Here is a 138,548-nt window from a genome sequence, read left to right as displayed (position 1 = left end):
GTGGACGTGAGGAAGTTGTTGAGCATAAGAGTGGTGAGAGGCTGGAACAGGTTGCCCAGGGAGGTGTTTCAGGCCAGGCTGGATGGGGCTGTGGGCAGCCTGCTCTAGGGTAGGGTGTCCCTGCCCATGGCAGGGGAGTTGTAACTGCCTGATCCTTGTGGCCCCTTCCAACCCTGACTGATTCTATGATTTTTCCCAGCTAGTTTTCAGTGGATTTCACACTCAGCTCTGAAAGTGCTGGTCAGAAACAGCCTTCAGGGGCTTTCCCCATTTTTTTCAGTCTTCAAGCCCAATGGTGTGATGAATTCATTAACGTTCTGTTGAAAAGAGAGGGTCAGCCTCAGCGTTGGTGAGTCAATTCCTCTTTATTACTATGGTATTTTTACACAAAGAAGGTAACAGGAAGTGCAAGAAGGGCAAGGCATGGCTTAGAAAGATATTGCATGAGTCTCAGACTGACAACTGATTGTGTTTCTCAGGAGAAGGAAACACTCTCAAGATGTGCATGAGATCCCTGCCCTTGTCATCAGTTGGAAGTTTCCTGGGATGAGGTTGGTGAATAGAAGCCACACTGCCTAGCAAGTGACCAGGAAACACAGGGAGATGTTCACAGTATCCTCCCTGACCATCGAAGTTACTTCGTGCTTCACACACAAAATAAAATCAGAATGCTGGCAGTGTTGAGGTAAAGAACCAAAGCCAGCAGCAGGTCCTTTGGTGCTGAATTCCACAGGGTGTCTGAGTCATCATGCTGGACCATGTCAATTGTCTCCATCCCTTCCCCGGATGACACAGCCACAAATGATTCCTCTTTTCGCTCCCAGCCTGTAACCAGAGGTGGGCAGCAACAATGTCAGCTTTTTGCTTGTCCTTTCATACTTTTATCCTTCTCACTTCTGCTTCTCTCCTTTTCTCTCCCTGCTTTCAAACCTTTCAGGTCTATTTCACCCTTATTGTGTTCATTTTCTCCTCCACAGCAAGCAGCTTTTCATAGAATCAACCAGGTTGGAAGAGACCTCCAAGATCATCCACTCCAACCTATCACCCAGCCCTGGCCAATCAACCAGACCATGGCACTAAGTGCCTCAGCCAGGCTTTGCTTGAACACCTCCAGGGATGGCAACTCCACCACCTCCCTGGGCAGCCCATTCCAACGCCAATCACTCTCTGCCAACAACTTCCTCCTAACATCCAGCCTAGACCTCCCCTGGCACAACTTGAGACTGTGTCCCCTTGTTCTCTTGCTGCTTGCCTGGGAGAAGAGACCAACCTCACTTGGCTCCCTTCAGGTAGTTGTAGGCAGCAATGAGCTCTGCCCTGAGCCTCCTCTTCTGCAGGCTGCACACCCCCAGCTCCCTCAGCCTCTCCTCATAGGGCTGTGCTCCAGGCCCCTCACCAGCTTTGTTGCCTTTCTCTGGACACCTTCCAGTATCTCAACATCTCTCTTGAATGGAGGAGCCCAGAACTGGACACAGCACTCAAGGTGAGGCCTGTACTCAAGTGCTGAGCACAGGGCAGAATAACCTCCCTTGTCCTACTGTCCACCCTGTTCCTGATCCAGGCCAGGACGCTATTGGCTCTCCTGGCCACCTGGGCACATTGTTGGCTCATGTTCAGTCTACTATTTACCATCATACCTACTACTATCTACCTCTTTCCACTCTTGCCTTCCCTTGTCCCTTTCTTGCTTCTACTCATCCCCATTCAGTATTCCTTTGTGCTCACCCTCCTCATATCATCCTCCCAAGTGTTGATATGTGTGAATGTGAGCCTGCAAACCTAGCCTAATCTTCTCTCCCTTTGCCCTGCTGAGTGAGTGCAATGGCAGAAGGGTGGTAAGTGGTGATCCAGGATGAGGAGACTATGATTATTGCTGTTTTACTTCTCTGAGGTACAGAGAAGCCCTGTACTGATTTTGTCTTTGTAAAGCCAAGCCTCTTCCGCCTCACCCCATCTCATTTCCTACCTTTATTTGTTCCCCAGGCTTCCTCTTTCTCATCCTTTTATTTCAACCCAGCCTCTCACCTGCTTCTGGGCTGTTTCTCTCTTGCTGTCCATTCTCGGCTGTGCGAGCCATGGGCTGGCTTTGCAGTAGCATGAAGGCGCTAGAGAAGACTGGGCAGTGAATGACCAGGAGCAGAGCCAGCAGAGAGATGGTAAATCCCAAGGAACCCATCAGGATTGGACTTCCCTCTCTTCAGTTCTCCTGTACAGCACAACACTTCTGCTCCTCGCCCCTCTTCAGCCAGTAGAGCTGAGGTTTCCCTAGCAGCAGTCTTACTCAGGGTGCACTGTGACATCAGTGGGCTCACCTGATATGTAAAGGTGTCAGATGCTGTGAGGCAGGAACACTGCAAACTAGATGTCACATGTGTCACACACCTTACAAGTAGTGCTCACTGAAACTGGTCAAAAAGTGTTTTATCAGATTGGTGTAAATGGAAGGGAAAGGGGAAGGTTAAGAACTTTCCCACTTCGTTGCTTACCCAGACATTAGTATTTCGTGCTGTTAGGCTTGCACAGCCACTGTGAATGAAAACAACACTGGCGTGGCCAGCATGCTCTGAAATGTCCTCCAGATGGTGATCTAACAACACCAGTGCAAAGCCAGCTCCTTCTGCAAAGCACTTAGCATAGAATCAGTCAAGGATGGAAGGGACCACAAGAATCATCTAGTTCCAACCCCCCTGCCATGGGCAGGGACACATCTTACATCAATTTAGCATCTCGCCCCAAAATTTAGCATCTCACCCCAAAATTTAGCATCTCACCTCAATTTACATCTTGCCTCCATTTTATATCTTAGCCCAAAATTTAACAGCCCACCCCAAAATTTAGCATCTTCTCTCCATTTGATAACTTACCCCAAAATTTAGCATCCTAGTTCAATTTACATCTTATCTCTATTTTATATCTCACCCCAAAATTTAGCATCTTATCTCCATTTTGCATCTTACCCCAAAAATTAGCATCCTACCCCAAAAATTAGCATCCTACCCCAAAACTTAGCATCTTATCTCCATTTTGCATCTTACCCCAAAAATTAGCATCCTACCCCAAAACTTAGCATCCCACCCCAACATTTAGCATCTTAGCTCCATTTTATATCTCACCCCAAAATTTAGAATCTTATCTCCATTTTATATCTTAGCCCAAAATTTAACATCCCACACCAACATTTGGCATCTTGTCTCCATTTTATATCTTGCCCCAAAATTTAGCATCTTAGCTCCATTTTATATCTCACCCCAATTTAGCATCTTACCCCAAAATTTAGCATCCCACCCCAAAATTTAGTATCTTAGCTCCATTTTATATCTTACCCCAAAAATTTAGCATCTTATCTCCATTTGATATCTTACCCCAAAATTTAGCATCTTATCTCCATTTGATATCTTACCCCAAAAATTTAGCATCTTATTTCCATTTGATATCTTACCCCAAAATTTAGCAGCTTATCTCCATTTGATATCTTACCCCAAAATTTAGCATCCCACCCCAAAAATTTAGCATCCTACTTCAATTTACATCTTATCTCCATTAAAGCCTCTCATGTCTTGCTACCCCTCACCACTCCTTTCCCCCACTCCAGTTGGCTTTCTGACCAGACTACCTGTTAGGACCATGGTGATGACTTTCCACCATGCAGCTTGGGGCACACATTTCTCATCTTCAATCCTATCATACCAAACATTTTCCTCACTTCCTGAATTTACAGAAAATGTTATATTCCATTGGCTTTTCCTTATTTCTTTTCATCCTTTTTTCCTCTTTCCCTCCCTCTCCTTTTCCATCTTAATAGTTGTCTTTTGCTTGAGATCTTCACTTTTTTTTCTGAGACGTCCAAAAACCTGTCTGGAGTTTAGGCAGGTCAGGATTTTAGCTTATCAAATCAAGATACTAATCCTAAGCCTATGAAAGACATCCCAGAAGTAACCAGTGGGAGGGTACACTCTGGTTTACAGAGAATGAGATTTCTTCACCAGGTGGTGGTCTTGAGCCATCTTCAGCTTGCTGTCCAAAGCAACCAAGGATGATCAGAGGGCTGCAGCACCTCTCCTGTGAGGACAGACTGAAAGATTGGGGCTCTTCAGCCTGGAGAGGAGGAGGCTCATTTGCTGAGACTGTTTAGCTTCTTTGTTTAGAAAAGGCAACAACCATTGAGAACCTGAATTTTGAGGAGGCTTTAACTTTTCTTCTGTCTGCCTTGTTAAGTGCATGGGGAGAAGACTGAGAAGACTTCCTGACTTTCTTGTTCTTACAACATCTGGAGAAGAGGAGGCTCCGAGGTGACCTTCCTGTGGCCTTCCAGGATCTGAAGGAGGCCTATCAAAAAGCTGGGGAGAGACTTTTTAGGCTCTCAGGGGGTGACAGCACTAGGGGGAATGGAGCAAAGCTGGAGGTGGAGAGATTCAAAGTGGAGGTGAAGAGGAAGTTGTTCATCACGAGAGTGGTGAGAAGCTGGAATGGGTTGCCCAGGGAGGTGGTTGAGGCCCCATCCCTGGAGGTGTTTAAGGCCAGGCTGGATGAGGCTGTGTGCAGCCTGCTCTAGGGTAGGGTGTCCCTGGCAATGGCAGGGGGGTTGGAACTGGCTGATCCTTGTGGTCCTTTCCAACCCTGACTAATTCTGTGATTCCATGATTTTTCCCAGCTAGCTTTCAATGGATTTCACACTCAGCTCTGAAAGTGCTGGTCAGAAACAGCCTTCAGGGGCTTTCCCCATTTTTTTCAGTCTTTAAGGAAGATCAAAGCTTCCTAAATGTTCATTAAGCCAAATGGTTGAATATTGCTTGGCTGCATAACTTGCTGACATACTGTCTCACCACTGACTGGTGTGTGATAAAAAGTGGGATCAATATACAAGGTGTAAGCAACTATAAATAACACAGAAGATAGAGAGGAGCTGAAAGACAGCGAGTCTGAAAACAAAATGCCTTGGGCAGAGTGAGGAAAAGTGGGACTGGAAGGTGGAATTTTCATTCCTGCAGTATGAATCATGGAATCATAGAATCATAGAATCAACCAGGTTGGAAGAGACCTCCAAGCTCATCCAGTCCAACCTATCCCCCAGCCCTATCCAAGCAACCAGACCATGGCACTAAGTGCCTCATCCAGGCTTTGCTTGAAGACCTCCAGGGACGGTGCCTCCACCACCTCCCTGGGCAGCCCATTCCAATGCCAATCACTCTCTCTGTGAAGAACTTCTTCCTAACATCCAGCCTATACCTACCCTGGCACAACTTGAGACTGTGTCCCCTTGTTCTATTGCTGGTTACCTGGGAGAAGAGGCCAACCCCCACCTGGCTACAGCCTCCCTTCAGGTAGTTGTAGACAGCAATGAGGTCTGCCCTGAGCCTCCTCTTCTGCAGGCTGCACACCCCCAGCTCCCTCAGCCTCTCCTCACAGGGCTGTGCTCCAGGCCCCTCACCAGCTTTGTTGCCCTTCTCTGGACATGTTCCAGCACCTCAACATCTCTCTTGAATTGAGGAGCCCAGAACTGGACACAGCACTCAAGGTGTGGCCTGACCAGTGTTGAATGCAGGGGCAGAATAACCTCCCTTGTTCTGCTGGCCACACTGTTCCTGATGCAGGCCAAGATGCCATTGGCTCTCTTGGCCACCTGGGCACACTGCTGGCTCATCCTCAGCTACTATCTACCCGTACCCCCAGGTCCCTTTCTTCCTGGCTGCTCTCCAGCCACTCTGTCCCCAGCCTGTAGCACTGCTTGGGGTTGTTGTGGCCAAAGAGCAGAACCCTGCACTTGGCCTTGTTAAATCTCATCCCATTGGCCTCTGCCCACCCATCCAGCCTGTCAAGATCCCTCTGCAGGGCTCTCCTACCCTCCAACAGATCAACACCTGCTCCTAGCTTGGTGTCATAGCAAAGCAGCTGCAAGAAGCATGTTCCCTGCAGAGATCTCTGTATTGAAAGGCATCTGTACCCAGTTCACTCTGTATCAGAGGCGTTCTACATTCCTCCCAGGGAGTGTGGAATACTTTCAAGTCCTCATCTGCACCCCTGAAATTCTTTATTTAACCAAAGTAGGTAAGCAAATAGATGTCAGGTGTGGAAACTCCTACTACTGCTGAAGTCATGCTGTCATTCATTCTGGCATGAGTCCAGGCTCTTGCCTCAGCAGTAAATCCTGATGCAGGATGCTTGCTCCTATGTCTTTCCCTGTGCTGACACTAGTGTTGGTGTGGCTCAATTAACGAGGCATATTAGGTGAACAAACCAATTAAAACACAGCTTTTATTCGGTCCTTCCAGGATCTGAAGGGAGCCTACAAAAAGGCTGTGGAGGGACTTTTCAGGCTCTCAGAGAGTGACAGGACTGGGGGGGATGGAGCAAAGCTGGAGGTGGGGAGATTCAGCCTGGATGTGAGGAGGAAGCTGTTGAGCATGAGAGTGGTGAGAGGCTGGAATGGGTTGCTCAGGGAGGTGGTTGAGGCCCCATCCCTGGAGGTGTTTCAGGCCAGGCTGGATGGGGCTGTGGGCAGCCTGCTCTAGGGTAGGGTGTCCCTGGGCATGTCAGGGGGGTTGGAACTGTCTGCTCCTTGTGGTCCCTTCCAACCCTGACTGATTCCATGATTCCTAAGTAATATTGACTTTCTCGTCCCACTTCATCCTTGTCCCTAGAATTAAATCACATTTCATCAGCAGTGCTACCCTACATGGAGGCAAAGATTGCTCTGCACTATACAGATTTATCTTGAACAAATTAAATGATTTGTTTAAAAAGCAATTGGATATTGTGCCTCAGCTAACATGTTTCAGAATAAGCCTTCTTGATTGTGGGCTACAACAGTAGGTTAACATCACCTCCTGCTTCAGAAGAGGGCTGACTTCAGCTCAAAAATCTCAGTCCACATGGCCTTGTCCTTTTCTGGAATCCTCAGAGTTGATTCTGCTTTATTGTCGCACTGCCTACACCAGGGCAACAGATTCCTGTCTCAGGCTGTGCTCTGCTAAACATGCAAAGGGACACTTGTTCATTTCCATAGCCAGTGGAGGCTCTCCTTGGGCTCCTCTGAAACAGAGCCTCCAAGGTAGAAAATAGTGGATATGGATTCCTCTGTCCATGTGGCAAACTGCAGTGGTGAGGAATGAGAAGTCCATGGGAGAGATGAATACATTGAATAAATCAGAGCCCAAGCAATCATTTACCTTTCTAGGGACTCTGACTCACTACTGCATGCTTTGGCCCCTTAGCTAATCCTACAACATGATCCAATGTGAGGTGCAGAGACAATAAAAATGCCCAGGCCAGTGGAGCACATTGGCCTCTGGTCTCTGATTGGCTGGGGGAGGGGGATGAATCAAACTGGTTAATGTATGCTTGCTCCCACATCAGCTTAAAAGAGCTGATGCATGAAATCCAGTAAAGCAGCTCTCCGGTCCAGTGAAGCACAGGACAATTGGTAGCACCAGAAAGGTTATCACTGTCTGCATCAGATGACTCTCCTATGTGAGGTCAAAACCCCACTGGATTTGTAATTCGAAGGTGGAGGAGGTTGTAAAGTCATTCCCAAGAAGGAGCAGTGAGGGCCTTGAGGCAAAAAGGAGCCAGTGGAGGGAGGAAAGGAAATGGACTGGAAGATCATAATCGGTGAATTTCTGCATCCTACCCCAGGGCTGCACTCCTCAGAGAACAGGACAGTGCCAGGCAGCTAGAGGCACACCTCTGCTGCTTTTTATGCCATGATCAGAGAACTGATAGAGATTGAGGATTTAGGTATACTCTGGTCTGCAAGAGAGGACCTGAGCGTGATTGAGAGCAGATCCCCTTGGGAATGCCCAAACCTACAAAATCCAGGGACTATGGTAGAGAGAATTGCACAAGCAGAACTATGTGAAGATCTCAGAGCAGAAATAAGTGGAGAGATGCAGGACACATCAGAGGGAATTACTGAGGATTTTATGGATCATAGGGTGGGAATGACTGGGCAGATACAAGACAGGAACAGTGGCTGTGGGAAGTTCTGGCCACAGACAGTTGTAAGTGGAGATGTGTGAAGGGACAGCAAACAGTCCTACATTATGGCTGCTGCTGTGGTGTTGCAGGGAGTCAAAAAGTGCTCTTCTGAGAAGCTGGCTCCCCTGGGGCAGGCAGCTCTTCCCTTTCTCTGTTGTGCTTGTTGTCCATACGGTAATTGCCCTGCCGGTGTCTGCCTTCCGTGACTCAAATGCAATATCCAGGAAGGTATGGACTGTCCTTTGATTTCTCATGCTGAATTCACAGCTTCAAACATCACCAATACAGAGAAAATTTAGAAAGAGGAGTGAAAAGGAACAGAAACCTGCCTGGGGCTTCAAAATGTGCCCATTTATCACCACTACATTGGCTCTTGAAAATCAAAACCTCTTGCTTCTTCTAACAGCAGATACCAGCAGTCAGGTTGCATCATGCCATGCAAGAGATGAAGAGAGTGTCCTCAGCCCAGAGGCTTCTTCTGTCCTGTCACACCCTGACACATTCAGAAGAGACAAGAAGCTCCTGAGCTGGGAGTGATGGTGACAATGGCTGATGATTGTTTAAAAAGCCAATGTGACTTTGAATTCCACAGAGACGAGAGCAGTACTGCCACTTGCTCCTCTCGCTCTCTTGGCACCAGGTCTGTTTTCATCTGCTCTTCTCTTGACTGCTATTAATTATTTAGAATAATGTCTCTGGAAGCATATACAGGATATCTGGAGTGAATCAAACCAGTCATAAACCTGGCTGTGTTCAGCAGCAGAGGAAAGGGTCACCTCCAGCAGTGCATCCTTCCCACTCTGCTCAAACAGCTGTACGAGGGGAGGATAAGTTACTTTTCTTCACTAACTCTGACTCAAAATTAAGCGAGGTAAGAGTCCCTGCTTATAGTTTTGAAGAATGTAAATTCAGGTAAGAGAGGATGTTCACAGTTGGGAGCTTCTAAGTCATGCCTGCCTGTCCCTTTCTTTTAAATGCATGAGGAGCTAAACTGCTTTCATTAGCAGCAGAGGAGTCAGACAGCCTAGGGGGAAGAAGCTTTATCTGCTGAAGGACCTTTCTGTCCAGCCTCTCCAGCTTCAGGTCATTTATGCAAATATCTTGGATGCATTTACCCAAATATTTTGGATATCTTTATTGAATGCACCTCACTGTGCATTGAATACATGCTGAAATCTCCTTCAGGAGTGTCTTATTATGTTTATTGTGAAGAGTTCTTATGCTTGTTTCACACACCCCCCCCACACCCCCCCCCCCCCCCCCCCCCCCCCAATTTGCATCACTCTACTTGGCCAAATTTAGGCATGAGATAAAACATAAACGACTCCAAAAGAGTTTCAGCATCTTGCTATTTCAGAAAGTCACATCCAGTCCTTCAGAATTAACAAACCGACTTTAAAGGTTACCCAAAAACAGAATCTGGGAAGTTCTGTTTGCCTTCTGCTCTCTGAATGTGCTAACTTAGTATTTTCAGGGCTTTTAGCAATGCAATCTGAGCAGGAGCAGGGAGGTCATTCTGCCCCTGTACTCTGCACTGCTTAGACCACACCTTGAGTCCTGTGTTCAGTTCTGGGCCCCCCAGTTTAGGAGGGACATTGAGATGCTTGAGCGTGTCCAGAGAAGGGCAACGAGGCTGGGGAGAGGCCTTGAGCACAGCCCTACGAGGAGAGGCTGAGGGAGCTGGGATTGGTTAGCCTGGAGAAGAGGAGGCTCAGGGGAGACCTTATTGCTGTCTACAACTACCTGAGGGGTGGTTGTGGCCAGGAGGAGGTTGCTCTCTTCTCTCAGGTGGCCAGCACCAGAACAAGAGGACACAGCCTCAGGCTGCGCCAGGGGAGATTTAGGCTGGAGGTGAGGAGAAAGTTCTTCACTGAGAGAGTCATTGGACACTGGAATGGGCTGCCCGGGGAGGTGGTGGAGTCGCCATCCCTGGGGCTGTTCAAGGCAGGATTGGACGTGGCACTTGGTGCCATGGTCTGGCCTTGAGCTCTGTGGTAAAGGGTTGGACTTGATGATCTGTGAGGTCTCTTCCAACCCTGATGATACTGTGAGACTGTGATACTATGAAGTCACTTTTTAAGAAGCTGGCCAAGTGCAGGCACTCAGCCCAATTTCAGCCCACGGCTGAGCGACTTGGGACTTTTTAGTCTGCAAAAGTGGCTTTCTTGTTGCCTTGTATTTGTAGGCAGTGTGTGAAAGTAAGAACTTGGTGGTTGCTGAACTATTTCCACGTCCTGGCTTATTGACATGGTTTCTATAGCCCTACAAAGGGCAGCACATCCTAACTGTGCTGATGTAGTGTTGATAGATTCCCTAGAACCATGGGGTGACTGAACTGCACAGAACCAACATTGTCCTCTCAGGGCTGGTCTGCTCATAGCCTTGTGTTGCTACACACTGTGAGGGACACTTGTGGCCAGGTTGTGCTTTGTGTTTCTTTAGGCTTCCACTGCTTCTTACAGCCTACAGCCGCAGAAAGGAAATGGTGTGGAAGGAGGTTCTGACATCAGCTGTTGTGTTTGTTAGGTAGGGCCAAGCTGGAAGCCACAGACTGCAGGAATCAGGTCAGAATCAGCCCAAGTCAGAAACATGAGAAGTCAAGAGATGGTCCAGGAAAGGGCATCATTGGCAGCCAAGACAAGCACCTCATTTACTGTGTGGGAAAGCACACACAGTAAGACTGTATAGACTCACACCCTCCCCCTCAGCTGCTGGCTCTGGTCAGATCCTGAGCTGTTGTAAAGCTGTTTGCAACCTGCTGCCAGGTTGAAAGGCCAGCAGTGCTTCAGAGGTGTGGCCACAACCTGCTAAAGAGGCTTTGATCCATGCAAAAGTTTTACACAGCTCAGCCATCTTCCATCTCTGTGGTCTGCTACCTTTAGAAACCACCTCCACCATGGATTATGAACCCCCAACTGGTTTGCAATGCTAGAAATGTGTCAGTGCAAGTGGGAATGGGAAATGATTGAGAGAGTCCAGCAGAGGGCTAGGAGGGTGACTAGGGAACAGGAGGGCATGGCTGATGAGGAGAGGCTGAGGGACCTGGGGCTGTTTAGTCTGGAGAGGAGAAGACTTAGAAGGGATTTGATAAATGTTTATCAATATCTGAGGGCTGGACAGGAGAGGGAGGACAGGCTCTGCTCACTGCTCCCTGGGATTGGGTAAGCAGCAATGGGTGTAAGTTGCAGCAAAAGAGGTTCCTCCTCAACACAAGGGGGAACTTCTTTACTGTGAGGGTCACAGAGCACTGGGACAGGTTCCTCAGAGAGGTTGTGGGGTCTCCTTCTATGGAGACTTTCAAGGCCTGTCTGGATGTGTTGCTGTGTGATCTGTGTTAGACAGCATTGTCCTGCTCTGGCAGGGGGGTTGGACTCGATGATCTCTTTGAGTCCCTTCCAACCCCTGACATCCTGTGAGACTGGGAGCTGCACTGCAGGCAGCACAGGGCTTTCTGCAGAAGGCATTGCAGTGCTCATGCAATGAAAGCTCCATTCACTTCCCATGGAATCCACATCTATCTGTCTCTTTGGGGTTTATTCAGCTTTCATGATGCAGGCGTGAATGTTTTTTTCTCATCTGAGAAGTAATCTAAGGTCGACACAGCAAAAAAAATATACATATATACAATTTCATTATTGAGTTAAATCAATCAGTGTAATTGGCCATTATTGTTTGCCAAATGAAAACATCTCTCAGCATGGCACCCAAATGGGTGGAGGCCACATGTACCCGGAGTTCTTGCAAATGAGAAGGTGAAGTAATTCTCCCTGCATTTATCATCTATCTGCAGTACAAAGAGGAACGGAATAGCTACCGTGGGAATGCAGAAGTCATCAGGTGCATCGTCAGGGCCTTGAATCCCTTTGGCCCCAGGCAAACCATCAGCGAGGCTGTTTTGACATGTTTTCTTTATGAATGGCCAATTATATAAGGTTCTGTCTTAATTTCTTTTGAACCTGCTCCAGAGTTGCCCGCATGATGTAACTATTCATTAGATAAGGTACACAAATCACTGCTGCAGTCTCTTTCCAGACTGTAATTTGGTTTGGGGTAAATGAGGGCAATACGGTGATAAGATGGAGATCTGAGAGCATTAGGTAGTTTGTAAGGAGGACTGTGATAGTTCAGCGCCCTCAGAGGTGTCGCTGTGAATGCCCTGAAGCTGCACCATCCGTGTCATGCAATCAATCTATTTCACTCGCCAGGGAGGAGGAATGTTTTGATATTAAAAGGTCTAAACAAATAATTACGTGTTCAAATGATTAAATATTATTATTAAGAAAATCAGGCTTATTCCATTCTTATTTTGTGATCTCTAAGTAGTTCATGGAGCGCTGTGTGGTAACCTCAGTGGCTTTAACTTCTGAATTCCCCAGTGGATAAACATCATTCCAGTCCTTGTTCAGAGAAATTTTGCTCTGCCACTCTCACTGTTTCTTCTTTCAGCCTCGATTTGCAATGCTGGCTTGCTGTAATGGAATAGGCAGTCACAGTATTACAGTATCATCAGGGTTGGAAGAGACCTCATAGATCATCAAGTCCAACCCTTTACCACAGAGCTCAAGGCCAGACCATGGCACCAAGTGCCACATCCAATCTTGCCTTGAACAGCTCCAGGGACGGCGACTCCACCACCTCCCCGGGCAGCCCATTCCAGTGTCCAATGACTCTCTCAGGGAAGAACTTTCTCCTCACCTCCAGCCTAAATCTCCCCTGGCACAGCCTGAGGCTGTGTCCTCTCGTTCTGGTGCTGGCCACCTGAGAGAAGAGAGCAACCTCCTCCTGGCCACAACCACCCCTCAGGTAGTTGTAGACAGCAATAAGATCTCCCCTGAGCCTCCTCTTCTCCAGGCTAACCAATCCCAGCTCCCTCAGCCTCTCCTCGTAGGGCTGTGCTCAAGGCCTCTCCCCAGCCTCGTTGCCCTTCTCTGGACACGCTCAAGCATCTCAATGTCTCTCCTAAACTGGGGGGCCCAGAACTGAACACAGTACTCAAGGTGTGGTCTAACCAGTGCAGAGTACAGGGGCAGAATGACCTCCCTGCTCCTGCTGGCCACACCATTCCTGATGCAGGCCAGGATGCCACTGGCTCTCTTGGCCACCTGGGCACACTGCTGGCTCATGTTCAGGTGGGTATCAATCAGCACCCCCAGATCCCTCTCTGTCTGGCTGCTCTCCAGCCACTCCGACCCCAGCCTGTATCTCTGCATGGGGTTGTTGTGGCCAAAGTGCAGCACCCTGCACTTGGAGCTATTGAACCCCATCCCCTTGGACTCTGCCCATCTGTCCAGGCAGTCAAGGTCCCACTGCAGAGCCTTTCTGCCCTCCAACCCAGCCACATCTGCCTCCAGCTTGGTGTCATCTGCAAACTTGCTGATGACTGACTCCATGCCCTCATCCAGATCATCTATGAAGATGTTAAAGAGGCTGGGGCCCAGCACTGATCCCTGAGGGACACCACTAGTGACTGGCCACCAGCTGGAAGCTGCACTGTCCCTTTAAATGCCAATGTGTTTGGATTTTGAGCAGAAGCCAGTTGCAAAATAGCAGTGCCTTTATTTGGAGTCAAGATTTTGCTTAAGTCATATCTGCATGTGTAGTAGCTAAGAGAGAGTGTTACAAGTAGTCTTCAAGGAGTCTGATGCAGAGAGTTACACAATGCAGGACTGCAGGAGTTTTAAAGTGCCTTTTGTTTTCTGCTTTCAGCTTGCTCAAAGGAAAACAGTCAACTCAAACCTGAATGTTTCAGTGTTATGTCTTGGTAGATAACTTGAATCGTGTAAACAGAGTTGTCTGGAGAAGGAGAGGAAACTATTTGTGTCCCACTGTGAAGCATGTGGACTGGACAGGCTGTGTTTGCAGACTGAACAAGTAATGGCTGCAGATGCAAAGAGTAGATCTTAGATGCTTCTGCATTATCTACATCGTCTATGATGTGCTTGACTTTATCTATTGGGTAAAGAGCTTTTAAACCTGAGCCACAGCCTTTTCAGGCAGTCCTTCAAATCAGGAATACATTGATACTGTCAACAAATTATGTTTCCTGTTATTTATGGAAGAGGTTTCCCCTCTGTACTCAGCACTGGTGAGGCCACACCCTGAGGACTGGGTTAATTTTTGGGACTCTCACTACCAGAAAGACATTGAAGTGCTGGGGTGGGTTCAGCAAAGAACCATATGGATATGTTCCAGTATGATCTGCTCTAAGTGATCCTGCTCTGGCAGGGGGGGTGGACCAGAAGATCTTACGAGGTCCCTTCCAGCCCCTGACATTCTATGATTTCTATGATTTCAAACAAAACTGGTGAAGGGTCTGGAGAATGGGTCTGGTGAGAAGCAGCTGAGGCAGCTAGGATTGTTGAGTATCAAGAAAAGGAGGCTGAGGGGAGACCTCGTTCCTCTCTACAACTACCTGAAAAGGAGGTTGCAGTGAGATGTCACTCTCTCCTCCCTAGTAACCACAAGAGGAAATAGCCTCAAGTTGAATCAGGGAAGGTTTAGGCTGGATATTAGAAGAAACTTCTCGACTGAAAGGGTTCACAAACACTAAAATAGGCTGCCCTGAAAGGTTTGGAATCCCCATTCCTGGAAGTGTTTCAAAGATACAGAGGCGTGGTGCTGAGTGACATGGGTTAGCACCACCTTGGTAGGGTTAGAGAATGGTTGGGCTTGGTGATCTTAAAGGTTTTTCCCCAACAAAAGGATTCTGTAATTCTGTACTGCTATGATTCTGTGATCCAGTGATCCCAGGGACACGTTCAGAAGGTGCAGTTATGGCATCAGTATTCACCAGTGCTCCCAGTAACACTGATGTGCTTTCTCAGAATGGCAGCCCAGGGCAGGAGCTGCCAACACATTCTTCCTGCAATGCTCTGTTGCGGTGCCCAATCTGTACTCTGATCTGTGCGTTCTGGAATGTGAACCATGTCCACCACTGCAGCATCTGAGCTCCCCTTCACATTGAGTTTCTTCATGTGTGACTTGTAGTCTAGCCCTGGGAAACAAATAGCAGAAATGGTTTCGAAGATTTTTTTGGTGCTGTTGTTGTTGTTCTTTCTTTCCAAAGGCATCAGGCTGTGTTTTTGTGAAGGTGAACCCCAAAGGTGGGCAAGTTCAAATGCCTTATGCTTAGTGACTTATGTGGCTGTGTTCTGACCTTCCTTTTATGTGAAATGAGATGGTTAAAATGTTGTCTCCTCTGCCTTCCTAGCCATGGCTTGGCAAGTTTGCTGTTTCTACATCACACCATCAGTATACATGAATAGAAACGTGGTTTATGTAGTTTCTTAGGAAAGGCTCTTCCAAAGAGCAGAGTCAGTATGCAAGAATTGACTGGAAAGCTAAAATAGGAGAAATATTTGCTTCCTGGTAGTGACAAATCTTTAAATTACAAACCCCTCTTTCATTAGGCCTAAGTTACTCCTGCTTTTTAATGGTCTTTGTGCACTTGGGAGAGGTTTCAACGAGTATCACTCCCCTAGAGTTGAAAACCTTGGTGGAAAAACTCTGACCAGCTAAGTTGTTATCTTATAATTTATTACTTGTGCTAGTTTGAAGTTAGCTAAAATGTTTTTGGTGAGGAGAATTAGATTACAGGCTGTGAAAAGGAAACAATGGTGATGGCTACTTCACTCATAGGCTTGCTGAGATGGATGAGAACAAGAACATAAATATAGATAAGAGAGTCACTCTCTGTCTCTATGGGGTTCAACCTCTCTCTCTAACCTAACCTGCCGTGTGTGTGACTAATCCATCTGCTTCCTAACCCCCCTGGCCAACCCTCCAAGCTACCCTGAATATAAGGCAAGGTCTTGGGTAAGGAAAAGGCCTAGGAGGAAGGTGGAAGGGTGATTGAGAGCCCCTCCTGGGGACTCAGGTTTCTGGGAGGGCTGTTGTGTTTCTGTATTACTTTTTAGCTTGCATATAGCTGTCTATATTGTAACTATCTGCTTGTATATTGTGCTAAGCTGTAAATATAAAGCTTCAGTCAATTTCTAGAGCTGTTGAGTCTAGTCTGGATGATTTCCTAAAGTGTGTGTGTGTGTGTGTGTGTGGGTAACACCCAAACCATCACATTACTAGATTGTGATTTTTTTTTTCCTACATATTGTTTAAAAATCTGTCTCCAAAGGTCCATTAATACAAAGAAAAAGCAGCAGTGACTGACTGACTGCTCCAGCTCATAGATTCATCACCAAGAGATCTTTAGGGAACACTCTTGTAGTGGTTTGGGTGTTCCCTGCTCCCCCCCACTTTGGAAATCACCCAGGCTAGACTCAGCCAGCTCTGGAAATTGAATGAAGCTTATATTTACAGCTTAGCACAATATACAAGCAGATATTTACAGTATATACAGTTATAGACAGAAATAGACAAGGTAAAAGGGAATACAGAAACACAACAGCCCTCCCAGAAACCTGAGTCCCCAGGAGGGGCTCCCAAACACCCTTCCACCTTCTCCCACCCCTCTCAACCTTATCTCAGTCCCAAGGAAGAATGGAGGTTTGGCCAGGGGGTTAGGAATCAAAGTGGATCAATCAGAGAGACAGCAGAGAGGCTTGAGAGAGAAATGCAGCTCCGAGCTCCCCAGCTGAAGAAGCAGGACTCCCTTATCTATGTTTGGATTCTTGTTCTTATACCTCTCAGCAAGCCTATGAGTGAGGTAGACATCATCCTGTTTCCCTTTCACAGCCTGTGATCCAATCCTCCTCACCAAAACATCCTAGCTAGCTTCAAACTAGCACAACTCTCTAAAGCTGCAAGAGCTGAAGGAACCACCAGTTCAGAAAAGAAGTTGAGATATGTAGTTTAAATTTATACTATCAATATTGTGCCTTTGGTTGCTTGCTTGCTTGGTTGGGTTTGGTTTGCTTTTGTTGTTTTGGGGGTTTTTTTTTCTGTTTCAAAACATTAAGTTCCCAGCAGCCCTCAGCTTTTCCTTGACAGTTATGTGCTTGGTTTTTTGAAGACACTTTTAACCAGAAATGTTATAGATCTGGAAGTGCCCATGAAATAGTGGCAGTGTTGCAGCCCCCTGACTGCTCTGCCAATCAGCAGTGTTTTGTGAACTATGGCCCAAGTCCTGCATCTGGGTCCAGGCAATGCCAAGCACAAATCTCAGCTGGGCAGTGAGTGGCTGGAGAGCAGCCCTGAGGTAAGGGGTTTGGGGGTGCTGCTGGACAAGAAGCTCAGCATGAGCCAGCAGTGTGCACTTGCAGCCCAGAAAGCCAAGCAGAACCTGGGCTGCATCAGGAGAAGTGAGGCCAGCAGGGTGAGGGAGGTGATTCTCCCCCTCACCTCTGCTCTGGTGAGACCCCACCTGGAGTACTGCAGCCAGTTCTGGAGCCCCCATTACAAACAGAATGTGGACATACTGGAGCATGTCCAGAGAAGGGCCACAAGGATGCTCAGAGGACTGCAGCAGCTCTGCTGTGAGCACAGACTGAAAGAGTTGGGACTGTTCAGTCTGGAGAAAAGGGGGCTCCCAGGTGACCTTCTTGTGGCCTTCCAGGATCTGAAGGGGGTCTACAATAAGCTGGGGAGGGACTTTTTAGTCTCTCAGGGAGTGACAGGACTAGGGGGAATGGAGCAAAGCTGGAGGTGGGGAGATTTAGACTGGGTGTGAGGAGGAAGTTGTTGAGCATGAGAGTGGTGAAAGGCTGGAATGGATTGCCCAGGGAGGTGGTTGAGGCCCCATGGCTGGAGGTGTTTAAGGCCAGGCTGGATGAGGTAGGGTGTCCCTGGGCATGTCAGGGAGGTTGGAACTGGCTGATCCTTGTTGTCCCTTCCAACCCTGACTGATTCTATGAAATGAGCTGGCAAAATAATTCCTATGGGTTTTGTAAGCATCAGCATATTGATGAATCAAACACTCTTCCTATGCTCTAAGTTCTGATTATTTCTGGTTAAATTATTTCTGAACAAGAAACAAGTTTCACAGTTCTGCTACTGGATGGTGAAAAGGGAAACGTCTCTAACTGTTTTGAAAAGGGAATTTCCCAAAAGAGAAAAGACTAAAGAGGAAAAAGTGATATTATAGTTTAAAAAGACTGGAACAAAGACACTGAATTGTAACAGAAGCAATCAGCTTTCAAATACAGCTTGTGCCTGGCATCAGGTGAAAATAGGTTAGGAGTCAATATTTAGAGCTGACTTCATAAGGAACTCAGGAGGCAGAGAAGGCTTTAACCCCTACCCTTTTCCTTGGCAGCCCCAGATGCAGTAAGTATTCAGTTAGCATTTCTTTTTCAGTAAACTTGGTGACTTCAGAGGGCCAATTACGGAAAAATGCCGTGGGTGCACAGGGGATGTTCAGGCGGAAAAATACTTTGTGGTCTTTTCCCCAGGGTTTGGATGAAGGTCACTCAAATACAATGTTCTTAGAGCAGTTCAGGAGATGTGACCTCTGATCTCACAAGCTTAAAATCAGAAGATGGGCAAAGACTTGGATCCTAATGCTGGTATTCTGCCATATTGATGGAAAAGAGCTTAAGAGCTTCGGGTGATCTGATTTGTTTGTAAAGGTCCTACTCAGAGTGAGAGGTTATGCTGGGTATGGCAGGAGGTCTCTCCCCCCAAAACCGAGGCAGATTTTTTGTTTGAGAGGCCTTAAACCCCCAGCAACTTGGCTGTGAAATCATGATGAGCAGATAAGAAACTGCTTCTTTCTGACTAGAAATGAAAAGATCATGCATGTGGTACTCCCCCTGCTCAAAGCAGTGCCAGCAACAGAATCTAGCTTGCTCAGAGTCTTGTTCAACTGAGTTTTGAAAAGCCCCAAGGATGAAGACTTCACAGTCTCTCTTAACAACCTACTCCATTGCTGAACCATCCTCACTGCAACGTTTGAAATGTGTTGCATTTTGTCCTTAATACCTCTGACTCTATCTCCCTTATGACTTTAAGACAGGTAGATACTGAATTAGACCTTCACTTCCCCTCTTGCTGCCCTCCTCACCCCATTCCCTCTTCCCTCTTTAGCTATCTCCATAGTAAACAAACCCTTTAGTCTCATCTGGAACAGACCTGTCCATCTTAGTGACCTTCTGTTCTACATACTCCAGTTTGCCAGTCTTGCAGGGCAGCCCTGGATGCAGCCTCTTCCCTGCAGCACAAAGCCTCTGAAGTGGAAGGGAGTCACAGTTTCCCATGACGTGCTGCTCACGCAGTACCTAGCATGTGGATGACCTTCAGCTCTGCAAGGGCACACTGCTGGCTCACGGTCACCTCGCAGACTCTTTTCTACAGGGATGATTCCCTGTTGCTCTTTCCCTAGCTTGTACTGACATGGAGAGGTTTTTCTACCCCACACTCAGGATTGGGTATTTGCCTTTGCTGAGCTCCACGAGATTCCTGTTGGCCTGTAGCCTCATTTGAAGTCTGACTTGGTGGTCCTGTCTTCCACCGTAGCAATCGCTCCCAACACGTCAGTGCAGATGATGCTGCTATCTGCACACTTGTCAGAGGCACTCTGAGTGTGTGTGTGATACCATCAGCAATGTGACCGAACTGCCAGCGATCCAGCAGAGGGCAATCAGTCTCTGCTAACTGGCACACAGGGCACAGAGCAGTGTCATCCAGGCCACCCCTACACCAGCTGTCACAGTGGTTCCTAGAGAAGTAGGTTAAGATCCAGGCCAGGCACCACAAGGACCGTGGGGAATAACTAAAATAAAAGATGCATTTATATTTGTTGCTCAGTTGTTGGGCCTTGAGCTTGTGTCTAATGACAGTGGATGTGCAGTGATATCACCTCAATAGTGGGACAAAAAGACTTAACCAAGCAGAAGCAAGGTTACTACTAAGGCATCTCCCAATGCCAGCTTTTCCTATTAAATCTGTGGTGCTTTATCATGATCCTTGTGTCACATTCCCTGTAATCCCTGCAGCTCACTCAAGGAAGGAGTGTCACTTTTTGACATCTAAACAACAAAAGAAAGAAATCTTTGGTTAAGATGCCAGTTGAGGAAGATGGTAAACAGTTCACTGTCTGGCCTGTGGCCGCTGGCAGTGAGGGGCTTCGGGAAGGCTGCAAAGGAGCCACGAATGATAGCTACAAAGGGAAAGGGAAGGTGTTGCTGGAACATCCCCAGAGAGATAGAAGGCCTGCTCCAACAGTTTGGTTTCTAAATGTCTGGTCTGTTCAGAGTTGTGTAAGCAGATGGAACTTCTTTCCCCTGAATATTCTAGTTACTGGATCACCTCTGTTCAGCCCAGGCAGTGCCTGCAGTGTGCACAAGTGCCTGAAGATTTTCCCAGGCGTAACTTTTCTTCTGTGCTCAGTTTTTAATCAGTGCAGGTCTGGTTTAGGGAACACATTTCTGATATATTTGACATTCCCAGAGGGAACAGAGGAGTAGCATTTAATTTTGGTAATCCATCATGTTCTTAATTATGTGGCTGTGATTACAAAGCTGTTTCTACTACAAAGTAGAACTTCTGTCATGGGGGCACATTGCTGTCCCACGGGTAACTTATTGACCACCAAGACTCCATGGTCCTTCTTCAGGGAGCTGCTTTCCAGCAGGCCAGCCACTAATCTGTGCTGTTCCATGGTGATCCTCCCCAGGTGCAAGACTGGAGCTTTGTGACTGTGGCCATACCTTTGGGGAAGCCTGCTCATTGTCCACATCTTCATTTGGCTGGGTTTTCTCAACCAGAGCCTCATACCTGTGTCACCTGGCAGGCTGAAGTGGGCAAGGATGGAGCTCGTCTGTCTTACAGGGATCTGGGGTCAAAGAGGGCTGTTTGTAGAGTGATTTAATTGTTGTGAGTTTTCACAGGGCTATTTCAGAGGACTCAGAGCCAAAGACAGGGTACTTAGAAAACCATGGGAGACTTTGGGCTGGACAGCCCCAATCTGCCCATGATGCCCTTAAAAACTGAGTGGGCTTCAGAGGTAAGGGAGGATGAGTGAGGCAGAAATTCACCCTATCCCTGCCAAGATTTAGGAGCAGGGCAGCGTTCAAGCTACCTGAGAGGCTGGACAGGATTTAGGGTGATAAATGTGTGAGTGGAGACTCCAAGTGAGGCTGGTCAGGGTCATTTAAAGACTTTTAGTACACTCAGGGATCTGACCAAGGTAGAAAAGGGGAATAAAAAGAAGTAAAATATTTTGACTCTGCTTTGGAATTTCACAGGTAACATTGTAGTGCGACTTGAAATCTGTAATGTGTAGTTCAATGGCACTAACAAGCCAGCAAGCAAGCAATATTCTTAATGACAAACAGCTAAGATGGCCCAGATTTCCCATGAGTTATCTTAAAATCCCAGACTTTGTTTGGAGAAATGCAGATGTGAATGCTCTCACGGCTTGATTTCAATTTCCTAATGTTTCAGATCCTCCTGCTGCAATGTTTGTGTTAGCCTAAACTCCAGGTCAAGTTCCAAGCCCTTTCCTACTTTTTTCTGCATTAGGTATTTGCATGCTAGGACCCAAAACCAATTCCCTATCTGCAGGTCTTGAATATCTCTTTCAGGTTCACTCATTCCATCTTTTCCAAAGCAGTATGCTTCTGCTTTTATGTGTACACCAAGACACTCTTCCTCAACAGGAGGCTAGAGGATTGGTCTCTTACCAACAGAGAGCTTCCTGACCTGAACTGATAACTGATATTACAACAGCTGGAAAAATTGACAACATCTGCCTGGGCTTCCCCAGTGAGGTGAAACTCTGCTGACCCACCCAGTCAAGGTTACTTTTGAATTAGGAAATTTCTTGGTGTCCCTATTTCACTAAGAGCAATCCTTTGAGTTGCCAATCCAGCTGCACTCACCAGATGGCTTCAGTTCTTGCTAGTGTAGCTTTTGGCTTTTCCTGGAAGTGCTACAAAGTCTGCAGCAAATGTTTTGTGTAGTCTGGAGATCTTTGTGCTCCTGCACCAGGGTTTTCTGTAATAGTCCTCGATTCAAGAGAGATGTTGAGATGCTGGAATGTGTCCAGAGAAGGGCAACGAAGCTGGTGAGAGGCCTGGAACACAGCCCTGTGAGAAGAGGCTGAGGGAGCTGGGGGTGTGCAGCCTGGAAAAAAGGAGATTCAGGGCAGACCTCATTGCTGTCTACAACTACCTGAAGGGAGGATGTAGCCAGGTGGGGTTGGGCTCTTCTCCCAGGCAACCAGCAATAGAACAAGGGGACACAGTCTCAAGCTGTGCCAGGGGAGGTCTGGGCTGAATGTTAGGAGGAAGTTCTTCCAAGAGAGAGAGATTGGCATTGGAATGGGCTGCCCAGGGAGGTGGTGGAGGCACCATCTCTGGAGGTGTTCAAGGCAAAGCCTGGATGAGGCACTTAGTGCCATGGTCTGGTTGATTGGCTAGGGCTGGGTCCTAGGTTGGACTGGATGATCTTGGAGGTCTCTTCCAACCTGGTTGATTCTATGATTCTAAGTCAATGGAACTATTGCTCACTCCTCACCCAGCTCACCAGGACCTTGGGAATGCATCTTTCAAAGGAGTCTGCTACTCTGCTTTCATTCTCTGCCTTGAGCATATGGTCTTGCTTCTGCTACCCCAAATCAAGGCGTGGAGGCCCACTCCACCTTCTCTTCTTCATCAGGCTTACTACACACACATGTTCACACATAGCAAACACAGGCTATTAATTAAGATCATTTATCTTAATGTTATATTTAAAGCAAACTTGTCTCCAGGCTTTTGCACTCCTTCAGGCCAGGAGGTATGCTCACAGAATTACACACCAGGATTAGCTGCAGTAGCAGTAGGTTGTTAAAGGATGCCTGTGCCCTAATATAGTTCGTAATGCTTGGGTAAATTACTTCTGTTTCTGAGTTATCTGTTATTTACTGGTGGTTAAGTAATTCCTGTTGGTACAGTAGATAAGATCTCGTGAAGATAAGAGTTTTTCAAGGCTGGTAGAGATAACACCACTATCATCCTTCTCCTGGACTATCTAGTTCTTTACCCCTGCTAATTAGTTTTGGGGCTTGATAGATATCACCAGCTGCTTGTGTGATATGAAACTACATAGCCCTGTGCATTAGCATACAATCATCCACAACTTTGTTTTCCTAAGTTACACAAGTAAGACACTGTAACTTGAACTACTGGAAATACCACAGTCCAACAGGATTCCCTAACGTATCTGTAATACACCGAGCTGCTGTCTGGTCATTATCACAGCTATCTCAGACGGGAGATTATCCATTGTCCACCTGGAGAAACTACATCACTGCTCGCTGCTGACTTGATGACTTCTGGACATTCTGCTTCTGTACTCAGAAACTGTTGTTGTTCATTGTTTGGGTTCCCCCCACCACCCCCCCCGCCCCGTACCTCTGCTTCTCTCTTGCTTTCACGACTCTCATCTTTAGAGCTTTTATTAGGCTCTGTGATTTCAGACCAGGAACCGCGGTAAAGGAGGAAATGTACGGGGGCGACGTTGAAAGACTGATGTGGTTGTAAGCTGCACTTCCACCCTTGCTCTTCAGGTGGTACTCTACACTTGGGTATGCAGTCCCTGCACTCGGCTTCTGCCCTCGCTGAAGTGACAGAACTTCTCGAGTGGGAATTTTTAAAGAGAGATAAGGCGAAACACTTTAGTGAGTTGGAACAAAAGCCAGAACGTGTCACTGTGTTTTTAAGATGTGAGCATGTGCGTGATTCGGAAAGCAGAGCTGGAACCAGATAGGAAGAAAAACACAATGGAAGACTAAGAGATTATGAAATGATTTGGCAACCTGTGGCTCTGATGCTCTCCCAAGGACAGCAAAACAGGCACATCTCTTTTTTTTTTTTTTTTTTTTTTTTTTTTTTTTTTTTTTTTTTTTTTCTGAAATTTGTCCAAGGAGAAGAGTTGGAGCAATGTGTGTCTCTGACATAGAATCATAGAATCAACCAGGTTGGAAGAGAACTCCAAGATCATCCAGTCCAGCCTAGCACCCAGCCCTAGCCAATCAACTAGACCATGGCACTAAGTGCCTCATCCAGGCTTTGCTTGAACACCTCCAGGGACGGTGCCTCCACCACCTCCCTGGGCAGCCCATTCCAAAGCCAATCACTCTCTCCTAACATCCAGCCTATACTTTCCCCGGCACAACTTGAGACTGTGTCCCCTTGTTCTATTGCTGGTTGCCTGGGAGAAGAGACCAACCCCCACCTGGCTACACCTCCCTTCAGGTAGTTGTAGACAGCAATGAGGTCACCCCTGAGCCTCCTCTTCTCCAGGCTAAACAACTCCAGCTCCCTCAGCCTCTCCTCATAGGACCACTTGGGTTGACTGTAGACTGGCCAAGACAATACAGCTGCTCTGTGGCTGTCCAGAGCTCTGAATCATAGAATCATAGAATCAACCAGGTTGGAAGAGACCTCCAAGATCATCCAGTCCAACCTAGCACCCAGCCCTATCCAGTCAACTAGACCATGGCACTAAGTGCCTCATCCAGTCTTTTCTTGAAGACCCCCAGGGACGGTGCCTCCACCACCTCCCTGGGCAGCCCATTCCAATGCCAATCACTCTCTCTGTGAAGAACTTCTTCCTAACATCCAGCCTATACCTACCCTGGCACAACTTGAGACTGTGTCCCTTTGTTCTATTGCTGGTTGCCTGGGAGAAGAGGCCACCCCCCACCTGGCTACAATGTCCTTTCAGGTAGTTGTAGACAGTAATAAGATCACCCCTGAGCCTCCTCTTCTCCAGGCTAAACAGGCCCAGCTCCCTCAACCTCTCCTTATAAGATTTGTGCTCCAGGCCCCTCACCAGCTTTGTTGCCCTTCTCTGGACATGTTCCAGCACCTCAACATCTTTCTTGAATTGAGGGGCCCAGAACTGGACACAGTACTCTGAAGATTAATTATAGTGCTTTATTTCTCTATGTGATGCTTAACATGGATTTGGGGGAAGACATTTGGAAGATAAATGTAGAAGAGAATTTCAATTCATCATTATAAATAAGCTGACTTTCTTTTCCTTCTTTTAGTGTAAGTTTTCCTATTGCCATTCATTATACCATTTACTCAACAGAAACCTTTCAAATACTTTTGTGCTAGTTTGAGCCTAGCTGGGATATTTTGGTGAGAAGAATTAGTTGCCTGGCTTTGAAAAGGAAACAATGGTGATGTCTACTTCACTCATGGGCTTGCTGAGATGGATAAGAACAAGAACATAAATACGGATAGGGGAGTCTGTCCCTGGGCTTTTTGGGCTGCACTCTTCTCTCTAACCTGCCTGACTAATCCATCTGCTTCTTAGCCCTCCCTGGCCGACCCTCCAAACTACCTGGAGCGTAAGGCAAAGCCTGGGGTAAGGTAGAGGGGTGGGGAGAAGGTGGAAGGGTAGTTGAGAGCCCCTCCTGGGGAGTCAGGTTTCAGGGAGGGCTGTTGTGCTTCTGTATTACCTTTTACCTTGTATATTGCTGTCTATATTGTAAATATCTGCTGTAAACTGTAAATGTAAAGCTTCATTCAATTTCCAGATCGACTGAGCCTAGTCTGGGTGATTTTCTTAAGGGGGGGGGGGGGGGGGGGGGGGGGGCAGGTAACACCCAAACCATCACAACTTTCAGAAGATAAAAATGGAGGACTTTTACCATTTGCAGCTAACATTGTTCCTCCTGCAGTTCAATAGACTTCCTTGCTTTTACAATGCCTTTTATCTTCCCCATTTCCTGCTAATCACAGTTCACAGTCTCAGGGATTTTTTTTTCCCAAAGACTAGGATCACACTTATCTATTTGTAGTAACCTCAGAATATCACCCAGCTTTTGCATTTCCCCCCTCTCTTCCTTCTATAGAAACTGTAAGAGAAAAACATAGAAAGAAAATAAAAAGACTATGCACTGCCATCCTGATTTGTCAGATAAGCACTTTGGATTCAATTGTACATACCTTCAGCACTTAAAATTTCCAGGAAGGTTAACAGGAGCTTTGTGAGAACATGGAATGTAAGGGCCAGGGCCATTCAGAAGGAAAGGAATCTGTGCCATGTACTGTGCAAATTATGTCTGTCTCTACACCAGCACTGAAACTACTTCTACAACACAGCAAGTAATAGACATTTTGGGTTATGTTTGGGAGAAAGAAGGCACTGAAGAAGTGGTAGGGATGAAGAGAGAACTGGAGACCATAAAGAAAATGCTCCTGTGCTATTTTTTTCTATAAGCTTTCTGTAATCATTTTTGCTCTTAAGGCATGTTGCTATAAAAAAGCTTTCTTAAGTGCCAGGTCACCAAAGGACAGTTTACTCACCCTCAGCTGTTCAGATTGTCTTTGTTTTGTCCATTTATTGGGATGCTTTTGATTGTTTTAAGCCTAGGCTGACCTTAGAAGAAATGCAGTGTACTAGAAGGTACACAGTAGTTTCACTGGCAAAATCACAGTCCTCACTGGCAAAAGTGGCTTTCTTGTTGCCTTGTATTTGTAGGCAGTGTGTGAAAGTAAGAACTTGGTGGTTGCTGAACTATTTCCACGTCCTGGCTTATTGACATGGTTTCTATAGCCCTACAAAGGGCAGCACATCCTAACTGTGCTGATGTAGTGTTGATAGATTCCCTAGAACCATGGGGTGACTGAACTGCACAGAACCAACATTGTCCTCTCAGGGCTGGTCTGCTCATAGCCTTGCGTTGCTACACACTGTGAGGGACACTTGTGGCCAGGTTGTGCTTTGTGTTTCTTTAGGCTTCCACTGCTTCTTACAGCCTACAGCCGCAGAAAGGAAATGGTGTGGAAGGAGGTTCTGACATCAGCTGTCGTGTTTGTTAGGTAGGGCCAAGCTGGAAGCCACAGACTGCAGGAATCAGGTCAGAATCAGCCCAAGTCAGAAACATGAGAAGTCAAGAGATGGTCCAGGAAAGGGCATCATTGGCAGCCAAGACAAGCACCTCATTTACTGTGTGTGAGAGCACACACAGGAAGACTGTATAGACTCACACCCTCCCCCTCAGCTGCTGGCTCTGGTCAGATCCTGAGCTGTTGTAAAGCTGTTTGCAACCTGCTGCCAGGTTGAAAGGCCAGCAGTGCTTCAGAGGTGTGGCCACAACCTGCTAAAGAGGCTTTGATCCATGCAAAAGTTTTACACAGCTCAGCCATCTTCCATCTCTGTGGTCTGCTACCTTTAGAAACCACCTCCACCATGGATTATGAACCCCCAACTGGTTTGCAATGCTAGAAATGTGTCAGTGCAAGTGGGAATGGGAAATGATTGAGAGAGTCCAGCAGAGGGCTAGGAGGGTGATTAGGGGACAGGAGGGCATGGCTGATGAGGAGAGGCTGAGGGACCTGGGGCTGCTTAGTCTGGAGAGGAGAAGACTTAGAGGGGACTTGATAAATGTTTATAAGTATCTGAGAGCTGGACAGGAGAGGGAGGACAGGCTCTGCTCACTGCTCCCTGGGATAGGACAAGGAGCAGTGGGTGTAAGTTGCAGCAAAAGAGGTTCCACCTCAACACAAGGGCGAACTTCTTTACTGTAAAGGTCACAGAGCACTGGAACAGGTCCCCAGAGAGGTTGTGAGGTCTCCTCTGGAGACTTTCAAGGCCTGTCTGGATGTGTTCCTCTGTGATCTGTGTTAGACAGCACTGTCCTGCTCTGGCAGGGGAGTTGGACTGGATGATCTCCTTGGGTCCCTTCCAACCTCTACCATCCTGTGAGTCTGTGATTCTGATTTACTGCAGTCTTGAAGCTCTAATGAGAGCTGCAACAAGCCCCTGATGGCAATTCAGAGAGTCCACAGTTGTGTGAGCTGCCCTGGCTGCCGCATCTGCTGCCTTCATGGCTAACTCAGAGCTCTTTCCTTCACCTGCTATCTGTTACTCGCTTCTTGCACCTCAGAGCTGCCTTCTGGGTGGCAGAGGTACTGCTACCCAGAGCGGGAGGAATGTGTCACTGCTTGCTTGCCGGGCTAATACCAGCCTTCTAGGGCTTTTACTCCTTACAGAGACACTAGAAAGTACTTTTTTCCTTGGGAGAACAGCCCAGGAAAATAAAGATTGTGTTTGTCTGCCATAGGCACTTAACATTTCAGCGTCTAAATATCTTCCCCAATTTTTAGTGGAGTTTCTTTTCCCCATCAAGAAGGGACACATTGACAATACTGCTAAAAAAATAATCACATTTTGCTCATAACATCTGGCTGGTGGAACACTCTCACCTCTCAATGTAATAAGCAATAAGTTCCCCCTATTATGAATGTTTAACTTGATGCTTCTGGAATTTAGTGGATCTCATGTTTTAGGATACAACTCTTCAAGCTTGCACTGAAGCATTGATTTTTCCATGTGGTGATTTTTGGTTTTATAGTATAGGGTACATGATGAGTTTACTGAGGCTGGGATGTGAATCCTAGTTTGGTAAGTCTAAGTAAACCAGAAATCCAAAAGACTCTACAGAGCCCTACTGTTTTACACATTTTTCTCCTTTACATAGAGATTCTGCCTGGGTGCAGGCACCCAGAACCAAAATCATAGAATCAAGCAGGTTGGAAGAGACCTCCAAGATCATCCAGTCCAACCGAGCACCCAGCCCTATTCAGTCAACCAGATCATGGCACTAAGTGCCTCATCCAGGCTTTGCTTGAACACCTCCAGGGACGGTGGCTCCACCACCTCCCTGGGCAGCCCATTCCTAACATCCAGCCTATACTTCCCCTGACACAACTTGAGACTGCGTCCCCTTGTTCTGCTGCTGGTTGTCTGGGAGAAGAGACCAACCCCACCTTTCTTACTCTCAGTAGGAGTGAACTGACATCTCTGTTGAGTCAAGATGCAAGAATATTAGGAGTAGCCTGTAAGGAATGAACACTGCAAACTAGGAGCTTTCCTTTTTATTACTCCACAGAGCTTCCAACTTCTTCATGAGAAGGATGCCTGCTTTGCAGATATCCCTCCTCGAGGACCTCGAGGCTATTTTTCTATATGAAAACCTAGGTGTTGTTAAGTAGAAAATTTCCTCCCTTTCCTAAAGAAGCTTTTTCTGGAAGCCATGTGAAGAAACAAGGAGAGGCTGCAGAACATGAAAGGAAAAGCAAAGAGCAGCGTTTACACATTCACCTACAGAAACTCTTCTCCCAGCCTGAGCAGGGAAGGTGGAGTCTGTGATGATAATTTGTTTAATAGGATTTGCTGGCAGCCGGAGGTGTGTCCTCCCTTTTCCTACCTTCTGAGAGCACAGTGGCTTTTAGGGCACGCTCCCACATGTTCCCTCACACAGAAGGTGATCCGCCTGACCTGTTCGGCTGTTTATTTCAAAGTTGCTAACACGTTTCTTTCCAGAGGAACTCAGAGATACATCGGGAGGATGACTGCTTCTCAATTCTAGAGTTCAGAAAATGCTAGAAGCGTAAGGCATTGATATGTGGATTCCTCAGTGCCGCATACGATCTTGGTGAGGGGTAGGCTGCTGGCAAGCTGCTTCTAAATCAGACACACCTTTGGGTTGGGCTATTTTGGAAACTAAGTACTTGATGAGGCTCAAGGTATGGTCTGCTAGGGACAAGTGATTTTAGTTTGTGTTTTCACATGTCCTTGGATCAGCTGATGCCGCTGACAGAGTCTCCTCTGTAAGTAACAGACCCGGGGCAGAGGAGCGGTGACCTGTAGTGAACCTCCCCTGACCTCTTTCCGAGCCGGGATCGCTGCGTTTCGGGCGCTTAGGCTAGAGAGGGAGAGGGACGTGCTATGGGGGTTCCTCTATTTGGAGATAGCAAGCCCTTTTATTTCCGCATCTGGAACGGATTAAGTCAGAAGTTGCAAGGCAAAAAATCCTGGGATAAACATCTGGATGAAATCTACTTACTCCAGCAGAAAAGGTACAGTGCGTTTCAGCCTTCTTCTCTTCCCTTTCTTCTACTGGGTCTCTCCCTGGAGTTGGTTCTCACTCTTTTCTCTGAGGCATCTCTGCCAGTAGATAAACTTTAAACAACCCTGGAGCACTTTTTTTTTTCGATCAGATTTCTTCTTTCAAGGTGGAATGCTTCTGGAGTTCCAACCTTATCTGCTTTCGCAGGTGGGTTTGCTAGGTCGCAATTGAATCACCCTGGGCGCAGGACCTTCACTCACAGACTGGGATCAAACACTCTTGTCTTACCTGCTTCTTTGGTAGAGCTCACAAGACGATACATGAGGCTCTGTTTGGCTTTGGGTTTAATCATTATTAAGAGCCTGTGTGGTGTATATGTTGTAGTCACCTAGAATAATGGCTTTTGGGTAAGGATTCTGCTTTCCTTCTGTACAAAGGTTGCTCTCAACTGTGGGATACAGCAGACTTGATGCTGTTCCTTCCACTTTCTGGTGGTTAAACACTTCCTGGGCTGAACTGCTGTTTCTCAGCCCCATGCCTGGGTGTCAGCGTAATGACTCTTCCCAGACCTTACGTTATCAAGAAGACTCTCAGCGCCTTTACATGCAAATGGCCAATCAAGGCTGTTCGTTACTGCTGCGCAGGGTTGCTCCCTCCACATGCAGGAATGCAGGAGTATTCCTGGAAATCCAGCCAGAGCTGTTTTTCACTTGTCCTTGTCATTTCTGCATGCACAAGCACTGCAGTAGTTAACCAAGAAAACCGGAGGTTTTTTTCATTGCTCACAAAACTCTGAGCATGTCTGGGGACTGAAAAGGTGGTTGTGTGGCACAAAATCAGTCTATCTCTCTATATATCTGTCTGTCTGTCTATCTACTCATCCATAAATATATATGCACGCACATATATGTATAGAAATTATCAGGACAGCACCTCAAGGGGGATAAATGTGCATATCTGTCCTCAGGGGAAGAAATCACATATGTCATCATCTAATTTCTGAACAAATCACAGAAGCCTGTTCTATTTTACTTCAAACCAGTGCAAGTTAAATGCATGTAAAATGGGAGGGATGGTGGGAACAAGAGTGTCTCCCCAGGACGCTGGAGTGTGTACAGTTTGCTGTGTTCATGGAAAGCATGACAGGTGACCACTCCGACCCCAGCCTGTATCTCTGCATGGGGATGTTGTGGCCAAAGTGCAGCACCCTGCACTTGGAGCTATTGAACACCATCCCCTTGGACTCTGCCCATCTGTGCAGGCGGTCAAGGTCCTGCTGCAGCGCCTTTCTGCCCTCCAACCCAGCCACATCTGCCCCCAGCTTGGTGTCATCTGCAAACTTGCTGATGACTGACTCGATGCCCTCATCCAGATCATCTATGAAGATGTTAAAGAGGCTGGGGCCCAGCACTGATCCCTGAGGGACACCACTAGTGACTGGCCGCCCTGGGGCTGTTCAAGGCAAGGTTGGACGTGGCACTTGGTGCCATGGTCTGGCCTTGAGCTCTGTGGTAAAGGGTTGGACTTGATGATCTGTGAGGTCTCTTCCAACCCTGATGATACTGTGAGACTGTAAATAAAACCTAAGTTCTCATTAGAGTCTGTCTTAGCCAAATGAAGAGTATAAATATGTTAACATGTTAATAATTAAATGTAATACACAGTCACAGAGATGCAAAAGGGACCTCTGAAGGTGTCTCTCTAAGCCCCCACTTGCATCTGGCCTATTGCCAGTAACAGACCACAGAGCTCTGACGTTTTCTGCCTCCGTTTTGAAAGCCTCTCAGGACCATGTTTTAGGTACCTGTTACAGTGTTGTAGTCATCTGCTAGTGTAAGATTTTTTCTGAATGCTCAGCCTGTCCCTCCAAAGTCATATTTTTGTGCTGTAGCTCCTTGTTTTACCATCTGCTGTGTCCGAGGCCACTTCCCTCTTGTTCTCTGGCACATGGGCTGCTATTAGATTGCCATTCAACTTTCTCTGCTTGACAGCCCTTGTTAGACATATGCTGCGAGCCTCTGGACATCATCTGTGCTGCAAGCCTTTGGACATCATCTATGCTGCTACTGAGAGATGAAAACAGAAAAAAAAATGTTAGGCATATAAACTCTTTTAACCTTCTCTCAGGTTACTACAGAGCAGCCTGACTGGCACCCAGACTTTCTGTATTTCTTCACAAAACTCTGTGTAATAACACAGCTAGTGCCTGTGACACCACTGGCTGTGAGATCAGGCTTGCACTGGAGCACAGCTGGTCCCTTTTGCTGTAGGTCTATGTGTTTCCCCCAGTTTTCAACTAACAGCCTAACCAACTAATCACTTAGCTTTCTGCCTTTTGGTCAGAAATTACATGGTGCTGATATATGGAAACCCTTTTCCTAAAGATTGGCAGACCCATGCCTCACTTTATTATCCTGTCCTTTTCCTTTCTTGTCCCCAAAGATGCCCAGAGTTTGAAGAGAAAGACAGTGAATATTTTGCAGAGGACTAGATCAGGTTTTTAACTTCCATGTTCTTAATTATGTATTGATAGAAAAACCCAACAGGAAAACCTTCCATGGTGACTCATGTATGGGAACTCCTCTTACAAAACATTTGCTGTTGTGAGCCAAGATGGCTTTTACTTCATCCCCTCATTTTATTGTGTGGAATGGCAGTCTTGTGGCTTCAGCTTGAGTTCTTCTTAGCATTAGTGGTGCTGGAATAGAGACATACATTATACATAAGATACTACTACTATTTATCTTACTGAAAGCTGGTGGTAGATGTGTTGCTATTTAATTAGTATGCTCTGACTGCACACAGAAAGGCTGCAAGAGAAGAGCAATGCTTTTTGCTGTCCTACAACTGGTGATGGTAATACCTGAAAGCTATCTGATTTGGTTCTTCTTGCCTTCACTGGAACTGTTGTTCATTTTCTTTCTTCAGTTCTTTGAATCTGATTGGCAGATGATCTCAGCATTATTTGGAGTGAGGGATTTGGCTTAGTCTTGCAGTGCATAACATTTCCCAAGGGTGCATCCAAGTTCAGGAGATGTGATACAACCTCCTAAAACGAAAGATGACTTTGAGCTTCTTTCACTTTACTCTGTGGTTCCTCTCTGTTTAAGACAGTCCTTTTAAACCTGGCTGTAGCTCAGTGTGGAGTCCCAGGAACAGTGGACACGTCTTACGCGTCTTTGGTAGAACTATCTTTGAAAGGAACCTGGTTCATATGAATGTAAAAACCCAGTAATCATGAGGAACAAAGAGACAAACACTTCAGAAATGCCTGTCACAGTGTAATAGAGATCTTCCAGAAACGGTGAGAGCCATGGCTTGATTTTTTGTCTGGTCTGCTTTTCAGTTTGAGACTCTAAGGAAATGACAAGAAACTCTCCCTTGCATTTTAGAAACTCCACCATATGGAAACTACACTGTTCATTAAAAAGAACTAATAAATAAATTAGAGAAAGTGAGTGCATGAATCCAGGATAATTATGGAGGATTTTGTGTGTGTTTTGCTTTGATTCCTCCCCCCTGCTCTGCTTTTGCCTGCCTCTATAAGTTTGAGAAATAATCTATCTTCTGTGATCTCCTTCTCTTACAGCTGTTGCACAGGGATTAATTGTATCACCTGGCCTTCATGGGATGCTCTGACAATAAAACCTAACTTTTGTGGTACATTAAAAACAAACAAACAAGAAGAAAACCCCCAAACCAACAACAAAACAAAACTCAAACCACATTAACTGTGGTACGTGAAAGAATCCATTAGAGGTGCTTGGGACAATTTGCATAACTCACAGAAAGCTATGGTTGTTCCAAGCATAATGCAATAAAAACTTTATATCCCCTCTAGTTTCTAAAGTTTTTGTGGCTCTCTCATCTCACAGGCATAGAATCATAGAATGGTTTGGGTTAGAAGGGATCTCCAGAGGTCATCTAGTCCAACCCCCCTGCAGTCAGCAGGGACATCCTCCACTAGATCAGCTTGCTCACAGACATAGAATCATAAAATGGTTTGGGTTAGAAGGGATCTCCAAAGGTCATCTAGTCCAACCCCCCTGCAGTCGGCAGGGGCATCCTCCACTAGATCAGCTTGCTCACAGCATTGTGAAGCTTGATCTTGAATATCTCCAGGAGTGAAGCCTTAACAATCTCCCTGGGCAACCTGCTGCAGTGTTCCAGCACCCTCATGGTGCAGAACTTGTTCTTAACATCCAATCTAAATCTGCTCTTCTCTCATTTCAAGTCATTGCATATTAGTGAGTGCTTTGCCCACTCTGAAAACAAATCTTTCTCAGGCTGATAGTGCATGACAGATGTTACCATAGTTTTGCTGTTCATTTGGGAGTAACATTAGTAAGTTTTCAGTGCACAAATCAACGTAGGACTCTCCTATCTTAAAATCCACAATGCTTGTCAGTAGTAATTGGTTCCTCTGCTCCCAAAGGTGACAGTAAAACAAAGGTGCCACCTCCCAGTTCCACCACTAAATTTGTAATAGACTTCAACAACAGTGCTTCTGAGGAGGCAAGGTGCAAAGAGCAACCCATTAGAAATGTAGCTGCTGCATGTAAAGCCAAGTAAAAGGCAGCACTGGCAGTATTTCTGGTCTTTTCTTGTGCTGTTACACCTACCTGCTAATGGAATGTTGGAGTCTAAGAATGGAAAATGAGGTTCCTTGATTTCAGTACAAATTTGTTCTCACAGAATCAACCAGGTTGGGAGAGACCTCCAAGATCATCCAGCCCAACCTATCACCCAGCCCTGTCCAGTCAACTAGACCATGGCACTAAGTGCCTCATCCAGTCTTGTCTTGAACACCTCCAGGGATGGTGATTCCACCACCTCCCTGGGCAGCCCATTCCAAGAATAACTCCTTGATAATAAAGAATAACTAACATCTGCTGAGCTGTTAAGCAGATTATTTTATCTCAAGCATGAGATTGTTTTCAGGATTGTCTCAGATGTAGAAATTTAAAAAGGTTAATGGGAGGAGATTGCCCTGCTGGAAGTGACTGACCAAGATTTTCATTGCTAAGGATGATATTTACCCATTAATTTCTTATCTAGTAACACTAGCAATTAGTAACCTGCTTAATTAATTTTGAGAGAAGCTCTGTTTACTGCCAGCTGAGGAAGCTTCAACATAGGTGTCCAGAGAATGTGTCCAGAGAAGGGCAACGAAGCTGGTGAGAGGCCTGGAACACAAACCCTGTGGGGAGAGGCTGAGGGAGCTGGGGGTGTGCAACCTGGAAAAAGGGAGGTTCAGGGCAGACCTCATTGCTGTCTGCAATTACCTGAAGGAAGGCTATGGCCAGATGTGGGTTGGTCTCTTCTCCCAGGCAACCAGCAACAGAACAAGGGGACACAGTCTCAAACTGTGCCAGGGGAAGTCTAGGCTGGATGTTAGGAGGAAGTTCTTGCCAGAGAGATTTGCCATTGGAATGAGCTGTCCAGGGAGGTGTTCAAGACAAAACTGGATGAGGCACTTAGTGCCATGGTCTGGTTGACTGGCTAGGGCTGGGTGCTAGGTTGGACTGGATGATCTTGGAGGTCTCTTCCAACCTGGTTGATTCTATGATTTCATAAATGAACAATAGTTTCCAGTTACTTTGCTGAGTATTGCTGCTGAAGAAATTTGCTGACCCAGCAAAGCCCCTCTTACCTGTTTCCTTTTTACTTTGTGCTGTTACTTCCTAAGTCACGATGAAGTGTTGAGTGTGAATACTCTGGGCACCATAAAAGGGGGAAAAAACATTACCCTGCTCTGTAGCAGTGTTTGTCCTAAGCTGATCCTATAAGGCAACATCACTTATTGTGCAGACCTAACTTACCACTCTAAATTAGCATCTTAGTGTCCCTTGACTCCATAGCTGATTTAGAACAGAAACTTAACATAGGTGTGCTGAATTGTTCTCTGAAAGCCACCCTCTTCACCCAGTGACAGAATGGCACTCTGTGGGCATTAAGAAATTACTCCACTAAGAGTTACAGATTTTAACTGGTGTTGCTTTGACACCCAGGAACTAGATCTGTAAACCACAAAATTCATGTAGTGTTTGATGGCTCAGGGGGAAAATTGATTAAATATGCAGAACTGAAATGTTTTGAAGGGTCTAGATTTAGCTGACAGTTTTATGTTTCATACTAGTGAATTTGGCTTACCTAGGACTTGGCATTTATATCCTCAGCACGTTGCTGTAATGCATTAAAAACTAGTTGGTGATTTTTGTGGTGTGCTTTCAATAAGAGCAAAATATTTCCTCGACTACAGGACAAAATTCAGTGGAGTAAAAGCACATGAGATAAACATAGGAGTCATGGACCACTGAGGCATCAGAGGCACCAACGTTTTTGAGTGCTCCACCGGCTTGCTGTGGGATCTCTGGTCCTTTAAGCCCATTTAGAGGTTCTTATGATAAGGAGAAAGATTTGACAATTTTGCCCTATATTTCTGAAAGGTGAGTACAGTAGTAATTAGGTGGCTCCCTCTAAGCAGGTTTGTAATTTAATTAGCTGTTTACAAGGGCTTTGGAGAATTTTTATGAGAAAGGTATTGTGTTTGTGTCCTCCCACGTTGTCTCTTACCCAATCCTTCCTCCTCTCTGAGGTCATCTGAGAGATAAAGGCCTACCCAGTAAAGCATCAACATATTAATTGTAGTATTGTTTACACTTTTGAAATCTCACCTCCTTCCCATTTCCTGCCTCTGAAACTTGCCTTCTCCAGGAACACAGCCTTCCTCTTGCAAAGTAGTAACAGAGGTGGCAAGCTGGTTTCACTGACACTGAACTTTATGGCTTTTTGCTCAGAGCACCTCTTTTATTTTGTTCCTATTTGATCCTCGATGCAATTATCTCATCAAACCGTCTTGTAATTAGCAACTAATGCAACTAGCACATGAGTAAGCTAAAGAAGTAATACTTCTCAAAGCAGCAAGGCAAAGCACTTGGACACATAAATGAGTGAGGACATTCCGAGATCATAGAATCAACCAGGTTGGAAGATCATTCTTGTTCAGGATGGTTCTTTATACTGGAAGGCTATTATTTCTCCTCTGTTCTTCAGCATTTGTCTAGTGGTGTTTCTAGAGGGATAATCAGGTGCTGCTGGTGACAGGAAATGCTTCTTTTATGGAATGATAAATACAGTGACCAGGTCTGCTTTTATCACTTGCAGCCCATGCCCATTAATTCACACTTAATTCAAACAGTTTCTCTTTACCTGGCTAGTTCTGTGCTGCTTTGTTTTGTTCTCCCCATGTTCTCTCACGTGTGTTGGTATCTTTGTGCTGTTTCTGTGTGTTGAACTCCCATGTTTCAGGTGGATTCAATCCAGGTGGAATGGCATATCCAATATTTTTTCCCTTTCAAGCTAAAGGGAAAAAAAAAACAGGCAAGAAATGGTTGGACTTTTTAATGTACTTCCTTATGTGACTCCAGAACTTCAATTTCTGTGTGTCATGTGTGTGTGTCCCCCTCTTTTTTTTTTGGAAGGGACAGGGGGATGGATTTCCTTACAGAAAAGAAACAAGGGATCTTCTGGCACTGCATTTGATACAGATCCAGTGGAGATCAGATCAACTGCATTAGAGATATTGAGTGATTATGACACAGAATCTTGTGCTGGAGCACTTCTCCTGTGGGAACAGGCTGAGAGAGTTGGGATTGTTTAGCCTGGGGAAGAGAAGGCTTCAAGGGAAGCTTTAGAGCTGCCTTCCAGTACCTGAGCGGGGCTACAGGAGAGCTGGGGAGGGACTTGTGACAAGGTCTGGGGGTGACAGGACAAGGGGCAATGGCTTTGAGCTGGAAGAGGGGAGATTGAGACTGCAGATGAGGATGAAATTCTTTAGACTGATGATAGATAGATGCTGGAACAGGTTTACAGGGAGGTGTTCAAGGATAAAGCCTTGAGCAATGTGGGCTAGTGGGAGGTGTGCTGCGTGTGGCAGGGGGTTGGAACTGGATGATAAGGTCCTTTCCAACCCAACCCATTCAATGAATCCATGAATACATATTTCTATGAGCCACAAAAAGATGATGTTTTCTGTTCCCCTATGGTTTCATTGTTAAATTATACTATAGCTAATAAATACAAGTTCTGAGAAAGCATTTTGCACAGTGGGCCATTTAGATTCTCTCTTTCTCTGATGTGAGCTTTCTCATGACTTAGAGTTATCTTGGTAGGTAATGTATCCTAACATCAGTGTTACCACTTTCTGCAAAGCACCTCTTTTTTATATAGTATTTGCCCTATAAAGTGCATCCCCCAAATCTGGTAGCTAAATAATATCAAAATACAAGGAAGACATCTGGGACATGAGAGGAGAAAGCACTGAATGTATATCCAGGCATATAGTTTGGCTAAAGTATTTGTCTCACGTGCTTTTTCTCTGTGTGTGAAACCAAGATCCAGCCTGTTGTCAGTGGTTAGATTGCAGTCAAAGGACAGACTAAGGCCAGGAGGACAATGAGGGTATCAGTAAGAATCCCATCTGAGCCTTCTTTTCTCCAGGCTCAGCTCTCTCAGCCTTTCTGCATGTCAGAGAGAGATGCTCTAGTCCCACAACAGGCTTTGTGGCTCTTTGCTGAGCTCTCTCCCTATGTCTTTGGTGCTGAGGATCCTAGAAATAGGAGCAGGAATCTAGGTATGTCTTTACCAGAGCTGAGTAAAGGAGGAGTACACCCCCCTTAACCTGCTATTTGCTCTAGTGGAGTGTGGTGACTGTGCTTGTAAATTCTTCATCAGCTCCAAAGGATCCAGTGAAATAACCAAGAGTCTCACAGAAGGCTCAGGGCATTCTTCAACTCTAGGTGAACAGCTCAGCCTGGAATTTGGCTGATAGCATTTTCTCTGCCAGAAAATAGGCACACATCTATTTTCCCCCAAATGTCTTCTATTTTCTCCAAAAAGTCTTCAATTTTCTCAGCATCAGAGGGAAAAAAAACCCAACAAACTATAGCTGAGCTTTCAAAACTTTCCTCATAAATGTATATGCTGAGGAACTACATTTCAGAGCTCCCCCTTTTAACTACATCATAGAAAGTGTTGCTACAGCACAGGGATTCTCGTTTGTGCTTTTTCTTTCTGTCCCTTATGGGAGTCATTCAGACACTGACCTTGCTTTGTATTCCTTTTGCTGTGTAAAAGCACTGCCGGCTTTCCCCGGCTAGTGAGATAACTACCCTGTTATCAGGAGGGGCATCAAGCGACCTGTAGTTCACTGTCTCCGTGCCTCCAAGAGCAGGCTTTATAAACCAGACGGGTTTTGGGTCACTGGTTTCTGCTGTCGCTCCCTCTGCTGCCACCACATGGCCAAGCGTAAGCAAGCCGAGAGCTCAGGGGCGGCCTGGGTGTTGAGCAGCTCCGCGGATTGCTTTCGCCAGCTCTTTCATTGTTGCATTAAGCGAATGCAGATGGGCTGTGTGCGCTGCCAGCCTTGCAGCAGGAGCGTTCGAGGGACACGCTGCCTGCAGCCAAGGCCGTGCTAGCGCTGGAGAGAGGCGCCACGTCTTTGGCTGCGCTCCCTCTCAGCCACTTTTTCTTTGACGGCAGGATCTGGGAGTCCCCTCTCCTGCAGGCTGCCAAGGAGAACAACCTGTCAGCCATCAGGAAACTTCTCACCGACGGCACTTGTGACATCTACCAGAGAGGTAAGCACTCACTTCGTGCCAAGCGCTCGTCTGCGGAAGGCAGGAGCCTGCTGCTGCCAGCAGCGTAGAACTGTGCTGGTTTGCTGAAACCTTCGCATGAACAGACTCAGACCACTTAATTCTGTGTCTGCAGCTCATCAAACCCTAAGGCAGGGGTCCTCAAACTTTTTAAACAGGGGGCGGTTCACTGTCCCTCAGACGCTGTCGGGGACCGGACTACAGTTTGGTTCCAGCCCAGTAGTGTCAGGGGCCAGACTATAGTTTGGTTCCAGCCCAGTAGTGTCAGGGGCAGGACTATAGTTTGGTTCCAGCCCAGCAGTGTCAGAGGCAGGACTATAGTTTGGTTCCAGCCCAGTAGCGTCGAGTGCCAGACTATAGTTTGGTTCCAGCCCAGCAGTGTCAGGGGCAGGACTATAGTTTGGTTCCAGCCCAGTAGTGTCGGGGGCCAGACTATAGCTTGGTTCTAGCCCAGTAGTGTCAGGGGCAGGACTATAGTTTGGTTCCAGCCCAGCAGTGTCAGGGGCCAGACTATAGTTTGGTTCCAGCCCAGCAGTGTCAGGGGCAGGACTATAGTTTGGTTCCAGCCCAGCAGTGTCGGGGGCCAGACTATAGTTTGGTTCCAGCCCAGTAGCGTCGGGGGCCAGACTATAGTTTGGTTCCAGCCCAGTAGCGTCGGGGGCCGGACTACAGTTTGGTTCTAGCCCAGTAGTGTCGGGGGCCGGACTACAGTTTGGTTCTAGCCCAGTAGCGTCGGGGGCCGGACTACAGTTTGGTTCTAGCCCAGTAGTGTCGGGGGCCAGACTATAGTTTGGTTCCAACCCAGTAGCGTCGGGTGCCAGACTATAGTTTGGTTCCAACCCAGCAGCGTCGGGGGCCGGATTACAGTTTGGTTCTAGCCCAGTAGTGTCGGGGGCCGGACTACAGTTTGGTTCTAGCCCAGCAGTGTCGGGGGCCGAACTATGGTTCCAGCCCAGTCCCGGCGGGTGCCCGGGGTCTGCGGAGGGCAGCGAGCCGGCTAAGTGGCAGGGAGTGGCTGCTTGGTTTCCCCTCCAGCCCCCGGTCTGAGGTGGGGGGCAGGGGGGCTCTGTAAATACCGTCAGGCTGGATTGAGGACCCTGGGGAGGGGCCGTAGTTTGAGGACCCCTGCCCTAAGGGGATGGTGAAGGTCAGGGGTTTACAACTTGAACAGGCCTCTTTTCAAGAGGGACTGGGGGAGGTGGTTTACAGTGGAAGGTGGTCAGTGAAAAGGCTCCGAGCTCATCACTTCACACCTGAAGTCTCCATTCCACCTCCAGACGTTGATGAAGGACAGAGGCTGTGCAGCTCTGCGGCTGTTACTGTGCCATATGGTGGTGTGGCTCCTGACAGTGCTCAGAGGAGAACATAGCACTCCTATACTTCTCCATGCCAAAAAACGACTTTCTGCTTTTGTCCCACATAACCTGGAGGACTCATGTGCTGCTTCTCCTGTTTCTAGGTGCAGTGGGGGAGACTGCCCTTCATGTAGCTGCCTTGTATGATAACATAGAGGCAGCAGTGACTCTGATGGAAGCAGCTCCCGAGCTTGTCAACGAGAGGATGACATCAGAGCTCTATGAAGGTGACACCTCAGGGAATGAGGACGGGCAGGATTCTCTGTAGAGGGAGACAGGAAGCACAACCTCTCTGTTTAGGAAAGTGGCCTATATTGTCTCTGGTTCTGTGTACTGCTGATCTTTTACATAGCAAAATGAACATACACCACTGGCCCCTGGTCGTTTATGGAAGGTGGAATCATGTTAAAGCCAATCACGTAATGGGTTTAAACTGTCAGAGGGGAGATGTAAACCAGATGTTAGGAAGAAGTTCTTCACAGTGAGGATGGTGAAACACTAAAACAGGTTGCCCAGGGAAGTTGTGGATGCTCCCTCCCTGGAGGTGTTCAAGACAAGGTTGGATGAGGCCTTGAGCAACCTGTTCTAGTGGGAGGTGTCCCTGCCTGTGCTGATGATGATCTTTGAGGTCTCTTCCAAGCTAAACCATTCTATGTGTGCAAACATGACAATGCATAACTGACAAATCCCTCACTGAATGTGGACCTGTTTGCTACAGTGGGATGGGGAGGCTGTATACATCTTGCTTTCTGGCATACTCATCTGCCACACAGGGGCTGCCTACCCTGATTTCTTCTGAAAGGAGAACAAAATAGTCATTTGATCAACAAAGAATAGGAATTGAAAATTACATTTAGCCACCTGTTCTGGGGCTAAACTCTGGGCCACATTATTAACAAATAACTCTGATGAGGATCTTGAAAGTACTAAAACAATATTGTTGGGGTTTTAAAAGTTGTACTACCTAATTTGGAGGATGAGGACAAGTTTCTTTGAAAACTTGATCTTGACTGGTCTTCACATCCCATGAAGGAAAGAATAATCTGTCACAGAGAAGAATGTGGTCTGTCTTGTTTTGCTCCAGAAAAAAAAACAAAGTGAAAGTGCATCCTACTGGATTTTTGGCAGGTTGTAAAGTCAGTTCCCATAAATTCATTAAAATATTGAATGAGACCTCTGGAAAATCTGTAGCACGCCCCACATTGGGCGCCAATAAAAAATGTGATGGTTTGGGCATTAACCCGCCCCCACACACTTTTGTATTTGCCCCAGCTAACTCAGACAGCCTCTGGGAATATAAATGAAGCTATTTATTTTACAGCAGCAAATATACAGGCAGCTATTTACAATATATACAGTTATATACAGAAATATACAAAGGATAAACAATACAGAAGCACAACTCCCCTCCCAGAAACCTGAGTCCCCAGGAGGGGCTCTCAAACCACCCCAACACCTCCCCTTGCCCTCTCAACCTTACCCCAGTTCTCAGGAAGAAGAGAGGTGCGGCCAAGAGGTTAGGGAGCAAGGTTAGTGGGAGCAAGGTTAGTGAGATGTGACCAGGTCTAAAGGCAAAGGCAGAATGAAAGACAAAATGGAGAATGTTTTACTTCTTCTTCCCAGAGTTCTCAACGTGACTGTGAGAGAAGAGACACAATTGTTTTTCATTTCACTGCCCATTATCTAGTTCTTTTACCAAAACATTCCAGCTTGCTTCAAACTAGCACCACAACCCTCTACATGCAGTGAATAGCTTCAAGGCTATTAATATAGCCAGTATAGATTCATGCCCCCAGAAAATTTAGATTTACCATGACTGAAATGTCAACTGCAGGCTATTGATCAGCCTGAAGTTGCTTTGTTAAAGGTAAGATTTCACCTCTGTTCTTGCAGGGCAGACAGCTCTCCACATTGCAGCAGTGAACCAGAACATCACTTTGGTGAAGGCCTTGCTCAAGAGAGGAGCCAACGTCTGCACAGCACAAGCCACTGGGCACTTCTTCAGGCGCAGTTCCCAAAACCTCCTCTATTTTGGTACAGCCTCATCTTCTCCCCTTGCTGCTATGCTCTGGGGGAAACCAGCAGAGCAATGAGGGAAAACAAGGGAGGCTTGCTTTCAGTCTCTGTCTAAACTGATTAAGCAGAGGCTCCCATCTGCAGGTATCATCAGCTACACTTTTAGCAGACAGTAAGACTCCTTCTGAGTATGTAAATACTACGTAAGTACAAATCATGCACAAAACCCTAATGCTGCATAAAAATAGTGATTTAACTTCTTCCTAACAGCATATACTGCAGCTTATGATGATAATGTCCTGCAAAGAAGACTCCTTCCTTTTAGTGTTAGGGAAGAGGGATGGTGGGCCAGGGAAGCAGGACTTTTTTTTCCTTTCTGAGTAAGATGAGGAGTGGGGGAGGAAATTTACACCTTGCCTGGAGTAGCTCTTCTTTTCATATCCTCTGGCTTCACAGGATGAATAGAATTCCCTCAGCCTCAACTTCTCCTGCCTCCTGCAGTCTTAATGCTGTTTCTCCCCATTCCTTTATTTGCAGGAGAGCATGTTCTGTCATTTGCTGCTTGTGTGGGAAATGAGGAAATTGTGCAGTTGCTCATTGAAAGTGGAGCTGATATTAGAGCTCAGGATTGTCTAGGTATGTGCTGTGGGACCTAGTGAATTGCATACAGTGGACCTGGACACTATAAATCAGGCTCTGTCATCCATGCACACACATGTTATTCTCTCTTCACAAACATCTGTGAGGTGAGGGGTATGAGGAAAACAAAAGCCATTGGTCACTCTAAGTCTTTGCAAAGGGCTGGGCTAGTCCACATGCTTCATATGGCCTGCTTCCTTCTTAGGTAACACCGTTCTTCACATCCTGGTTCTCCAACCTAATAAGACATTTGCCTGCCACATGTACAGCCTGATACTTTCCTATGACAGGAACAAAGACGGACCAGGATCACTTGAACTGATTCCTAACAATGAGGGGCTTACTCCGTTCAAACTGGCTGGAGTTGAGGGCAACACTGTGGTGAGTTTGTGTGACGTAGTTACAGCCACACATAAGGGAAGGGGAGGATTTCAAATAACATCATGCAGATGAAGGGAGTTTGGGCACATTCTTACTGGACAGAAGATATATAACAAGTTCTTTAGTTCCTGGCAGAAGTGTCCTGTAGAACTAGAAATCTCTTTATAAGAAACTTCTTTATTCTCAAAGAGTGCTTAAAGGATAAATCTTTTGACCCAAGCTTTGAAGCATTTGAGTTACAAGCATTAACAGACAGATCCACGCCAAGTGATTTTCTTGAAAACTTAACTGAAATTACCTTTGTTGTGTAGATTTCATTATTCTAACTGGGAAACTTCTTCAAGTACCCACAGAGGTTTATTCATAGACAAGCACTCAGTGTTTCCTGAAAACTCTTGTCCTTCCCTGTAACAAAACTACAGAGCTGGTTAGTGTTTCCTCTGTAAATCCACAAAGGACAAGATCATTCTTATTAGTCACACCTCTTTTAGAAGAGAATAAAAGGGGTTGTGTTTTTTTTCCTAATCAACATATAATCCCTCATGAAATCTATTGTAAAGATAAGCATGTTAAATAACTTTAGCAGTTTGATTAGGATTGAGAGTAAAAATCACTCATCCTCTACCTTATGCATGAGCTGATAACCAGGTGGGAATCGTAACAAGGTCTTCCATGTCTTAATCTGCTGCAGTTGTTCCTGAGAGATATGTGAACCACAATGACTGCCAAGTTCAAGTAAAATACATCATAGTTCAGGATTTAAAAGAAATATCTGACATTCGTGACCCTCTTCTTTTCTCCTCAGATGTTTCAATACCTTATGCAGAAGCGGAAGCACAACATCTGGTCTTTTGGCCCCTTGACCACTGTGCTCTATGATCTCACAGAGATTGATTCCTGGGCTGAAGATCAGTCCTTCCTTGAGCTCATTGTCTCCACCAAGAAGAGAGAGGTACTGAGGGTGTCTGCTTTCTGTGTGCAGACCATGAGGATTACAAAGGGAGAAGAATGATGAGTTCAGAGGTTCAAGCTTTTTTGTATTGTCCATAGAGCAAGGACTCTGTGCCATGTGCTGCAGAGAACATGTGAAATGTAGCAGCTTATTACTGATCTGAGTACAGCTGATGCTTTGTGGATGGTTTGTTCTGATGTGTGAAACCTGTAATGATTGAAAGAACTCAGGATAAGCAAGCTGCAGGAAATTATATTCAGCAAAAGGTTTTCTCTCTTTCACCAACCTCATGGATAGCAGAAACAAGTATCTTTAGACTAGTTCTAGCAAGTAACTTTCTATAGCTGTGATTAACTGTAACTGATTAACCAATACTGATTAACTCTCTCCCTCTGAGGCATGATTATGTTTAGAAATCCTAAGCTGGAGTGCATTTAAAACCCACTCACCATTATTATTGCCTTCATTTAATGACATTTCTTGTGCAGGTTATGACTCAAAACAAACTTGGTGAATTATCTCTGCTGTAGTCTCAAAAACTTGCAAAGGGATCACTGAGATGAAAATAGTAGGGTATAATGGCAAGCTTAGATGGATCCTTTCAGGCTTTCCAGATGCACTACCCTATCAGTTGTGACCACCTTAAATCAAAGAAATTAAGCAGAAGATACTTTAACCATCCTGTATTATTTGCATCTATTGAAAAATTACTCATAGTCTTCTAGCAGGTTTACATAGAATGACAAAGAGATGAGGGTTGGAAGGGACCTCCAGAGATCATCTAGTCCAACTCCTCTGCTAAAGCTGGTTCGACTAGATCAGGTTGCAAAGGAACATGTCCAGGCAGGTTTTGAAAGTCTCTGGAGAAAGAGACTGCACAGCCTCTCCGGGCAGACTGATCCACTGCTCTGCCATCCTCACAGGAAAGAAGTTGCTCCTTAAGTTCAGGGGAAACTTCATGTGTTCTAGTTTGTGCCCTTTGCCCCTTGTCCTATCACTGGCCACCACTAAAAAGTGTCCAGCTCCATCTTCTTAATCCCTAACCTTTAGATGTTGATAAGCACCCCTCTCAGTCCTATCTACAGGCTCAACAGCCCCAGGTGCCTCAGCTTCTCCTCATAAGAAGGACACTCCAGTCCCGTCAGCATCTTTGTGGCACTCTGCTGGACTCTCTCCAACAGATCCCTGTCTTTCTTGAGCTGGAGAGCCCAGAACTGGACACAATACTCCAGATGAAGCCTCACTAAGGCAGAGTAGAGGAGGAGAAGAACCTCCCTCACCCTGCTGGCTGCACTTGTCTTAATGCTCCCCAGACTACCACTGGCCTTCTTGGCAACGAGGACACATTGCTGGCTCGTGGTGAACTTGTCCACCAGCACTCCCAGGTCCTTCTCTGCAAACCTGTTTTCCAGCAGGAAGCATAACCTGTCCTGATGTAGGGGCTTATTTCTGCCCACATGCAAGACTCTACACTTGCCCTTGTGGAACTTCATGAGGTTCACCTCTGGCCAACTCTCCAGTCTCACTAAGTGGCAGCACAGTCACCCACTCTGCCATCAGACAAGGCTGGTCTCCGTACTGACCCCTGGAGAACACCACTAACCACAGGCCTCCAGCTAGACTCTGCAGGGTTGATTACAACCCTCTGAGTTCAGTCCTTCAGCTGGTTTTCAATCCACTTCACTGTCCACTCTTCCAACCCATGCTTCCTAAGCTTACCTATGAGAATGTTAAGAGACACAGTCTCAAAAGCATTGCCAAGGTTGAGGTAGACAACTTCTACTGCACTTCCATCATCCACTCATCTGGTCACACCATCATAGAAGGCTACTGAGCTTTATTTCTCCTTCATAAATCCATGCTGCCTATTCTGATCATCATTTTTATCTCCACACACTTGGAGATGACCTCAAGAATGAGCTGTTCTGTCACCTTTCTAGGGATGGAGTTGTGGCTTTCTGAGCTGTAGTTTCCTGTAGTATATGTATGATCCAAAGAAGTCTCTTTCAACCAGATGGATTCTGTGATCCTGTGATCATATATTTGTATTCATGGACCTAAATCCTAGGGCTCTGTCTCTCACACAACAGAGTTATTCCAGCATCTACTCTTTTCTCCACTTCCCCCTGCTTCTCAAAAGCTGTTCTCTGCAGGTTGTATTCATAACTTGTTTTTCAAAGCTCTTTACTGGCAAACTGATCAAATTCAACCCCATTCCAGCATGCTATTTTTACAAACTAGATTCAGCTTCCCCATGCTGAATGGAGTAGATGAGAAGAGTTTGTTAATGTTCTCCCAGTAATGATCACAAACAAATGTCCTCTTTTCCAGGCACGCCAGATCTTGGACCTAACTCCTGTGAAGGAGCTGGTGAGCCTGAAGTGGAATATGTATGGTCGTCCCTATTTCTGTTTCCTGGCCTTATTCTATATACTCTACATGGTCTGCTTCACCATGTGCTGTGTCTACCGACCCCTGAAACCTCGGACAGGCAACAGAACAAGCAGCAGAGACAACACAATCTACGTCCAGAAAATGCTGCAGGTACTGTGTCTATAGGAGCCAGAGCCCCATAGGGAGCATTGGGTAACTCATCTAACCTACTTTACTGGAAAGTCAAAGTATCTCCCTGCTTCCAGCTATTGCAGCTGTCCTCCTTCACCCTCTCTGCCAGCTGACCTTTGTCAGTGAGGAATGTGGAGTATGCTCTGTTCTCTGATGCTGGGAGTGAGCTAGTTCCCGAAGCCTTCTCAAGCCTGCTCATGCTTTTTACACTAAGAGTGGACCTTCTTTTCTTCCAGCCTATTTTAAAACCAATTCCTTTCATTCCTTTTAAAGACTAATTTTAATTTACTTTCACTCGTTTTTTAATTGTTATTGTTTTCAGGAATCATATTTGACATATGAGGATGAGCTGAGGCTGGTGGGGGAGCTGATCACAGTCATTGGAGCTGTAGTGATTTTGGTCCTTGAGGTAAGAGCAACACCAAGCTACAGAGTATTATAGAGCTATATAGAGACAGATGCTACTTACTAGACAAACTTCAGTTTGTATTCTCAAGTTGGTAGAGGTTTTGTACTTAGCCTAAGGGCTTTGATATGTGTATGGCAACAGATATGTGACATATAGGGGGTGAGCTGAGGCTGGTGAGGGAGCTGATCACAGTCATAGAATCAACCAGGTTGGAACGGACCTCCAAGATCATCCAGTCCAATCTAGCACCCAGCCCTATTCAGTCAACTAGACCATGGCACTAAGTGCCTCATCCAGGCTTTGCTTGAAGACCTCCAGGGACGGTGACTCCACCACCTCCCTGGGCAGCCCATTCCAATGCCAATCACTCTCTGCCAATAACTTCCTCCTAACATCCAGGCTAGACCTCCCCTGGCACAACTTGAGACTGTGTCCCCTTGTTCTGTTGCTGGTTGTCTGGGAGAAGAGACCAACCCCACCTGGCTACAGCCTCCCTTCAGGTAGTTGTAGTCATTGGAGCTGTAGTAATTTTGGTCCTTGAGGTAAGAGTGACAACGAGCTACAGAGTATTGAGTTTCATAAAGACAGATGCTACTTACTAGACAAACTTCAGTTTGTGTTCTCAGCTTGGTAGGGGTTATGTACTTAGCCTAAGTGCTTTGATTTATGTCTATAGCAATAGACATCGCTGATGAAATAGAGATTGTGACAACATACTAGGAAGATTCCAGGTGAGGAAGAAACAATTAGAAAGCCTGTCCACACTCTCAAATGCCATTTGCCATGGCTCCTATTCAGATGATGTCTAGGTCCAGATGAACCCCAGCTGTTGCATGAGATTCTTCATCCATATACTCACATGTTTAGGGAAACTAGGTGAAGTGACTTCTTTGCATACACAGAACCTTTTACATTGAATGAGAGATTAACAACTGTATGGATCTATAACAGGAGCCTTACTCAACCAGAGTTCTGAGGTGGATATTTTTAGGTGTTTTCCTTACCATGAACACACACCTCCCCAGCTTGATTTTATCATAATACAAGATAGAAGTCTGAAACTTTCATATGAGAAGACTCAAATGACAATGCCAGGGAGAACTGAAACAAAATGGGACTTGGAAAAAGCTTTCTCTCCACCCATATGTTTTCCAGAAGAACAAGTCCTTCTCCTGTGCATAGTCAAGACTCAAGGGCTATACTATAACTAACACAGTGAGAATTACAGCAAATTCCTTTGATTCCTTAAGAAAGTCTCTTTTATCTTAGTTTCAGCTGTTTGTCTGGTCACTTCAGAGTGGCTGGAGAGTAGCCAAGAAGAAAGGGACCTGGGGCTACTGGTAGAGAGTAGCTGAAGATGAGCCAGCAGTGTGCCCAGGTGGCCAAGAGAGCCAATGGCATCCTGGCCTGGCTCAGGAACAGTGTGGCCAGCAGGACAAGGGAGGTTCTTCTTCCCCTGTGCTCAGCACTGGTCAGGCCACAGCTTGAGTTCTGTGTCCAGTTCTGGGCTCCTCAATTCAAGAGAGATGTTGAGGTGCTGGAATGTGTCCAGAGAAGGGCAACAAGGCTGGTGAATGGCCTGGAGCACAGCCCTGTGAGGAGAGGCTGAGGGAGCTGGGGGTGTGCAGCCTGCAGAAGAGGAGGCTCAGGGGTGACCTCATTGCTGTCTACAACAACCACAAGGGAGGCTGTGGCCAGGTGGGGGTTGGTCTCTTCTGCCAGGCAAGCAGCAACAGAACAAGGGGACAGAGTCTCAAGCTGTGCTGGGGGAAGTACAGGCTGGATGTTAGGAGGAAGTTGTTGGCAGAGAGAGTGATTGGCATTGGTATGGGCTGCCCAGGGAGGTGGTGGAGTCACCATCCCTGGAGGTGTTCAAGAAAAGCCTGGATGGGACACTTGGTGGCATGGTCTGGTTGACTGAATAAGGCTGGGTGCTAGGTTGGACTGGATGAGCTTGGATTTATCTTCCAACCTGGTTGATTCTATGATTCTCAGTCATTTATATGAACTTCAGTTTCACAGCTCTGTGCTCCTACCAAAGTCTCTTGGACTGTCCAAGCATTCTTGAAATTTTGAACAATCTCTGCCCCGTCCCCAAAGGGGCTCAGTAACTCTGTTCTTAAAGTAATATGGAAGTCAAGCTGTGATCTAGCAAACAAAGCAGACACCGCTTGACTATTGGCAGTTACTGCAACATCTAACACTGTAATGGAATCCATCTGTGCCCTAAACTCAATATGTTGTCTCTCTTAGATCCCAGATATCCTTAGAGTTGGAGCAGCAAAATACTTTGGACAAACAATCCTAGGAGGGCCTTTCCACATAATTGTGTAAGTACACCACTGGTATATAGTAAATGTATTGTCTCTCCTTTTTCCATGGCTGTCTTTTGCCAGATGTGTCACTTTCTTCATTCTTTGAGAGTATTCCTTCTCTTGATTCATTTCTCTTACTGGCTCAACTGTAGCAAGCCAGGTGGGTAGAAGCCAGGTAAAGACAGTGCTGAGGGGTGTCTGTCTTCTGGGCTGTGGCTGCATGTGGCTGTCTTGGAGTTCTTTTAAAGGAAAACAAAAAGGAGAGTAAGATTCTTACTAAACTTCTCCCCACCCTGTTTCTTCTTCCTTTGCAGCATCACCTATGCTTGCATGATTCTAGTAACCATGGTGATGCGTCTCACCAGCACAAACGGTGAGGTAGTGCCCATGTCCTTTGCCCTGGTGCTAGGATGGTGCAATGTCATGTACTTTGCAAGAGGCTTCCAGATGCTTGGACCATTTACCATCATGATCCAGAAGGTATGAGACACACACAAGTATGGGCTTGTTGCACACACCTGGCACCTCTTTGCAGACAGGAAAAACTGAAAGAGCACTTCTTCTCCATCAGGACTAGCATTAGTGGCAAGTGGACAAGTTCCTGTTTGCACATAGGGTTTAGGATTTCCTTGTTCTCTCTTTAGTGTAGAAGTTTCACTTAGTCCACTCACAGTCTGGGAATCTGGAAAATGATGTATACAGGTTGCACTGGCACTTGGCAGGACAGCTGAGCCTTACAGCAGCTCTGTCTTTGCTCTGCAGATGATATTTGGAGATCTTATGCGCTTTTGCTGGCTCATGGCTGTGGTGATACTAGGCTTTGCCTCAGGTGAGTCGACAACAGCAATCTGGTAGCCCTGCCAACTCCTTTAGCATGAATGAAGTGCATGATTTATGATTTATTCTCAGATTTCCCTCTGGGTTAACTTGCAAAGGTGATAACGATGCATAGCTTCTATTTCTTTGAGCGTGGGCACCTTCTCAGTGCTGATTTCTGTTCTGCTCAGTATGGTTTTCAACTCTTTGCTCTTTGCAGAGGAACAGGAATTAGGACAATCCAGATTTGAAAATATACTGCATTTGTGAGATTTGTCTTTGCAAAATGAGATGTTATGTCCTTGACAAAGGGAAGACCACTGTTCTCAGACTAAATAAATAAACAATCAAAGTAATTCCAGGTTATTTATAATGCAGACCAGTGGTTCTAGTCAGGGATTTGTCCTTGTTATGCATAGAAACATGCACCTCCTTCCCAGGCCACTCAGTGTTGTTAGCATCTCTCATGTCGTTGCTCTCAGAATGTGATTCCCGTTATTAAACTCTTTCTCTCCTTTTTTCCCCCCATTTCTCTCTAGCTTTTTATATCATCTTCCAGACAGAGAACCCTGAAAACCTTGGGCAGTTCTACAATTATCCTATGTCCTTGTTCACCACCTTTGAGCTGTTCCTCACAATCATTGATGGCCCTGCAAACTATGATGTGGACTTGCCCTTTATGTACAGCGTGGTGTACTTTGCCTTTGCCATCATTGCCACTCTCCTCATGCTGAACCTGTTAATTGCCATGATGGGTGACACCCACTGGAGAGTGGCCCATGAGCGGGATGAGCTCTGGAGAGCCCAGGTAACCTACTTTATGTGGTGAGGGTTTTGCTAGCAGACAGTGCAATTACTTGCTCTGCCAACTGTGCTCTAAAGGACATACTTTAGAGCTTTCTCTTGGCCTTCACTTTTCTCAGGAGCTAGTAGCTAAGCCCTGTCCTTTAATTCTTTACACCATCCACCAAATGTCTTAGGTTTTCTGTGAGTTTGAGGTGTCTAAGACTACTCTTCTACACATCTTACCACGTGAAACTGTCTTCTAGTATATCTTTGCTATGTGAGTAGCCTTACCTCATTTCACATAGCAGCTAGAAGCCCTTCCAGCCTTTCTTGTCCCTCCTGTGACTCCCTAGCTGCTTGTTCCTCATGGATAGGATCTCTTGTTAAATGGAATTAAAGTTGCATCTTGTTTTACAAGTCACATTTCTACACAGCTGAGAGTAAAATTGTAATTATCATAGTATCATAGTATCATAAGGGTTGGAAGAGACCTCACAGATCATCAAGTCCAACCCTTTACCACAGAGCTCAAGGCCAGACCATGGCACCAAGTGCCACGTCCAACCTTGCCTTAAAGTGCCCCAGGGACGGCGACTCCACCACCTCCCTGGGCAGCCCATTCCAGTGTCCAATGACTCTCTCAGGGAAGAACTTTCTCCTCACCTCCAGCCTAAATCTCCCCTGGTGCAGCCTGAGGCTGTGTCCTCTTGTTCTGGTGCTGGCCACCTGAGAGAAGAGAGCAACCTCCCCCTGGCCACAACCACCCCTCAGGTAGTTGTAGACAGCAATAAGGTCACCTCTGAGCCTCCTCTTCTCCAGGCTAAACAATCCCAGCTCCCCCAGCCTCTCCTCATAGGGCTTGTGGAGGTGTCTAAGACTACTCTTCTACACATCTTACCACGTGAAACTGTCTTCTAGTATATCTTTGCTATGTGAGTAGGGATTATAGGGATTGACTGAGGGGAGACAGAATGTAAGGATGTAGGTCAGTAACTTCTGTAGATCCCTGAAGAGAAGTTGGCCTCTCTTCCTCAAAAGGGAAAAAAAAAATTAGTGAGATCAGTTATGTGGCTGCTCAAAAAGACAGAAAAAGTTCCTCCTTTTCATCTGAAGAAAGCAGTAGTGATGAAACCAAAGAACCATAGAATCACCCAGCTTGGAAGAGGCCTCCAAGATCATCCAGTCCAACCTATCACCCAGCCCTGTCCAATCAACTAGGCCATGGAAATGTAGTTTGTGTAGCCCATTGGTAAATTCTGATGCTGGTTCATGCAGATATAAATACTGTTTTGTTTAGCTTGCAACTTAATCACCCCATTTGCTGGCATCAGGTACCAAAGGGAAGAGATGTAAAGGGGTTTTAAGAGCACTGTTGCTTCCTCAAAGCATGGCTTACTCAGGGCCAAATAGTGAATTGCTCTGTACTAACTGGAATATGATTTCTCTGCTTTTTCTGGGGTGTGGTAATGGGGAATTACCCAAGAACTCATCAGTTGGGGAAAAAAGGTAGGATTTTTTCCCTAATTCATCCAAGTTCTTTGTTCTGTTTTATTCTCAAGGTTGTGGCTACTACGGTCATGCTGGAGCGGAAGCTGCCGCGGTGCCTCTGGCCCCGCTCTGGGATCTGTGGGCGGGAGTATGGGCTAGGGGACCGCTGGTATCTCAGGTGAGTTCTCTTCCAGTGTTGTCAGACACGAGCATCCCAGGAGAACTCAGTGCATTAATGTTAATAAAGAGCCTCTCCAGTGTCCTGGAGAAAAGTATTTGCAGTCCTTCCCTTCAAGAATACAGATTAGAATCATAGAATCAGTCAGGCTTGGAAGGGACCACAAGGATCATCTAGTTCCATCCCCCTGCCATGGGCAGGGACACCCTACCCTAGATCAGGCTGGCCAGAGCCTCATCCAGCCTGGCCTTAAACACCTCCAGGGATGGCCTCTCAACTGCCTCCCTGGGCAACCCATTCCAGGCTCTCACCACTCCCATGGTGAGTCTGTTTTCTGTCTGTGACTGACAGACAGGCACTGCTCCCCTCAAGGCTCTGCTGTCCTGTGCTTTGTGAGATCAGCTGATGTTTTCTTATCCAGTAGTCATAGCAGACAGACTCTGGAAACTGCATGGGTTATAAGGCCTCAGTCTTCCTTTCAATCACCACAAAACATCTGCTATGCTTCATTTGGCTGCTCCTATCCATTAGATGCATGAAATGGTAGAGACAGAATCCAACAGTTAGCCATTCAGCAGCAATGAACTGCCCTATGGGTGATTCAAAACCAGGACAGGAATAAGTAAAGGCAAGATTTCTTTCCTATGTGAACCTAGGAAGCATATTATGCTTTGCAAAGACTGTATTAGGGGGCAAAGTGGTAGGTCCAGGATTTCTGTTCAGGCACTGAAATAACAAATAATCTGTAGCCTAGGTAACACTAGACTCCTCATTATTTCTGATTTCAGTCACTATTTATACCAGAGTGAGAAAAGATTAATAGATTTTGGAGCATGTGTCTTCTCTAGCTGCATCCTCTATTGCTAATAAAGCTGGAAAGAAGAGTTGTGGCTGTAGGAAACAGGAATTTCTGTAGGTCTTAGGAAAGAGGTTAACTTTGTGACTTTTCAGCTTTGCTGGGCAGAACAAGCAGACCTAAAGTGGTAGCAATGTGCAATACCTCCAGTCCCAGATGCAGAGTAAAACTTCTCAAAAGCAATATCCTAGCAACAATTGTTCACTGGATGCTATGAGAAAAGAATGTTGGTGTGATCTGGTGGTGTCAAATGATGTGTATGTTCTATAGTATTGCAGAAGATGAATCATAGGATCATAGAATCGACCAGGTTGGAAGAGACCTCCAAGATCATCCAGCCCAACCTATCCCCCAGCCCTAGCCAGTCAACTAGACCATGGCACTAAGTGCTTCAGCCAGTCTTTGCTTGAACACCTCCAGGAACGGTGCCTCCACCACCTCCCATTCCAATGCCAATCACTCTCTCTGACAACAACTTCCTCCTAACATCCAGCCTAGACCTCCCATAGCACAACTTGAGACTGTGTCCCCTTGTTCTGTTGCTGGTTGCCTGGGAGAAGAGCCAACCCCCACCTGGCTACAATGTCCCTTCAGGTAGTTGTAGACAGCAACAAGAACAAAGGAAATGGATGAATGCATGTGGAGATACAAAGGATCTAGAGCTAGAGCCAGGTGGGGCAAATCTGCCAACAGTTTACAGCTGGCAAAAAGGCAAATTATCACTGGAAATGGTTTAAAGGATGGGAAAATGTGGGAAGATAAAGTTACTGAGGTCAGTGACAGGGATGAAGGTCTAGGAGATAGCTGTGCTAACAGCTGCTAGCACTGTCCATGTAGTGAGTTTCCTGTGTCTGTGCAGATCTTCTGGAATGCCTGAGTCAGTAGGCATAGTTCTGGGAGTGGCTTGCTTCTTGTAGCTACTTGGTTTTGTTGATAAACTTGCACCTTTCTACTTCATTCAGTTTATGTTTTGTAATCCTCTCCCAGAATTGAAGACAGAGTTGATCCCAACAAACAGAAGATGATGAGGTACACAGAAGCATTTAAGGCTCAAGATAGAGATACCTATGACAAAGGGTTGGAAAAGCTGGAAATCAACAGGGACCTCCTGTACAAGAAGGAACCATCTGCTCTGTCGCTGTCACGGAGCACATCCAGGACTAGCTCTCACCGTGGCTGGGAGATCCTGAGGCGTAACACCTTCTACCAGCTTCATGGAGAGGCTGGTCATGCCATGGAAGAGGAAGTCTACGACGTCTAAGAATCCTCTCTGCTTTTTCTCCACAACATGGTTCATTTTGCCATCTGTTCTTACACACTCAAGCATGCTGCACATATTCATCAGCCTTGAAGAACTCTGCTGCTGCACAGTTCATACAGACATACGAATGAAGCCTTTCCCATGTTTAAGTGCCTCTGCTGTTGAAACAGTGTTTGTACCAAGCTGGGGGTCTTGGTGACCTTAGTCTGTGGTGGTTTGTTAGGCTTTATAATGCTCTACAGAAATGAGCAGAAGAAGCTAGAGATGGGATTTTGTCCACTAGTGAAGAAGTGCTCAGTAAGCCCTCTCCCAGGCTGTTACAGATGGTATCATTTCTCCCTCCAGTTTCACAAACCCCAGTGCTCATAACGAGGACAGCTGGATGAAGTTCTGCTTTGTGATTTTGTACAGAGCTGGAAAGAAATCCCAAATCCTGTAACTAAGATCTGGAATGAAGGTAGTTGCTGGCATGTGATGGGTAAAAGGACTGTAACTACTCAGATGGCATTCAGGGCCTGACAGATTTTGCCCCTGGAAGAAGCACTGTCTCTATCACCTCCCTTTGCAACACTAATATCGTAGCAGGACTGGTTTGGGTTTGGTTTGTTGTTCTTGTTTGGTTTTGTTTTGTTTTGGTTTTTTTTTTTTTTGTGATTTTGTTCATTTGTTTGTTTTATTTTGTTGTCACATTAATGCACTTTAAGCTTTTGATGAGAGGTGATTGCTGCTCCTGGGAGGCTTCCAAAGGATCTGAAGTGGGGACTTCTTTTCCGAATGAGAGCACTCATTGACATGGGTAGGTGACTTTCAGCAGGATAGAAATTCCCAGGTGAGCTGAGACTGGTCTTTTATTTTCCCTTGAAGAGTAGGATTCTAAACCATAGTTCTCTGACTTACATCTAAGTCATCAAGGTTGGGTAGTGAAAGAAATGGAGAGGAAAGGTTGGATATGTGAATAAGAGCTATTGCACAGGCAGTTCAGAAACTGATGCACAATCTCTTTCTCTCTCTGAAAGTCTATATCCCATGAACAACCAACTCATCCATACAGTTTCTTTCCAGACACAATGCTGTGCCTCTTTGTCACTTTATCATCTGCCTAGGGCCACAAATGGAGAAGTGATCAGAGGAATAGACTGTATTATCATAGAGTGTGGAGTTTTGTTCCGATAGCAGAAGCAAGTGGAAAGCAATCCACGGTCCTGACATTTCCTGCCAACAGGACAGAAACAAAAGCTTTGTTTCTTAAGAAACTGAGCATTATTATTCTAGCAGTAGACTTCAAGCCAGATCACCCCTCTCTTGCAGGTGCTATAATGACAATCATGATGTTTGATTGATGCATGTCTATTTAAGTGTCCTCTTTTGCTTAGTTGAGTGTGTATTTATGCTCCAGTGGAAGACTGGCAGAAGACTGTCTCTCTGGAATTCAGCTGTATACTTCTGAGCTTTCAGTTTGTTAAATGGGAAGTGTTGCCTGATCTCTCTCACTTAAGCCTTGTCAGTCCTTCTCAAAACCTGCAGGGTCTATACCTGGTGGTCTGTGGAGATGGGAGCAATGTGGTACATTACCTAGAACTGTGAATTGCTGCTCTAACTGTAGGTGCATCTCCTTTCATAGTGAATAGTTCCACATGAAGGTAAGGAAAAGCTTTTTCACTGTGAAGGTGGCAGAGCTCTGGAGCAGGCTGCCCAGAGAGGCTGTGGAGTCTCCACTGGAGACATTCCAAACTCACCTGGATGTGTTCCTGTGCAACCTGCCCTAGGTCCTCCTGCTCTGGCAGGGGGATTGGACTCGATGATCTTGGGAGGTCCCTTCCAACCCCTGACATTCTGTGATAGTGTGATGCTGTGAGGTGAGGCAATAGTCCTTGCTATAAAATGTACATAGGTACTGAGACTTTTCTCAACCACACACATGGCAAAGTGTTATTCTCATTTATGTTGCAAACTACTATCTGGATTTTCCCATTATGCTTCTGATAAATAACAGAAAATTCACTAATTTTTCCAGAAAACTCCTCTGGAAGGAAATCTGACTCACTCTTTATCCTTTCCTTTCGTGTTCAGTGCTTGAGAAATAAACCTCCAGGGTTTACCCTAGGGATGAAATAGACTGGACCAATTCTCCCCACAGATAAACACCAGAGATTTTAATCACCCATCAGTGGCATTATCCATAGGAGCATTTTATAAATCAGCTTGGATCTCAAGATAGAAGAAAAGAAAGTGCCAAATGCTTTAAAAGTGGATGGAAAATGTGTGGCTAACTAGAAATCTGCAAAGATATACACTTCATCTCATAGAAGAGTTGATTGCAAAGGACATCTGAGATCATCCAACATCAGCCTATGTCTGCCATTACTTTGTCTTCCAGAGTTCTGAAAATCATAAAGACAGAGATCCAAAATTCCTTTGTTATTTGTTGTTCTCCTGATGCACAAACCTGAACCTTCCGAGCCATAGCTAATCATCATCCTTTATTATTCAGTCACTAACAGCCTCCTTTATTTGAAACCTCAACCTCCCAGGAAATAAAGCTTTCAAATACAATGAAATGGCAAGTCCATCTTTATCCTCTCCTGTAATTCCCCTCTCTTGTTTGGTCTAGTGCTTGTGTTTTGTCATCCACCAGCACTTTGGAGTTCCATATGGATTTGTATAGCCTGTATTTGCATATGTATACAAACTACCTTAATTACTGCAGTACTGACGAGATGAGGTTTATATTTACAGGAGGAAATTTCAGCTAAAGAAATATTTACTTGCTGTCACTTAACAAATAGTATAAAGCTGCACATTTAACTTGGTGATTTTCTGGCTATCACCTTGTATCCTTTGGGATTCAGGATAATCACACTCAGTAGCCCTGGGGGGTCAGCTTACAGTATGTTTTGGAGCCCTTTAGAGCTCCTTAAAGTCCTTTTTTCTCTGTCATTAAAGAATTTTCTAGTGCTGCTCTAGTTAGAAAAGGAGAAAAGAAACACAGACATCCAATTCCTGAAGCAGTTTTTGCACTAACTTGCTGAGAAGTGCAGATTACAGGCTGAGACATTTCTCTGTAGCTATTCCTTTCAGCCCATGATGTACAAAAATTGTGGGTTCAGACTAGATCTCTGAATAAATTTGCTGGAAACACTCCATGGTAGATGTCTTACATAGCAAATGCTTGAACTTGAACTAAATGTGGCAGATCCAAACATTCACAGATTAAAAGATTAAGTAGGACATCTGAAGACTCCATTACAGGAGGGATGTGGAGATGCTGAAGTGTGTCCAGAGAAGGGCCACAAGGATGCTCAGAGGGTTGGAGTACCTCTGCTGTGAGGACAGACTGAAAGAGTTGGGGCAGTTCAGTCTGGAGACAAGAAGGCTCCCAGGTGATCTTGTGGCTTTCCAGTATCCAAAGGAGGCCTGCAAAAAAACTGGAGAGGGACTTTTTAGGCTCTCAGGGAGTGACAGGGCTAGAGGGAATGGAGCAAAGTTGGAGATGGGGAGATTCAAAGTGGAGGTGAGTAGGAAGTTGTTGAGCATGAGAGTGGTGAGAGGCTGGAATGGGTTGCCCAGGGAGGTGGTTGAGGCCCCATGCCTGGAGGTGATTCAGGCCAGGCTGGCTGAGGCTGTGGCCAGCCTGATCTAGGGTAGGGTGTCCCTGCCCATGGCAGGGGGTTGGGACTGGATGATCCTTGTGGTCCCTTCCACCCCTGACTGATTCTATGATTCTGTGATTATCAATTTTCTTGCACTTGGACCAAAAGATAAGAAAATGACAAGAACAGGTTTCAAGGAGGTACAAGACAGATGCAAGCAGAAGAGTCTGAACTATGATTCTGTCTTTCTTTTTGGCCAAGGCATAATTTCATAGTTTTCCCAGAGTTTCATCCATGCTGCTTCTGCTCATTGGTGTAGATACTATTCCGAGACGTTGCTCCATAGGACAGGCACGAACCAGAATGTAATGGATTCAGGGTCTTTATTCAGGGTCATGGTACTGTCAGCTTGTGTTGTTTCTTGAGGACAGTGGCCTGGACTACTGAAGCAATAAAGATTGGCTCATTCCAGTGTGGTACACTGGGGATTTAGCTGAGATGCTTGAGAACACTGGCATGCCCTTATGGCTCAATGTTTGGGATGGGCCTTAACAGCTCCCATTGGTAGGAACGTATGATATTCCACATGTGAAATAATCAGGAATGGATCATAAATGTCAGTGTGCAAAAGGTCACCTCCATGGTATTGTGCCAGCAGTGGGCAGTGTCTCTGGGCAGCCTGCACACACATATCTGCATGTCAATCACAGCGCTAAAGGAACTGACCTTTGACAAACACCAATCTCACCAAGGAGGAGCTGGTGGAAGGAGTGGCAGATGGTGATCCTTAGCTGGTCTTAGAGCAAAAGAGTTTCATCAGTCATGGTCTGATGGAATCCACACCAAAAGAATGCATGTGGTCAGTGCAGGTACTTTGGTTGTGCTAAGACCTTTAGCCACCACCTTTTCAGAGCGAGCCTGGATCTTCTCCTCCTCTTTTCTGAGGAGGACAAAGGCAGGATATTTTTTAAATGCATTTTGCATATAGCAGCAATGAATTTCCTCCTCTTCCTCGCTTCCAACAGGAGCAGCCAGTTATGGCTTTATTCACTGTTTTTCCTTCATGAATATTGGGCCTGTAGCTCTGAATGCTGCTCAGGTACAGTGAACATCTCTGGAAGTGATTTTGGGAGTATTTTCAAAAGGCTTTCCAATACCAGCAGCTGGTGACCTGGATGCTAGGAGAGCCTGAGGGCACAATTCCTTAGAAAAGCACAAATGCATCAGCCACGATGCTGCTTCTGTTGGTGGCAGATCAATCGATACTGACTAAACACTCTGGTGCCAGAGATAACCTCCTCATAAATCAAAACACATGTTATTTAAACCCAACCTTACAAAAATGCTGAGAGGTGAGGGCATTTTGCAGTTCTGGCACAAGTCTTCACTAGCAAAAGCAAAAAGGTAAAACCAGAGAGTCAGGCACTTTGCATTTTCTTGGGATGACCTTTACTAAATGCTTTTCAAAGATTCAGGCATACAGCTGAGTGCTTCAGGATCCTTGAATTGGAATGCATCTGTCTGTGTGAGCTTTAGCTCCCCTAAGGGCTGCTCAGAGGATATTGCTAATAACCAATTTGATAAATCCTTTCATTCATGACAGCCATGTCTGTGGTGTTGCTCATAAGTGGTTCTGACAACCCTTTTTATGATGGATGCTAAGAAATACTTCCTCTAGATCACTGAATGGTTTGGGAGGGACCTTTAGGAGGATCTAGTGCAGTCCTGCTGCCATGGTGTTGTGGAATGAAGATGACTGAGTCAGGAATATAGATAAAAATAGAATTCTTTTGTTTTCCTGAACCCCCACCCCCAAAACTATAGACAGAAATTAATTGAGTTTGATTAGAAGGCTCAGTTTCATTGAGACTATCTTACAAAGGATGCTATTTTAGAAGTCAGGCAATGGAAAAGGCTAAGCTATAAGCACAGCTTTCCCAGTATCAATCAGGCTGAGCAAAAAGGTCACTACTCACAGGTGAGGTAGGCTGTCTGAGAGAAAGGGCAGTCCTCATGCTTGTCAGCTCTCTCTCTCTCTCAAGACATCTGAGGCTCCTTAGGCCTGTGAAGCTTGCACAAAGGGTGCTGACGTTGGGGAGCTGTCCTAAGTCGGTCCTCCAGCAGCTTGTCCTTCGGAGCGCCAGGGGACTCTGCAGGAACTATCCAGGCAGGGGAGAACTCTAAGGTGGGAACCCCAAGGTGGGAAGTACCCCAATATTTATCCCTTTCCTAGACAAAGAGTTGAGTTACCACTGCCTAGGCATGAAGAGCACAGTCGATCCCCAGCCCGACTCCAGCGCGGGCACCCCATGCTTCACGCCTGCAGGGCAGGGGAGGGGAACAGGTTTTTCATGCCTTTCCTCTCCCATTCAGAACACAGAGGGAGAGGAATTTTAGGGTATCCAGGACTCCAGGACACATGGGCAGAGACATCCTCAACTAGGTCAAAGTGACCTTGAAAGTTTCCAGGGATGAGACATCTATGAACTCTCTAGGCAACCTGGGCTGGTGCTTTCACAACCCTCACTGCAAAAAAAAGTATTCCTTATATTTAGCCTAAATTTCCCTCTTCTAGTTTAAAATTATTTTCCCTTGCCATGTCACAACAGGTGCTGCTAAAAAGACATGGAATCATAGAATCAACCAGGTTGGAAGAGACCTCCAAGATCATCCACTCCAACCTAGCACCCAGCCCTATCCAGTCAACCAGACCATGGCACTAAATGCCTCATCCAGTCTTTTCTTCAGCACCTCCAGGGACATCAACTCCACCACCTCCCTGGGCAGCCCATTCCAATGCCAATCACTCTCTCTGCCAACAACTTCCTCCTAACATCCAGCCTAGACCTCCCCCAGCACAACTTGAGACTGTGTCCCCTTGTCCTATTGCTGGTTGCCTGGCAGAAGAGACCAACCCCACCTGGCTACAGCCTCTCTTCATGTAGTTGTAGACAGCAATGAGATCTGCCCTGAGCTTCCTCCAGGCTAAACACCCCCAGCTCTCTCAGCCTCTCCTCATAGAGTTTGTGTTCCAAGCCCCTCACCAACTTTGTTGCCCTTCTCTGGACATGTTCCAGCACCTCAACATCTCTCTTAAATTGAGGAGCCCAGAACTGGACACAGTACTCAAGGTGTGGCCTGAGCAGTGCTGAGCACAGGGGAAGAATCACCTCCCTTGTTCTACTGTCCACACTGTTCCTGATGCAGGCCAGGATGCCATTGGCTCTCTTGGCCACCTGGGCACACTGCTGGCTCATCTTCAGCTACTATCTACCAGTACTCCCAGGTCCCTTTCCTCCTGGCTGCTCTCAGCCACTCTGTCCTCAGCCTGTAGTGCTGCTTGGGGTTGTTGTGGCCAAAGTGTAGAACCCTGCACTTGGCCTTGTTAAATCTCATCCCATTGGCCTCTGCCTACATCACAGCCATCATTCTTATGGGACCTTTCAATAAAGTCTCCCCAGAGCCTTCTCTTCTCCAGGCTGAACAACCCTGACTCTTTCAGCCCTTCTTCACTGGAGAAATGTTCCAGCCCTCACAACGTTTTTGTGGCACTTCTCTGGTCCTGCTCCATCAGGTCTGTGTCCTTCTTTTGCAGAGGACTCCAGAATTTGGCACAGCACTCCAGGTGAGGTCTCACCAGAGCAGAGTAGAGCAGAGGGGCAGAACAATCTCCCTTGACTTGCTGGCCAAGCTGCTTTTGCTGCAGCCCAGGTTAGTGTGTTTGGCCTTCTGAGTTGAGACTGCACATTGCTTGCAGCCAGCTTGTCACCTCATTGTGCCCTCAAGTCCTTCTTTGCAGAGCTATTCTCAGTCATAACATCCCCCAGGCTGTATTAACACCAACAATTGTCCTGACCTAGGTGCAGGACCTTGCATTTGGCCTTGCTGAACCTCAGGAGTTTCACAAAACTCACTTCTCAAGCTTGTCCAGGTCCAGGATGGTATCTTGTCCTTCCAGTGTGTCAACCACACCACTCACCTTGATGTCATCTGCAAACTTGCTGAGTATGCTGTTGATCCCACTGGTCCCAGTACAGACCCCTGGGAGACACAACTCGTCACCACTTTCCACCTGGACATTGAGCTGTTGACCACTACCCTCTGAATGCGACCATTCAACCACTTCATTTTGCACAGGCCAGTCCACCCACAAATCCATTCCTCTCTGATATAGAAAGAAGGCTAGATGACATCCACAGCCCTTCCCTTGTCCACTGATATAGTCACTCCATTGTGTAAAGCCCCTAGGTTGATCAGGCAGGACTTACCCTTGGTGAAGCCATCCTGGATGTCTCAAATCACCCCCTTGTCCTTCCTGTGCCTTAGCATAGCTTCCAGGAGGACTTGCTCTGTGATCTTCCCAGGCACAGAGGTGAGACTGACAGCTCAGTAGTTTCTAGGGTCCTCCTTCCCACCCTTATAAAAAAGGATGTGTATTTGTCTTTATATTTTAGCCTCCTGTACTTCTGGATTTTCTCCATCAGGAAGGAAGAAGGATCTTTCTCCTTCCTTTTCTTTGTTCATTACTCCTGCAGCTCCTTCTCTGCATAGTACCTTGAGTATGGAATAAATTGTCTGCTTGTATTTTGAAACTCTGGGTCTATCCTAAACATCTTCTGTCAAACAGTAGTAGTGAGAATGCTCCCTGACAGGCAAGGATATGATCAGGAATTTCCCTAGTTTTATTACATGCTAAACTTACAAGTAGCTTTAGAGGCTTTTTACAGCTCCATGACAAATAAAAGCTCCTTTTGAGAACACCAGATGCAACACAATACTAAATAGATCATGGGCAACCTGGTAAAAAGTGTGATTTAATAGGAAGATCTGAAATATGGAAAACAATCTCAGTCTTTTGGGATATTCACAGAATCATCCAGGTTGGAAGAGATACTCAGGATCACCAACTATAACCCTTCTCAACAGGATTCAATTCAAACCATATCCCTAAGCACCACATCCAAATGCCTCTAAAACACATCCAGGGCTGGTGACTCAACCACCTCCCTGAGCAGCTCATTCCAGTGCCTGACCACTCTCTCTGTGAAAAACTTTTTCCTAATGTCCAGTCTAAACCTACCCAGTCTCAGCTTGAGGCCATTCCCCCTTGGTCTGTCTCCAATTACCTGAGAGAAGAGATCAGCAGCAGCCTCTCCACAGTGTCCCTTCAGGTAGCTGTAGAATGCAATGAGGTCTTCTCTCAGCCTCTTCATCCTCAAACTAACCATCCCCAGCTCCCTCAGTCACTCCTCATATGATTTATTCTCTAGGCTCTACATCAGCTTTGTTGCCCTCCTCTGGACCTGCTCCAGCACCTCCATACACCACACAGAGAAGACCTCCGTGGGTGTTCTCCAACTCTTCTGTCTCTTCATTGTATCAATTTAACCTCCAGATGCAGGTAGCATACATGTATGGAGTAGCACACATGCATGAGTGTGCCAGCAGTGTGCCCAGGTGGCCAACAGAGCCAATGGCATCCTGGCCTGGATCAGGAACAGTGTGGCCAGCAGGACAAGGGAGGTTATTCTTCCCCTGTGCTCAGCACTGGTCAGGCCACACCTTGAGTGCTGTGTCCAGTTCTGGGCTCCTCCATTCAAGAGAGATGTTGAGCTGCTGGAATGTGTCCAGAGAAGGGCAACAAGGCTGGTGAATGGCCTGGAGCACAGCCCTGTGAGGAGAGGCTGAGGGAGCTGGGGGTGTGCAGCCTGCAGCAGAGGAGGCTCAGGGCAGAGCTCATTGCTGTCTGCAACTACCTGAAGAGAGGCTGTAGCCAGGTGGGGTTGGTCTCTTCTCCCAGCAACCAGCAACAGAACAAGGGGACACAGTCTCAAGTTGTGCTGGGGGAGGTCTAGGCTGGATGTTAGGAGGAAGTTGTTACCAGGGAGAGAGATTGGCATTGGAATGGGCTGCCCAGGGAGGTGGTGGAGTCGCCGTGCCTGGAGGTGTTCAAGCAAAGCCTGGATGAGGCATTCAGTGGCATGGTCTAGTTGACTGGCTAGGGCTGGGTGCTAGGTTGGACTGGATGATCTTGGAGGTCTCTTCCAACCTGGTTGATTCTATGAGGCACTCACAACTTCCCTGAGCAACCCCTTCCAGTGTCTCACCACCCTCACAGTAAAGGGCCAACAACTGTACACTAACTACAAGGCTAACTGTAGATCTTTCCTCTAAGCCCTGCTTCTCTATTACCAATGCCCACCACCACCAGATAAACAAACTGCTCTAAGCAAATTATGTGCCTGAAAACAGGAAAGGGTCAGATGTTAGAAAATCTTAATTGTTTATTACTTCCTTCTAAAAAATTCATCCTATTTAAAAGTAGGAAGAGAGCAACAATGAGAATATTGCAATGCTTAAGGCTAGAAGCAGCCACAAGCTGAAAGAGAAGTAAAGAGTCAGGGAGCCAAGAGAAAACTTACTCCTGTCACATTCTGTAAACGTGAGGCAATTTTCTGCAGGAATCCTGTGTTCAGCCTTGCTCACCCTGTCTCAGCAAAATGTGAAATGGGTACAGAGATTTAGCTAAAGCAGGAAGATAAAACAATGTGAGACAGAGTTGAAAGATCAGCAAGTGGAAGGGTTGTGCACCTAGAGAGAAAACTGCCTACAACAACAAATGAGGAGGGTGAGCCTGTCTTTCTTATAATGGAAGAAGTAAGAGATATTGGCACAAGCCAACCTCATGATGTTCAACAAGGGCAAGTGCAAGGTCCTGCATCTGGGTCGAGGCAATGCCAAGCACAGGCTGGGCAGTGAGTGGCTGGAGAGCAGCCCTGAGGTAAGGGACTTGGGGGTGCTGCTGGACCAGAAGCTCAACATGAGCCAGCAGTGTGCACTTGCAGCCCAGAAAGCCAAGCAGAGCCTGGGCTGCATCAGCAGAAGTGTGGCCAGCAGGTTGAGGGAGGTGATTCTCCCCCTCACCTCTGCTCTGGTCAGACCCCACCTGGAGTACTGCATCCAGCTCTGGAGCCCCTATTACAAGAGGGATGTGGAGATGCTGGAGTGTGTCCAGAGAAGGGCCACGAGGATGCTCAGAGGGCTGCAGCAGCTCTGCTGTGAGCACAGACTGAAAGAGTTGGAGCTGTTCAGTCTGGAGAAGAGGAGGCTCCCAGGTGACCTTCTTGTGGCCTTCCAGGATCTGAAGGGGGGCTACAAAAAAGCTGGGGAGGGACATTTTAGGCTCTCAGAGAGTGACAGGACTGGGGGGAATGGAGCAAAGCTGGAGGTGGGGAGATTCAGCCTGGATGTGAGGAGGAAGTTGTTGAGCATGAGAGTGGTGAGAGGCTGGAATGGGTTGCCCAGGGAGGTGGTTGAGGCCCCATCCCTGGAGATGTTTAAGGCCAGGCTGGATGAGGCTGTGGCCAGCCTGATCTAGGGTAGGGTGTCCCTGCCCATGGCCAGGGTGGGTGGGACTGGATGATCCTTGTGGTCCCTTCCACCCCTGACTGATTCTATGACATTGCCTGGCAAGGGCAGGGGGGACACAAAAATAGTAGTTTCTTCTACAGAAAGTGTCATTTACTTCTGCAAGAAGGTGTAATGAGGTTAAAAACAAGCACAGCACAATTAAGAAAAAATAAAGGGTAGAGAATCTAGAGTTTGGGTTTCTGAAGATAGATGACATCTGAGGCTAGTAGCACAGACCCACTGTGTGCAGCCAGAGATGCAAGAGACTTGTTCAGCAGCATTCTCAAGGTGAAGCTCTACCAGGAAAGGGACTCTGAGGACACTGCAGTGTCTCCCATCACCAATGCTGCTATGCTAGTTTACATGACAATGATGGCCCCCAGCCCTCTGCAGGAGGCACACTTACATATTCCATGAGAGGATCTGATCATAGAGTCATAGAATCAGCCAGGTTGGAAGAGACCTCCAAGATCATCCAGTCCAACCCAGCACCCAGCCCTAGCCAGTCAACCAGACCATGGCACTAAGTGCCTCAGCCAGGCTGTTTTTGAACACTTCCAGGGACAGCAACTCCACCACCTCCCTGGGCAGCCCATTCCAATGCCAATCACTCTCTCTGGGAAGGGAAGAACTTCCTCCTAACATCCAGTCTAGACCTCCCCTGGCACAACTTGAGACTGTGTCCCCTTGTTCTGTTGCTGCTTGCCTGGGAGAAGAGACCAACCCCCACCTGGCTACAGCCTCCCTTCAGGTAGTTGTAGACAGCAATGAGGTCTGCCCTGAGCCTCCTCTTCTGCAGGCTGCACACCCCCAGCTCCCTCAGCCTCTCCTCACAGGGCTGTGCTCCAGGCCCCTCACCAGCTTTGTTGCCCTTCTCTGGACACCTTCCAGTATCTCAACATCTCTCTTGAATTGAGAGATGCCATCTTTAAAACCTCTGGCATCCTTCTGCCTCACATATGCTAGTGGGCACATGCCCTGGCAGAACAGTGAGGCAGTGAGCTGCCACTGTGCCACAGCACAGCCAAGGCTGCCTTACCTGAGTTTCACACAGTCAAAAGGAAAACCACACTGCAATTCTGGTGCATGACCTTAGATAATTTGCATTGCCCCTCCCCATTTTCAATCTTACAATTTACAGGATACATTTATTCTAAGTTATTAGAGCTTCTCCTTCAGCTAACACATGTCTCTCAGTAGACAATGTTGATTAAAACCTTTGACTGCACCTTAAGGATGGGGAACATACTGTAATTCTCAGCTGCATTAAAAATAGGACTGAGCTGATCTTCCAGAGGTTTTCAATTATTGAGTGATTATATAAAGCACATTTAAAAATGCATAGATCCTTAGAAAATGTGTAACACTTTTCAACAACACATCCATTCCTGATGTAATGAGGGACAAGTGCTCCTGGTGGTGTGTTCAGGTTGCTCGTTACAGCAGTGTTGTTTATTCAGATACCTCAAATCCACCCCACTGCCTATCAGGAACTGGAATTTCATGTAGAACTGTCTGGGACATTCTTCTAGATGATTACCTAGATAAGGTGCTGAGGAATGCAGCACTGCCAACAGAGCATTAGGGAAGTAGTCATTACCATAAAGGACTGTATTTTTAAGAGTGATTTTCTAACAGGTTTACCTAAAGGTTTATTATGTAACACCAACAGCCCACAGCCATTGTGCTTTTATGGGCTACATCGTGCTCTCAGTGACACTGTCCAACCTCACTGACCTCAGTAGCCTGTTCAAGTGAGACCAAGAACAGATGATCCTTCTGACCAGTATTCACCACCTCCTCTACTGCCTCATGACATAAAGAGTTGAAGGTCCTCTTCATGACAGAATTCCTGTTTCATTAAAATAGACCAGAATGTCATAGTTCTACTTGAAAGGGACCTGCAGTGATCATCTAGTCCAACTGCCTGACCACTTCAGGGCTGACCAAAAGTTAAAGTGTGTTATTAAGAGTGACTGTACAAAAGCTTCTTCAGCACTGATAGGCATGGGGCATCTATTACCTTATCTAGGATGCCTGCTCTAGTGTTTGCTCTCCTTGGTAATGAAATGCTTCCTTCTGCAGCTTTGAACTGTTCCCACACTGGATATCAAGGAGAAGAGATCATCATCTGCCTCTTTACTTCTCCTCCATAGCAAGCTGTAGAGAGCAAAGAGCCCACCCCTCAGCCAGATTTTCTCCCAGCTAGACAAACCCTTTGTCCTCAGCCCCTTCTCCTAGGACAGGCATTCCAGACCCTCCACCAGCTTTACTGCCCTCCTCTGCACACCTCCTCAAAGACTTTGGCATGGATTGAGTTTAAATCTGCTGCTATTCATACCATGCTGCTGTTATGACAGCTTCAAAGTGAAAGAGATAGCTGGAGCAAAGTATCCTGGAGCTTGAAGTTCAGATTACACCAGGAGAGCCTTCCTGTTGTGATTGTTGGTTTGGGGTTCTGTGTTTGGGGTACTGGCTGTTTCCTGGGAGAATGGCATTGTGAGGGGGAGGGATGTAGGACTTTAGCTCACTGACTTCTGCTTGCTGATGCTTTCTGCTGTGCTTTTCCTGCAAACAGGCTAAAGTAACTCTCCATTATGATATCTCTTTTATACTAAATTCTTTTTATCTCAACTCTATCTCAATTCAGAAGGGTTTTTTTGTTAGGTTAACCTGTTATGGTGCATTAGTCTGTTACAGACCTTCTTATCCTTCTCAAACTACACACAGTTCTTAAGGCCACATCAACACTGAATACAGTGGGACAATCACTTCTGTTAACCAGCTCGTTATACTGTTTGATGTGCTTGTCTACCATCACCATTTGGTTTTCACCTGTTCTCTGCCCTAGGCTTGAATGCAGACGGCAATTGCTATCTCCAGGCAGCCTGGGAGCAGTTCTCACTTTCACCTAGCACTGGCTGTTAGGATACAGGTGACCCAAAGCTGCTAAGGACAAACTAAAGGATGCTACAATACAAAGACACAATTGATCTGACAAGAGAGACCTTCAGCATCTCCAAATAGTCAGTGAAAGCACAAGAAATCTTCTGCCATAATCAATAGTGTTGTCTTGAGGGAGCCATACTCCACCCTTTAGCCCAGTTGCAACCAGCAACTTTATGTCACACCCATGGTTATTACAGATGCTCTCTGATCATCTCCTGTCTGCTGAGAATGTTTGTGGAGATGGGTAAATGCTTGAAACATTTTGAAACTCTGACTGTGAAGAAGAATAAAAGAGCAATCAAGGAAAACTTCCACCATCTGCAGGCAAAGTCCTAGGGGAAGAAAGTCAGCCAAAGAGAAATTGCAAAGCTTCTTCAGGGATGCTGAACTTACACAGCCACAGTAAGATGGATGTTATGTGCCTTGGCAGCAAAACTCTTCTCCCTGCCTCCAAAACCTTCTACAGTCTGTGCCTTTCTTTGTGCTAATGACAGTGTGGCTGTGCTGTGAGCTACAACACAGAACTGAGCTTGTTGCAGACTAGAAATCTGAGAAAAAGTGCAAAGTGCAAGGTCCTGCACCTGGGTTGGGGCAATCCCAAGAAGAAATCCAGGCTGAGTGATGGCTGAATTGAAAGCTGCCCTGCAGAGAAGGACTTGGGGGTGCTGGTTGATGAGGCACTTGACATGAGTTGGCAGTGTTTGCTGGCAGCCCAAAAAGCCACCTGTGTCCTAGGCTGCATCACAAGATGTATGGCCAGCAGTAAAAATGGAGATGGTATCTTCCAACCTGGTTGATTCCATGATTCTGCTCTTCTAATATGCTCTTGGGAGATGCCACCTGCAGTACTGTGTCCAGCTCTAGATCCCCCAACACAAGAAGGACATGGATCTACTGGATAGGGTCCAGAGTGACACAAAAATGATCAGAGGACTGTCCTACAACAGGCTGTGGGAATTGAGTCTGTTCAGCCTGGAGAAGGGAAGGCTCCAAAAAAGACCTTATAGCAGCCTATCAGTGCCCAAAAAGGGGCCTACAGGGAAGCTGGAGAGGAACCTTTTATAAGGGTATGTGGTGACAGGAGAAGGGGTGATGGTTTTAAACTAACACAGTGTAGGTTTAGATTGGGCATTAGGAAGAACTTTACTGTGAGGGTGGTAAGACACTGGAATGGGTTACCCAAGGAAGCTGTGGGTGACTCATGCCTGGAAGCATTTAAGACAAGGCTGGATAAGGCTTTGAGCAGCCTGATCTAGTAGGAGCTTGGAGCCAGATCATCTTTAAAGTCCCTCCCAACTCAAGCTTTACAAAAGTCTGCAGAGACAACATCCACTGCCTTCTCTCACCTGCTGAGCATGTCACCTTGTCACACGTTAGTCAAGCAGGACCTGCCTCCCATAATCCCTGACTGGTCCTGATTGCCTGGCTATCTTGCATGTGCTGTGTGATGGCACTCAGGATCATCTGCTCCATGTCCTTCCTCAGCACTGAGGTCACACTTACATGTCTGTAGTTTCTGGGATCCTGCTTCTGGCTCTTCTTGTAGATGGGTGTCACCTGTGACTTGCTGGCCTCCAGTCAGCTAGGACCACGCAGGTTAGCCAGGACTACTGATGAAAATGGCTTGGTGAGTCTCCAGAGAAAACAGGTTTAAAATAGCAACAGTTTTACAACTGAACTTTTAATAGACACCTCAGGGTCCATTATTATTATTGCCCTTTTTAACGGAGCAACACTAACAGATCTGGTTTTAAACAGCTTATTTCAGGTACTGCCTTCTCCTTCCTCAGTGTCAACCCAGCTGACTTCTCTGAATAAGCCTGATTTTCTCCATCTCCTGTTCACTTGCTGAGCCAATACCATCCAAACAGGACTGGAGTCTGTTTTCAGCAACAGACCTGTTTGTAAATTGTCAGCCTGCCACAGCTGTCTAAGGTATGAAAGTTAGCAAAACACAACAAAAGAGAGGTCAGATGTATCTGAGACTCTAGTTTTAGCCACAGCCATTCCAGTTTCTGTTATTTCTAATTTAACTTAGGCAGTTTTCAAAGTAATTTCTAATTTCTTTTAGCTAGTGTACCATCAGCACTGTCACTGAAGTGCCTAGTGGGACTGGTACCACTCCCTGACCATTCTTGGCAAGAACCTGTAAAAGAGTTTCATCTCCCTTGTTTCAGTTGTGTGTTTGGAGTTGGCTCACTGCAGGTTTGTGTTCTCTTCAGAAAGCACATTTAACCAGCTGTGCTGTAGCTGGTTAGGGTGAGAAAAAGAACAAGTATTGCTTAACAGCAAACGAGTTCAGATTTTTCTGTCATGCTCTTTGGTGTCTGTAAAGGGGTCAGAGGAGAAAAAAGCCCACATTTTCAGTGCTCAGGACTTCAGAATACTACAACTTATGCCTCTGCTATCAAGAATAGGCTTGTGAGGACCAGAACCTATTTGTTCCCCTCTCCACTTGCAGACCCAGCAAGATGGGTTCTAGGAATCCTTGTTCTTCCGTTGTTTCAGCCCTATAGAGCTGTGTACCACCAAGGAATGCACAAAGGATCAGTAGGTTTCCCTCCTGGATCATGGAGCAGACCCAAGAACTCTTGAGCCTCTTACTCCCAACCTCTCTGCCAGACCATGTCTTGTTTCTTACCACATATTGCTCACTCACTGGAACGTGAGTTCCAGACCAAGCTAGCATACCAGGTGATAGCCTGATGCTCATCCCCACAACAGCAATAATATTTCACACCATGATGGCATTCCTTTGGAAAAAAAATGGCCTTTTTGTTGCTTTTATTGGTTTTGTAGCTTTGCTGGGCTCCGAGCCACAGATAAAGCCTGCCGATGGCTTTGTAAGGTTGTTTGACACCGCTTGTTGGCAAAGAAGAGGCAATAGGTGCTTCTGATCTGTCCAAGTTACTTCATCTTCTCCCCACGTTAGCATGACTTTCCCTACCCCAACCCATGCCCTGTGTATGATGTCAGCCACATTTAAATGCCCCCAGTTACTTAGCTCTGCTTTCAAATCATGGCACATTTTTGGCTTTGTTCATGTAACAGTACTGTGCACTCTCTGGGTGCATTAAGTCTTTAAGTACCATACTGACATCTGTTCTCCTTACAGTGAAATCGTTCTGAATTCCCTCAGAATCTTCCCAGAGGTTTTGACAAGTGGAATAAGGATGGTGTAAACATCACACTTCAACTGGTTCAAGTTGATTCAAATGAACTCGCATGAGCTGGATGCTGTTTAGAATCTTCTTCTGGTGACCAATGAGGGTAATGCCAATACGCTGGATATCTCTGCAAAAAAACAGGTGTGCAAGGTGTTAAAGTGGGCTCCTTGTTCAGAATAATCCCTGTAGGTCCAAATGAATGTGTATGGACCTTTCAGAAACAGTTGATAAGGTTTCTGTTTTGTTTGGAGAGTGTGTGTGGATGGATGGGGTGATGGCAGAACATGCTAGGTTATGATACAAAAGAAGTGGAAGGGGGCTATGAAAATGATCAGAGGCATGGAACACCTCTTCTGTGAAGAAAAACTGAGGGTTGATGTTGTTCAGCCTGAAGAACCTGGCCTGGATCAGGAACAGTGTGGCTAGTAGGACAAAGGAGGATATTCTTCCCCAGTACTCAGCACTGGTCAGGCCACACCTTGAGTACTGTGTCCAGTTCTGGGCTCCTCCATTCAAGAGAGATGTTGAGGTGCTGGAAGGTGCCCAGAGAAGGGCAAGAAGGCTGGTGAGGGGCCTGGAGCACAGCCCTGTGAGGAGAGGCTGAGGGAGCTGGGGTTGTTGAGCCTGGAGAAGAGGAGGCTCAGGGGTGACCTCATTGCTGTCTACAACTATTTGAAAGGAGGCTGTAGCCAGGTGGGGTTGGGCTCTTCTCCCAGGCAACCAGCAATAGAACAAGGGGACAGAGTCTCAAGTTGTACCTGGGGAGGTCTAGGCTGGATGTTAGGAGGAAGCTCCTGGCAAAGAGCGATTGGCATTGGAATGGGCTGCCCAGGGAGGTGGTGGAGTCACTGTCCCTGGAGGTGTTCAAAAAAAGACTGGATGGGGCACTCGGTGCCATGGTCTAGTTGATTGGATAGGGCTGGAGGATAGGTTGGACTGGGTGATCTTGGAGGTCTCTTCCAACCTGGTTGATTCTATGATTCTAAGAAGAGGTGTCTCCAGGGAGACCTTTTTGTGGCCTTCAATACATGAAAGGGGCTTACGAGAAAGATGGAGAAAGGCCTTTTACCAAGGTCTGCAGTGACAGAACAAGGGGCAATGGTTTTACATGGAAGGATAATAGATTCAGTCTGGGTAGAAGGAAGGGTAGTGAAACACAGGACACACGGCCAGGAGAAGTGGTGGATGCCCCATCCCAGGAAACACTCAAAGTCAAGTTGAATGGGCTTTGAGCTCTTGGATCTCCACTGAAAGACATCCCTATTCATAGCAGGAGGGTGGACTATGTAATATTTAAAGGTCTCTTCCACCCTAAACCATTCTATATTAAGAATGTTCCTTTTCCTGGCTCCTGTCCTCTACATAACACTTCAACCCAAATGTATGATATGCCTGGCTCTAGACATGGTTATTACCTGTGGCAGCTGGCATGAACATACTGAAGCAGCAGTCTCTCTGCAACACTGACAGTGCATTTTCTAGCACACATGGTCTGTGTTAGTGCTTACAGAAACAAATCACAAATGTACAGAGGGCTTCCAGAGGCCCTAATAAGATGTAAGAAAGAGTTGCTACTCTCATCTGGCTTTCCTCGCCATACAGCCCTTACTACTTCTCACATTGCTTTCCCCTTCTGCAAAGAAAACTCAGTGTCTGGTATCTTCTGCTCTCTGCCCTGCTACTTACTCCAGAGTCATGCGTGATATGACATCAAATGTAACCAGACCAGCCTGGTCAAAGTTCTCCTTGTAGCAGCCCATCTTGATAGCATCCAACCACTCATGGGCATTGCTGAGAGAAGGGAAGTCTGGAGGACAGTTGCTCAGGAGAGGCTGAGATGGTCTGCAAAAGAGGCAGGTGCTAAAAATGCAAGTTATCAATGTCAGCTGACTACATCTGTAAGGTAAAAGTTCCAAGAGAGAGAAAATGCGACCTCTGAAGAGCACAGAATGGAGAACAATGGCATTTGTTCTTCATTCACTGATTCTTGAAGTCCCAACTTGATGGCCTGTTTCTAGACTACCTGCATTCCCTTCTCTGACTGTAGACAATCAACCTTAGCCAAGAAATTGATCCCTCCTTCTCATTTTGTAATCTCTCAGGCACAGACCTTTGCACACTTTCTGGGTCTAGACCTACTGGCTGGACAAAGAGTTGCAGTGAGGAGGTTTCTGAGGCAGAGATGAGACCTTACACCTTCTCACCTTTGTGACTAGCTCTCTCTCTTCCAGATGCACTCTTTGGATCAGAAAGTAACCTATGAGACAGTGAGTGCATTGTTTCAGCTCCAACATCTGGCTGCCCAGAGAGGTGGTGGAAGCCTCATCCCTGGAGATATTCAAGGTAAAACTTGATCAGGCCTGAGCAACCCAACTAGTTAAAGTTGTCCCTGCTTGCTGCCAGGAGGTTGGACAAGATGACCTTCCAGAGTCTCTTCCAACCTGTTAGATTATTCTATGATCCATTAGATAAAAGCATAGCAGTAACAGGGAATGGCTGTACACAGCCATCTATCCACCATCTGAATCTGTCCCACAGCTATCATTATGCACTGGCTTTAGTGAAGTGGGCATGACCAGGCACTCTTCCACTCTCCTAGATGTGGAGTACATTACACTGGGATAAGATTTATAGAGTTAAAACCCCTCTGGGATAGCAGTCTGTAATTCCATCATCAGCCCAACAGACATCTCATCTCAATACCATTTATGCTGCCAGAGACTTCTCTCCTCTATTGAACTCCTTCTGCCTCTAGTTTCATCTGGCTACAAAATGCACCTGGAAAAACATGGGATGGGGATGAAAGCTCCAGTTCTACTCTTAGCTTAGATTTCCTTCCCTCCATCATCTAAGGTCTTCTCATCCTTCATTGCCTTTTGTGATCACAGAGTAGTGTAGCTACCTTGGGTAGCTGCAACTTGGTGTGTCCTCCTTTTCATTCCCTAAGATCCCTTGCTCATTCACACTCAATGCACCTCAAAGAGATTAATTTCCTTTTGCATTTAACACTCAACTCCCCATCACCTGCTAAGTGAATCATGACACACAGTTCTCCCAACCCTCTCCCTCAGCTGTTTTTTTTTCCTTCTTAGCTCTTTCCAGTCTCAAATGAGAAGGTTTGGGAAAAAATGCTATACAACCTGATTAACTGTTTTCATTTCCTCATGGTGCCAAGCAAAAGACAAGCTCTGTGATTTTGCACTAAACCCTTATCTCACCTGCTGCTCCCAGTGGCTTTGAGGACAGATGGCTTGCGGATCATTTTGTCTAGGGCACTGACTATTTGCTCAAATTTGGGTCTCTGGACCCTCTCCTTCTGCCAGCAGTCAAGCATCAGCAAATGCAAAACAGTTGGGCAGTCTGGTGGTGGTGGCAGGCGATAGTCCTGGTCAATGGCATCTATCACCTGCAGGGAAAGGATAAATCTTTAATCACAGTTGGGAAAATAAAAGCATCAATCACTTGGTGCTCTATGATTTTCTTCTACTTGAACTGATACAGGACAGAGAAACAAATCTACATCCTCACCACTTCTAACACTTACATCCTGATTGGACATGTCCCAGTAAGGCCTCTCACCATAGGACATCACCTCCCACAAGACAATGCCATAGCTCCAAACATCGCTGGAGGAAGTGAACTTGCGATACTGGATAGCTTCTGGGGCTGTCCAACGGATGGGGATTTTGCAGCCCTAGAAAGCAGTCAAAGAGCAACCAGAATGTTAGTGAAATAAGGACTATTTGTGCAAATTACATCACTGAACTGATCAGATGCTGGCAGCATAAGAGAACTCTGAGCAATGAGTGCCAGTCCAGCTGATGCTGCTTTATAAACATTGTTGGATTACATTCATGAAGTTTCTATCTTGTTCTATTGATTAATATAGATGGAAAGCACAGAATCATGCCTCATTGCTGCTACAAATGCCTTGATTTTCACTTTCATAGCTCTTCTTTACAACATTTGAGAGGTGGCAGGTAATAAGAGCCTCCCAAGAGTCACAATCATTTGTAAATCTAAAGCCATTTAAACAATCCCAACTTGCAACACCAAGGGCAAACAGAAGTGGCTAGCACTAACTCCTCTCTATTTCCATTCTGACCTCACTGGCTGCAGGAATGACCTACCACTCAAGTGCTGGCTCTTCAAAACACATACCTGCACAAAACACAGACACTTGTTTCACTTTTCAGTGGCTGAATTCCTCTTCATCCCCTGCATACCCAACGGCAGTTCCAACTTCATAGAATCAGAGAATCAAACAGGTTTGAAGAGACCTCCAAGATCATCCAAGTCCAACCTATCCCCCAGCTCTATCCAGTCAACCAGACCATGGCACTAAGTGCCTCATCCAGGCTTTGCTTGAGCACCTCCAGGGACAGTGACTCCACCATCTCCCTGGGCAGCCCATTCCAATGCCAATCACTCTCCCTGGCAAGAACTTCCTCCTAACATCCAGCCTAGACCTCCACCAGCACAACTTGAGACTGTGTCCCCTTGTCCTATTGCTGGTTGCCTGGCAGAAGAGACCAAGCCCCACCTGGCTACAGCCTCCCTTCAGGTAGTTGTAGACAGCAATGAGGTCTGCCCCGAGCACATCCCCAGCTCCCTCAGCCTCTCCTCACAGGGCTGTGCTCCAGGCTCCCCACCAGCTTTGTCACCCTTCTCTGGACATGTTCCAGTATCTCAACATCTCTCTTAAATTGAGGGACCCAGAACTGGACACAGTACTGAGGCATGGCCTGAGCAGTGCTGAGTACAGGGGCAGAATAACCTCCCTTGTCCTACTGGCCACACTGTTCCTGATCCAGGCCAGTATGCCATTGGCTCTCTTGGCCACTTGGGCACACTGCTGGCTCATCTTCAGCCTACTGTCTACCAGTACCCCCAGGTCCCTTTCTGCCTGGTTGCTCTCCAGCCAATCTGTCCCCAGCCTGTAGTGCTGCTTGGGGTTGTTGTGGCCAAAGTGTAGAACTCTGCACTTGGCCTTGTTAAATCTCATCCCACTGGCCTCTGCCCTCCCATCCAGCCTGTCAAGGTTCCTCTGCAGTGTTCTCCTACCCTCCAACAGATTGAAACCTGCAAACTTACTGATGATGGACTAAATCCCCTCGTCCAGATCATTAATAAAGGTATTGAACAGGACTGGGCCCAACTTGCCTCTGATACTCCCACCCATTTCTCGTATGTAGAACAGGTGTTAGAATTCCATGGGCAATAAGTTAAGTTGCTGGTTGGCTGTAAGCCCATAAATGTGCCACTTAGACATATGCTCTAGGAAAAAAGAACCAAAACCAACTCTTCTCTCAAATGATGGATTACAGGACTTCACTTCCTCCTTCAATCTTTTGCACTTCCCATAGGAAGTTAATGAAGGTAACACCTACGTCACATAATAAGATTTACCCTATTCACCATCATTCCACAAAGAAGAGCACTGACACTCCATTTCATACAGCAGAATGGGTCAGACATCCAGGTTTTTGCCTTCTTTTAACTGGCTTGGAATAGTTAGTCCACAAGACAGAATGCTCCACACCACCAATCCTTCTGGTTTCAGGATGGGTTACAAAGGCTACACCAAACTCAGCAGGAATACAGAAAAAACACATAGCAAGCAGCACAGCAGTAACTCACTCCATGGGAGTAACTCACCAGACCTCCAGTATAGGTGGGATTTGAAGCATCATCCTCCAGAAAGCGGGACAAACCAAAGTCTGACACCTTGCACACCAGGTTACTGTTGACTAAGATGTTCCGTGCTGCCAGGTCACGGTGCACGTAGTTCATGTCTGAAAGGTAGCGCATGCCAGCTGCAATCCCTCGCAGCATTCCCACCAGCTGCAACACACTGAACTGGCCCTCCTTTTGCTGCAAGTGAGGAGGAGAACATCAGTTTTTATGATCAGAAAACAGGAAGGCAACAAGGAAGACTAACAAAGAGCAAGGTAACGAGGTGGATTTATGAAGTTAGCGAATGTGCATCTTAACTTCAGCCAAAAGCTGAAGGTTCAGGGACAGCAAATAAGAAATGAGGGTGGGCTTAAATCAATGAATTTCAAATCAAGTCAGACACTGGTGATTTTTTTCCTGAAGGCAAATCTCACTTTGTGGCCATATCCTCCTCATAGTCTCATTACCTACTAAGAGGCCAAATGAATGGGAGCAGACAAATCTGCTCTTCCTGTTTGAAGATCTTCAAAATGGGTTCTATGCATTTCTAGACAACGGGTTCATCACGTGCTCTTCAAAATGCACCTGCCAAATCATGCTGTTGAATTAGCATATGAATCAGTCAAAAAAAAGTGAAGCATCCATGCTACAAAACCAGCTGTACTTATGTTTCAGTACTAGAAACAACATGGGGAACTCTGAGTTCAAAAATAACCACCAGCTTCATTCTTTTATCACAATGTTGAAACTTGAGAACACACTTGGTGGAATAAAGTCTGAAAAACATTACTGGAGCATGTGCAAAAGGAATTTGAAGGCTGCATTCAAAGATGAACTGTCTAGAACTGTTTACCATTAATTATTTGACCTGGAGATGTCTAAATTAATGAAAACATCTTAAACAACAAGTAAGCTTTTGGAATATTTTCACCATGTTGGCACCAAACCACTTATGCTGGTAATTTGCTATTGCTTCTATTGCACCCAAAAGAGGGCATCAGAGGACTTAGAGAGACACGAGTGAAGGACAGGCAAAATTATCAGATCTGAGACTGGCATACAGCAAGATGAAGAGGTAACAGTTGTGGGAGACTCTGGTTGTGGTACCCTGAGGAAGGAATCCAGTGATCCATTCTCCATGAACTCAGTAACAATCATGACTGGCCGGCTTTTGGTGACCACACCCTCCAGATGGATGACATTGGGATGCTCAAATTGCCCCATGATGCTGGCCTCGCTCAGGAACTCCCGTCGCTGCTCATCTGTGTAACCTGACTTCAGGGTCTTAATAGCTACTGTGTATTCACGCTTCCCTGGGTGTTTTAGGCGCCCAAAGCACACCTCTCCAAACTCTCCTGTCAGGGAGGGAAGAAACACACCTCAAGTAAGGAAATACAGCAAAGAATTTTAGTCAGGGGCACTAAAACATTCTGCTGTTTTAGTTCTGTAAGACTCTAGGCACTGTTTATTCTTCATGAAGGCTCAGGTTGGAGATTACTTCTTCAGGGTTCAAATGTGGAGCACTGAGTATTCAAAGGGTATTTTAAACTTGATTTGGAGCCAGCATCTAAGGGTAGACAGGTTAAGATGAATTTTAGCAAAAAATGAAGGTTAGCTGTCCTGAGACAGCCATGGTTGGATCCATTTCAGGCCAGCAGTGTGCCACGTCTCAAGGTGAACAAGAAGGCTTTTCACTACCTGATCCAATGACCTCTTCGATCTTGATGAGAGACACATCAATCTCCTTGGCAAATTCTCGAATAGCTTCATTGGGATCTTCATAGGTTGAAGGATCAATGTAATACTTCACTCCAAGCCCTGTAGTGGAGGAGACAGCCCAAAACATCAGACGCTGAGAGACTTGGGTGTTAATGGGCCCTGAAGAGAGACAGGCCCTTGCGATCCTGTGCTCAAGAACTCTTACCTCGTGCACTGATGTACTGCTGCAGGCGGTCTGTGTATGGAGTCTCCTGTCTTTTACTGCAGGACACAAGGGAAAGGGAAGTCAAAACATATACAAGAGTCTCCCATAGGATGCTGGGGTAGCTTCACAATCCTTGATTTTAGGGACAGAAGATGGGTGTTAAGATCCTGCCCGTGTCTTGGTAACAAGTGCATGCTTCTTTTCTGTGTGTTAGTTTCTAGACCACTGTTTGCATCCCCACTTTAGAGATGACAAATGATAGGGCCTCCAGCACTTTGCTGAAAAAAGACAAATTAGAGTTTAACATTACTGCCCAGGAAAGTTTCCTGCTATTCAGGATAAAGCCACCTTTTAATCTAATGCCATTAAGGCAAATGATTCTTTGCAACAGTAATCCAAGACACCTCCTGTGATGCCTTCAGAATTCCTGAAAAACAGTCTAGGAACCATTGACTTTGATGTTTCATTTGTGTAAACTTCCCCTAAGGATTAATTCTTTATTTTTCTTCCTGGTATCTTAAACAGTATTTATTTTGATGATGCTTTTTAATAAGCCAACCACACAGAGCCCAAACAACAGAAATGTACTCCATGATGGGATCTCTGAATGCATAGCTCATGTCAGGTATGGCCTCTATTGTTGTAATATTTATTGCACCTAACTTCCAGTAAGCACAGACCCTTGTCAGCACAGCACAGGCATTTCTTAGATTTCACTCTCCTTTTAGATGTGTGTGATTCAAGCAGGTGTTTTTCCCACAAATATCAGTTAAGTGTGTGAGTATTTTACCAAAGAAGAGGCTGCTCAGATACCAGGAATGAGGTGGGATCTCTCCTTAACTAGAAAATGGCATCTCAAGGACATCTGGATAAATGTAGATCAGGCTGTTTCCTTCGGTGTGGGGTTACGTAGTGAGGGTAAGGAAGTTCCACTATATGCAATGCACATAAGCAGGGTCAAGGAATTCACCTCTTGCAGATGATGGCAAGGATGGTAACGGCAGCAATTACCAGGAAGGCCAAACCGCCGAGCGCTGAGCCCACGATAAGCAGCAGTCGGTCCTGCAGCATCGCCGAGTGCTCCCCTAGCAAGGAGACAGACACGTGCATACACATACAGAGACATGCTGAGGACAGCAACTCTCAGTTTCCCTTCTATTCAACCAAGCCTCACACATAATAACATCCTTATCAGCCCTTTGCTTCCCAGGCTAGTCCTGGCAATTCGACAAATGTTTGCTTTGGTTATTCCTTTACCTCTTCAGTCACTGTGCTTGTGCCGTGCATTCCTTCCTACTTCTGAAAAGCCAGTTCTCCCTCTGCCTCTACTTGTCCTTCCCTTGGTCCTCTGTCACCTGACTAGCCCCTTAAGTACAGACCAGCTCTACATCCAAACTCTGAGTCCATTTTTCCCTATTAAGTTAGCTTGTAGGTGACATATATGAGTACCTTCAATCCAAACCCGAGTATCACAAGGTTGCTCTCTGCATGAATAGATGGGGATACTGCTGGAATGTTGGGAATAGTAATATTAAATGTAGTGGTTCTATAGAATTGTCTGAATATTATACACTGGAACATAAGCCATGGACAGGTGAGAGTGCAGGAGCTCAGAAGTACTGAGTAAAGATAAAACAGAAGGTTGGAATGACCTTAGAGAATGGCTGAACAAATGTAAGGCTGGAGCCTGTGGTTTTTGCCCATCTCTGCTGACTTAGATTGCTTAGACACAATGTAAGTGTTGCTGAGAGAATGTGATGAATGTCTACACTAATTAGTATGTAATTTCTAAAGCAAGTACATGTAACCAATTATAGTTTAATACAATTTGTAGCCTTCTGATGAAAGGTATAGAAACACATGTTTGGAATGCAATAAACAGATTGGAATTTGCTTGCATCAGGCATCTCCCTGTCTCTTGTGATGCCTGTGGCATTCAGCCCGTGGCAAGCTTCTTGGTATACATCCCATGTCCCACTAAGTCCTTCACAGAACATTCAGCTGTAAGAATTGTCCTGGGACAGCTGGAGACCAAACCATAGCAGTGTATAATGCTATGCACTCTAACACCCAGCTGAGGAGAGTTCTGCTGACACACTGCTCCTGCTTGTCAGAGGCGCACAGGCAACAAGGAACAGGATTGAGGAGTGTGGCAATAGTGCAAATAGACTGCATGAACTTCTCTGAGTGAGCAAATCTGCATATGCAAATTATGATATACAGAAATACAAGCTGAGCAGGAGTGTCTGGTAGCAGTCCTCCAAAGGATAAGCTAAATAACACTCAAGAACACACAAAAGGGAACGATGGTTGCATGCAGATCAGAGTACAAGAAGGTAGCACTTACCTTCCTTTAAAGTCTGGAAATACATCCTTCCACTGTATGGGCCATAGCCCACTGCTGTTCTGGCTTGTACTTGGAAGGCATAGATCTTGCCTGGGCTCAGGTTTGATATAGTGGCCATGTTGGTTTCACTAGTCAAGGTGAATGAATTATCCTCATCATCAGCCTGTGAATGTTGGTGACCAAAATGTTATGTAAGACTTCTGCCCACACCACTTGCTCTCCTCATCAGTGAATGTTAGTTTGATTCCATATTCTTTGAAGCTGTTACTGAGCTTTACAGCCACAAGTGCTATTCCAGACCTGACCTGTCACACACTAGTTGCTCCTCACTGCTGCTTTTTATTACTTGGGCTTCCCTCAAAGCTCAGCTAAATATGCTCTGACTCAACCTGAACATGAGTGAGAGACAAAACTACCTTGTCCCGTGGTTCCTTGCTAAGCATATCCATTAAAAAGGCCTTAGTCTGCCCAGAGATCTTGCTTTCTACAAGCTCCAAACTCATGTAGTCTCCTACACACATCCAGAACAAGGATGTATGTAGTGCTGTATCCAGGAAGCTGCTAGATGTGTTATTGCAAACAGCAGGTCCTTTTATCAGGAGAGAAACAACAGCTCTGCACGACCTCGCAAAAATGTTTATGTGAAAGACCAAGAATACAGACTAGGAGGTTGTCTGAACAGCCCTGTGTGCCTCTTCCCCTCAAATCAGTCAGATTAGGAGTCATGAAAGATGTGAATGCGGAACAGCTTTGTGCTTGTCACCCTGTAATTCCAGTAGATAAGTAGCTAACTGATATCCACCACTGAGTAAATTAAAGAGTGCATTCCTCTTCTCAAAATGTCTTAGAGATGCCTGTCCAGGCATAAACAGGGGCCCAGGACTTTCCTTCACAAGCACATGACAGAATGTTGCAGTCAGTCCAGTTCTGATATACACATTTAGAAACTTCTGCTTCTTACACTGTTACCTGCTTCACATAGTGCTAAACCCACCTGGTTGTTTGCCACAGTTTTTTAGTTTAGCTATGTGCTAGTTTGAGCCTAGCTGGGATGTTTTGGTGAGAAGAATTAGATTACAGGCTGTGAAAAGGAAACAATGGTGATGGCTACTTCACTCATAGGCTTGCTGAGATGTACAAGAACATAAATATAGATAAGGGAGTCTCTCTCTGGGCTGTTTGGGCTGCACTTCTCTTTCTAACCTGCCTGACTAATCCATCTGCTTCCCAACCCCCCTGGCCAACCCTCCAAACTACCTTGAGCTTAAGGCAAAGTCTGAGGTAAGGTAGGGGGGTGGGGAGAAGGTGGAAGGGTGGTTGAGCGCCCCTCCTAGGGACTCTGGTTTTGGGGAGGGCTGTTGTGTTTCTGTATTATTTTTTAACTTGTATATTTCTGTATCTATTGTAAATACCTGCTTGTACATTGTGCTAAGCTGTAAATATAAAGCTTCAGTCAATTTCCAGATCAACTGAGCTTAGCGTGGGTGATTTTCTTAAGCGTAGGGGGGCAGGTAACACCCAAACCATCACAAGCTACAACTATCTTCTCTTTTTGTTTTTTCATTTGCACTGTCCCTAGATGGGTCCAAGCTGAGAAATGCAGATGGACTGGTGCCAGATAAGATGTCTATTGCCAACCTCTGGTTTTGTTACAGGTTGGACTTCCCTCATAATCAAAGCACTTTTCTTCACCTTCTCCATCCCGATGCAGGGGCGCGTTTTTCATGCAGATGATTTCCCTGTTCCCTTTGCCTAAGAGCCACAGAGCCATCAGCGCCGCAAAGAGCCACAGCGCCATCAGCGCCGCAAAGAGCCACAGCGCCATCAGCGCCGCAAAGAGCCACAGCGCCATCAGCGCCGCAAAGAGCCACAGCGCCATCAGCGAGCCACAGCGCCATCAGCGCCGCAAAGAGCCACAGCGCCATCAGCGCCGCAAAGAGCCACAGCGCCATCAGCGAGCCACAGCGCCATCAGCGCCGCAAAGAGCCACAGCGCCATCAGCGCCGCAAAGAGCCACAGCGCCATCAGCGCTGCAGAGAGCCACAGCGCCATCAGCGCCGCAGAGAGCCACAGCGCCATCAGCGCTGCAAAGAGCCACACCGCCATCAGCACCGCAGAGAGCCACAGTGCCATCAGCGCCGCAGAGAGCCACAGCGCCATCAGCGCCGCAAAGAGCCACAGAGCCATCAGCGCCGCAAAGAGCCACACCGCCATCAGCGTTGCAAAGAGCCACACCGCCATCAGCACCGCAGAGAGCCACAGTGCCATCAGCGCCGCAGAGAGCCACACCGCCATCAGCGCCGCAAAGAGCCACACCGCCATCAGCGCTGCAAAGAGCCACACCGCCATCAGCACTGCAGAGAGCCACAGCGCCATCAGCACTGCAGAGAGCCACAGCGCCATCAGCGCCGCAAAGAGCCACACCGCCATCAGCGCTGCAAAGAGCCACACCGCCATCAGCGCTGCATCACTTTCTGCTCACCTTGTCAAAGTAACGCAGTTGGTAATCCAAGATGTTCCCATTGGGCTGGTCCGGCTGAGGCCATGACAGTGTGATGCTACTGGCAGTACGACTCACCTGATGCATCATAGGGACAGCAGAGGGGACTGGAATAAAAGAGAGGAAGGGGAAATTGCAAAGGCATAACTGTTACAATGAACTGTAATTATTAACTATCAGGAGTTAATAAGTTAGGTCAGTTCTTCCTTTAATTTCCCTTAGTTTGCATTATGCAGTACTTCATAAAATAACCATCAGAAATCCATTCACAGTTCTGCCTTACTGGGAGACAGTCACTGACAGCATGGACAAAAAAAAATAAATGAAGACATCCACATCCAACTGATCATGCACAGGAATGATGAAATTATCAATGTTGTAGCTGGGACATTATTCTGATCTTCACATTTGCAATTTTTACATGCAAGATGACAAGATGTTCAGTGTTGCTGCTGCCTTCTAGGAGCACACTTGACCAAATGATGTGACAGTGGTCAGAGTAAAAGCAGAGCATGCTGCCTCTCTTCTGCTTCTCTTCCAAGACCACACTTGGCCAAATGATGTGACAGTGGTCAGAGTAAAAGCAGAGCATGCTGCCTCTCTTCTGCTTCTCTTCCAATTATAATTCTTTGCCCAGAGGAAAGAAGAAATCAAGTTTGGGCTACCAGAGTTAATGGAGCCATTTCACCGACAGATCGCAACTCCAAACTAGAAGATGGAGGCAATGAGAGCACTTCTGTGTTAAGGAATAGACTTTGAAGCATCCCGCAGTTCAGAAGTCCCAACTCAACTGCAGATCACAGAGAACAAAACCATCTCATTTTCACAGCCTTCTATCTTCTGGATCTCAGCCTATTCCCTGTCAGGACTCCTGTCCAGATATCAAACTTACCACTGATCCTCAGTCCTTTTGTGACCCTTAGCATCCCAGTCTGAATGGGCTTCTACCAGTGACCTTTTTAGTACTAGTTAAGGGCGCATATTTGGAAGCTCTACACATACTTTTCCTGTCTGTTCTTAAACAGCTTGACTAAGTTTGTGTCTTTAGTCTTCAGGCACACAGGGCAGGTGCTGTGTTACCCAGATAGAGCTGTAAGGTCTCAATTCCATTACAGTATTGTGATGGTTTGGGTGTTCCCTGCCCCCCCCACATCCCCCACTTTGGAAATCACCCAGACTAGACTCAGATGGCTCTGGAAATTGAATGAAGCTTATATTTACAGCTTAGCACAATATACAAGCATATATTTACAGTATATACAGTTATAGACAGAAATAGACAAGGTAAAAGGTAATACGGACACACAACAGCCCTCCCAGAAACCTGAGTCCCCAGCAGGGGCTCCCAATTGCCCCTTCACCTTCTCCCTGACCCTCTCAACCTTACCCCAGTCCCAAGGAAGAATGGAGGTTGACCCAGGGGGTTAGGAAGCAAAGTGGATTAGTCAAAGAAACAGCAGAGGGGGGTGAGGTTAGAGATGCAGCTCAGCCAATTCCCCATCAGCAGAAGCCAGTGCCTTAGCTATGTTTTGATTCTTCTTCTTGTACCTCTCAGTAAGCCTATGAGTGAAGTAGACATCACCACTGGTTTCCTTTCACAGCCTGTAATCTAGTTCTTCTCACCAAAACATTCTAGCTAGCTTCAAACTAGCACAGGTATGAAGTGCTTATGGTCTGTGTCAGAAATTAAGTACAGTGGGAAAATGTCCATTTCCCTTTATGCAGAAAGCAAAGATGTGGCTGTCAAAATTAAAAGAGCGTTTCAGAAGCACAAATCTGGACCAGAAAGTAAGAACTTATGTCAGACAGTTAAAAGATTTCTAAAATTGGCAATTCTGCAAGTCTGAAGACTTTGAGACTTGTGTAACTGCCACTGCTTCCCACTAACTCAATGATGCTCAAAGAGCTCATGCTTGTTAGATTTGCAGGAAGAAATCAAAATACTATCTTGAAGATGCTATGATTAATGATTTCAAACACTGTTCAATGACCAGCATTAGAATAATAGAACCAACCAGGTTGGAAGAGACCTCCAAGATCATCCAGTCCAACCTAGCACCCAGCCCCATCCAGTCAACCAGACCATAGAATCATAGAATCAACCATGGCACTGAGTGCCTCATCCAGGCTTTGCATGAACACATCCAGGAATGGTGACTCCACCACCTCCCTGGGCAGCCAATTCCAATGCCAATCACTCTCTCTGCCAACAACTTTCTCCTAGCATCCAGCCTAGACCTCCCCTGGCACAGCTTGAGACTGTGTCCCCTTGTTCTCTTGCTGGTTTCCTGGCAGAAGAGACCAACCCCCATGTGGCTACAGCCTCCCTTCAGGTAGTTTTAGACAGCAATTAGGTCTGCCCTGAGCCTCCTTTTCTGCAGGCTGCACACCCCCAGCTCCCTCAGCCTCTCCTCACAGGGCTTTTCTTGAACACCTCCAGGAACAGCGACTCCACCACCTCCCTGGGCAGCCCATTCCAATGGCAAATCACTCTCTGGGAAGAACTTCTTCCTAAACATCCACTAGATGACAATGAGAAACAATCCAAGCTATTTGGGGTTGTCTTGCTTTTCACTTTTTTCTCCTCCTGGAGGACACCACTCATGTTCTTTAGACAGCAGAACTGCAGCACACTTATTTAAGAGCAGGCCCTTTTCTGAGGCAGTTCTTCCAGAAAACGCCCTGAGAGCAGCACAGGAGGTGAATGGTCATGAAAGCCACTTGCACGTGAAGCTTTCTGCAAAATTAAAATCCACTTCTACAAAAACCTTCCATGCACACAAAGATACACACACTTCCCAGGTTTATGCAAAACCAAAAAGGAAGAAGATTCTGTTAAAAATGTCCAGAATACTTGGGAGAGGATCTTTCAGCCTGCCAGATGTTCTGTCCACAAAGCTGCGGTCAAGCTTTGCTTTCTCTCCACAAGCGAAACATCATGTCACCAAGAAACCTCCTGGCACATAGCTAGGGAACCCTCATTTTCAGCAACATTTAAACTCTCCTTAAAAAGTTTGACAATGAAAAGCTTCCACTTAGCTCCACTCAGCTTACATAAGAGATATAAACTTCTTTGATGTAAGGAATGAAGCCCAGATATTTGGTAAATGCCCAAAAACTGCAGAATTGCATTCTCTTCCCTCATTAACTGTGAAAAAAAAAAAGAGATAAAAGGATGGTTTTTAACAACAAGAGAAAATGATTCCAAAAGGCATAATTCAAATGATCTCCAAACAGCTCAGGCAAGTGGGAACTAGTTGAAAATGTAAATGAAACAAAACCCTAGGAGGATAAACAAGAAAAAGCTTCCTTTCATCCTTCCCCCTTTTATTTCTTACAAATTCTTGTCTTTCAAACAAGATTTGACCACCACTTCACCTCCTGGTGACAATGCTGTGACAAGGACAGAAGACAGCAACAATTAATCAAGGTAATTTGTAGTATTTAAGAACCAAGTTCAATGAAAAGCTGTATTCCAGCTGGTCAGTTAGCTTTTGATAGAGTGTTTAACTTCTGATAAAACACATAGCGCGCAGAGGCAAAGGTGTGAACCTGGATACACAGCTATGCTACCAAGGAAGAGCCAACTTCTTGCTTTCAAATGAAGATTCTGCAGAAGGATCAGAGTAAGATTGAGGGGACTTTGGGTGTTGCTTGGGTTTTAACTTTTGTTAACTGGGCAGTTAGTAAATGCATGGATACTCATGTTAAGAGTTGTTTTTCTTGGGGTGAAATATAGAGGGTCTTGACATGGCACCTGGTGAGGTGGTTTAATGGCCATGGTGGCATTGGGTTGGTGGTTGGGCTTGATGATCTTAGAGGTCTCTTCCAACCAAACAATTCTATGATTCTGAGTTAAATCTCCCCTCCATTTCTGCCCTCCCCACCTCTTTTCATTACTTGTCTTCCCACTTCCAACAGTTACTCTTCCTGTCATTCTCACAATCATAGAATCAAACAGGTTGGAAGAGACTTCCAAGATCATCCACTTCTCTTTGGTACTAGAGCCTGGGACAATGACCTTGCTGTTAGTTACAATAGTGAGAATGAACAGGCAATAACAATGCCTGCAGTCTGTGATCATAGAATCAACCAGGTTGGAAGAGACCTCCAAGATCATCCAGGCCAACCTATCACCCAGCCCTATCCAGTCAACTAGACCATGGCACTAAGTGCCTCATCCAGGCTTTTCCTGAACACCTCCAGGGACAGGACTTCACCACCTCCCTGGGCAGCCCATTCCAATGGCAAATTCTTCCCAAGCCACAATTTTTCCACTATCTAGAAGGAACAGCAGAATGGATATGTTTTACTTACTACCAATTTTCAGCTATCTATCAACAGATTACCATCTGCCAATGGTACAAAGACCTGAGCTGACACTGTACATAGCACATTTAGGCATAGTCAAATAGGCACCAAGACAATGATGATAAATGGTACTGGGTGGAGTATGCAGAAGCAGGCTAGAAGCAGAAACAGAAGAAAACATCCTCTGGGTGACCTTACCTAGGATTACACTGTATGTATCTCTTGACCATGCACCACAGCATTCTAGAATGCCCCTATAATGCACATGTGTTCATCACTCTGGAGTAAGTGGATGGTGGTGGTAATGCCCACAATAATGCAGCCTGCTGTATTAAAAGTAGGCATTTCCATAGTACATACCTAATAAACTAATACAACTGAAAGCAAAAGCCTAACCCTGTAAAAGTGCTTTGTAAAAAAATGGTTAGGAATCGATGCAAGACAGGTTGTCTTGACCTCTCTGAGCAGGACATCATGTGTTTGCCTCTCTTTTAAGGGCAAAACACATGAAACACTGGCCAGGGAGCTCTTCTATCACTTCAAGTAAAAGAGCTATTTAGATCTTCCCTTTGAAAAAAAATCATACTAAGATGATGTGAAACATGAATGTGTTTGTGGGTGTAATAAGTATATATTTCTTGTCAGAAGTGTATGATAACCTCCCAGTGTTAATATATTAGGAAATATGAAGTTAAAGGTTTTATGTCTTAAAACCACACTCAAACCACCTTACCCCTGCTGCCACAGAGGCGCTAGGTACTCTCCTCTGTGTGCAAGCCAAGTATTAAAATGCCTGTAGTGGAGCACTGCTTTCAAAGCATGCTTCATAGAAGCTGCCAGGTTGGAAGAGATCTCCAAGATCATCCAGTCCAACCTATCACCCAGCCCTGTTCAATCAACTAGACCACAGCACTAAGTGCCTCATACAAGTGTTCAGTTCGGTGTCGACTTGCCACTTTTACTCATTTTCCTCTTTTCACACAGGGTTCATAAATGGACCCTTGCTAGGTCTGTATTTAACATTAGCTGAAAGCACAAGGCCTGATTCAGTCTGGTCTAGGCAGTTGGGCCAGATGGTTGTTGCATGTCCCTTCTGAGTGAACTACTCTGTTCTATTTTATGCTGTTCTAATTGTCCACAGAATGCAAACAACATCTTGTGGGACCAGACCACTGAGATTAAAAAAGCATTTCCTTTTGTACAGTCTTTATAAACCAGCAAATGTATGGAAAACTCTGACACAAATAAAACGTTTGTGGAAATTCCTTTTTCAGTGTGTGCAATATCTCATCTTTACTTTGAAAATAGCCTGTGCCTTCTCCACAGATTTCAAAGTTTTCTCTAAACACCTGAAAATCCTTTTGAAAGTACCTTGGATTGTCCTCTGTCATAACCTTGTCCTTTTCATCCACAGAAAGTAGAGTGCTTTAGAAAGGAAAATTAATGACTTTCTCTTCCCTTGGCTCTATTATTACTACTTTTTGTGTATGTGCTACACTCATGCATAATAAACGTCACAAGTTGTCGCTTTTTACTATGTTCCTCCTATTTCTACTTGCTGAAAAGGTTCCTGTCTGTATGTGAACAGCTGCTGAAACCAGAAAGGTGAAAACAAGCACATTCAGCCTCTGCTTGTGCTTTAGAGACTGGGTATAACAAAGAGAAACTGGAACAGCTTCCTCTTCTGTAGCAATCACAGAAGCTTTTCTTCAGTTGTGGTTATAACTGGGCAAATCTGCTGAAGATGGCCAAGCTGACAAATGTCACTGAGGGTAAAATGAACCCTGAGATGTGTTGCTGTTGTTCCTATGTAAGAAGTGATACCCTTCACGTTTTTAGGAACCTTTAGTGAGTGCTCAGAGGTGACCATGAGATTGTAACTAAACAAAGAACCTGTTACTTTGAAAATTAATGTCAATTATTGAGGACAATGAACACAGAGCTCACACTCCACTTGCTTTACCTGCTGGTTTTAGCCTGGTAGCTCTTTTGACAGCTCTTTTTTCACTCCTTTCCTGTTTTGATGAAGAAAACGCCTTGCCTATGTCCCTGCTCTTGCCAACTAAAGTCTACTGGACTCTTCTCTCTCTTTGGAAAAGCAAACATCTTCAAGCAACTCATCCATTTCCCTTCAGAATCACATAATCATACTTGGCATTTAATTGTTTTCCCCTTCTCACGTCATTTCACCTGAATATCTTGTGTCAAGTCCTCTTACATTTCCTGGCACTATTTATAACTGTCCTTGTCCCCATTTGGCCTCTTACACAAGCCTTCAGACTGTCTACCTTTCATTTCTGCAGTTCTCAGATGTTTAATATTGCCAAATCCCACTGTCCTGAATCTGATGGCAGAACTGAAAAACTTCTTAGACAAGAAGCAGCATTTCTGTTAATTTAGCAATAAATAAGGCATATGGGGAGGGGGGTTAGGGGGTCATTCCTAAAACCCATGGGCCCTGAAGCCAAGTTTTTGTGGTTATTTGTACAGGAGCTTTATTGAAGTCACTCATACCTGATATAATTACCCTTCCTACCTAGTACATATTCACAGGGATGATCTCAGGCTTTCTTATCACTGTTTGGCTTCAGACTAAGTGAAGGAAAAAGTTCTCAAAACAATGTGTCTTGAGACAAAATCCAATATGTTCCAAAACGAGTAGCAAAACATGAGAACCCAGCTGACATGTCCAGAGCTCTTGAAAAACAAAGGAAAAGAGAAAACACCCAAAGCCTTGGGTCTTTGGAAATGCAGGAGCACCAGAAAGCAAGCTTAGGGTAACAAAACTGGCTAAAGGTGACAAATCCAACAGAAGGCTGCTACATATATTGTCATAGGTAAAAAGGCAACCTGGACACATAGCCTTTATCCTCCTATCTCCATTAGCTCTCAATGTATAGATACAGTTAATAAAGGAAAAAAAATTACTTGCTTTGAAAAGTCTGCACAGATTTGCTCCAACATTTGAGGCTCTGCTGTCTTTATCTCTTCCTTCTAGGAATATAACAACTGCCTGAACGAATAAGGTCAGTAGTGTGTCTCTGGCAACAGCCATTACAACATGCTTCAGTGCAAGGGGAAGGGGAGGAAAATAAAGGACAAGTAGGTGCTGCTGTGCACACAGAGGAAGTTCTTTACACAATCCTTCAAAAGAAAACCTGAGTTCTATGCTGAGACATGAAAAGATATATTTGTTTACTCTGGTAAGCAAACAACCATTAAAATTGAAATCAGTTGAATTATTTTTTTATATAGACACAATACAGTTGGATTTTAAGTTTTGCTTTGTTTGTGTCAGGTTCTCCTCTGTGAAGAAGCATAAGTCCACTACAATTACATAACAGCTTTTCTGCATGCAGTTCATGTTACCTGGAAGAGCATCCCAACATCTTTCTATATATCCTGACCATATATTCACCCTTAGCACTGAGCAGTTTTTCCTTCTGGTAATCTGCATGTCAAGCTATCATTATCCAAACAGGTTTCGTTATTACCATTTTCACAGGCTTTAGATGCTTTTTGTTATAGAAGTTTAAGTCTTACTATACCAGTGTTTTTCAGAGCCAGCCCTTTTTACTCTGTTTTCAGACATACACTCACATCATAATCAAGCTACTACAGAAAAATGTGATTGTGTAGCCTGCTGGAAGCACAAATAGTGGAAATAGGAAAGCGCAACTTGCTGATGAGGATCTAGCTCCGAACCAGACACTGCAGCTGGATCAAGGCCCAGCTGCTCCCATTTGTGATGGGACAGGAACATTAGTAGAGGCCAGGTGTGGCCCTGATATTCCTTTTTGCCTTGCTTATCACAGCAGTCACCTCTAGATCACAATCTTTACTGGCAGAAGTTCTTTTTTTTGGGCAGGAGACATCAAGTCTGAAAGGACATCAAGAAATGTTTGTGCAGTCCAACAGCCCACTCAGTTAAATGGCTATGGTCTCACCACTAGACTTTACCCAACAGCAACCCCAGCTATCAATTTTGGCTCTCTTGGAACCCCAGGTGTGGATGAGAACCTGACAGCAAAGCTCTAGGGACACATCAGTGGGGTTTGTCTTCCTGCCCTCCCCAGCAGGGACACCCTTTTGGTAAGTAGTGACTTCGGCATTACTCAGTGTGTTCTGTCCAGGGCAATGACACCAGTAACTGCAGTTGTGTTTTTTAGAGCTGCAGGGTGAATGCTGCAGCCCAATTCCTATCACCAGCAATCATACAGAATCTGATGATGTTGCAAATGTAAATAAACCACATTGTTTGTGCATCTGACTGCTGAAATGCAACCAGACCTGCAGCAACACTGGGCTGTGTGTCTGCAGTTGGACTTCATGCAAGCCACTCTAACTGGCATCCCTATTAAGTCCAGCTGCCCTGAACCCCTCTCATCTCTGAGGACTGGCTAGAAAGCAAGGGGGCTCGTCTCTTACTAAGTCTGCCCACACATCAAACAACAGTAGCCATAGTCTTTGAAGTAGGGCTAGCAGACTGCCAAGGTAAGCAAACTCGTCCATCATGGTTCTGGAGACAGAGATGAAGAGTTAAAATATAGTTAGCACAGAAAAAAGAAAAGTAGACATTTCCCAAGATACCTCTAACAAAGGAGCAGAGGATGAGGATGATTCTTTTTTAATCAGCAATGGAAAGAAGAAAGAAGTGAGAGAACTCTGGCTGATGTATGAGTAAGCAGAATAATCAAATACGGCTACAATTAGAGGACCTTTCTTTGTCCAGCTTTAATTCAATGGAGAAAATGTTCTTATGGCCATTTATTCCTGAAAGTTTCTCTTTCTCCAGTTTTCCTTTCCTACACCCTTTATGCCCTCTTGTCCCCTCCTTTTCTCTTCCAGAGTGTAAGATCCTGAAGCGTCCATCACTGCTAGCAAAATAATAATAGTAGTTATAACACAACAAGAAGCCACTCCGAAGTGAAAAGTGGCTGAAGGGATTGAAAGGAGGGATCATGGACGAGACAGGCCACGTGACTGTGGAAGCAGGGCCTTGTTGGCATGAGCTGTCACTTTGAATTGAGGGCAGCTCATCTCAAGCTCACTCCTACCCATCCCGAGGAAGTCGGTCTCTGCTGAAACTGCTTCGGTGTACAAGAGAAGCACCTTAGCGGGAGACACGCAACACAACAGAAACACCAAGACATACCTGGGGGAACAGGAGTGGTGACTCCAGGCAGCAGAAGGAAGCAACTACTCAATTACATTACCTTAGCTATAGAAGAGGAAGGCTGAGAGGAGAAGCAAGAATTCTCCAGGATGTTATGAGAACACCCACCCGTCTCCACTGAAGCCAAAGAACTGCTGAAATCACCACCTAAATTACCCAGTCATAATCTACTGTACACAAAACAGATCACCCACTTGCAGCCAGGCTCTTAAGGGGACCAGGTATCCTGCACATGCTCTGCTACTCCATGTCTGTCGGGTAGCGATTCAAAGTGAAAGAACAGATGTTGTCAAATCCCTGACACCTGCTAACAGCAGGAAATTATTCTACTGTATATACATATTCCCTTCCTTTCCATAGCACAGAAACAGAAATTATGAGATGTAATCTAACCAAGAGCACGATTCCACATCTGGATTCACAACCTTCCTCTTGAGCTTTACTGAAGCCTGGTTTTGTAGGGATTTCTACAACCACACTGTAGAATTTACCAGAGATGTGAGTTTAACATTTATACACCTCTGAATATTTACAGACATTTTCTGTTGCCCATTTCAGGTTGTTCCCCCTCTTTCTCCTCCTCCTCACATGACTTCTCATTAGATCCTCTTAAGCAATCCGTGCAAATTTCTCTCCATACTAGAGACATGAGTAAAAACAACCAAGCAAGAGAGAGCATAGAACAAGCTGTGCTTCAAACTAGATATGATTTTTAGACCAAGTGAATGGGATAAATATATCTCTTACATTTTGCCCAGCCCCTGGAGAGTCTATCCTTCTGAACTCTCTCTTGAATCCTCTGAAAAACTCTTCCTTACAATTTACAATTACGGCACAAGTCTTAAAACTGTAACAAAAAGCAAACAGGTGAAAAATTATAGGAAGGCTGACTGAAGTATAAGATGAAATGGAGAAGAGTAGGACATTATGAAGGTGAAGAGGGAATGAAGAAACACTCTCTAAGAGCTGCTGTAGCAAGCTGATATTCCTATCAAATCTTGACAGGATGCCTTGTTTCACACAATGAAGCAACATGCTTTGTCTGACCTATAGAATCATAGAATCAACCAGGTTGGAAGAGACCTCCAAGATCATCCACTCCAACCTAGCACCCAGCCCTATCCAGTCAACCAGACCATGGCACTAAGTGCCTCATCCAGGCTTTTCTTGAACACCTCCAGGGATGGTGGACTCCATCACCTCTCTGGGCAGCTCATTCCAATGGCAAATCACTCTCTCTGAGAAGAACTTCCTCCTAACATCCAGCCTATACTTCCCCCAGCACAACTTGAGACTGTGTCCCCTTGTTCTACATCTACATCTCCCATTACCATCTTCTCCAGGGCACCTTCTGCCTCGTTTTAGTTTATGTACAACCACATTAACTGCTAAACAGAGTTCTTCTGCCAAGAGGGAGAAAAAGAAAGTGCATTCAGAGAAAGCAGGAAGGATAAGGGCAGAAATGAAAACATGGAACTAATTTGATGTGATGGTTTGGGTGTTACCCATCCCCCCACTCTTATGAAATCACCCAGACTAGACTCAGCTGAGCTGGAAATTAAGAATGAAGCTATATTTACAGCTCAGCAGAACATACAAGCATATAGACACAAATATATACAGTTATATACAAATTAGAAGTAACACAGAAACACAATACCCCTCCCAGAAACAATCAAAGTCCCCAGGTTGGGCTCCCAACCCAATCCCCCTTCCCGTCCCTCTTTCCCTTCCTTCAGAAATAATCAGATCAACCCACATATATCTCACATGATAAATCTGGAGATCTGAGGTGAGATGTCAAAAAAAAAAGGATGACAAGGAGGTTAGAGGGAAAAGGGCTTAGGTGGATTAGAGAGTTAAAGGCAGAGTCAGCCACAGAGACCAGACTGCCAGAAAAAAGGCACAGCCAGAAGTGAGAGCTAAGAAGTGTGTGACAATAAGTATCTTATCTATATTTTGATTAGTTGTGCTTCTCAGCAGAAAACTGAGGGATGTAGATTACTGTTGGGTTCTTTTCTTTCTTCTCACAGCTAAGGATTTAATTTCTCTCAGTAAAAATTAGCCTCAAGCCAGCACATAGGGCAAGATACAAAAGGACGCAGCACACAAGTAAGAAAAAGCTCCAAGATTCAAACTGATAAAAGCAAATCAAATGAGAGACAGAAGTGGATATTTTGGAACTCAAGACACAGGCATCTCCTCACCTGATTGGCTGGTGCTAACATTGATGGTGGCATAGTGGGGTGCTTCTGAACTCAATTCAGTCACCAAGTTGACTGCCTGGATCTCAAAGGTGTAACGTACACGGGCCAAGAGGTTGGAGACTTGCACACGACTTTCTGTGAGGCCCATCTGACGTGGTTCAAACTGTACAGTGTCCCCACAGCGCAGGCATGGGCCTGAGGACCCTGCTGGGCACACTTTGCAGATGACATTGAAGAAGATATCCTTGCGGCCACCCAGGTCCTTGGGGAGGCGCCAAGTCAGGAGCACGTTGGAGCCAATAACTTCATAGCTAAGGTCTCGGGGAGCAGAGGGGATGCCTAGAAGAAAGAATGAAAGATCAAAATGTCATGAACGAATGGAAGAGAGGTGGGGGAGAGGAGAACACAAAGCAGAGGGAAAAAATGGAATGAGTTGCTTTTCCTTCTCATTCTTTCTTTTCTCTAGCTGTTTCACTGAACAGGGCTAATGCAAGGGGTTAACACAGAGGTGAGGGAAAACAAGGCAAAAAAACTCCAGGCTGAGATAAAGAGCTGAGATAAGGAGTTTTAATGAGAAAAAATGAGCTCATACAACACACAATTCCCTTTGCCTATTCGCAGGAAAGCACAGCACAAGGCAGGAAGCGGCAGCAGAAGCCAGCAAGCAAACCCACTCCCAGCCGTCCTGCCGCCACTCCTGCGGAAACGACACACCCCAGAGCCGCAACCCCAAAGCAGCCACGGGCGCAGGAAGCCTCTCATGGGACAATTTGAACTTCAAGCCCCAGGATACTTTGCTCCAGCCAGCGCTTTCGTTTGATGCTGGCAGGACGGTTTGGAGGCTCGGCAGCAGATTTCAACTCGCCCCGCGGCAGTTCAGGGGTGGGGAAAACCAACATTCTTTGCCTCATCAAAGCTACAGCTAGGTGCACGAAGGAGCAGCGGTGCTGCAGCACTGCAGAGAAACAAACTGAACCAGACGGGGCTTTGCTTCAAGGGTGTGTGTTTTACTTCTGTCTAAAAGAACAGCCAGTGTTTAAGGAAATTCCACGTCTCTGAAATCCTAAATCTTGCACAAGCTTGCATGAGACCTCCAATGCTGCTCTTCAGCACCTACCATTCTGAACTCTCTCAGACTTCAGTTAGCCTGTTCCATCTATTGTAGGAACTGAATCCCTTTCATAGAATCAACCAGGTTGGAAGAGACCTCCAAGCTCATCCAGGCCAACCTAGCACCCAGCCCTGTCCAATCAACCAGACCATGGCACTAAGTGCCTCATCCAGGCTCTGCTTCAACACCTCCAGGGTTGGTGACTCCACCACCTCCCTGGGCAGCCCATTCCAATGCCAATCACTCTCTCTGCCAACAACTTCCTCCTAACATCCAGCCTAGACCTCCCCCAGCACAACTTGAGACTCTGTCCCCTTGTTCTGTTGCTGGTTGCCTGGCAGAAGAGGCCAACCCCACCTGGCTACAGCCTCCCTTCAGGTTCCCGTTGATTACTCCTGCTGCCAGCCATGTTCCTAAGTGGTATCAGGAATAAACTGACACCTGAAAAGCTTCCCATTCTGTGCACCCAGCACTTCTGCTTTCACAGAGACTGTGAAGAGAAGGAAAATAAAGAAGGTAGTAAAATGGCATGAGCATGAGAATGGGACAAGACACTGGAACTAGAAAGTGAAAACCTCAGATAGGCAGAAATAAGCAGCAAATTTGCACTGCTAAACCTGGGCATAGACAGAAAACAAGATTGGAAGGGCAGGAACTCAGTAAAACACAAGGGTAAAGGAAAGAGGATTTACAGAATATCCCCCTCCAAAGGCTGTAATAAAATCCAAGAATCCTCATTCTTGCTATTATAGTCAAGAAATATTGATGAAAACTATGAGCAAAGCCTTTTCTCTGTCTTAGGCTGGTCAATATAGATGATGACACCCTCTGTTACTCTAGGTGGATGAGGTCTTTGTGGGAGCTCTCTCTGGCTGCAATCTGCTTCAGTGCTGGAGAATTCAAGTAGTTCCAATAGCTGACACATTTCCAGTGTTTCTTAAAAAAATAATTATGCTGGAAAACTGCACACAGAACAGCATTTAAAAACTGTAGTGCTGACAAGATGAAGCATTTGTACATCAGAAAATGCCAGTTAAATTGTCTTTTGTGACCTTAATGTGGCCACTCAGCATTTATTTTGTGGTATGGTATTTAATTGCATGATCACACACTAGTTATCCCTAAGGAGTCTTACCATAGCCAATGAAAAAGATAGACAACACCTCAGGAAAAATAATCCCTGAGAAGTAAAGGTTGCTTGGTGATGCCAAAGATGGGTCTTGGTGCAGCACAGAAAGCAAAGGATTGCAGGAAAAAAAACAACCTCACAATCATATTTCCTAATTTCCAAGCATTTACCTTCAGAGCCACAAGGTGTTCCCAAGATGCTTTAAGAAGTTAATTTTCTTCCCTGACACTTCCACAAAATTCAAGGGTGATGTCTGATACATTATTTAAACTGGCTTTTTTTGAGGATTAATCACTAACCTTACTTAATTTTCTGCATGTCATTATTCTTTCTTCATCTGCTAATATTCAATAATCAAAGACTGAAAAGTCACAGCTGATGAAAACCACAGACGATGTAAGAATTAACTTTTCCCCATTTGCAGCTGGGCCTTATTGTATACTTGCAATAGACATAAGGTTGCATGAATCATTCAAAAATTGAGATTTTTCAATTTTGAGCATCTACTATTGCAACACCCCAGTATTCTCAGCATAGAGTTTCACCACTGCATCAACACTGCTAAAAGCACGCGGGTGTACTTCTGCCTCCTCAGCTATATTTAGTGTGTGGATGTACCCTGTAATCAACTGGAGGAGCCAAGGGAAGTTTTGAGTTATTTCAAAGGTCATGAGAAGAGGTGACTTGCAAGTCTCCTGAATTCCTCCTTATTGACTGTCCTTACTTTCAAACACTTCATCCAAAAAAACTTACCAGTGCAGGGAGCATCAGAACTGTCCGAAGTGGACCGATAGTAGTGGTTCTGACATATACATTCACTGGAACCTGGCAGTGGAGCGTGGCTGTGGGCAGGGCATACATGGCAGGGGTCATCTCCCACAGATACTTTAAAGAAACCAAGGGGACAGGCTAAGAGGAAGAAAATGAGAGGCAAAAGTAGGAAACTCATTAATTCAGAGTCCAGAAACAATGCAATCTTATTTACATTTAACTCCTGCTGCTGTAGGAAGAATTTGTTACGTAGAGTAGCTACTACAGGTTCTCTTGTGTGATGGAGCAGGTAGTGTTAAAGTTGCAATTTTGAAACAGTCTACTTTATTCTACACAAATTCTATACAAATGAAAAGAACCAGTCCAGAGGCAGTTTTGGCTCTCTGAAATTATTATTTTCACAGTATCACAGTATCACCAAGGTTGGAAGAGACCTCATAGATCATCAAGTCCAACCCTTTATCACAGAGCTCAAGGCTAGACCATGGCACCAAGTGCCACGTCCAATCCTGCCTTGAACAGCTCCAGGGACGGCGACTCCACCACCTCCCCGGGCAGCCCATTCCAGTGTCCAATGACTCTCTCAGGGAAGAACTTTCTCCTCACCTCCAGCCTAAATTTCCCCTGGCACAGCTTGAGGCTGTGTCCTCTCGTTCTGGCGCTGGCCACCTGAGAGAAGAGAGCAACCTCCTCCCGGCCACAACCACCCCTCAGGTAGTTGTAGACAGCAATAAGGTCTCCCCTGAGCCTCCTCTTCTCCAGGCTAACCAATCCCAGCTCCCTCAGCCTCTCCTCGTAGGGCTGTGCTCAAGGCCTCTCCCCAGCCTCGTCGCCCTTCTCTGGACACGCTCAAGCATCTCAATGTCCCTCCTAAACTGGGGGGCCCAGAACTGAACACAGTACTCAAGGTGTGGTCTAACCAGTGCAGAGAACAGGGGCAGAATGACCTCCCTGCTCCTGCTGGCCACACCATTCCTGATGCAGGCCAGGATGCCACTGGCTCTCTTGGCCACCTGGGCACACTGCTGGCTCATGTTCAGGCGGGTATCAATCACCACCCCCAGATCCCTCTCTGTCTGGCTGCTCTCAGCCACTCTGACCCCAGCCTGTATCTCTGCATGGGGTTGTTGTGGCCAAAGTGCAGCACCCAGCACTTATTACTTAATCCAAGAGCTTTAGCACTGGCAGAACCAAAGAATTTAGTCAGGTGATCTGTCTGGAAGTAATCTTAGCAATTACAGGTGTTATCCATCTCTCTTCCCCATCTGAAGCAGCCACAAAAACTGATATTTTGTGCTGCCTTCAACAGTTTCATCGCTCAAAGTAACATAAGCTACCATGACTGATTTTGTATGAAAATCAGGAGGCACTCAGATTGGCAGTCCTATTGTTTTCCCAGTAGCAGATTAATGCCTCTTAATTTAGTCAGATACAATCTGTGAATGCACAGGAATACATGTGTATGCAAAAAGCTGAACCGAGGATGGAAATCTATCCTGCAGGGAAAGAAAATGGAAAAAATGGTACCTTATTAACACCACAAGGGTGCCACACAGCCTAGGTGTGGCAAAGCTGCTATGCTGGATTACCTAAGAGAAGGTTCTTGGGTCATACATGGAAGTGCTAGGATGAAGCAAGCTTTTATAATTTTAATGTAAACTTTCTCTAAGTTTTCTAAGGCTGATTTTATACATAAATAGATACAGCTCTTTTAGATTTTATGGACTAACAAGCTCATGAATGTCCATTTGTGGATGGACATTTGGGTAGCTAACTTCACAATAAAGAGCACTTGCAGGGAATGGGAAACGCTCAGATGGATCCCAGATGACTGACTGAGGTCAAAAGACACAAGGGACACACTCAAGAGAATTGTCCTAGGGATTATCATAAGCAACACATTTCAAAGGATTGGGGAGAGAAAAAAAAGTCATACAAAAAAAGAGAACTGTGTAAGAGAATAATGCATAGAGGTGTTAATATGAAATTAGGCTATCTAATGCATATTCCAAAGTGGAAGAGCACACCAGAAGCTGTAGAGTTAATTAGCTCATCTGGTTATTACTTACTGTACTTCCAGGCTTTCACCTCCAATAGCAATTACTTGGATATGTTTCTAATCCACTTAGGTGCTGAGTGGCTACAGATGCACCTTTCTTATCAAACGACCTCAGAAACGCTGACTAGCTTGCTTATCTAATCTTTCATGTGTTCAGCTCTCTTTGTTTTGGGTTTTCAAAGTCCATTGCAGAATTTTTGATGCATACTGTGGGACTACAGGTATGCAAATCTTAGCAAAGCTGAAGGAGTTACAGCCATAGTCCAGGCATAACAGCCAATAACATCTATGGAGACCTACCAGCTTTACACTTAGTTGTATTACTTCATCCTATTTGTCAGAAGTCTTCTTCACTGCAGAGTAACCTCCACATGTACTCTGCTAACAAACCTAAGTCCTGAAACAGGTCAGACCATAAAAGGGACTTCAGTAACTCAGAATGAAAGCAATCAGACGTGAGAACCTCAGTTCTTCCCAGCACTCAGAAAATTACATTAAGTGTGTGGTACACTGCCAGATGGAAGGGAAGGGGGAAGAAGAGATTCTAATTTTGCATATGATGGATGACGGCAAGAGCAAACTGCCTTTGCCTTCAGGCCTTTGTCCAAGAGAAAAATGAAAGGATTCTCACACGGAAAGATCTGTCCCTGTGTTCCTCTTTGGTACTAGAGCCTGGGACAATGACCTTGCTGTTAGTTACAATAGTGAGAATGAACAGGCAATAACAATGCCTGCAGTCTGTGATCACAGAATCAACCAGGTTGGAAGAGACCTCCAAGATCATCCAGGCCAACCTATCACACAGCCCTATCTATCCAGTCAACTAGACCATGGCACTGAGTGCCTCATCCAACCTTTGCTTGAACACCTCCAGGGACGGTGACTCCACCACCTCCCTGGGCAGCCCATTCCAATGCCAATCACTCTCCCTGGCAACAACTTCCTCCTGACATCCAGCCCAGACCTCCCCCAGCACAGCTTGAGAATGTGCCCCCTTGTTCTATTGCTGCTTGCCTGGGAGAAGAGACCAACCCCACCTGGCTACAACCTCCCTTCAGGTAGTTGTAGACAGCTAAAAGGAGATCTGTAGAGGACAGAGACTTTACATTTACAATGTGAAAACATATTTACCCTACAGGGGTAGTGCTTAGAGCATTCAGGTAGATTTATCTCTAGCCCAGCTGCAAATCACACAACTCGACAAAACTGTGGCTTGAAGAATTTTTCTGGTATTTAGCAAATAAAACTTCTTTAAACATAAATAATGTTGTGTTAAAAATAAACATTTTTCCAGGGTGCTTTGAAGTCTACCAGCAACTTGCTGTTGCAACTGAGGATGCAAGGATGAGGTCTTCAGGGATGGCGCACTGTTGATGAGTTAGACAAAGCTACTAAGCAAAAGTGCGATGCTGTAGGGTTTACTCAAAGGAATGAGCATGCCAGTAGCAGCACTATCTCATTAGAGAAAGCCAGCTTACAAAGGCTGAGGAAATCTACTGCTTAGAAGGCCATTCAAGGTTTCATTAATGCTGTGGTTTCTTGCTATCTATTATCTCTCTTTACTTGTTCCGGTAGCATCTGTTCTTGAATGTTATCTCAGAACTGTAAAAGTCAGCAAAGGAAGAATTGGGGTTTTTTATGCTGAAGAGTGATGCCATCATGAAAACTGAAGACTTTAGAGTAAATTAAAGGTTTAAATTAGAATAATGCTTCCACCAACTGAAAGAGCAGGGTACTGAGAAAAACTTCCAATACAAGCAGAGCAGACAACAAACCAAACAAAACAAAAAAACCCCACCTATTGAACACTTAAGACTGCAGTTTGTGAACCAGTTACCACTGAGAGCAAATATCAGACTCAACATAAACCTGTCTCCTTTCCCAATGTTTCCAGGTTCAATAGTCCTTCATCCTGTATTTAACGTAAGCAGGGTGTAAAGTAGCCACATAGGTTCATTCATAAGCACTCCATTAGAGGTGAATGAACTGGACAAATAAAATTCTTCTGCAGTTGTTTCACCAACAAAACAATTTTCACTGCTTTTCTGTCCACAAAATGCTCCCTCTCTTGTGGGAAAATGGGGTGGAATTCCTTCCATTTTGGCTATCATGTTCCTCCTCTGTAACCAAAAGAAACAGATGAAAGAGGGCTACCAGCAGTAAGTCTCCATTAAGATCTAGAATTTTACAAGAGGATTCAAGTTAAAAAGAAACTCCAATTGGAAGACTTATTATTATTGCTATGAAAAAATCCAACCCTGAAAAGTTAGCAATTCACAGAGGAAAGGGAGCTAAGAAGGATCTCTGTAAAAAAAGAATAAAATGAAGAGAGCAGACTAGTGTAAGAGCACATAATGAATGCCATTTGTGCAGATCAACTCTAGCATGTGACATTCAGTTCACATTCCATACAGACAGGCAGCTAAATCTGTGGATTCAGTCAGTGAAAGCCAATGAGCAACCTGGCTCACTCTAAAGACCCAGAAAGCCCAAACATTTGAGAGGCCCTTGGTATCCACTGTCTCTCATCCAGATGGCATTCCAGTAGGTGCTGGGTCTTCTCTTCCTGGAAGGAAGATAGAGGCACCGGCCAAGCATCACATCTGACAAGTGATGTCAAAAGCAAGAAGGGCTACAGAAGTGGATAAAGGAAGACCAGAGAAAACATGGTCCCACTGCTGGGTGCTGCAGGAGATCTGATACAGGACATATAAAAGGCTGAGGCATTATCTGTCTTGTTCACATCAGTCTTTAGTAGCAAGACTGGCCATTAGAAACCCCAAGTCTCTGAGACTGGGGAAAAGTATGGGACAAGAAAGATCTTCTTTGTGGTAGAAGATCAGGTGAGAGAATATTTAGGCAAACTGGACCTACATAACTCCATGGGCCCTGATGGGATGCACCTAATGTTATCCTGAGGTCATTCATGGAAACAACTGAATGATGATAGTGACTGAGAGGTGTCTGATGTCTACAGGAAAGCAAATGTCAAACCAGTCTTCCAGAAGTGCAAGAAAGAAGACCAAGGCAGTCAGGCAGGCAGCTCAGACTCACCTGAATTTCTGAGAAGATAAGGGAACAATTCATCCTAGAAACCTTTCCCAGGCACATGAAAAACATTAATGACTATGTAAATGTGTCATTTCACAGTGATGCTTTGCAGGAGGCCAGGCACATACAGGTTTCATGCTTTGAAACCTTTATTCTGCTGTTGGGCATTTCAACTACCAGAAGAAAAACAAAAAATGAAATCATAGAATCATAGAATCAACCAGGTTGGAAAAGACCTCCAAGATCATCCACTCCAACCTATCCCCCAGCCCTATCCAGTCAACTAGACCACGGCACTAAGTGCCTCATCCAGTCTTTTCTTGAACACCTCCAGGGACAGTGACTCCACCACCTCCCTGGGCAGCCCATTCCAATGCCAATCACTCTCTCTGACAACAACTTCCTCCTAACATCCAGACTATACTTCCCCTGGCACAACTTGAGACTGTGTCCCCTTGTTCTGTTGCTGGTTGCCTGGGAGAAGAGACCAACCCCACCTGGCTACAGCCTCCCTTCAAGTAGTTGTAGCCAGCAATGAGATCAACCCTGGGCCTCCTCTTCTGCAGGCTGCACACCCCCAGCTCCCTCAGCCTCTCCTCACAGGATTTGTGTTCCAGGCCTCTCACCAGCTTTGTTGCCCTTCTCTGGACATGTTCCAGCACCTCAACATCTCTCTTGAATGGAGGAGCCCAGAACTGGACACAGCACTCAAGGTGTGGCCTGACCAGTGCTGAGTACGGCATGCTGCAAGCTAAGTTGGTGTGCAGCTATTAAACATGATTCACAGCTCCATCACCTTCCTAATGAAGACTGTTGCAAAAAGCAAAAAAAAAAAAAAAGAAAAATACTCTGACCTAAAATTCAGTCACTTCACATTTGCAGTTTTGCCCAATAAGTCTGGACTGGCTCTGGTTCACACTAACTGGCCTTCATGGCTAGGGATTACAGCTATCACACACCTTCTGCTTCCATCTGAACCCTGACCTCTGCCACTGCATCCAGTCAAGGAACTGCTTACATTCAAGAGCACCTTAATTCCTTTTCAAAATTGCCTAAATTACGATAGCTGGCTGCACTCAGGACTTCAGCCCACAAATGGCAATAATAATTGTTCCCATGTCATGGAGCCTTTCCTGGCATTGCCTCAGTCCAGTGACTCTATAAATAGTATAGCAAAGGTCAAGGAAAAAAAAAATCCCTGGGCAATCTAAATAGGCAAAAGCCATTTCCTTTTATTCCTGCAGTTATAGTGATCTTACAACTGTTTTTCCACACTCAGGCAGAATACACCTCCCATTTGTTCCTGAAGGATTCTTTTTTTCAAATGACATTTTTCAATTTTCATCTACTTTGCATCCCCTTCTTATGGCAAATGATGCAATCACAGTCACTTGCTGTGGTCCTACAAGCCCTGCCCATGACTACTGTGCTTACACTGGCTGAAGCAAATCTACCATCAACTGGTACATTTTGACTTAGTGAATATTACCATCTCAGGACCATCCTGGAGCAAGCCTCAGCAAGAGCAGCTTCTCCTGAAACACCTCCACTGTGTGCCCACAGAACAACTTCATTTAAAAACCACCATCAGCAGTTAAGACACAGGCCCTAGCACAAGTTCATCAATCCCCAGGCACCAATAATTTCCAAGAAATCTCTCATCATTTGACAATACCCAGTGCAAGGACAGAGTTGCAGAGCTAGCACCTAAGGGGGCAAAGCGAGCTGCTACTTCCCATTAAGTCAAGGTTACCGTGAGAGGAGAAGGCAGAGTTCAGAGTGCACATGTGCTTTCCTCTCAGCTTGTCTCAGTCATTCTCCATCCTTGGCAGTGTCAGAATGCCACAACAGTTCAGCAAGGCACAGCCTGTCTCAGAGCCACTGACCCACTTTTCTCAGCTCCTCCACTACATTTGCCACTCTTTTTCCCATGTTGGGCTGCCTGATCCCTGGAGATAAGCTCCTCCTACGAGGCCAGAGGGACACTTTCTGACAGGCTTCTGACAAATAACAACAGCAGAGAAAGATGCTGCAGACATGGAAGAGGGGAAGGACAGTGAATAAAAATTAAAATGGGGATAGTACAGACCAAGAACTGAAGAATTTAGCAGACAGGAAGAGGCACCGATTCACTTGGACAATAAGAGCAAAGACAAAATACTCTGAGGGCAACTGAAAAGCAAGGGGAGAGAGATGGAGAGGCACTGAGAAACTTCAACAGAGCTTTATGTACCACCCAGCAGTGTTTTTAGAGAATGTGATACAGGTGACACTGACTTTTTGTGCTCAGATATGATTTGGAACTGAGTTGGGACATAGAAAGACATTCAGAAGAGGATAAAATTACTCTCTTCTTGACAAAATGTTGCATGAAGGGGAGAGTAAATTTAGTAAGAGATGAACCCCCTTGCCTTCTAGTCAGTACTCAGAGATGAGAGGGGCTCAGAGCAGCAGGATCTATCTCAATATGGATGCCAGCTATGGTGGCTGGCTCTAGGTCTGACACAAGACACACCAACAGCCCAGTTTTGCTGCAAGTCCAATTGCATTTCAGCAGTCAGATGGACAAAGAACGCAGTTGATTTACACTTGCAACACAGACACAGACTGTGTACAATTGCTGGTGATAGGAACTGAGCTGCAGCAGTTGCCCTACAGCTCTATGAAAACATGACTGCTGTTACTGGTGTCATTACTCTGGACAAAATACACTCGCTGGTGCTGAGGTGACAGCTTTCAGGATGAGCAAGACAAAAGAAGTGCCTGCATTTTAACGATTCTCAAAGCTTAACCAATTAAAAAGCACCTGCTGGTTTTAATTGCTTTGTAAGTCTCCAGCACTATGAACAGCAGTTTAATGAATCAGAATCAACCAGGTTGGAAGAGACCTCCAAGATCATCCAGTCCAACCTATCACCCAGTCCTATCCAGTCAACTAGACCATGGCACTAAGTGCCTCATCCAGGCTTTTCTTGAACACCTCCAGGGATGGTGACTCCACCACCTCCCTGGGCAGCCCATTCCAATGCCAATCACTCTCTCTGGGAAGAACTTCCTTCTAACATCCAGCCTAGACCTCCCCCGGCACAACTTGAGCCTGTGTCCCCTTGTTCTATTGCTCGTTGCCTGGGAGAAGAGACCAACCCCCACCTGGCTACAGCCTCCCTACAGGTACTTGTAGACAGCAATGAGGTCACCCCTGAGCCTCCTCTTCTCCAGGCTAAACAACCCCAGCTCCCTCAGCCTCTCCTCATAGGGTTTGTGTTCCAGGCCCCTCACCAGCTTTGTCACCCTTCTCTGGACATGTTCCAGCACCTCAACATCTCTCTTGACACTTCACACAAACAGCAATTTCAGGTAACGTATTGACAACCATTAACTATCAATTTCATTTGCACTTACAGAGTACAAATACTCTGGCTGCTACCATGTCCTAGGTGATCTCTTGTGTAAACTATATTTCAACTTTAAAACTGTGCCTGCAGTCAAAACTGGGTTCTACATTACATTTGATCTTTAGAATACTGTGTGGTGCTGCAACATTTTACCTTGCTGAGAGATCCTGAGTAGATGCTTATTGGAACTAAAGAAGCACCAGAAGAACATTACACATAAAAGTAGCATAAGCAGTATGGTCAAATGGACTGTCTGGATAACAAGTTAACCATGGCATGGCAATATGTCCTTGTGGCCAAGCAGGCCAATGGGATCCTGGGCTGTATTAGGAAGAGTGTGTCCAACAGATCAAGGGAGGTTCCACTCCTCATCTACTCTGCCCTGGTGAGACCTCATCTTGAATACTGTGTTCAGTTTGAGGCTCCCCAGTTTAGGAGGGACAGGGATCTGCTGGAGAAGGTCCAGTGGAGGGGTATGAGGGTGATTGGGGGACAGGAGGGCATGGCTTATGAGGAGAGGCTGAGGGACCTGGGGCTTTTTAGTCTGGAGAAAATAAGACTTAGAGAGGATTTGATAAATGTTTATAAATACCTGAGGGCTGGCCAGGAGAAGGGGGACAGGCTCTGCTCACTGCTTCCTGGGATAGGACAAGGAGCAACTGGTGTAGGTTGCAGCAAAAGAGGTTCTGCCTCAACACACGGAGGAACTTCTTTACTGTGAGGGTCACAGAGCACTGGAACAGGCTCCCCAGAGAGGTTGTGGAGTCTCCTTCCCTGGAGACTTTCAAGGCCTGTCTGGATGTGTTCCTCTGTGATCTGTGTTAGATAGCATTGTCCTGCTCTGGCAGGGGGGTTGGACTCGATGGTTGCTTTGGGTCCCTTCCAATTCCTAACATCCTATGATCCTAGGGTCTTAAACTTGACATATGGAGACAGACATGAGATTAGACTGAGTGTTCAGGCTTGGCCAGATTTTGGCCCAGTACCACACTAGGTGATAGGCAAGTTATTCTAATTCCTCCTACAAGCATTTGACAGGAAACATCATGGGTCCCAGGGCAGAGAGCACACCAGAGGTACCCATAACACCATTACGACTGGCTTTCCTTACTGAGCCAGGTGAGGAACCGTTGCCTGTTCCCTGTCCCTCGGTCAGGCTACTGCCACCTCCTTTCCCGCCCCCCCCCCCCTTTTTTTAATCACTACTTCCAATAGGACTTTAAAAAGGGCCCAAATTAATTGGGTCAGTAGAGTGTGTTAGCTCTGGACTCAGCTCTGCTTCATGTGGTGTCTCTCCCCTCATGTTGTCTCTTCAAAAAGAAGTGGATCTCTGTTAGTTCTCATTAATTACAACTCTCACTAATTCTGTATGTATAGCCTAACAGGCTGTCTTTATTGGCAGCTTGAATCAAGGCCTGTGTTAAGTTTCCAAGCCTGCTCTTAGCACCACAAAGTGGTGATTACAACTCCAGTCTGAGGTATTGGAAGAGGCTGCTATTAAGCTTTCACTCTGAGAAATCATTTAATCTCCAAGCTCTGGGATCTTTTGGTAAATGCCAAATGCTGCTATCACCAACCAACAAAGAAGCTGCAGTCTAAGGAGCAGGGAAAAAGGGTCTCTCACCTTGGCAGGCTCGTTCATCATCAACAGGCTGGTAGCCAGCCTTGCAGGTGCATTGTCCAATGGCCACTATCCACTCCCCTTCTCCATTGCAGTGCAACCGGACACCTGAAGCCCCAGTCATGCTCTTCTCTTCAGCGTTCGGTACACATGTCCCTGGTGACTCCACCAGTGAGGTCCTCTCCCCTCCAGCAAAAGTTTCAGGGAAGGATGCAAATCCTTTCACCACAGCAGGGCACTTGTAGAAAAAGACTTGGACTGCCACCAGGGACATACAGGCTCCCGAGTCCTGGAAAGCCAAGTAGAAGCCATGCTTGGTGAGCGGCCCAAAGCTACGTACTTTAACATTCGTTTTTAACACCTTCCCAGTGCTGTCCACTTGGGAAAAGCTTTCATCGGCTGCAATAGTATCCACTTTGGTCCAGGGGCCCTCACGCCACTCTGGTAGTTCCTGAGTAGCTGTGTCAGCCTCTGACTGGTGGTAGTAGAGCGTGAAAGTCTCTTTGCAAGAAGAGGCGACGGTGTGCATGCTGGCGCAGTCTCTCACGGAGAAGCGCAGGCGGACGTGGACTCGGTGGGCGCCGCGCCGCTCTATGAAGTGGGTTCGCAGCCAGTTGTTCTGCCCCGCTTCGGCCACATTACACACCTGAAAGGTTCGGATTGGGCGCTTCTTGTCATCCATGACGCTCACCTCGTCCCACTGGAAGGCACGTGTGGGAGAGAAAAGGAAGTAACAGTGAGAAAAGGATGCAGTGTTCAACTGCACCAAAAACAACAGGGCAGGCCTTCCTCTTTCCCTTTTCTTGCTGTACCTACAACAAGACCTGAATCTGTTGATGCTACATGCAGCACTCTAGATAGGACAAACTATGGCCGTGTGAAAAAGAAATACAGGGGACACAGTCTCAAGTTGTGCCGGGGGAAGTATAGTCTGGATGGTAGGAGGAACTTCTTCCCAGAGAGAGTGATTTCCCATTGGAAAGGGCTGCCCAGGGATGTGGTGGAGGCAACATTCCCGGAGGTGTTCAAGAAAAGACTGGATGAGGCACTTAGTGCCATGGTCTAGTTGACTGGCTAGGGCTGGGGGACAGGTTGGATTGGATGATCTTAGAGGTCTCTTCCAACCTGGTTGATTCTATGATACATAACCTATGCAAACCTGTCATATGGCACTGAGAATCTTAAAACCAGAAGGTCATGCCTTCCTCCCTCCTGTTTCCCATCTCTTATCTCCAGAGACAAGATACACAACATAAATGAGACAGAGGAACAAGACACTGCTCTTTGGAGAAAACATTAAAGCAGGCATTCCTTCTACTTATTTTTATCATGGTTGAAGCTAAATCAACTCAGCATGGCCACTAGGAGGGCAGGCTCAGGATCTGTTCTGTGTGAGGAGGAAAGTGCAAGGCAGAGAGATAGGGAGAATTGGATGTAGATTACTGTACAAACTGTAAGAATCCTGTCCCTTATCCTCTCAGCTAACTTTACAGATAGGTGAGAGACTCTGGGTATGAGAGATGAAGTGTGTAATGAGATAGAAAAGAAGGAACCTGCACCCAGTCAGGCACACTGATAAGTTATTCTGTAGGCAATTAGGAGAAATCTGTAGATAGGTAGCCCTTGCCCTTACATGAAATTTCAACTTCCCAGACATCAACTGGGAATGCCATACTGTTGTGATAAGCAAGTCTGAGACATTCCTGAAGTTTGGGGAAGAAAACTTCTTCTTGCAAGTACCCAGTGAGCCAACTGGGAAAGACATCCTCCTAGACAGGCTTTTTGCAAATAGAGCAGGATTTGTGGGAGATGCAATGTTAGGTAACTGTCCTGGCCACAGCCATCATGAAATGGTTGAAGTTTAAAGTTTTCAGTGTCAGGAGGGAAAAGGACAGCATTGTTTCAACCTTGAATTTCAAAAGGGCAAACTTTAAGCTATTGAGGGATTTACATAGAAGTGTTCCCTGGGAATCAGTCTCATGGGTTCCAGATTCCCTTCCTTCATCAGATGCATGCACATCTTTCCAGTAGAGGTGCACTCAGGAAGAGGAAACAGAAATGCTTACCCCATCAGAAGGGTGAGTGGTCCAGCCAATCTCTGAGGTCTCTCCAGTTGTATCCAGAAGTATTTCTGTTTATAGATATTAAAAGAAAAAAAAAAGAAAAACTACTTTGTGCTTTTCCAAGTCAGGCTAAAATCTTACCTATTCTTAACAAGATTATTTCTGACCAAAAAAATCTTACCTATTCTTAACAAGATTATTTCTGACCAAAAAAAAATCTTACCTATTCTTAACAAGATTAGTTCTGACCAAAAAAAATCTTACCTATTCTTAACAAGATTAGTTCTGACCAAAAAGAAAAAATAATAATCCTAACCCATATCTTGTGCTGGGGTTTCCACACACCCAGAATATACATTCATGTTCTGAGATTAAATATTACAGGTCACATTCACACAAGTACATGAAGCAGGACCAAAACATGGGTGGATGTGCTCGGCATATAATCAGGCTAACTCATGGTGACCAAGTTGTTTGGCAATACTCTGGCCAGATAAAACTTGCCCAGGCAAAGTACAAACACACTGATGGCATGGAGCAGAGCTATGATAAACGAACAGTACAGAGGAGGCCACCCTCTTTTTAGAAAGGAAAAGGTTGGACAGAGAGATGAGTCCTAAAGGACTCCCTAAAGGGAGGTTGTAGTGAGGCTGGAGCTGGTCTCTTCTCCTGAATTGCTAATGATAGGACAAGAGGAAATGGTCTCAGTTTGCGTCAAGGGAGGTTCAGGGTGGATGTTCAGAGGAAGTCCTTTACTGAGCAGGTGGTCAGGCACTGGAACAGGATGACCAGGGAAGTGGAGTCACCATCCCTGGAAGTGCTTAAAAGGAGAGTGGATGTGGCACTTGAGGCTATGGTCTAGTGATGAAGGATGCTGGGATGAAAGTTGGACTGGATGATCCTGGTGGTCCTTTCCAACCACAGCAATTCATAGCGATTAGATGTTGTGCTGAGGGATTTGGTTTAGTCAAGGACTTATCAGTGTGAAGCTAATGATTGGACTCAATGATCTTGAAGGTCTTTTCCAATCTAAGAAGTTCTGTGATTCTGTGAGTTATATGCCTGCACCCCAATCTCCTCAGGACCATGGCTGTCCATTTTATTTCCAGGTGTAAATGTGGACATGAGGCCGAGACACTTTTGTTTCCATCTCTGGAACCAAATTTCTGTGAGGGTTTAAGATGACCATAGAATCCACCAGGTTGGAAGAGACCTCCAAGATCATCTACTCCAACCTATCACCCAGCCCTATCCAGTCATCTAGACCATGGCACTAAATGCCTCATCCAGTCTTTTCTTCAACACCTCCAGGGAAGGCAACTCTACCACCTCCCTGGGGTGAACCAGTCCATCCTGTAATGAACTCAATTTGTTCTGGAGCTGAGCATTAGGCTGCAGGCCTGTCTACAAGATCCAGATTTATTAGAATAGATTTTTGCATTGTACTGCTTAGGATACTTGCAGACCTTCAAGAACCTAGCTTATTGCCACAACTAGTCTTGTGTTTTCATTGTTATTGAACCTACCACTGGAGACAGATACTAAATTTGAATGCTCCTCTGTTCAGGTACAAAGAAGCACAGAACTGATTGCAACAGTGTGAGCCACACACACAGTATGTAGATATTTACTTCTCCAGAAGTAAATATAAAGGTCTGAGACCACCCTGGAAGCTACTGGTGTGCAAGCATGTGAGCTTTGCTGTGTGCATTTAGAATGAGGACATACAGGAAGCAAAATGCTCAGTTAAATAGATAGCCACATGTGTTGATACATACTCTATAATCATCAGCTTTTCCTAAAATTCTGGAATCTCACTCTCTTTTCCTTGCTTATTTTGATTACAAAACAAAAAAAAACCAAATAAATCAACACCTTCACCACAAAAACACAACAAGAGAGCACAACAAAACAAAGAGGAAAACAAAAAAAGCACTAAAGCAAAGGCATCATCCAGGTCATGTACAAACAGGATTCATTATTCCTCTTGCCAAGGTTTATAACCATTCTATGTTTTATTCAGGAGGATCTCAACAGTTTCTATTTCCATCTGATGGATTGCTTACTCCACTATTCCCATCAGTGCTCCTGGGGATTCACTCCACATAAATGATCAGAAAGGAAAGACTGTACTTATCCCAAGGCAGACAAATGACCAAGTTCATGCAGACCTCAGGCTTCATCAATATCTCCAAACTTATGTTCCTTATATTCCTACAGCAGATTTTTTAGACCTTCCTGCAGAGCTGAAGCAGTTTCCTGCTTCAAAAGCAGTGCAAAATATCTGGGCTAACTTGGAAAGAGCTACTGGTTACAGCTAAAGTGCAACCTCACTGCAATCACCTAACATCTCAGGAAATGCTGAGCAGTTTGGTGTGCTCAAGGATAGCTCAGCTCAGATGACTCTTCTGAGTGCCAAAACATCTGTGAAAGGCCTACACCTCCTTGAGGCACAGCCTTCCCCTAGGCTGCCCTGCTAGCACAGGGACTTGGCATTTCCCCATGCCCATTAGTGTCTCAGCTGCACAGTTCCAGCACAGAAGTTGCACTCAGTCATGTCAGTACTTTCCTACTGGGGTCCCAAAGATAGCTTTGATAGTCTGGAATGACACACAAGATAACTTTACAACAAAGAAAGAACTTTTATTCTCATCAATACTGACTCTCCTGTTTGCCAAAGGATAATGCTGATGATCCTCCTGTATCTTGCTTCCCTAAACTGAAAAAATCCAACATAACAAAAACATAACATCATCTTTTCATAGAATCAGCCAGGTTGGAAGAGGCCTCCAAGATCATCCAGTCCAACCTATCCCCCAGACCTAGCCAATCAACCAGACCATGGCACTAAGTGCCTCATCCAGGCTTTGCTTCAACACCTCCAGGGACAGGGACTCCATCACCTCCCTGGGCAGTCCATTCCAATGCCAATCACTCTCTCTGGCAACAACTTCCTCCTAACATCCAGGCTATACTTCCCCTGGCACAACTTGAGACTGTGCCCCCTTCTTCTGTTGCTGCTTGCCTGGCAGAAGAGACCAACCCCACCTGGCTACAGCCTCCCTTCAGGTAGTTGTAGACAGCAATGAGGTCGCCCCTGAGCCTCCTCTGCTGCAGGCTGCACACCCCCAGCTCCCTCAGCCTCTCCTCACAGGGCTGTGCTCCAGGCCCCTCACCAACTTTGTTGCCCTTCTCTGGACACCTTCCAGCACCTCAACATCTCTCTTGAATTGAGGAGCCCAGAACTGGACACAGCACTCAAGGTGTGGTCTGACCAGTGTTGAGTACAGGGGCAGAATAACCTCCCTTGTCCTGCTGGCCACACTGTGCCTGATCCAGGCCAGGATGCCATTGGCTCTCTTGGCCACCTGGGCACACTGCTGGCTCATCTTCAGCTACACTCTACCAGTACCTCCAGGTCCCTTTCTTCCTGGCTGCTCTCCAGCCACTCTGTCCCCAGCCTGTAGCACTGCTTGGGGTTGTTGTTTTACAGCAGAGTATAAATGGATTTGTTATTTTTTTTTGCAAAACAAAACTCAGAATTAACTGCACTCTCATTTCAGTTTCTTCTCTTCTTGCAAGACAGAAAAGGTGAAAACAAATTCCAAAGACTTACACTTCTGCCAGCCTACACTTAGGTCACAATCTAAGCTCTTAGGCTGCACTATACTAAAGTTTCAGCATCAAGGACCAGGTGGGCATAGGCTGGAAGCTGCTATCATAGATCAGTCTGTTCAGAATAGGTATGTTAATGATTTTCAAATTTTGGTTAGCCTATAACTAATACTTTTGTGTTACAAGCAAAATGTTCCCCTGGTGCAAGATGGCAATTCACCCAAGGATGACTGATGCTTGGACAAACTTTCTGAAAGCAAAGATGGCCTAACTGCTGTCTGTATCAAAGAACACTTGTCCTCAGTGTCTTACGAGTAGAGTGGTGCTGTTATACTGTATAGGGTTAACCCTCTGGGGGGAGTGACCTTGAACCTGACCCTAGGTGGTCTTGACCCCTCCCCAGGGGTGGATCTGAACACTACCAGGTGATGGTTAGCCTGCAGGAAGTCCTCCTGCTTTTATGGTTCTTTAAACAGGAAAGGGGAGTGAGCTAAGCATCACCTGGTAGTGTTCAGACCCACCCCTGGGGAGGGGTCAAGACCACCTAGGGTCAGGTTCAAGGTCACTCTCCCCAGAGGGTTAACTCTATACATATACAACTTAAGACTTGGTAAACTACAGCCTCTAAGAAGGCAGTTGATCCTGGCAAGACAGGAAAAAACCAACATACTAACTGTGGGATGAAAAGCTGGTGCTAAAAGCGATCAGAACATAGAATCACAGACTGAAACATGCTGGAAAGGACATGTACAGAGGTAATCTTGATCACCACTCTCAAATACAGGCTAAATTACAGCAGACTGAATAAGACTTTGTCCAGTTGAATTCTGAATATATCCAAATGTACACTGATAGATGAGGTAAAGGGCACTAGGGTAAAAGGTAACACACAAGGAGTTTGTTTTGTGATGCAGCTGAATGCTCCAAGCAGATCTCTGGCTTAAAAGACTTCTTGAAAAGAACTGAAATGTTACTGGACTTACTTTGTCTTGTATGATCATGCCTTGAATGTGAACAAGCAGGAAGATTGGTTATTCTTCCCCTGTACTCAGTACTCAGCACTGGTCAGGCCACACCTTGAGTGCTGCGTCCAGTTCTGGGCTCCTCAATTCAAGAGAGATGCTGAGGTGCTGGAAGACGTCCAGAGAAAGGCAACAAAGCTGGGGAGGGGCCTGAAACACAGCCCTGTGAGAAGAGGCTGAGGGAGCTGGGGGTGTGCAGCCTGGAGAAGAGGAGGCTCAGGGGTGAACTCATTGCTGTCTACAACTACCTGAAGGGAGGCTGTAGCCAGGTGGGGGTTGGTCTCTTCTGCCAGGCAAGCAGCAACAGAAGAAGGGGACACAGTCTCAAGCTGTGCCGGGAGAAGTATAGCCTGGATGTTAGGAGGAAGTTCTTGCCAGGGAGAATGATTTGCATTGGAATGGGCTGCCCAGGGAGGTGGTGGAGTCCCTGTCCCTGGAGGTGTTGAAGCAAAGCCTGGCTGAGGCACTTAGTGCCATGGTCTAGTTGATTGGACAGGGCTGGGGGATAGGTTGGACTGGCTGATCTTGGAGGTCTCTTCCAGCCTGGTTGGTTCTATGATTCTATGATTGCAAATACTCTCTAGGAAGACTGCGAAGAAAAAGCATTCTCTGGGCTTGTGCAAAAACACTGCTTGGGGTTACCACTTCAGGTAAGCAAGGCTGCTGCAGCTCCATGTCCCCCAGGTCCAACCTACAGCAAGGTTCTGTGACTATTCCCAACCGGCACACACACAAACACATATAGGCCCTGCACATATACGAATAGCCAGCCATGAAGATCAACACAGACAGAAACACTCACCAGTCATGCAAACAGAAACAGCACCACCAATGGCCTCATCCTGCTCCCCTCTCTGGCTGGTCAGGATGAAGGTCTGTTAGTGGGAAATATATATGCATTTATATACAATATGGATCCCTGTAATAACTGTTCTTAAGCATTTGGTCTCTAGTAGCTGGCCTCTGTCTCCCCATTTGCTGGCACTTGCATGTGTAAGCACCTAAAATTTGCAGCCCCACTCCTGTTATTGGTATTCAGATTCATCATTGCTGACTGATACATCCCTTCACACACGCAGAGCCACATTATGGATCCTCTCCTAACTGTTTTGTGCATGCACTCTACCCAGTAGCTGGCCCTAGATTCTTGCTCTACTAGGCTGCTGGTACTTGGAAATGCGAGCATCCAAGGTCCACAGACAGTTGCTATAGTGCTGCCCCTCTCCACAGAACCTCCCTTACATGTGCAAACACATGCACAGGCACATACAGGATAAATCTCTCTGGTAACTGCACTTTGATACTCAGCCTACCCAGGAGCTGGCCCTCAGACCGTCTGGTCTCCAGTTGTACAGAAATAGAGAACTTAGAATCTCACCAGCAACTGAGGTGGGCTTCCCAATTCCCTCAGGAGGCAGCTTTTCCATCTGTCTCATTCACAGACACACACACACACAAACAAACAAGTGTCTTATTCATCATCAGATTCTCTAGTCTCTCCCTGGCTTCCCAACCCTGCTGCACTACAAGCTGACTAGTCTAGCTTGATAGTTGCTGGAGATTTCAGACTCACTCATGTAAACTCACTCACTGCAATTGCTGGCATCACAGAGGTACAGATCCTATGACCTGTGGCCCAACTTAAATTCCTGGCACTTGATTTTCATTCATTCCAGGCTCCCCATTTGCTGGCAGGACTGACACAACAGGCCCCGATGACCCAGTGACTCAACTCCGGTTGCTGGCACTTAGATCTCCACATACATACACACACACAAATAAAATAAAGCCCCCTTTCTTGGGCAGCCAGTAAAAAAAACAAATTTAAGAAGAAGGTAGGAAAGACTGTGGTAATTGAGTGCAGGTCAAAGCCATTTCTAACAGATGCTGAACAAGCTTTTATCTTCATTACTAGTAAGAGAAAAAACAGTACTTTTTTCTTCTCAATCTCCATCCTCTTTTCTTAGATCTCTACCTCTTTCTTTGATTCCCCCCCCTACCTCTTCTCCTTTTGCAGAGACTTTCACATATACAAGAGAGAAACATCACAAAGCAATGCAGTTCATTGAGCACATGTAGCTGCAAGGATATTTCTTGGAACAAACAGGAGGATTGGCCCAGTCTTTCTCCGAGTCTCTCCTGCATAGCTCTCACTTCCTGCTCTCATCACCCTTCTATCCTCAGTTCTTTATTCTGGCTTTGGGGTTTTTTAAATCTTTCCCCCTGCCTACTTTTTCTCTATCCTGCCTTCATTGCTCTCTCCCTCCTCTTCTCCGCTGAGTGAACACAAACTGCTTTTGCTTGTTAAAACAAAGCATTCTCCCTGCATCTACTATATGAAGCAAGTTATTCAGAAACAAAAAAAACTTCCTAATTTCATCCCACTGAAGGCTGCCTTGTAGAAGAGCATAAACACTGACAGAGTGTTTGACAAAACAAACATAGTGCAAGAACGGGAACACAAAATTTAAATACACTCAGAGTATACACAAGGAGATTATTCCCAGGCCAACGTTTATTCTCTGCAGCTATGACTTCAGAGATAGTTAGTAGCAGCTCATCAGCTGGTGGATCATTAATGGTCCTTCAATCAAGGCATTTGCTGTTCCACTAGAAACAATACCAATACCTTCATACATCTCATGAGATAATGACCAAGTATGAAACAGAAGACATGTTCCATGCATACTGGAAAGCACACCTTGGTTTTCTTCTAAAGAAAAGTTTATTAAGTTGTTGCATCATATAAAATCTGTTCTTACCTTCCAGTGAGGAGACTAGGTGAAAGAAGCAGACCATCCAGAGCCAACCCATTCCCACCACTCTTCTTCCTCTGATGCCAGCATTAGAATCCATGGAGATTCTCTGTAGATACCACCATCTCCAAAACCCACACACCACTCCCTCAAAATGATCAGAGATTTCTTGGAGTGGTTTAGTATCTTCCCAAATCAAAGCACAGAGGCCTTCACACAGAAATACTGGTTAAAAACAAACAAACAAACAAAAACAGAAGGTGGAAACAGGAATCAGGTCACAATAATACAGAACTGGCAGGTTTTTCACACCTCCTCCATAATTTACTGCTTCTGAAACACAGGTGAAAAAGAGTAGCACAGACCCTTTATTTACCATTTATTCACACCTCCCACCCCTCAAGACTGCAGTCCCAGATGTTTTGTGCACTGACAGTACACACAGATTTTGTGACATATGGTACCAGTGAGAGTGGGGTTCCCAGATAAGCATTAATCTCTCTCACAATATCAGCCATGTTCTTAAGTCATGACTTTTGTGCATTGTTGGTGATGTTTCTTGGAAGGTCTCCATTCCATTCCATTCCCCCTGTATTCTTTCCAAATTCTCTCTCTTGTAATCTACACTTTGCCTTTTCAGGACTCTGCAGGGCACTAGCCATAGCAGGAAAGTCTTCACCATTTATGACAATACAAATCTGCACTGCTGAAGCACTTCTAACTACATTTCAGATGCAACATTTATCCCTTTCAGCATATGACTGTATAACACTACTGAAGCTGGACTCTATTTTTCCCATTAGCATGTCATAGACAAGGAAATAAACCCTGTGATCGTAAAGATCAAATAGGGAGCCTGTGTTACAGCCAGGAAAAGCACACAAGCCCAAATTTATTCTCTTAAATGGGAAAAAATCCAAGCAAAACTCCACACCATCATTAAGAATCTCAATAAATGTTTATGTCACAGTCAGGGAGCAGTGTGCAGCCTGATCCAGCACTGCATTAGATCATTCCAGCACAAGAATTTTGCTAAGCAAGGTATTTCTGGCTTCATCTGCCCTATTCTCCACCCATCAAAGAAATATCCTGGTCATATGTAAGTTACATGAAACCCTCCTGTATGTTTTGTTTCTTCAGGTGCTCTTTGTGCTGTGTCTTCAGCAAGACAGTGAAGTGTAGCTAAGGAGAAAGTGTCCGAGGCAATGCAGAGAAATGGCTCAGTAAGTTGGCTGAAACAGGGGAGAGAAGAGTTGTCATTAAGAGGGGCAGCCTCTCTGCGACTATCAGAAAACAGTGCAATGTGATATTTGTGCAAGTCTGGCATAGCAGAGGAAAAAGCAGCCTGGGGAATATGAGAACAAGCAATGAAGTGCAATTTGATTTGCTTTACTAAAAGGGAAGAAATTACTGGACAGGATGGAATACATCTCTCTTACACTGCCCCTATTGAGAACCTAGAGCACTGAGCACAGATGAAACCAAAGGCACCCTGGGAATCACTAAAATGCAAGGAAACTAAAGGGATCTCAGGAAGAAGCAAAAACTTGGAGGCGTAACTTATGAGGCAATTGGTGATGGATCTTTCTTAATAACTATGGTAGTGAGGAGTATGTGCACTAGCTTGATATTTGTTACCCTTGCTGTAGTATTATTTCATCCTTTGGCATGTTCTTCTGCTGATTTCTGTGTAAGTAAAGGTTTAATTTTTTAAACTTGGTGTCTGTGCCCCTTGTGCAGTCCCCATCAACTGGCAATACATGGCTAAACTAAAAGGTTGGGATTGATTTATCAGTTTAAAAAGATATCAATTTATACCTTTATTTTTTATTCTCCCTCTTCCACACCTCAATCAAGAATGCTTACTCCACAATGAAGGAGGAGAAGAAAGCATCATGGAAATATTTAAGTGAGAGCAGGAGGGAAGAACTAGCCCATCTGAATTAAAGAGTCCCTTGGGTGATTTTCTTATATCCAAATTTTTTGGTACCATACTAAGCCCCTAAACTGCTAATCACTCCCCTGCCCTTCCCCCCAAGCACATGTAGATTTTGACTGCACTCATTTATTCATAGAATCAACCAGGTTGGAAGAGACCTCCAAGATCATCCAGTCCAACCTAGCACCCAGCCCTATCCAGTCAACTAGACCATGGCACCGAGTGCTCTTCAGTTGTCCTTGACTATTCCTTCCCTATACCAAACAACTACACAGAAACCTCAAATCATACCAACTTTTAAGCTTCTGCCTTCTCTTGTCCACATAAGCATCTTTCCAGCTTGTTACTTCTTCCCAAACTGTTTTCAGACAGATTTCCTCTCCTTGGTATCCCTATTCGCCTCCAAATCCAGCTGCAAAGTAACATACCTTCCCTTGTCATTCTTCCTCTATTTCAGCTACACAGAACTTGCCACCCATTCCAGCTGTCAACCCTTCTCATGCTAACCCTTCCGTAAGGGATTCTAATGTTGGTTCCCATTTTAAAATTAAGAACATGGCCTTACATGGCATGTCCAGAAATACATGGACAAGCACTCAAAAAATAGAATGGAGGGCAAAAATCCAAACTGTGAGTACTCTTCTTTGCAAAGCCCTTTAGGAAAGAATTTTCTTCAGCTGCAGTAAAGCACCTTTGTATTTTGTAGAAGGATACTTACTGTCCTCTCATTTTGCCTTTGACTTGATGAGGGTTTTTGCAGTAAGGAATATGTTGCATAAGCAGAAAATTCATGCTACTCATATTCACAGCATCAAAACTTCTGCTCTCCACTATGAGACAGTGGCAACACTGATAGTTAAAAGATGTTCCTCTTCTAAGGGGATTCTGTGAATTTTTAAGTAGTCTTTCATTTCATAAGAGAGAAACTGACATTGCAAAACTAAAATACAGAAAGAACTAATAAAATCCCCTTTATTATTAACTCTTTTTTATTAACCTCCTTTCAGGCTTCAAGGAGGCAACTTCAGTTTTCAGACAAAGTACTTAATGATTTCCCCTCCCCCCAATTTTAATCAGTTTCACAGTCTTGGGTTGACACAGAGCTTGGTTCTCAAACTGTTGGCCATATGCATTTGCAGATAGAAGCTACTTTTATTTTAAACACTATTTAAATTACTAGTATTATTTATCATCACTCATTCCTGTTAAGAGAAGCAAGAAAAGAATGCTTCTCTGTAAAACAACAAGGCAGAGAAGCAGAGGCATAATCGCCTTCCTGTCTTGTTAATTGTGCTGATCTTGCTGTTCCTATTTCCTCCCCCTGTCCTGCTCCATGCAGTAGATCACCTCTTCCACACCTCAATCAAAAATGCTTGCTCCATAATGAAGGACAGAGGAGAGGAAAACATTATGGAAGTATTTAAGTGAAAGCAGGAGGGAAGCAGTAGCCTCACTGAATTAAAGAGTACCTTCAGTCCAATCATACCCCTACACCTATTGCAAATACCAGGTTCTAAGTTCATAAGGGTTGTCCTAACAGAGGTCTGTGAAATACCATTCCCTGGATGGAAGTGAGAAATAAGTTGTTTTCCATAAAGATGATTCTCTGAAATATTGCTGACTGCACCAACAGGCTACACAATCCACAAGCTTTAGCTCCAGCATGCAAATCAGTGTGTTTGATGTGGAAATATATGCACCAAACTAGGAAGCTATGAGAGGCAGAAAAAGGCTCAGAGTTCTACCACACAGTTTTCACCCTTCTTTGACAACTGTTTACCTAGACAGAAATTCTGTCTGAGCCTCATGCTCACATTAGACACTAAAATACTACAAACCAGTCCTGCACTGAGCACACTTACAGAACTGCACACCAACACTATTGTCTGTCTGCAACCATATTTGCACGAGATATTACTGCCCTGTGCACTAGCATGCAACTAAGAAGCTCTCTTGCTAGCAATCTCTCAAGGCACAGTAAAGACACAGAGACAGGAACTAAGATCCAGAACATATTCCAGCAAAACCTTAAGAAAAGAGATTATTTTCATTATTTTTCCAGTTTCCAAAACCATAACCTTCATTCTCAGTCTCACCTTCCTTGGACTCATTGTTAAAGTGATGGCATTAAGCAACACAAACAGACAATTGAATGGGACCATTCAACTTCAGAAGCATCTGACTCAGTCTTTGACACTAAGTTTCTTTTACCTTTTGTCAGTGATACATATATATAAAACTCATGCTGCTTCACGACTTAGAATCATAGAATCAACCAGGTTGGAAGAGACCTCCAAGATCATCCAGGCCAACCTAGCACCCAGCCCTAGCCAGTCAACTAAACCATGGCACTAAGTGCCTTGTCCAGGCTTTTCTTGAACACCTCCAGGGACGGTGACTGAACCCTGGGCAGCCCATTCCAATGGCAAATCACTCTCTCTGTGAAGAACAGGCTCTCACTTTGAGTTTAGAAATCACATTGCCCAAAATTGGTTCTTGTCTGGGACAGTTGAGGGAGCAATGAAACAGAAATGGCAGCTTGAAGACAAGAAGGGAGATCAAGGCTGCAAATAAGAGAGAGATGACCTGAAAGTGAATGTCTGGGTGGAACAATCAGGGGAGCAATGAAACAGAAATGGCAGCTTGAAGAAGAGAAGGGAGATCAAGGCTGCAAGTAAGAGAGAGATGACCTGAAAGTGAATGTCTGGGTGGAACAATCAGTTGAGTTCACTGAAACATCACATGGCACCCATGTGGTAGAGAAAGTGAGTAATCAAGCCCCACCAAAAATTTGAACTTGCCACTGGCAGAGTCTCCAGAGCAGCCATTTTCAGGTCCTTCTTCCCTCCTCCCTCATCCTGCATTTCCAGTTTGTTGTTTCCACCCTCAGGAAACAGGAACATTATGTGCCATTAATACTTCAACAGAACAGAAAAAAATCTCTCAGAGGAAAAGGGAAGGCCAAGCATGTTACAGTAGAAAGAGTTCAGGCTCATTCCAGGCTCTTTCTAATGCATGTTTGTGTTCTTTTTCATGTCAGAAATTAAAGCAGTAGCACATAAATCTCAGAGCTCATCCTGCCTCCTCTGTGTCTCAAAGGCTGAGTCCCAACATGTCTCAGTGTGCATGTTGAGGCTTACTGCTCTTATTACAGCCATGTCTAACTCCAAATCAGAGGATTACACCTAAAATGGAGTAAGTACAACACACCACTTCCTCTCCTTGGATACTAACCACTCTTAGTTGTAACACAATAGATCTAAGATGAGTTTTCTGCCAGGAAAGCAGTCCCTCCTCCAGCAGCTGATGAGACAGAATAATAGAAACTAAAGGAGGGGGATGGGTATCTTTATACAGATGACATCTGCTTACAGTACCCAGCTGACTGTAGGATTTTTGTTGGTATATTCCTTTGAGCTTTCTTAGTTATATTTTTAGTTACATCAGCAACAGAACTTCCCTGACTTTCTACAAACTACTTAAACCCATGCTGGAAGAAAAAGTGCCTTAATACTGAACCTGAAACCATCTAATTTGGCAATATGGGCCATCCATTTTACTGTAGCCACATCACCTAGGATCCTATCAGTATTCTCCCAGGTACTATAGACACCACAGAGCAACCACTTTTCAGTCAGTGTTAAGCCAGCTCTTGTTTAATATCACACCAAAAGTCCCCTAGTGTCCTAATCACTTCTGTTGCTCTTTACTGAACTCCCATTTCATCACTGTCATGGCAGAGAAATACAAAGGCAAAGACAAACAGTCCATGTGTATTTGCAATAGTGTCATAGAGTCAGGGATTGTGCAAATGCAGAGGCACAAGAGGAAATACAATAGAAAACACTGGGCTGGTCTGCTATGAGCTGGGAGGGGAAAAAAGAAAAAGCAGAGCCTTTTTCAAATGAATTATCTAAAATCTAATTTTAAAAGAACTTTCTGAGGTTTGAGGGCAAGTTCTGTCTTTCTCTGATTCCTTGCCACACAACTCTATAATGCTACTAGACAGAGCAGGCTGGTATAGACTATCTGTCAGGAGGAGCAAAGCAGGTACAACAATTGAATAAGCTTATTCTGATCTGGCAATTAGATTGTCCAGGAAGTGTTTACCAAAGAATAAAATTTGCTTCAGCTTGATTCTTCCAAGGAATTGAAACACTCTCGTTTTTACTTTGTCCCCAAAGATGAATGAGTTTTCTTTACAGTGGGACACCACAGACACTGTTTTGGGGGTAGTTCATTAGACAGAATCAAAAGAGTCTACTTAAGAAAACAACTTTTTAAGCCGCTCTCTTCAGGTACCAGGAATCTTTCAAGGTTTGCTTGTGCAGCACAGCTGGCACCACTCCAGCTGCTGCTGTAAAGCACCTACAGAATTATTTAAGAGACTATGAGGTTTATATTGGTGCACACTCCCTGAAGTCTGTGACACTGCATGGCTGCCAAAGGGAGCAAATACAGAGATGAGACAATGCCCACTCCAAGCCTTAACAGGCAAAAGTTAAATTAGAACATTGCAAAGAGTTGAAAAAGTGCTGAATTTGTGGTTAGTAGCTGGTAAAAGTATGTTTACTGCATTGGTGTGATACAAAACGTCTGGACAAAGTACAACATTTCCTTCTTTCAAACTTTAAGCTATATAGAATATTAAAGCAGGTTTAAGAAACTCAGAAGAGAAAGCAATGACAAAATTATTGAAGGCTCATCAGCTTCCTCTTAGAGCTTTACTCAACTTTTTGTAGAAATGACTCTCTTAGGGTTTTTTTGGGAAAAATACATTAAAAAATCTCTATAAGTTTATGATCATGAAGAGCTGATCTAGAATATTCTTAACACTTTTTCCACAAAATTCACCCACTTGGGGTGATACAGCCAACCTTTCTGGTAACTAAACTACTCTATAAGATCTAGCTTGACCATACATACCAGTTTCTACTTCTTCCACACAGACACAATCACATAAAATAGCAGAGGAGTAAGTAGGACTGCAAACCTGGACTTTAGGAGAGCCAAATTTGATCACTTCAGAGTCCTACTTAGAGGAATCCCATGAGTTAGGTCTCTAGAAGCACAAGGAGCTGAACAGAGCTGTTTAATATTCACCACCTCCAAGCTCAAAATCAGTGTATCCCCATGAGTAAGAAATCAAGCAAGGGAGGCAGAAATGTGTAGGAAGCTTCTGGGAAAACCCACCATATGTGGAAAAAGAGGCTGGTCACTTGGGAGGAATATAAGAGCATTGCCAGAATATTTAGGGATGCAATAAGGAAAGCTTAAGCCCCCTTGGAATTACATCTGACAAAGAATGTAGAAGACAAGATGGACTTCTTCAAGTACAGTAGCAAGAAAAGGAACACAAGGCAAAATGTGGGCTCACTGCTGAACAACATAGCAGAGAACACAGAGAAGGCAAAAATACCAAATGTCTTTTTTGCTTCTGTCTTTATTGCTAAGACTGGCTCTCAGGGATCCTTGTCCCCAGAAGTAAGAGGGCAAGTCTGGAGGAAGGAAGAGTCTTAGTCAAAGAGTACTAGGTTAGAGATCATCTAAACACGGTGGACACCCATAAATCCTGTCCTGGCTAAGGTTATTGCTATGACACTTCCCATCCTTTCTGAAAGGTTGTAGAGAAGAGGGGAGGTGCCTGAGGTCCAGTAGAAAGGCACTCCATGCTTCTAAAAAGACAAGGAGGAGGACCCAGGAAACTACAGGCCAGTCAACCCCACCTCTGTCCCTGGTAAGATGATGGAGCAGCTCATTCTGGAGGTTATCTCTAAGCATGTGGAGGGAAAGAATGGTGTCAGAAATAGTCAGCACGGATTCACAAAGAGAAAATCATACTTGACCAATCTGACATCCTTCTGTTATGGCATGACCAGCAGAGTAGCAAGGCTTACTCACAACACCTCCCATAACATCCTCATAGTAAGTGTGGGTTCAGTAAGTGTGGGTTAGATGAGTGGACAGGGAGGTAGATGAGAACTGGCTGAATGACAGAGCACAGAGGGTTGTGACTAACCCTGCAGGGTCTAGTTGGAGGCTTGTAGGTGCTATTCCCCAGAGGCCAATCTTAAATCCAGGCTTGTTCATTTGCTTTCTCAATAACTTGGATGAAGAGCCAGAGTGTACTCAGCAAGTTTGCTGATGATACAAAACTAGGAGGAACTACTGGAGAGAGTCTAATGGAAGGCCATAAAGATGATCAGGGAACTGGAGCATCCCTCTGCTGAGGACAGGCTGAGAGACCTGGGGCTCTTTAGCCTGCTAGAGACAAGACTGAGAGGGGATATGATCAAGGCATAAAAATAACCAAAGAGTGAAGGTCAAGAGGATGGGGATGGGCTCTGATGGTGCCCAATGGTAGAATAAGGGGCAATGGCCACAAACCAGAACAGAGGAGGTTTCAATTAAAGAGCAGGAAAAACTTCTTACTCTGAGGGTGCCAGGGCACTGAACAGGCTGTCCAGAGAGGTTGTATGGTCTCCTTCTCTGAAGACTTTAAAAACCTGCCTGGACATGTTCCTGTGCTACCTGACCTCAGCAAATCTGCTTTAGCAGGACAACTGGACTAGATGATCTGATTTCTGATTCAGTGATTCTCTAACTATGGCCATAGATATAAAAAAAAAAAAAAAAATAAACTGCAACCTTAAATGCTTCACATGTACATTGCACACCTCTGCAGGGATTTTAGGAGAACCTTCCAAACAGCACTGCTAAGGAATAATGCAAAGATTAGAAGTAAAATCCAATTTCAGGGGGACCAGACCAACAGAGGGATGCATTCCTGAAGCCAGAGGAAAAGCACGTATACATCTCATAACAACACAGGTATACAGGCAAGGACAGTTGACTGCAAAACAACTCTGTCAAGGCAAGTGGTGAGAAATTATAGCAATCTCTTTTGTGATTCTCTACATAGGGCGCATTCAGTATCCGAGGGGAGAAGACAACATCTGCACATGAGCACAAAGAGGAACATATATAGTGAATTTGTATATGCATAAAGACAATTCTCAATGGACTGAGGGATCAACTCTCTTGTCAGAGAGATGTGCAGGCAGCCTATAGGAGCATGCTGAAAAATAAGCATCTGTCTCCATGGAGCCACCAGTTTGCTTTCCCCTAAAAAGCATTTACATTGCCATTGGTCAAGCTGTAAGTTAAATACAGAACGTGAACACAGTAGCAGCCTTAAGTAAATGAAAAGACAGGAGGCATCTCTTCCCCAACCAGGTCCAAAAACTAACTCTATAACCCAGGCTCTTCATGCCACAGATTAACAGCTTGGGAGAGTTTGGAATGTCATAATAAAGCAAGAAAACATGCCTTTCTGCAGAGTTTCAGTGATTAGAGAGGATACAACCTTGCTCACATAAGCTCCAACAGACCAAAATAAAGCTATTTGCAGATTCACAGACTGCATTGGGTTGGAAGGGACCATTCGAAGGTCTTCTTGTCCTGCTCCCCAAGTACCAAAACACATAGCCACACAAACAATTCTGTGCAAATGTTAAATAGGAGACAAGTCAGAAGTCAAGGAAAAAACTTCTAGTGGCTAAAGGGGCACACACACATGTCAAGGAACTAAGAACTGCATGTGTCATTTGTCCAACAGGATATACATGCAAAAGACAGTAAAGATTCAATGGCGCACAGTTACCTGAGGCTTGCCAAAACACTACCAAATAAACTGGAATGGTGCAAGGTGCCAAACTGCGGGAATGAGCTAGAGGTATGCAGATATTTGAGATCAGGTAACATCAAAGAAAAAGCCTAATTAGATTGGAGATTATCTCTTCCTTCCCTGCTCCCAAAAGAACCTCAGCATTAGAATTATTTCGAACTGGAAATGAAGACCTAAAAGTAGTCACTAAAGCTTGTATTATTGGCCAGCTGTGACTAAACAAGAGGTGCTCCCCATATCAAGTTTCCATGTTTCTGATTAGAACCCACATAACAATGAAGAAGGGAGTCTCCCTTGTCCATCCCAGCTGAGGCTGCAGTTCTATTTCTGTAACAGATGTGTCTGGTGGCAACTGCTCTTCCCACTGTCTTGACTTTGCTGTTTTCATTTGCCCTCTCATTCTCCTTCTTCATCAGTCTGCATGACTTGATGTAACTGCTAATGAAGGACACCACCTGGGAGATCTGCTCCCTCACCTTTACTCTCTCACTCTGAAAACTTGTCAGAGAGGCAGGTGATGCTCATTCTTCTCAATCAAATCGCGGTGGTAATAGCAAAGGAAACTTCAGAGTAAGCAGAATTATCTCAGTGGGATGGCAAATTTAAAGTGGCACATCACAACAGCCCCTTCCACGTTTACAGATTTGAGTAGTAGTTGATTTGTATCATCTCCTTGAAAAAACAGGTTAATAAGGCTTTTTTTTTCCTCTGCCACAAGCACTCGTACAGCTATCTGCACCCCCCCCCCCCCGAGCACTAAATAACCCTATACACAGAGCAAGCTACAAAGCCTTCTTGTGTCATTCCACGAGGATCGGGAACCAGCACACATAGACCTCGTCTTCCTGCTCCAGAGGCTCCAAAAGCAGCAGTCAACTATGGCTCTTCAAGGAGAAGGGCAGAAACGACAGGCATGGGAGCAGACCCCACACACCATGCACGCGTAGAAGTTAGCAGGTTTAGAGCAGAGGCACCGTGACGCCTTTTCGCACAGCTCTGCCACGCATGGCACCTGGCAGGAGAGGTGCACCTGGGGGAGGGTGTTTCTGGGCAACTCGCTCGAGTCCCAGCCACGGTCTCTAAAAAGCAGACGCCAGGAAAGGGGAAACAGCCACAGCCTTGGAGGAGACTCAATCCCTTTCAGAAGCAGCGCTCGTTTGTTCCGACTCCCTCCTCCCCCACCCCGCGGGCGGCAGAGCTGCGGTGGCTCGGCCGTGGCTCTCTTTCTCAGATCTCCTCGGCCAGGCTCACAAAGCCCTTCCCTGCGGGCCCGCTCACCCACCACAATACCTTTCGCAGGACTCCAGACACACTCCCTTCACTTCCCAGCATTACTCAGGAGGTTGTCGCAGGAGCTCTTCCTGCTGGAGCCGTGCCGACCGGCCTCCCATCAGAAAAGTTGGAGAAAGACCATTTTCACCGTCTAAGTTAGTTCATCTTGGCAGGCTAGCAGCAGGTCCCTCACGTTCTGCACCCATTGTCGCTTTGTCCTCCAGCCGGGGGTATAGCCCTCGGCCTTCAAAAGATGCTTTCAACAAGTCAGATGCTTGCCAGAAGTCCCGATCCTTGCGCTCCCCTCCAGGGCCCTCTCTGGGAACTTTGTTTCCTCTTCTCCCCGCCCAGGTTCCCTCTTACAGGACTCCGTCTTCCTCCCGCTTCGCAGAACCTGCTTTGTCCCCCTCCTCAGGATCCTCTGCCTCTCTCTTTCTCTCTGCCCTCCCTCCCGCTTTGCCGTGCCCCTCCTCCTCTCTCTAGCCCCCGCCTCCCTGCACGCCCCTGTAGCCCCCCTCGATCTGCATTCGTGTGCAGAGGCCCAGCCTAGGGCCAGAGCAAACCACGCACACACGAGATTCCACACTGCGGTTGGGGTTCTACGAAATCCCATACTGAGGGGGGCACTCCTGGCACTCCTGTGGCGAGCACCATCCTTTCCCGCTGCCGGCGGCTCCTGCCAATGCGGACTGCCCTCCGCCGGCTGCTGCAGCCAGGCCTCATAGGGACGGAACTGGCCGCGAAGCCGAACTCCTTCAGCAGCTGCTCCGCTGGGCGGGCCATTGGGCGGCACTGGATTTCGCCCTCGATTCAAGCCTCTGCTGCTCAGGCTCTCTCCCTCTGCCCTCACCTTGCGTCTTTTAGGAGATTTTCCAAGCGGGTCAGCCCTCCTCCCCACAGCGTCAGAACCGTGGACCTGCTTTGTCCGTCGCCCGCCCCGCAGTCCTGCTGTGGCCAGGCTATGTGTGTGGATGCCCGAGCGTGACCGCAGCTCTGCATCCCCCGCTAGGGTCACGCCAGAAGGTACAGCATGGCAGCTAGAGGAGCTGCTAGTCTTTGGTCAGGCTTTCTTGACGTTGTTGATGCCAGTGTTGCGGTATGGCATCTGCTGCTGTTCTATGGCAACCTGACTTAAAGTTAACACCACGTAGGTCCTTACTTGCACTCCGCCTCCAAATGCCCACATCAGGTGTCACAGAGGCTAGATGCTTCCTGGATTCTAGATGTTAACAAGCCTCAGCTCCATCAGTAGTGCTATGGATGAATCAACCAGGGTTCCTCAGTTCCTCCAAAGAAGAACCTCACTTCCAATGGACTGGAAATATCTTTCATGGTCACCTGTGTCTGCTGCTAGTGCAAAAATCTACCTACTCAATCTGCAAATGTCACTGGGCTGGATATGGACAAATGCTAGAAGATGAGGTGTGCTGCATATTATTCTGATCGTATCTACCATTCAGTGAGTTATATGGACAAGTGCCAAAAAAACGAGGGTGCTGGCCCCTGCAGTGTAAGTGGAGTGTGCCCACCAGGATAGAAATAGGAAATACATCAAAAGTCAGGGGCTTACAATTCACAAATGCTTCTGTGATTAACAGGGAGCAGAACTTTGATGGTTTGCTGCCAATGTGATTTCCTTTGGTTTAATTTATGAGCTCTGAGTTACATACAATATAAAGATACTGTTATTCCCTTCAGTGTAGAACACTGGTGTACATACAAAGCACAAAGGCACATTAGACACACACACACACACGGATGATAAAACCATACATACAAACGTCTGCTTTAAAGACGTGCCATCAGCAGCGGGCTGGTTCCACACAGCACAGCGTTTTCTAGTAGCTCTCTATGTATGCAGAGTAACACAAATACTTACCTCTTCCAAGACAACATAGTTTCTTTCTTAATCCTCTCTGTGGGGGGTTCTAGACAGCAATTACAACTGACCTCTTTCCTTCCAACTCCCTTCCCCCCCGCCTCCTTTCCTTCCCATGGCTTGATTCTAAAAGAAATTGCCTTCAGAAGAAATTGCGGGTACTCAGGTCCTCTTGGAATCTGGTCCTTACTCAGTTCACCAGTACATTTTTGCGCATACGTTTAACTTTCTTCCTCATTTCAGTACTGTGAGGAGCATCTGGCTCCCAGAAAGGAGGAATGGAACCGTACCATTGCACAGGGGTCAAGAATAAGGTTAACTAACTGCTTTGTTCAACAGCTGCAGAAACTCTTCCACCCCTTTATAGTAATGGAATATTCCCCCCACCCCCAACCTCCTCCTCCTCCTTGTGGAATGAAAGCCGAGCAAGAGCAAGCTGCTACTCTGAATAGCAAACTTTGGGAAAATTTCCTATGCTACAGGGACACAGGCATGCGTGTGCAAGATCCAAACCCTTGGTAGAAGGCAAGAAAAGAGACAGTCCTTTACTAGGGCTTAAGGCTGTGCTTAAACGCTATTTCTTCAACGCCGCGGCATTTAGCAGTGCATGCATTTGTATCGTCATGAACTTCTGCAGTTTCTGAAACCTTCCTCTACTAGGCAGAAAAATTCACCTCTCTCAAAATGTAAACAATCACGGCCCAGATGTGACAGAAAACAGAGCAACAACAGCTCTCAATCCCAGACCACCACAGTCCTAGGTAAAGCTTAAATACGACAAAACCAGCACCCCTTCTGTGACAGTGTGTCTGCATGATGCAGTCCAGTGGTCTCCAAAGTGGAATCCATGCACCCCAATAGGTGTATGAGATGACCCTTTGGGGTACAGGGAGAAAATACAGGAACCTGAGTAGTACATTTACATAATTTATAAAGAAGTAAACGTATGTGTGGTTTGGGTGTGTGCTAAAGATTTTTACTAGTGGGGTACACAGTCAAAAATACTTGGACACTGCTGACATGGACATTCAAGTGCTCCAACTCACAAAGGCAGGCATTTGTTTTAGAGTCACAGATTTTCACATAAGCTGCAAATATCCAGACAGACAAACAGATTTCCAAACATCTGAAGCAAAAGAAGATGTAGTTCTTAAAACAATGGTCAGAATAGCAAAGCATAATCCGTTTCATAAATGCTCTCCTCATTGTGTGAAACATGTTAGATCTTGAAGAGAAAAGAGTTGGAATGTGCAGGGCAGACCACACAAACCAAAGTGAAGAGAACCACCTATGAGAGGACAGCTGAAGTGGATAAAATGCAGGGGTGAGGCTAAGACAAGGGGAATAGAGTTTCAAAGGATAAAGAGAAAAAAGAGGATAAGTGAGAGAGTGTGGTAGCTTGCTTCAAACTAGCACAGAGAGGTAGAAGAGAGAGGCAAAGAAGGCAAGACACAGACAAGACAGACAAAGAAAGGAAAGGTTGTGAAGGGAACAGCAAATAGAACAGCAAACAAAGGAAGGAGTAAGAAAGGTACTTTTTATACATGAGAGGACATGTTTAACAAGCAGTTTTGAAGCAGAACTATTTTCAGTGGCTAAGATCTTCCAGAAGATTTTTTTTTTCAAAGGCAGATGTATTACTTCAAAAATCTAAGCCAGCACATGTTCCTTTCCAGATTTTGGGGGGAGGGGAATCATACAAATCAGTTAATTGAAGCCATGGATACCATATATTCTGCCTTTGTTTTGTTTGTTGATGTTTGGTGAAGTACAAAGATATTTTCTCACTAAGAAAGCTTAGCATAGAAAGAGGAGAAGCTAACACAAAAGTTTTAAGAGATAACTGAAGACAATTTATGGATGCTCAGAACTGTAAAATCACTCAGGGGTAGCCCAAGATGCTGTCTGAAAGATCAGACCCTTCAGTTTCAGTCTCTGCACTGACTCTTGGTTGTCACTGGTATACACTTGATAGTCACTGGTATACACTTGATAGTCACTGGTATACAGTGCTGCATTTTGCTGTTTATTTTTTAGTCTTCATCACAAATAATGAGATTTTCTGCAAGCAAGGAGGCTTCCTATGAGTTTCAGTTCTCCCTTGAAATAAGCAGTATATTTCTGTTTATGGAGGAGACTTTTCTCTGCTTCTTCCTTTCTTCCTTCCTTCCTTCCTTCCTTCCTTCCTTCCTTCCTTCCTTCCTTCCTTCCTTCCTTCCTTCCTTCCTTCCTTCCTTCCTTCCTTCCTTCCTTCCTGTTTAGAACACTGTTTTCTGACCTTTAATGGAAATAAATATAAATCAGAGAGAGGGAAAAAACCAATCTACATTAGCTGAATATACACCCACCTATATTTTTAATGACTATTGGTATTAAGTATATTTATTAGGTGCTGTTATGAAAATTCCCATCCTTACCTATTATATCAACCAGTCCAACAGTGTTTATATTATGCACTGCATTGTCATGAGATACTGAAATTTTACTGAAGACATCAGTATTGTTCCTGTTTAAGTAAAAGAGACTAAATGACAATCTGGTCCTGAAAAGAAATAATTCCTTTTTTTTCCTTGGAAGCTTGCTTTGTCCATAAAAGATAAAGGATACACTTGGACAACCAAGATAAGGTCAGCATCCTAGTCTACATCTTTGAAATCCCCTCAAGCATGATCTGATGTCACAGATAAGCAGCTATAGCAAGACTGACTCCGGGGACATCTGAATCAATAGACATGCAGCAAGCATGCTGTGAAAATAAGGTTGCTTTGCAGAGTTTTACTGTAATTATTAATCAGCAGTGTGGATGTTAGTGATTAGTCAAATCATGCAGTATCTGAGTGTTTGAAGGGCATAAGAAGTGTGTGTATAACCACATTCAGGTTGTCCCAATTTGGCTGAGACACTCCATGCACATTAATTAATATTTGCCCTCATAATGCCATACTTTGCATCCCAGCCTCTTTCCTCTGTGGGCACAGGTCATCTTCTCACGACAGCCTCAAAGGTGAGGAAACAACTACACGTTCACTGGAGCTACAATCTCTATTAATTCTGTAGTCATCTGCCTACACAACCCAACTGTTTTGACACATTTATCATACATATTAACTGCTAGCATGCATGATACTGACACCCAGAAGGACAACCAGCCTTCTATGCTGTGAGCCAGGATTTGAGTAACGTGGAAAAAGAAAGTACTTGCCTGGGAATCCATGACTGGTTTTACAATAAGTCTAATTCCATGCTGGGACTGGGCACTTTGATTTAGTCAGTTCTGTGTAGACCTGCAATCCAGCTGGGTAAGTTCAGTACTGGCTGCTAGTTTTTTACCTGAATGCCAAGATCTAGTAAATAGATTTAAAGCTGTCTGCGACATGAGACACTACAGGGTTTCAGAAGCTGCTAGAGAGGGGAAAATAGAATCATAGAATTAACCAGGTTGGAAAAGACCTCTGAGATCATCCAGTCCAACCTATCTCCCAGCCCTGTCCAATCAACTAGACCATGGCACTAAGTGCCTCATCCAGTCTCTCCTTGAACACCTCCAGGGACGGCAACGCCACCACCTCCCTGGGCAGCCCATTCCAATGGCAAATCACTGCCTCTGTGAAGAACTTCCTCCTAACATCCAGTCTATGCCTCCTCTGGTACAACTTGAGCCAATTCATGAGCCAATTCATGAGTCACATAGCCATGGCTCAGGAACAGAAGTGGACACTGGACTTTCTTCTTCTTCTTCTTCTTCTTCTTCTTCTTCTTCTTCTTCTTCTTCTTCTTCTTCTTCTTCTTCTTCTTCTTCTTCTTCTTCTTCTTCTTCTTCTTCTTCTTCTTCTTCTTCTTCTTCTTCTTCTTCTTCTTCTTCTTCTTCTTCTTCTTCTTCTTCTTCTTCTTCTTCTTCTTCTTCTTCTTCTTCTTCTTTTTTTTTTTTCTGCTTGACTTGGAAGGAAGAAGAGATCAAATAAATTGCAGTTATCCCACTCTTCTGTTGCTTCAGTAAGCAGGTGTAAGTATCCCATGCTTAGATTTGTGCTATATTCAGGTGACTGCTGCTTGTGTAAGATTCCAAAGAGCTCTGTTTTCTGTTGCATGCTTATGCTTAAGTAGAAAACATGGACCTGCAGCTATGTGGATAGAAAGGGAAGTTACATTTCCTTAGGGCTCTGCTAAAAACATCTCATAACATATAGCTTACTCTTGGAAGCCCAGAAGAAAAATAAGGATGGTAAGTTACTGGAGTGGAAAGACAGAATGGTGAGGGTTAAACACTCAAAAAACTGAAAGAGAATGAAGCTGAGCTTCTGTAGCAGATTGTAAGGTACCAATTATCTACCTCCCAAAGTGGGCAGTTTGCTCCACCTTATGTCAAAATACAGTCTATGAGCCTGCTCAAGGTTCTAGTAAGGTTGTAACAGAAAGGAATACATGAGTGCAGTTTCAGTTTAGCTGTTGCCTGAAAAGTAGGTAGGGAAGGAGAGATACAAATACATTTCACATTGGCGTAAGATGATTTATTTTCTTTCTGGGACTAAAAGAACATGAGAAATGTTAAGGCAATTGATTTTGTTTAGCATGAAACACTTCATTCCAGGAGCTCTTCAGAGAAGTAATGGCCTGATACATAAAACTGCTGGTGGAAGAAGTGTCACAGTATCACAGTATCATCAGGGTTGGAAGAGACCTCATAGATCATCAAGTCCAACCCTTTACCACAGAGCTCAAGGCCAGACCATGGCACCAAGTGCCACGTCCAATCCTGCCTTGAACAGCTCCAGGGACGGCGACTCCACCACCTCCCCGGGCAGCCCATTCCAGTGTCCAATGACTCTCTCAGGGAAGAACTTTCTCCTCACCTCCAGCCTAAATCTCCCCTGGCGCAGCCTGAGGCTGTGTCCTCTTGTTCTGGTACTGGCCACCTGAGAGAAGAGAGCAACCTCCTCCTGGCCACAACCACCCCTCAGGTAGTTGTAGACAGCAACAAGGTCTCCCCTGAGCCTCCTCTTCTCCAGGCTAAACAATCCCAGCTCCCTCAGCCTCTCCTCGTAGGGCTGTGCTCAAGGCCTCTCCCCAGCCTCGTTGCCCTTCTCTGGACACGCTCAAGCATCTCAATGTCCCTCCTAAACTGGGGGGCCCAGAACTGAACACAGAACTCAAGGTGAGGTCTAACCAGTGCAGGGTACAGGGGCAGAATGACCTCCCTGCTTCTGCTGACCACACCATTCCTGATGCAGGCCAGGATGCCACTGGCTCTCTTGGCCACCTGGGCACACTGCTGGCTCATGTTCAGGTGGGTATCAATCAGCACCCCCAGATCCCTCTCTGTCTGGCTTCTCTCCAGCCACTCCGACCCCAGCCTGTATCTCTGCATGGGGTTGCTGTGGCCAAAGTGCAGCACCCTGCTCTTGGAGCTATTGAATGCCATCTCCTTGGACTCTGCCCATCTGTCCAGGCAGTCAAGGTCCCACTGCAGAGCCCTTCTGCCCTCCAACCCAGCCACATCTGCCCCCAGCTTGGAGTCATCTGCAAACTTGTATTTCATGAACAGAGCAACTCTGTGTTCTGGCAGTTCCTGGACCCCAGTCTGTAGCCTAGGTGCCAGTTTCTGCCTCAGGGGATGCTTAACTATTTGTAAGACAAGGAAACTTCTCAGTAGGAAACACTAATTTCTACCTTCATTCATTCCATTCCCCATACACAGATTAGCATGTTCAGGAACCTTGTGGTGACATCCTATTTGCAGAAAATGACTGAAAAGAAACCCCACTCACCCAAACTTCAAAATGAGAACAACTTCTGAGGCTGAAGTCCCACAGACATTTCAAACCCACCAGAATACAAGATTCTACTGAGCTTTCTTTGCTCTGCTCTGAGCTCTATGTCCTCATTACCTTCCCTGTGCTAGCAGCAAAGATTTGTGCAGTGACCTGAATAAAGTAACTGATCTGTCTGAAAATTAATGCAGGAAAAAAATATATGTGAATTTTTGGAGTATATGTAAGAGACTTTATGGAGCTGTATAAATGCTACAGCTGGAAGATGGATGGGATGGCAGAGGATGTGCAAGATGGGGAGGGAGAGGCAAGATTGCCCCTTCTAGCAGCAACCCAGTTGATGTCTGCTCAAGCGTACATACGCCAGTCCCAAGAGTATGCCTTTAATACTGAGTGTTCTATAATAGGGATGGAGTTTCACTGCCCCTTGCTCTTATAGTCTGTAACTGAAACTGTTCTCTTCTCATAAAAACTACAAACCCAAAATCCTTCCTATGCATGAAACTAAGGGTAAATTTGAGAATGTCTCCAGAAATCAGTAAAATACCATTTTGTTTCAGTAAATCTGCTAAACAATGGAGGTGTAGGCGTGGAAAATCGCCCAGGCTTAACCACAGTGTAGCATATGTAGCTTCCTACATATTAGGAAGCGAGTGAGTAAGCACCTGAAAGATAATAGCAGCGATGAACAGCTACTTCTGTTTGTCATGCTGGGGAATGAGCTGCTGTAATCATCTCAGGTCTCTCACTTCCTG

The 138,548-nt window shown here is 45.5% G+C and overlaps 2 protein-coding genes across 4 annotated transcripts; one reads left to right on the top strand and one right to left on the bottom strand.

Annotated features, from left to right (window-relative positions):
• The first annotated feature begins 29,408 nt into the window (after nt 1-29,408).
• Nucleotides 29,409-55,547, top strand: LOC135181591 (transient receptor potential cation channel subfamily V member 6-like). The gene is made up of 15 exons (XM_064154827.1): nt 29,409-29,732; nt 39,266-39,363; nt 40,841-40,963; nt 42,630-42,770; nt 43,290-43,388; nt 43,597-43,772; nt 44,578-44,724; nt 47,056-47,268; nt 47,612-47,698; nt 49,952-50,028; nt 50,328-50,493; nt 50,776-50,842; nt 51,369-51,637; nt 53,175-53,281; nt 55,125-55,547. The coding sequence occupies exons 1-15, from the start codon at nt 29,602-29,604 to the stop codon at nt 55,396-55,398; spliced, it is 2,175 nt and encodes a 724-aa protein (XP_064010897.1). The 5' UTR covers nt 29,409-29,601; the 3' UTR covers nt 55,399-55,547.
• A 16,550-nt stretch (nt 55,548-72,097) lies between these two features.
• On the bottom strand, nt 72,098-130,582 carry LOC135182064 (ephrin type-B receptor 5). Of its 3 annotated transcripts, XM_064155805.1 has the most exons (18): nt 130,165-130,582; nt 129,351-129,546; nt 119,255-119,473; nt 111,859-111,923; nt 109,796-110,492; nt 99,649-99,804; nt 96,656-96,994; nt 84,944-85,068; nt 82,462-82,624; nt 81,085-81,199; nt 80,115-80,170; nt 79,889-80,008; nt 79,298-79,545; nt 78,173-78,388; nt 76,059-76,208; nt 75,733-75,920; nt 74,201-74,356; nt 72,098-72,641 (listed from the first exon to the last, which is right to left on the bottom strand). In XM_064155805.1, exons 3-18 carry the CDS (start codon nt 119,346-119,348, stop codon nt 72,533-72,535), a joined length of 2,997 nt encoding a protein of 998 aa, XP_064011875.1. In that variant the 5' UTR covers nt 119,349-119,473; nt 129,351-129,546; nt 130,165-130,582; the 3' UTR covers nt 72,098-72,532. The 3 variants fall into 3 exon arrangements, with proteins under 3 accessions (XP_064011875.1, XP_064011874.1, XP_064011876.1); XM_064155804.1 differs by lacking the exon at nt 129,351-129,546; XM_064155806.1 differs by lacking the exons at nt 129,351-129,546; nt 130,165-130,582 and adding an exon at nt 117,295-117,367 and having other exon boundaries at nt 119,255-119,326.
• Nucleotides 130,583-138,548: the final 7,966 nt, after the last annotated feature.

Source organism: Pogoniulus pusillus, chromosome 15 (assembly GCF_015220805.1).
Source record: "Pogoniulus pusillus isolate bPogPus1 chromosome 15, bPogPus1.pri, whole genome shotgun sequence".
Lineage (NCBI taxonomy): Eukaryota > Metazoa > Chordata > Aves > Piciformes > Lybiidae > Pogoniulus > Pogoniulus pusillus.
This window is presented reverse-complemented; position numbering and strand designations above follow the sequence as displayed.

Coding starts and splice junctions, on each gene's coding strand:
- LOC135181591 (XM_064154827.1), top strand. CDS start 29,602: ATGGGGGTTCCTCTATTTGGAGATAGCAAGCCCTTTTATTTCCGCATC. Junction 39,364..40,840: donor TTGTGACATCTACCAGAGAG/GTAAGCACTCAC, acceptor TCCTGTTTCTAG/GTGCAGTGGGGGAGACTGCC. Junction 47,699..49,951: donor TAGTGATTTTGGTCCTTGAG/GTAAGAGCAACA, acceptor TGTCTCTCTTAG/ATCCCAGATATCCTTAGAGT.
- LOC135182064 (XM_064155805.1), bottom strand. CDS start 119,348: ATGGATTCTAATGCTGGCATCAGAGGAAGAAGAGTGGTGGGAATGGGT. Junction 85,069..96,655: donor TGTTAGCACCAGCCAATCAG/GTGAGGAGATGC, acceptor CTTTTATTCCAG/TCCCCTCTGCTGTCCCTATG. Junction 82,625..84,943: donor AACTGCGTTACTTTGACAAG/GTGAGCAGAAAG, acceptor CAACATTCACAG/GCTGATGATGAGGATAATTC.